At 41.8% G+C, this 115,349-nt stretch overlaps 2 protein-coding genes across 2 annotated transcripts; one reads left to right on the plus strand and one right to left on the minus strand.

Moving 5' to 3' along the window:
• Positions 1-21,135: 21,135 nt before the first annotated feature.
• Positions 21,136-49,791, plus strand: NAA35 (N-alpha-acetyltransferase 35, NatC auxiliary subunit). The gene is made up of 22 exons (XM_086479145.1): positions 21,136-21,271; positions 25,004-25,037; positions 26,495-26,609; positions 27,714-27,788; positions 29,019-29,186; positions 29,979-30,045; positions 30,744-30,787; positions 31,368-31,418; positions 32,246-32,329; positions 34,037-34,151; positions 34,645-34,823; positions 36,936-36,995; positions 38,705-38,811; positions 39,035-39,101; positions 40,341-40,439; positions 41,828-42,006; positions 43,830-43,966; positions 45,335-45,402; positions 45,649-45,789; positions 47,547-47,669; positions 48,770-48,850; positions 49,481-49,791. Exons 1-22 carry the CDS (start codon positions 21,148-21,150, stop codon positions 49,538-49,540), a joined length of 2,178 nt encoding a protein of 725 aa, XP_086335271.1. The 5' UTR covers positions 21,136-21,147; the 3' UTR covers positions 49,541-49,791.
• Positions 49,792-53,880: 4,089 nt separating this feature from the next.
• On the minus strand, positions 53,881-83,699 carry GOLM1 (golgi membrane protein 1). The gene is given in 9 exon segments (XM_086479427.1): positions 53,881-53,945; positions 54,282-54,395; positions 56,397-56,684; positions 57,943-58,072; positions 64,670-64,808; positions 70,909-71,011; positions 72,045-72,099; positions 81,092-81,271; positions 83,571-83,699. Coding segments are annotated over 9 exon segments (1,203 nt in total).
• Between the last annotated feature and the right edge of the window lie 31,650 nt (positions 83,700-115,349).

Here is a 115,349-nt window from a genome sequence, read left to right on the forward strand (position 1 = left end):
TTTTGCTCTAAATTCATCACAAACTATTTCAGTAACCACTAATGTGCAAATGCTCTAGGTTACAGGGAAAAGACAAGCAGATAAGAAAAGCACAAGAACCTCTGCAAAAAAAGTGAGAAGTAGCAGCGGAGGGGGGTGGGAAATATAGAAATGCATTTATCAGCAATCCAGAGACTTCTAGTGGAACATTTATACAAACTAAAGTAATAAAATCTCACTTTAACATTTTACTAGGTGATGCAAAAAAGCCACTTCCAAACTATTTTAAAAACTTTTAATATTACACTTATTTTGAATAAAGGATTGGCAGAAAAGCAAAGGTAGAAGGTGCATGAGTCTCTATTTAAACACACCTTCTTAAACACATTTAATGCCACTTGCATGCCAGTGTTAGCACAGCAAAGGCTAAATAGGCATCAGTTTTTCTGATGCTAGAACAAGTGGAAATGGCCTTAAGCTGCACCAGGGGAGGTTCAGGCTGGCTATTCGGAAGAATTTCTTTACTGAAAGGGTTGTCAGGCATTGGAACAGGCTGCCCAGGGAGGTGGTGGAGTCACCATCCCTGGAGGTGTTTAAGAGTCGGGTAGATGTTGTACTTAGGGACATGGTTTAGTGGTGTTGGTAGAGCTAGGACAAACGTTGGACTCAATGCTCTTGAAGGTCTCTTCCAACCAAAACTGTTCTATGATTCTAAGTTACATATAATTTTTACCTTTTCCTTCCTCCCCAGAAAAACAAAGACACACCTTACGTGACATGTACTTGCCTCCTTCCTAGGCATATTCTTTGTCACTGAGCCGCTCACTCACCTTCTTCACTGACCCATCTTTTCAGCCATATGAAACTTTGCCACTCACTGGCAAAGCTTGTGCAAAAGGTCAGAGGATACCCGCCCATTCACCTTTCACGTAAGTTTTGGCATGTGCTGAAATGTAACAGAATAACATGGAACCCAGACTCCTAAATACTCTAACCACAAAGCGAGAAGTATCGCAAAGCAATTTTCTTTTGCTCAAAACAATGGCTAAGAGAAACAAACCAGCACCGTTTCATTCAGACCTCAGATTCAGGCATGTCTATAAGTCATTACTGGGAGTGCCTGTTAGACCACAGAGGACTCATAAGAACATCATCTTCCTGAACACTAAGTTGATTTATACGCACTAGAAGAACACAGAGATGCTCAGTCTCTCTAAGACAGCAATAATTCTGGTCAGACATTGTAACAGGATTCAGAGGAAACTTTACTGACACAAGTTAGGTAGTGACCTGCATGGGGGCTGAAAGGGGAATTAGTAATCCTGGTACTGTGCTATTAATGCTTAATACTAACAGCATTCTGCTAGCACAGCTGACAGGACTGCAGGGCTTCTGCAAGAAAACACAAAGGGATTACCAGGGTCACAGAATCCAGATGTTGCTATCCTCTTTTATGAACAGCCTCAGCCCCAGTTCTTCTCACGTGGATGAAGAAACTTCTAGATTTGACCTTTTATTTGCCAACTGCCAGGTTTGAAGTTTCCTCCCTTACTGCAATCCCTGAAGATTGCACATCAAGTATTCGTGATGTTTCTTGTCCAAACTCTTCACCAGGGACACCAAACAAAGCCCTCTTTTTCCCTTGCTCTCGCCTATCTGTATCTGATGCACAGCCAAAACTGGCTCCAGATTCTTCCAGAAAGCAGTGTCTCATTCCCAGTTTAGACATTCACTTACTTTTGTGATCCTAAATCCGCCGCTTTGGGGGAGGAGAAACCTAAAATGTCATCTGTTTCAAAAATAAGCAAATAAATAAAAATCCCCTTCACTACCTGTCCCACTTCCCTTGTTTATATTCTCTCAGAGGAATTCTTTGTCATTTTCACACAAATATCAGGAACTTCATACTACAGTAGGAAGCCACCTAATCATCAAATTTACTCGCCATCATCTACCTAACAATGGAAAGAAGGAATTAAAAACAGGTAAATGCTACTAACCAAACACTTTGCGTGCACTGTCACATAGTTCTTCTTGCATCTTCTTTAAGATTCTGGTACTTAAACTGATGCATGTATTTCAGGCGAAAGTAAGTATACCTTACTTGTACACAGCCATCTTAAATAAAACTGAAGAAATCAAATTAAACTCAGCACAGTAACGCATGACTCAACTGCACGAGAACCTGCAGTTAAGTGTATTCACTGTAAATTGTCTTCCTTCTTATCTCCCATTAATCATTAATGGATAGTAAAGAAGACAGACACAAAACCAAACTTCTTACTTTAACTTACGATCATAATACGAAAAAACGCATAGACACCATTACAATATGTCAGTGCTGAGTACTTTCATTGTCATTTGGATAATACCACATCTGAAAGAAACTTTCATATGTGAAACACACAGTAACCTTGCAGCCGAGGCTCAAAACTTCTATTTTAACCAACAGTAGCTCTGCTTTCATGGTTGCTTACTTTTTTTCCTTTCTTCTTTTTCACTGAAAGGTTTTTAATGTTAAAATATATAACTATATTTGGGAATTATACCAGACTGTCTTGCCATCAAGCCTATTTTCTTGCAACAGAAAATCTCCCCAAAAAGTATGTTTTCAAACAACAGTCGTGGAAGACAAATCTATCAGTATCCAGCAAGCTAATAGCAAGCAAACGGAGCAGTACTAGTCACGTAGGGCAAAATGACTCTACCACAAAACCTGATGTGCTCAGAAACAACATGTACAGAGCATGCCAGATAAAACCTACCTCTTGAGACCATGGAAGCTGAAAAAAACCCTCAGTTTTCATGATAAAATCATCATTAGTACTCTATCTTAGGGGAAAAAAAAAAGATAATCTGTACTTCCGAAGCCAGAAGGCATTCCGAGTTTACATAAACAGAAATCACATGCTTCAGTTGACCAAACATGGAACATGTCTGTCTTAGAAGGATAAGTATAACTAAAACATTTTAAGTATCTTTGCATTTCCTTTTCTTACCCAGCCCAACCGTATCCCCGTACACACAAAAAAAAACCCCACACAACAAACAAAACCAAAAACCAACAAAATTTAAAAAAAAAACACCAAAAAAACCACCAAAAACCACCAACCAGAAAATAAACTCCTTAAAAAAGCCAGAGAGCTCTGAAATTTGCCCTGATTAATACTACAACTCCCTGCAAGATACTTTGTAACTACATTCTAAAGAAGACAGTTCTTTTCATCAAATCAAACTAGAAAAATCAAAACCAAGTATGGATATGAACACTTTATTGATCCTATTAAATCTGTTCTACTTGCAGTATATTTTATTTTCTGTGGTTTTATTTTCCAAAAACTCATTTTCCTAACTAATATACTTTCAATAGAAAGAAAAGGCCTATTTTTCAAGTCTGTTCACTATATATTGAAAGAAGATATTTTATTATCATAAATAAATAAGTTGTAAAAACCACATATCAAATCATATTCATGAAGAGACAAAACAAAGCTCCAGTTTTATTATGTTATATCACAACAAGTCTGCAAAACCTGTAAGATTGTTCATCTATATATATTTCCATGTATTGTTTTGTTTCCAGTTAGGCACATTCCAAAGCATTTTCAAAGCCAGAGCTCAGACTTCACTTATGCTCATCATGGAGTTACTGATTTGAAATGTTAAAGAAAGTAACCATGAACAAGTGCACAGTAAGTCATTTCTCTGCTGTATACTTGTTTATCAGATAGTGGAAGCAAGTGGCTGAGAAAAATCTTTGTAAATGCCACAGCAAAAAAAAATTAAACAATAAACTAGTATGCAAAAAAGGAAGAAATACAAAAGTTCAGAGGACAGAATTATGACAAAAAGCAATTAAGCAAAAAAAAATAATAGAAAAACCCTAGGCATGAACTGAGAAAACATGTAATGATTCAAAATTTCATAAATGCTCAGCAGAAAAAAAGCTAAATCAAAACCCTCCAATTGGGTCACTGCATTCTGGGATATGCTTCTAAAAGACACTTCTACCTTTCATAGAAGTACATGTGGGTCCCCCAGTCCCAGGGCAGATTAAACCAGAACCAAACTGGCTTTTGATAGTATACCATTTCACATATCCTGAAGTCTCAGAAGCTGTTAATTGGTCAAAATATTTTTTTTCAAGACACTGAAAAAGTCTGTTTAAGCAAAACCATATAAAAAGACTAATGTATTCTTTGTGCTCTAGGCAATCTTAACTCCAAAATACTACTTGCGGTTCACTTTTTTAAACATAGAAGTAAATTGCTTGCAGGAACTGATTATTTCCATAAGTACATTTATATTTGTAGGAATAGGCCTTGTGTTCAAAATTTGGGATGAGCAGAAACATGTGACAGCAACAGTCACCATCTCAGTACCAAAAAGCAAGCCACCTAGAATGCTTGTAGAGAGCAGGTGAGCAATGTGATAACCAGCATCCTAAATACAGCAAAACCCCACAAATATCCCTGCAAAATATGTAAAACTGCAGTATGTTACTGGAGATTACGCTAGAAACATTCACCAGGACAGCAGAGTGCTCTTCCTTTGGCAGCAGTAAAAACTGGCCACTGCTATTAATACAGTGGTGCTGCCTCCACCATCTCATCCTCTTGTACCATAAGGAGGACTGTCCCTTTGCAACGGGCTTAGAAATTACACCTTAACTAACCCCTCTGTCCATTTAATCATCTACCCATTCACACATGATGCACTGTTTCCCAATTCAGTACCTGAAGCAACAACTTCCACAAGTATTTTTTTTGAAAACTTTTTTTGACAGAAAACACTTCTATTTTAAAGCCATACAAACTCACAAAGTTACTAGATGTGAGCAATTTCCCTAATAAAAACACGAGACCTACTATTAGATTAAAACTCTCATAGACTATTCTGAGATGCCACAGCTATTTGTCCAAACTGCTTCACATCCTGAAAGCTCAATCCACAGTACAACACATAAAGGTTTTGGTTATCTATAATTCAACTTAAAATTCTAGTGATTGAAAAACCTGAGGACACCCTTCAAACTTCACAACTAAATTTCAAGTTGACAAATCCTACGTTGTACTAAACCAACATCTAGTAAACAGAACCCATACACATAAGGAGTTATAACTAATGCGGCAGTGAAAATTTGTTTTCTCAAGTTGCCTATTCCTAACCCAGTTCCTAAACCTTCTTCTACAAGCACTGGGGGACAAAGCCATAGACTTTACAGGCCATCCCCAGCCTCACTTTTTGGAAGTCTCATAGAAATTAAAGTCCTAGTCAACAGCCCAGAGAGACACCATTTTCAGCACCAGCTGTTTATTAAATTAAATTGTAAATTACAAAGAATGGCTTTGACTACACACTAAACAGCTATCTCTTCCTATTACTTTAACATGCTTAACATGCAGCAGTACAAAAAGCTCTTAGTGTCATAAAAAATTATAATGAACCTAACGACACATTAAAAGTATTTCTTCACAAGAAAAAGTTTGTTCAAGACACTAGGAAAACTAGAGATAGTCTTCTGGATGTAACTGCAAGACTTCATGTGAAAATTGCAGAAAATAACCCTTTATCTAATGACTAAAGCTAACCAATTCTTCTAAGTAGCAAGAAAAAATAAATCTTAATTTTTTGGTGCAAAAAAGCCTAATTTTTGAATTCAAAATAAAATGAAAAGGCTAACAACCTTTACTAGTCAAAGAAAAAATACTCCCGAAAATCAGCTACTGCCTTTTCCTTGTACCCTTTTGCTATAAATATTTATATAGGAAACAAAAGAATCAGCTGATTAGTTTACCCATTGCTGCATTATGGCAAAGTGCTGACTTTTTGACGTGACTAGATAAACTGCAGTATATAATCAGACATTCAAAATGACATACATAAAGCTTCACAGAAGACTGAAACACCAAAGCCCTGTACAGCAGCTCGCCAACTGTCATGCAGCAATTACCACCAGTCCACTTAACTGTAAAAACAGTCTGATACATGTAGCCAAAAAAAGATGTAAATACCTAACAGTGATTATCTTTTTTTTTAAAAAAAAAAAAAAAAAGAAAAAATAAAAGAAAATAAAAATATGCATTTATCAGGAAAAGAGCAAAATAAAACAGTCCTTTATTTCCTGCCTGGAAAGAAGCTCTTGGAAATTTACCAGCACAGCAAGCATAAGGTTACTCCTCAAACTTGCCATCATCAGGCTCACAGAGTATCACATTCAAAGCTTGTGCAATTTCAGTTGACAGAAATACTGCAAAGTCAGCTACTCCTTGCCCAGCTAGTATAACCCTTTCATCAGGTAGAAGGTAAATGGCACAGGGAGGGAGAGGGGAGCAATAGAAGAAGCCAGGAGGGAAAGGACAATCACAGCAGAAAGCTATGCCCTACACCAAAAACTGAACACGAACTGAAGTCCAGTAACTTTCCCCAGCTCTTAGAAATGCGTCACTGATACAGGGCTAAATGTCAGAGGAGCTTTCCAGCACCTAACCCGGTGACTGCTCCTTTGGGTTACACTGTCATGATGGCTAAGGTCAGTCTGTAAAGAAATCAACCCAAACATCTAAACTTTCTAGTTCACCAGCTGAGTTAAAGCAAACCCTCAAGCCTGGGTTTAATCCAGAAGAAAAAAAGAAAAGCAAAAAATTCTGCAGCTCCATATTGCAGATTTATCGACTCAAGTATACTTCCAGCCCTTCAACCTCATCACTATGCAGAAACATAATCATCTCACAATCCATAAAACTCTCAGCAACCATTCTCACTTTCAAAACCCTTATTTGTACCATATAGCTTACCAATTACCCTTGAAGCAGTTAAAACAGCATTACCTATCTCCAGTATGCAAAACCCTGGACACCTTGCTTCTCGTAAACCATAAGGTTTTCCAAAGATGTAGTGAAAATTTATATGCGCCTTTTAATGCATTAAGCTTTTAGGATGACAGTTTCAGGACTGTCAGCTCTGCAGCTGTTGCAAAAGAAAGGATGTTTGAGTGCTCCCCTCCTCCTTCCCTACTTCCAGTCTTTCTGTGCTCAACTGTTACAAAACTGTATTTCCAAACATAAGCCATGCTGAATCGACCATGTATCCAGGGCATGCACTGAACAGTACATAATCTTCTTGATGCTTAGCACAGGATATTGGACAGTTAAGCTGTGGACAGTGGCAGGGCTTGAAACCATACCCAGAGATACACTGACATTACAAACCCCTCCTGAGCACTCGGACAAGCAGCTGCCTTTTTCAGCACTCTCACACTCACTCCAAGAAACCTGACTTCCCCTCTAAGTTGTTCACGGAGTTTAAACACTTCAATTACTGCAGTCACACTCCAGGGCCCAGGTGATGTGAGCAGCATTCAGTTCTTTCAGACATTAGCAATTCTTATCACAGGAGTAACCTCCTAAGAGCAAGCAGCTCGCAGATACTGGAACTCAAGGAGAAGTTTCAAGTAACGTACCAAGAGCCAGAAAACAGGTGGTTCCCAGAGAAGTCCAGCAGAGTATCAGCATGAATTTTAAAGACTGCAAAGTCTCTACTCGTGAGATATACTGCTGACAAGTTGTTGAGTGACAAGCTGAATGCCTTCCCTAGACTAAAACCTAAACATGAGGTGAAATAGCAGGCTCCTGCTGTAAGCCAAAAGGACTCCAGAGAGCCTTCTCCTGAGTTTTCCCCTCTCTAATGATAGCTTCTCACATACCATTTCAGGGAAGTCGCTCCCAGCAGCAGTAAGCTAACTAATATAAATCAGCCAATCGTGTATTACCATCTACTACCAAGACCATTAAGCATTTTTCAAGATCAAAAGCTTCCTTTTGGAAGACAATCTGTGAAATTCTTGAATATGAAAACTTAAGCACACTTACTGCCATCTCCAAAACCTGAATTGAAAGCTAAGCCTGAGATCATGTATCACTTCACACAAACACAGATCAGGGATCACTTTACACACTAAGACTACTTCTTGGTTTGGGATCCTTTATTCCCTTTTTGAAAAAAATAAAAGGAGAAACTTACTTTTATGAAGCTTTCAAAAAAAAAAAAAAAGTACTTCCCTTAATTTATTCTGGCATAAAAAAAAACCCCACACAGCAGTGAATTGAGACATCAGAAACTAACAAGAATTTCTTTCCTGAAACAGGGGCATGTGAAAAAATTATCTTGATATTAAATAGGAAGGTTAGGAAGGTGTCCAGAAAAGGAGATTATCTGGCCACTCCCCAGCCCACAAAACAAAGAAATACTCCAACACAGACTTGTACTTGCACTCACAATGTACATCATGCGATATAATTCCCAGAAAAACTCTTAGGTCACACGTATGATTTCACTGAAGGATTAACCAGAAGGTGGGGCTATCCCATCAGCAGCATCCTGTCACCCATCATTATATGCAGCAACAAAATACACACTGGAAGCTACCTGCAAAACAGAGAAGCCTTTTAATTAAACAGAATCTATAAAGGTAGCTCACACACACATCGCTCTCTAAAAGAACATCATTCGTGGGAACACACACGTTGGAAAGCTAATCCCCTCATGACGGAAAAATAAATACACAAAAATCAACATTCATACCACGAGGCTATGGAGAAGTTTCAGTGTTTTTACACCACACAGGTACATAAAAGAATTTAATCTCTGCCCTGTAACATACCCTGGAAAGCTTACAGAAGTTCATCCAGGTCAGCAGCCCTAAACATCTGACAAAGCTCAGCGTCCAAAAACAGTCTATGCTGAAGAAAAACACCACCCCACCTCCCGGTACACAGCCCATTTCTCAGATTCTCTGTGCCAAGCGTTTGAGCCGACACCTAGGGAAACACTCGCTATGCTACACCTCCACAGCTGTAAGAGGAAGCAGGAAAAGAAAAAAACCCAAACACTGACGAACTCTACCCAAGGAGCGCGAAGCCCAACAGACGTTCAGCAGGCTACGCCGCACGGCACACGAAGCGAGCCCTGCCCCAGCCGCCGTGTTTTCCACACCATACCCACACGAGGGGGAGCCACAAAGCCACGGCGTTACGAGCCCAGCAGGACGGGAGTCACCCACGGCCTTGCCGTAACACCGCCACGAACCGAACCGCACAGGGCGACCAGAGAAAAGCCCTGCGGGCAACGGCAAGCTCAGCGTCGCCGAGCCACCGGCTCCACCCCCCGCCGCGGGCCAGGGCCAGGCCCCGACACCAGGCCCCGCTCCTACCGTCGGGCCTGCGGCCATCTCCGCAGGTAGGAACAAGCAGGGCGCGGCTCCCGCAAAGCGCTGCCGCGGCGGCGCGTCCCCACGCACACCCGCCGCTCGGCGCGGGGGGCACCGGCAGCTGGACCCCGCCCCGCCTCAGCCCCGGCCCCGGCCCCTCCCCGCGGGCACCTCGCCTCGCCCGGCCCTGCCCCCGCTGCAGCCCGGCCCGCGCTGCCGAGGGCGCTGCCCGCTCACGGGGCTTCACCTTTGCGGCAGCCGCCGTCCCGAGAGCTGAGGCTGCCCCGCAGCCCCTCTGAGGGGCGGGCGAGGCCACAAGACGGGTACCCCGCGGCGCTCAGGTGGGGGCGCCGTACCGCGTCGGGGCGGCAGCTCCGCGCTGCGCCCCCGCGGTCTTCATGCGGGCGGCGGCGGCGGCGGCAGGAACCTGCTTGCACCGCAGCGCGTCACGGCCCCCCCGCCCCGCCGCGCCCCGGTCTCGCGCAGGCGCCGCGCGCCGCCGCCGCCGCCGCCGGGGGGAGCGCGGTGCCCGGCTTGCGCGGCCCCGCCGCCGGAGCCGGAGGCGCGGAGCTGGCGGCCGTCCGCGGCGGCGAGAGGAAGCAGGGAAGGGCTTCACCTGGCCACGGGCTGCCTTCCCCCGGCCCGCCTCAGGCGCAGCCCTGCTGCGGGCCTTCCCCGCGGCCGTGAGGCGCCCCGCTGGCGGCCAGGGCCGGGTGGCGAGGGACGGTGCGGGCTGCGTGGGGCAGCGGCCGCACGACCCGGGAGGCTGCGGGACCGGCGTGACAAGTCGCGTGAATCCGCCTCGCCGCGGCCGTCACCCTTCGCACCGGCCGCCGGCACCGGAGCTGTCCGTGCTGTGGGGGTGCGCTCCCCCCGCCGGGGAGCGCCCGGGTTCCCGCGGCAGGTGAGTACTGGCGAGTGCAGGTGTGCGGAAAATCCTGGCACCAGCGCTCAGTGTTCACAAAGGAGACAGAGGAGTCCTGTAAAAATAAACTTTATTCGAATAAAGGGAGAGTCCAGTGGGCATATCCCGTGGGGTCTCTCAAAGTTGCTGGGGTCGCAGACCCCTATTTATCCTAATTTCCCGGCCGCATGGGACCCTCTCCCGTTCCCCATTGGCTGAGGTACTAGGAAGGCACAGACTTCCCGATCCGCCTACTACATATACTGCATTTTTACCCCTTAACATGTACCCCCCTTTGCATCATGCGTCATATGTTTCATTATCATGTCATTATGCATCTCCTGGGCAGAGAAGTTAATAAGTCTATTAAGCCTGTGCACTGTTTCTGAAAATCGAAAAGTTCAAACTTCCCTTGAAACTTTCGAGGAAGAAAAATAGTTTTAATGGTTTATCTTCTTTTTTAACAGAGCTTTGTATTCTTGTCCTTGGTTCCTGTCTAATTGCTGAGATATATGGCACCTCCTGTTTTACAAGGCCTGCTGAATAGTGTTGTATATCTGTCAAGACCTTCTTATCTTAGTCTTGTTACTAAACACACGGCTCCTCTGGACAAACAGTGCCATGTACTGGCAAAAACATTCTCCTCCTTATCTATCACTGTTTAGGTCTATGGTATCTTGTACCAGCCTGGGTAATGGTACTATATTTTTGTAAAGACACTCATAATCCTATCACAGGGAAGCCACAGAGCCATGCTGGCTTGGGCTCTGCGGAAGCGCTGAAGCAAGTAAGAAAACTCAGGTCAGTAATGTGTAAAAGCCAAAGGCTTCATTTTGCTTTTCCCCTTCCACACACCCCACACGCCCCCCCCCCCCCCAACCTTTGCAAAGCGGAACCGCTTCTTCAAGCACTTAAAACCCATGACATTTTATGGCCAATTATCCTCAACATGGCCAGGTTTGAGCCATTCAGTATCACTGATGACTTTTGTAAGTGGGCATTTAATCTCCCTCCCTGACACTTGTTAGTCTGTAACAACCGAGAAGTAACATGACTGTTTTCATGAAGATCCTCAAATAAAGAAAGGAAACTGCTAAGAATTCCGAGGTCAAACCTTTCTACTGACAGTTTACAAAACTGGCAAAGGAGAAGCAGCCCTTTGATGAAGGCTGGTAAACTTAAATCCAGTTCAAATCTCATTTTTGCCAATAACAGCTAATGATAAAGGCACAACCCCTAACAGAAATATGCAAGGTTCATTTCCCCATAACATTGTGCAACCATGGAACGAACCGCTCTAATTTTTACTCAGTTAAAAGCAGATTTCAAATCCTTTAAATTGGACACGCTTTTATTCATCTTGCCTTTCAAAATGCATACACCTGGCTACAGCACTCGCAATTGTTGTCTTACACACCATAATTTCTTCCACTCACAAAGACAGGAAAAGATACCCAAGGCTTTCCTACTGTCTAGGAAGTAGCGGTGTGTTTTGGGTGACAGTTGGCAACTCCTTCTTAGGGCTGATTCACCTCAATAATTGTTTACAGTTACTGCTTGTTACTCCTTTAACTCGGGTGGTGTTACAGTGCTGGAAAGGTAAGTTCTGCTTGTGATCTGTGCAATGGACAACAGATGTTCTGCACAGCAAACATACACATTTGCATCTTCCAGAGGCAGAACAAAGCTGCTTTACTGGGAAGTCAGCAGAAACTGCACAAGTTAGGAGCTTGTAGTTAGGGGACTACTTCTGTGTAGCTATGGCAGATGGGAGAGACCAGTCCTCCTGTCTGCGTCTGCTTGAATACAGTGTGTCTAGCTAACCAGCATCAGCCAACTTCTACCTATTAAATCAGGAAAATCAACTAGAGTTTTGGTGGAGTTAATTCAAGCGCAAAGTAGTATAACAAATTCTTAGTCCGTTATCATATAATCTATGCATAAAAGCTTGATTACATTTTCTTAGGTCCCCTTCCTACCACAGTAACATGAATGGATAGGAGAGATTAGGGCATATAACCAGCCATCCTTTATTTTATTATTCACTTGGTCCTTCTCCAGCAAATAATTCAACATTAGTTATGCTTCTTAGAACTTGTAAACCTATGGGTCATGATCAGAAAATACATGTGTATGTGGAAGGAGATTCCTCCCTCTCCTGCCTTACAGGTTTCTCCAGTCATCCAGTGTGAATGAGAAGAATGCAGATAACCAGAACGGAGGATTTTCCCAGTGCATTAGCAAGGGGTAGGAACAGTCTCACTTGTTCCACAACAGCAGTCACACTTAACAATGATTAGGAGAGAATACTTAAAACAGCAAACAGTACAGCTGCAAGGTTTTCTGTGAAGTCCTACTCATGGAATTATTTTAAATGCGTAACTTTGCCCAAAGCAAAGCAGAAGTCGTGGAATAAACTCAAGTATGACTCAGGCAAAGACAAAAATAGCATCAGGCAGGCTCTGGCAAGTAAACAGCAAATAAGCAGAGTGTAGATAAAAATCTGTCAAAGTTTTTAAAGCTGAAGTCAAAGTCAGTTTACTTTTAGTTAAGAAAACAACGTTTTTAAACAGCTCTGTATGTGTCCTGGCACATGACAAAAATAAATCAGTTAAAAATATGAGAATTCTTTGCTGAAGAAAGAGGACACAGCAGAAGATCCAATTCATTTAAGAAAAAACGAGTGATAGTAATGTACCTAATGCAAATACTTGAATCGGTTACTGAAACCCACTAACTTTTCTCACTGTTGATGGAATGCAGAAGAGAAAAGTTTTCTTTTTAAAGAGGGGGTGGGTGGGTTGCATTTATCTTAATTATTTCACCCAAATGATTGTTCTGTGCAACTCTTATTTTTACTAGTGAAACAACCGTTTGTAGTAAGTCAAAGGTCAGTGACTGAATTTAGATTTTTTTTTATTTTTTTTTTTTTCAGATAAAGTGATTCCAAGTTTAGGATTTATTTCTACAGAGAACAAGTTTACCTTTAGGAAACTTGACTCTGGTGTACAAAAGTAGTAGCAGGCCACTGCTGATCTTATTTACATAGCAAGTCTCACCGATTCAGATGCAGTTTACTTAGATGAGACTGCAGGAATTTGCCCTAACTTTGTTTTCGAACACATTACTATCTGCAAAAGTAAATACTTTATCCGTTGAATCTTTTGTAAAGATATACTTAAAACTCACGTTAAACGGAATACAATTCTAAACATTTATCTGATGCTATAAATTTAACAGAATGGTTCATTATTCTTTTGATTTGAAGTAAAATCCTTAACAGGCACACAAGACTATTGCAAACAATTAACATTACATTTAGCCAGAGAAAATCATAAATCTGTGGTGTTTTGAAAACAAGGTCATGGCAAATTATATTGCCATTGCATGAAAGCTTGACAGGGAGCCAGGCACTCTTCTCTGAAAACAGCAGCAACTGTAATACTGCCTTGTGGAGCAGAAGAGGTTCCACAAAAAATTAAGTCTCTGATTTTGGTATTTGCAGAGAATTTGGATATAGGAGTATACTTCTTAACAGGACAATCCAAGCACATAGGAAAAAAGTAACAAATATGTGTCAATCAAAATGCGGAAAGGCAAGGATCATCAGAGATGTCCATCATCATAAGCTAAAAAGGCAGCTTGTATATTTACACAAATTGCATTGCATTCATTCAGTATTTCTGATGAGGCAACACAAGCAATGAATCAAGCAACAGAGTGCTGACATTGATGCCGAGAAACAAGTTTTCAAAGACAGGCTCCCCTCTCCCAACTGCATGTTTTCAGGCTGTTAAATCAACATTTACTACTCTGTAAGCAGCACAGTATGACTTCCAGGATCAGACCATACAGCTAAAAGAATCACAAATCATGTAAAAAGTTAATGGTTATACCCACTGGGAGCAGGAAAAAGCAAGGAGAATAAGACAAAGCTCTTCAAAATACTGTGATGGGTAGCAATGTGTAAGCATTATTAGACCCTATCCTCTTCCTTTGTAATTATCACCTGGCTACTCATTGTTGCCTATTAAATCTTAACCTGTGCTACTTAGATCTGCCTTGCTCGCTTCTATATTCCTGTAAGAGTCGGTCTGAAGAACAGCATTGTCTCAACCTTGTCATCAGGGACATGGCCAATAAGGTACCCCAAAAGTTAGGCTAACATCTTGACATGCGTCTGCAGCGGCCTGCCTGAAATGCAGTTGCTGATGCCGGGAATGGAATGCCAGGCTTGTAAGGTCATGATGCCCTGGACAGAGCAAGGACAAGAGCTGAGCAACTTGTTCATCTGGCAGGAAACAGCAAAAGGGTAAGAGATGCTGCTATCTGCTTCTCCCTTCTAGAAACCTTGTGAGGAGAGATAACAGCTGAAAGAGGGAGCCTTGCGGAGGCAAGACAGCTCTGTTTTGGCTAAAGAGTGCTGTGCTGTTCTCCGGTGCCAGGGGTGAGCCTGAGAACCGTCATCAAGAAGAATCGATCAGCATCGATGGAGCCAAGAAGAGACAGAGATACAGAGGCGGAGCAAGGTGTGCTACTTGGCATAGAAAAGGGCTCCTCAGCAACTGAACTTTGGAAGCTTTCCCCACCAAGGATCATGTTAGGACCAGCAGGACACTGCCTGGACCTGGGACCATAGGGATGCCTTGGGCCCGTGGTGGTAGCTACTGCTCTCTTCTCTCTTTTCACTTTACTTTCTCTTTTCCTTTCACCCTCTTTACCTATCGCATGCCGCTTTACGGGCAAACAATAGTTTCACTGATTGAAGCAAACCCCTTTGGTGTGGTGGCCTTAATTTTGCACTTTGAGATCACAGCAAACGAACCATCACGAGTCCACCGAGTGGACCATGACAACTCCCATGTGCTGAACACATCTAATCAGTTCCAGATAATGAACATGGCTACCGGCTCTCCTTAACTCTGAAAATCACTCCCTCATTTGAAAGCCAATACTTGCCTCTACATACATGCTGGAGAATTTCGTCTTGCCTCTTTATCTCTAGGCATGTCATTCCTCCCTAAACATTAGCACACTTGGTACTTTTCCAGCAGAGCCTCTGCTTTTTCTTCTCTGAGAAGATCTTTTGTGTCCTGATATGTGTATTTCAATGCATACAAAAGCATTTCAGTTCAACTTAACATCTGTGGTTTATTCAGCTACTCTTGCTTTTGTAATACTACAGATGAAATAACCCATCAATATTCTTTGCACAGAGCAGCTCAGAACCTATAGATGTGTACCCTGGTGGATATTTTCATCGAAGTGTTCTGGGGATTGCGGGTGGGAAGGAGTAGGTGTTATTTCTCAGGGCAGGGAGGGGATACATTTCTAAAGTGATGCACATTTCAAAGGCTCATACCAAGTCAGCCACTGTTTTCTGTATGCCTACTGACAAGCACACTTAACACCAAGAAACCAAACCCAAGAGTGCAACCCATGTGTTACAGTGGAACAAGAACCTCCATACTCTGAGGTTAAAAAAAGAGAAAATAATTTATGCATGTTATTTAATGTGTGCACTAAGGGCAATATGTTGCTACTTCTTCCTATCCCAACTACTATCATGGGTATTTTTAGTTATCGCAGTGCACCAGCTTTTGACAGCTTACATGAGGGCAAAGCTGTCAGCTAAGTGCTATGAATGCGCAAACTGAGGCAGTTTTTCAGGTTGTTTTGGTCTGGCTTTAAACAGGCCCTTAATCTGGAACAGCCTGTGGTAAATTCCTTCATATACAGGCACATTAAAGAACAGCAAGAATTAAGATAGACTTTGGCCCGGCTGAAGGTCACCTTCTTTCTATATATGTGCATACCGTCACAACTCTCAGTTTTCCTTTTCTCCCTGCACCAATCGCTTCCATTGACAAGGGCATCCAAAGCAACGGTAAGTTCCTGAAAAATCAGCTGTATTTTAAGCAAGGCAAAAGGTAAAGAATAATCCTCAAAACCGACTAGGAGATGCACCTACTTCTTGGGGGGAAGCTAACTGAAAGTAATTTGCAGTGGGTGACCTCTCTTCCCACAATGCACTTAAGACACTTCTCGACGGAGAAGGGGGTTCTCTGTGTTATTCAGAAAATGATAAACAAATTATGTAATTTTGGACAAACAGGTCAATATGTAATTCTACACACTCAAGATTCTTAATCCTTAGAGCAAAAAAAAGGGAGACTTAAATCCACTTCCATTTATTTACCATGTTTTAAGAAAGCATCCAGAGCATCAGGAGACTACATTACAAACAGATGAAACGTACTGGTAAATTAAATTTTTCCATTTGATTTAATTCATTTTTGTGTACTCAGTACTTCAGATTGCAGATGCTTTTTTGCTTATGCTGGTCAAAATTCCTTTTACAGGATTTTTTTTTCTTTAGCTGAACAGTAGAGGACAAGTTTGCCCATTTCTCCTCTTCACGTATTCTTAAAAAAATCATAATGCTTTAGTATGAGTTTCTGCAGTGTAAAAATAGACACTCTGCATTACAAACTCATACAAAATACATCAGAACCTTCAAAATTAACGTAACCCTGTTCTGAAAAGACAAAAATAGCAGCAGTCAACTGACTACACAGTTAGCTACACGGTTAGCTGAAGTTTCCTTAAACAAAGCAGCCTATTTCAGTCAAGTATATGATGACGTGTTGTTACTGTTATACTGCAGGAACAAAGCTATTCCATAATTAACACTACAGCAAGTTCCTCATAATTCTTACATTTAATCTACTCCCACTTCACCAAGAAAGAAGAACACAACATGTTCTGGACACAACCACCAAGTGTCATCTGGAGGTTGCTCTGCTTTTCTGTTTTGCTTAACATTGAGGATTACCTTGTGGATCCCACATGTATGTGCTTGACTAAGGAAAAGAGGGAGACTTCTGTATTAAACACCAAGGTGTTTTAAATACCAGTAACTTTTGTAACCTATCCCCCCAAAAATAACAGGGGGGTGGGGGGTGCGTAACCTAAAAATAAGTAAAAAGCTATTTATTTATCTGGAAGTTCCCATGCAAGTATTACATGTACCGGAGTTAGATCAGTTCTTCACAGCGCTCTGTAAATGCACTTCACTGTATCCCACCAGGCTGAAGCACTTTGACGCTCTCGAAACAAAGCATCTCAGCTCTGTCACTGCAGTGAACATGTGTTAACTTTTTCAGCTGCTACAGTCATTTCACGCACACACAACCAACCTGCTGCTCACTTTTGGTGACTGGTATTTTTGCCAGGAGAAGTGATAATGGCTTACAGTTAGTGATGATGCGTCCATTGCTCTGCTGAGAACTCAACTGAGCTCACCCCAACTGCTTCACAAAAGCCAGCTCATAATTGCTACCGTTCAGCCTGCCCAGAAACACAAATAGGTGTTTGCTAATAGAAGCATCTGTGACAAACTTCAAACACACTGGCTTTTCAGAAACTAGATTTCCTTAAATATCGGTGGGTATTATTAATTTCATAGTTAAATTATTATTAGAGATTATTATGTGGGCTACAGCCCTTCTCTCTTGAAATTAGAAATTAAATTCCCCAGAAAATCACACTCTTTCTGCAGAGCAGGGTGCTGGTCCAGGTATTGCTGTTTTCTGTAGCAAAGAAAGTGCAACCAGCTTTCATTTACAGATGTTTTAGCCATGATCTGCTCTTTGCCACCACAACCTTAAGATCGTTACAAGATGTCTATTACAGAGAGTTGCATATCACCCCAGGAATCAAGCGTAAGCATGGTGCAGCTGTGAACCACCAGACATTTCAACAGCCATTGAACTAAAGACAGCTCTTTCAGATAAAACAGGTGCTGCCATTGGTTTAACAGGAGCTCACACCAAGTTTTTTCCTCTTGCTTTCCTCCAAGTACAAATGCTCTGTACTTTGAGCACACTGAGTAATAGAAAGGGGGATGAGTTCGGTTAGTGTTTTCATCTTAAAGTAAAACTGTAGCCTGAAGGACCAGGCCTGTGGACGTTCCTTGACTGTTTCTCAGGCCTGTAGCAAAGGCCTGATTGCCTTTCTAACCTTTTATCTAGTGTTTAACATTTGTCAGGAAAACACCTAAACCCTGGAACTACATCGTAAATAATGGTAGAGCGAAAACAGCTTGGTAATTAATCACTTCAAGGCCCATAAATACATCAAAACATGGGCTTAGATGTAGAAAGGAGGTGCCTCCAGGAGCATCTCTACCTTCTTCAGGAATTTGGCAAACAGCTAATCAGCAGATTGGTGTCCTGAGATGACTCAATACTTTAAAAGGATAATGTGAGGAAGGGTATTCTGCTGACAATGACCACCAGGGACCACTGAAAACTCCTGAGCATGCACAGAAGGGACTGCTGACCTTATGAAATAGAGCACTCATGATGGGATGAGAATAATTGGTCATAGTAATTAATATGTAATTAGATAGGTGGAACCTGTGTGTTTGTGTGTATGAATGACCGACAAAGGTGTCCAAGGGTGCACTAGCTTTGTGGTGAAATACTCGCAGCACCCGCACCCAAAATTAGCAGTATCTCCTCTCCAAACTCTGGAATTTTCAAGAGTTCAGGTGACACAACCACTTCCTCATAACCCTGGAGGCAAAAGCTACACAGGCTACCCTCTTGTTAGTAAAGCACATGAGCCGCTGTCTTTTACATTTGTGGTCTTTGACAGGAACACTGGAAGCATTCAGTTCGTATATCTATTATAAAGATCAACTCCACTGTAAATGGCTCCAAAAATGCAGTTCCCTTGGACGTGTCGGCTGGTTTCCCCCGAAAACAGACAATCAGCACCTCTGAGTAAACTCTGCACAGGAACGCAGTTCCGTAATCTCTAGTGGGTATGTTTCATTAAAATGGAGAGGGCAAAAGAAAGGGGAGGAAACAGCTCACAAGGAATAATAATAAAAAAATCGCTTCCAGCCCGGTCTCAATGCAGCAATCTAAACTCGGCAAGCTGCCAGAACGACCGGCACGGCTGCACCGTGCTGCCCGCTCAGCCCATGACCCCCCCCCGCAAGGCCCAGCAGCCAGCGCTGCACCGCCACCGAGCCCCGGTTCGCAGCAGGGAGCCACAAGCCGCTGGGCAGCGGAGGGCGCACAGGCCAGAAAGAGAGCGGCACCCCAGACGCCGGCGGCGGCGGGGCCGGGCCACCGCTGGCAGCAGCTCGCCGGCGCCGTTTGGGACAGGCCCACAGACAGCGTCTCTCCGCTCTCGCTAAGCGGCAGGGTCCCGCCCGCCCACGGCGCCACGGCCCCCACCCGCCACCGGGCCTCCGGCCCCTTCTTGGGCTTCCTCCTCCTCCCAGCCCGGGCCAGGCGGACTCCGGCCCTGGGCTGCGCAGAGGGACTCCCGCCGCTCCGCCCGCCTCTCGAGCACACATGGGGGGGGCGGGGGCAGGCCACGGGCACCGAGCTCGGCGGAGCCCACCCCCCACGACGATGCCGACGCACCGGCCGTGGCAGGCGCAGGCGCACCTGCGAAGCGGCGCAGAAGAGCCCTGCGGCGCGCTTGCGCCGCGGCCCCGGGGCCGGGTCGTCGTCGTCGGGTCTGCGCGTGCGCGGCGGTGGCCCGGGCAGGCTCGGCGGGCAAAAAGGAGCGGGCAGGCGGTGCGAGAAGCGGTAGGTGAGGCCCTGTTCCGCGCGGGCGGGTGCGGGGATGTTGTGCTAGCGGCGGCGGAAGCGTGCCCGCCTTCCGCCTTGCCGAGGCGCCGGGGAGAGACAGCGGCGGGCGGGCGAGGTGCCGCGGCCGGGCCGGGGCCCTGCGGCGAGGCGGGCGAGCGCCGCGCTGACCCCTTCCCTGCGGCGGGGCGGAGGAGCGGCCAGGTCTGCCAGCGGGGAGCCGCTCGTCGCGCCCGGTCCCTGGCGGGAGTCAGGCTGCGGGCCGGCCCCGTGCCTTAGCAGGGCCCGGTGAGCTGCGGGGCGGGCGTGGCCGAGGCGGCGCTGGCTTTGGGGGCGGGTGGCCTGCGGGAAGAGAAGAGCCCGGGAGGGTCTGGCTGCGCGGGCGATAACGCCTGCGGTTCCGGCGGGATTTCTATCCACTGTTGTTAGTTTCCCACGCGTCTCCTTGTCCCGGTCCGCTGAGCCGGACAGGCCCTGCGGCCACTTGAGAGCTGGCGACGCCCTTGGGGGGGGGGGGGCGAAGTGCGGCCGGGCGCTGCCTGGGCGCAGGGTGTCTGGAAATAGTTCTCGAAACCCGTTTATGTCTTTTTTAATTGCCGGCGCCTGAGAGGGCTCGTGTCGCGGCGGCCTTTGTTGGAAGTTTCCGTGGCGGCTTTGATGGGGCCGCTTAGAGCTCGCTGGGCTCGTAGGTGTTTCTTGCGAGATCCCCGGCAAGATTAAGAGGAGGCTTAGGGTTGCCAGTATCTCAAAGGCAAACTGCCTGGCAAACCAGAAGTTTCTTCAGGGTTGCCTCGTGTGTCATGAGATCACGAAAGCCGTGTGGAATAACTAGTCGGTGCAGCTTAACAGTTGTATCCCAGTCTGAAGTTGCTTAACATCACTGCGGTAATCTCGATGTTACTTTTTGCTGAAGAAGTCAGAGGAAATACACTCAGTTTCACGAAGTTATTTAGGTACACTTAGTATGAACAACAACCTTGCGTGTGGTTAGTTTTACAGTTCTCACTCTTAGATTACTTTCACGGAGCAGTGGGAGGCCACGTGTGTTTCTAAGAGCATAAAATGACAAAAAATGTGTGATACCTACATCTGTTGTAAGAGAGGGTTTCTTGGCATTTTTTCTCATTTCTAATTTGACAGTACACACTTTATTATGGCTGAAGTACTGCTGAAGTTTTGGTGTCCTTAGTTTTTGAGGTTTCATAGCTGCAAGCTAGTTGCAGAGATGGGGAACAGGAAAACTTTTTTTTTTTTTAGAAGAATTTGTGTTAATAAGTTTTTTGGGCTGGTTCACGTAACAGTGGCTGTTAAAATGAAATCAGGTTAGTTAGTCTGCCTTTCTCACATGATTCTTGAAAAGAAAAAAAAAATACTCCCGTGAAGCACTTTCTCTAGTTTGTGCATAATGTGCAGTGTCTCTGGTATAGATTTAAAGGTGCAGTATCATGGTTATGAAAGCATCGGTAGAAGATGATGATTCAGGATGGGAACTCGGTATGCCCGACAAAATGGAAAAGAGCAATACAAGCTGGATAGACATAACCCAGGATTTTGAAGAAGCTTGTAGAGGTGAGTTGTACTGCTTGTGTTCTGAAAAAACTTAGAATCCTCTGGAGGACTAAGCATAGTTCTTTAAGGTGTTTTAAGCCATAGTTTGAGCCAGGTTCAAGCTCCAGGTGAACAGACTACATTGATTTTGTCTTTCCCTGTGTTTAACATAAATGTGGGGTTGGAAGTATCAGAAGAACCTTGCCTTGCTTCCTCTTGCAGATTACATACATATCTTTTGCACCTGCTTTTTTTCTTTGCAAAAATTTCTTCCTATCTCTTCTGCTAAATGGAATCCTCTTTCATGCATGCAGAATCAACACTCATGTTTTTTCCTGTATGTTTTTGCATCTATAGGGTTCAATGATTTATTCATTTAATTGGTCAGTGCATCGTTTTTCGTCTTTGAAACAAGACTGAGCTACTGAAGAGATGCAATGCATCCCAGTCACAGGGAGCAGTTGCTTCCATTTGAACACTGCCTTTACTGTTATTCGATATTTAGTGCTTGTTTACTGTGAGAGTGATTTATTTTTTCAGCTGATTTTATGTTGACATGAAGGGGAAAAAATATAAAACTGCAGCTTAACACACACAATATTATGTCATGATAAACACAACTAATATACGCGGTCAAAAAATTCCTGCATAGTAGTGATATACTGTTCGCGTACCCACCAAAAACATCTAAGGCTGCCTTGAAAGTAGTGAGGAACAGCAAGCCTTTTCACAGAATCACAGAATGTTAGCGGTTGGAAGGCACCTCAAAAGATCATCTAGTCCAACCCCCCTCCAGAGCAGGACCCCCTAGGGTAGATCACACAGGAACACGTCCAGGTGGGTTTTGAATGTCTCCAGAGAAGGAGACTCCACAACCTCTCTGGGCAGCCTGTTCCAGTGCTCTGTCACTCTCACAGTGACAAAGTTTTTCCTTATGTTAATGTGGAACCTCCTCTGCTCCAGCTTGCACCCATTGCCCCTTGTCCTGTCATTGGCCATCACTGAGAAGAGCCCGGCTCCATCCTCCTGACACTCGCCCTTTATGTATTTATAAACATTGATGAGGTCACCCCTCAGTCTCCTCTTCTCCAAGCTCAAGAGACCCAGCTCCCTCAGCCTTTCATCAGAAGGGAGATGTTCCACCCCTTTCATCATCTTTGTGGCTCTGCCCTGGACTCTTTCAAGCGGTTCACTGTCCTTGAACTGAGGGCCCAGAACTGGACACACTATTCCAGATGCGGTCTCACCAAGGCGGAGCAGAGGGGGAGGAGAACCTCTCTCGACCTACTGACCACACCCCTTCTAATACACCCCAGGAGGCCATTGGCCTTCTGGGCCATGAGGGCATATTGCTGGCTCATGGTCATCCTGCTGCCCACCAGGACCCCCAGGTCCCTTTCCCTAACAGCTCGGTCCCCAACCCCAACAGGTACATGGGGTTGTTCTTTCCCAGATGCAAGACTCTACCCTTGCCCTTGTTGTATTTCATTAAATTTCTCCCCGCCCAGCTCTCCAGCCTGTCCAGGTCTCTCTGAATCCCAGCACAGCCTTCTGGTGTGTCAGCCACTCCTCCCAGTTCTGTGTCATCAGCAAACTTGCTGACAGTGTACTCTGTTCCCTTGTGCACATCAATGATGAATATATTGAATAGTACTGGTCCCAGTACCGACCGCTGAGGGACTCCACTAGATAACAGGCCTCCAACTAGACTCTGTCCCATTGATCATGACTCTCTGACTTTTTTCCTTCAACCAATTCACAATCCACCCCACTACCCGATCATCCAGACCACACTTCCTCAGTTTAGCTGCGAGGATGCTGTGGGAGATGGTGTCAAATGCTTTACTGAAATCAAGATAAACCACATCCACTGCACTCCCATCATCTCTCCACCTGGTTATGTCTCCATAAAAGGCTATCGGGCTGGTCAAACGTGACTTCCCCTTAGAAAAGCCATGTTGACTGCTCCTAATGACCCTCTTATCCTTGATATGCCTAGAGACAGCGCCGAAGGTAAGTTATTCCACCACTTTTCCAGGAATGGAGATGAGGCTGACCTCTCTGTAGTTAGTCGGATCCTCCTTCTTGCCCTTTTTGAAGACTGGAGTGACATTTGCTTTCCTCCAGTCCTCAGGCACCTCACCTGTTCAAAAAGATGATGGGAGAGCAGTCTAGCAATGCCTTCCACCAGCTCCCTCAGCACCCGCGGGTGCATTGCATCAGGGCCCATGGATTTATGTATGTCCAGCTTGCTTAATTGATCCCTAATCCAGTCCTCATCAACCAAGGCAAACTCCTCCTTTATCCTGACTTCCTCTGGGCCTCAGGGGTCTGGGGCTCCTGAGGACAGTCTCCAGCAGTACAGACAGAGGCAAAGAAGGCATTCAGTAACTCCGCCTTCTTTGTGTCCTCTGTCACCAGGGCACCCATCTCATTCAACAGTGGGCCTACATTGCCTCTAGTGTTAGTTCTGTCTGCAGTGTATGTGAAGAAGCCCTTTCTGTTGTCCTTGACCTCCTTTGCAAGGCTTAACTCCAAGGAGGCCTTAGCTTTTGCCTAGTTGCCAAGTTTTGGTAAACTCCCCTGGAAAAAGTTAGACATCTGCATAGATGTCACGAGTTGAGGCTGGACCAGCCACTAATGAATGACAGACACTCTCTATTAACCCCTCTCCGCTCCCAAAAGGGAAAGGGAGAGAGAACAAGGGAGAGAGACTTTACGGTTTGGAAAAGAAAACTAATACAGCTTTAATAAAACAATAACAATAAAAGAAAATATAATAATAAGGAAATAATGAAATATATACAATATATACAAATATATACAAAACCAATACTGAACCCAACTCCCCCCACCCTGATGATGGTACATCACCACCACGCTGCAGGGCTGGCACTGGGGCAGTTCCAAGCTGGACTCGGCAGCAGACAGGGATGGGATGCAGGAGCTGGACTCAGGCACTGGATTCAGGGATGCGCGGATCGGGATCGACGACAGAAGAACAGACAGAGTCCTCCTCAGGTGTCGGCCATCGAAGAAGAGAGAGGGACCCTCGTGATCCCTCATTTTTATACTGAATATGACGTATATGAGATGGAATACTCTGTTGGTCAGGTTTAGGTCACCTGTCCGGTTCGCTTCTCCCTGCAGGTGTGACCTTTTACGGGCCTGTGACCCTTTTCACTCCCGGCACCCCAACACGGAGTACAGATTTAGCAGTGACCTTGGTCGCTATAAGAACAAGTATAACCAAGGGCCTCTCTGCACACTGTTCCTTGGTATGAACTATAAACGCCAGGCCTTATCACTGCTAGAAGCAGTCACTGTCTGGAAAAACAGGCTGCTGTTTCAGAAAGTGCTGGTAGTTAGAGGAGACTTGACTGAAAAGTTAAAGTACTAAAACAGAATTAGTTCTGGTTTAGCCCAAACCAGGACAGTAGAGGAGCACAGAAAACTGCTGTCCTGTGTCCCAGGCTATTCCGATGCTGCTATTTGGTAATTCTAAACCCCTTCACCTGTTGGAATAGCAGAGAGGCATGAGGAAAGACTGAACACCGGGAGTTCTTTTAGCCTTTCAGTTTTGAGATTGCTTTGTAAAGTGAAAGCAAATGAAGGTGGAGTCGAAATTTCTGGTCTGATTCTCGCAGCTTAGTCTCTCTTAGCATGAGACAGTTTGGTGAACGACAAGACTATCTGGAAAAGTTGTGCTCGAAGGATGATTGTAATTATTTATCCTGTTCTGTTCCTTTGTAGAACTGAAGTTAGGAGAACTGCTTCACGACAAGCTGTAAGTATGCCTGTGGGATAGTTCTGGTTTTTAGGTAGGATTAGTGCATATAGGTTAACATTTACTAATAAGCAAGTCATGCAGTATCAATGAAGCTTTTTTGAACCTCTACTTGGAGTGAAGTAGTTGAAGTATTCAGAGTATTAATTGTACTTAGTTTATATATGATGCACCTGTATGAATGCTGGACATTTCTCATGGTGCCAGCATAACACTGCATTTTCAGTTAATCAGTGTAGTTTAGGAGTTTATAGCGCCTCTTGTGATCAGTGGTGTTGACACGACTGAACCTACTGAACTATTTTTTGTGGATATGCTTTTATAAAAAAATGCCAGAAAGACTTTAAGCTTTTAAATTTGGTTGCCTCAAGTGTCACTAACAAGTTTAGGATAAAAAATCCACATATGTTAACATAACCCTTAAATGACATGCTAAAATGGAAGCTGAGGAAAAATAGATTAAAACATAAAAGCAGCATGTGCTAAAATCCTGCTCAATTCATTAAAGAATTCCGTGAGATTGTAGTGTTTTAAAGAGAAAAGTGGATTGTTTAGCCACATAAGTCTGTTCACTTGCATAAGGAAAAAAGTGCCTATTTAAGACTAATAGCTCAGAAAACAGAAGCACAGTATGAAATGCAAACCTGCTCAAAAATGTGTGCAAGGGTGTTGCTAAGTGGTTACTCGGTAGAATCAAAGCACATTTTGAGGTATAGGTTTATACGTAAGAGTGTTTCAGAGCAAATGTGCTTTTTGGAATTAGATTGTGCCACATGCTTTTTTATATAATAAAGGCTTATGCAGCAGTTCTGATAAGTATCATCTGTACCAAAGGTGAGGGACTATGTCCTTTCTGTAGGCCAGTCTGCATTTGGCATGGTTCTCCTACTAGCTTTTGTGCCCTGACTACAAGTGATCTGTTGTCGCATGCTGGGGGGTTTTTGTATTAGTTTTCTTCATTTGCCCATTTTAAACAAAGTTGGTATATTCAGTGTATATTGTTATCAGTCTGTGTCGTGTATATTGTCATTAGTTTGTGGGGGACGTACCTTGCTTGGGTTTTTGGATGTAGCATAATAAAGAGCAGCTTGTTCACTTTATTTTGTTATGTGATCTTTAAAAAGATCCTGTGTCATGAGGTGTACAGAAACAAATGTGCATCGATTTAGAAATGGGATATTTAGCTCAGGAGTGTTCTTCAGCTTTAGAAAAAAAGGCTAAGAGTTTTCTTTTACTTTTAGGCATCTCTTTTCTTACTTACTCAGTGAGAGATCCTCAAATTCCTGAAAATCATGATCTCTGAAGATCAGTAGTAATGTTCGCGTACCTTACATTATTGTCTGTAGGCAGAATACAGTGGACTCAGTTTGTCATCTTATGTTCTTTTACATTGGTTTGTGAAGTCTGTTTTGTGTGAAATAATTACATTCAGAACTTTTTTTTTCTGGTGTTCTTAGTTTTGGTCTTTTTGAAGCCATGTCTGCCATTGAAATGATGGATCCCAAGATGGATGCTGGTATGATTGGAAACCAAGTTAACAGAAAGGTTCTTAACTTTGAGCAGGCTATTAAGGTTCGTGTGACTTCCCTGTTTTCGCCTACACTGTCTGTAAAAGTATGATAAAGTTTTATCAAATTGCAGTTAAGCACAATTCAACATAATGTTTTCAATCTTTACTTGAAACTGATTTTTTCTTTTTGATTTTGGACAGCTAAGTAAGAAGTAGTTTGTGATGTTTACCTTTTTTGTTGCCTACTTAATCACAATGGTGCTAACTCTTCCAGGGAAAAGTACTGTGAAATTGTTGGATATTGATACCTCAAATAAATGAATTTCAGAAATAGGTTTGCAAGTCCCCAAAATGTGTCTTTTTGTATGCTGATTTATTGGTTATTCCCTCTTTAAGCTGAATGGGAACCTGCTTCCTTATAAGAGGAAATTAACACTTTATGAGACTGTCAGCTCATTAGCGTTGAACAGAAGCTGGCTAATTGAACAACATGCACAGTAATGATTAACTTTTGAACCATGGTCAAGATAAATTGCTGAAGGGAGGTTGAAAGACTTTCTGTTATTTTGGAAAAAATATTGCACTTATAGAGGAACAAATATTGTTTACCATGGACCCTGTTTTGAACGGACTAAGGAACTCTTGTGTAAAAAATTGTCCATCTTAAGTCGTGTGGAATATATGCATAATTGCATACATTGGACAAATAAAGTGAAAGAAAACAGATTGCTGCCTTCTTGGTCCTGACATTGAAGGCAGTAAAACTCTACAAGTATCTGCAGTGTAAAAAGCAGTCTCCAGAGAATGGGTCCTGCATATTATTCCTCGTTCAGACTTTATGATGGTTGTACATACTGTTTTGTGATTGAAGTGTTGACAGCTAACTGGTTTTAAACTTTTATTGGCTTCTCATAAATGAGAAATTTTATTTTAGCTTTCTCTTTGAATAGCTTTATGTTTGATCAGTGTTCAGCACAATGATAGGAAAGTGAAGTTTTTCAGAATTTGGGGCACATTACGAAGCTGATCAATAAAGCTAGTGGTATACAAATACTCTGAAGTCTTAACCAATTTGTAATTACCTTTTTGGCTATATAAATAATAAGTTGTATTTTGCTTACAGACTTCCACAGTCTTTATGTTTTCTTCTTTCTTTGTTTTCAAAGGATGGCACCATTAAAATAAAAGATCTCACTTCACCTGAGCTGGTAGGAATAATGGATACATGTTTCTGTTGTTTGGTAAGCATTTCTCTGCTCTTAACAATAAATGGTTTTGCTTTCAAAATATAATCCTTTAATCCAGTTTTAAAAAAAGAAAAAAAGCAGAACTCAAGGAAAAAAGTTTCATGAAGCAGAAAATGCATACATAGTACTTTAATTTCCGTTTAGATATTTGCTTTGGCTATTGTAAGAGGCATCATTTTGATTTTGGGATTTTTTATTTGTAAAAAATCATTATGGCAGAGAACTGGTAACATTTTGAGTAATGCAAGAAGGTTTTATAATTTGAGGGGGGGTTTAATGTATGGTATCTGACTGCCTGCTTTATCTTGGTATTGGACTGTGTTGTAAAGTGAGTGTGCAGTAACCTACTGCACTCTGTTGCTCATTTCTGTGCAGCCAATATTGACTGAGCTTACAGGGGCATTTTGAAGAAAGAAAAGAAAATACTTAAATACATTTAGAAGGAAAAAAATATCAGTTACTTGTTAATTGTGATTTTTTTTTTCTATGTATTTGTCTTAATTCCCTCAGTAAATTATACAAATTTTTTTCAGTTACTCTTTAAAATTAAATCAATAAAATTACTTTGTTTTTTAAACGAACATTTCAAATTAGTTTAGTCCAAAAAGACAGGTAAAGGCCACTGATACTTGATTATGGTGTAACATAATTCATCTTCTCGCCCCCCCCCCCCCCCCCAATACTGACTCTTTTGAAAGGCACAGTAGTCCTATTAAAAATCTGATCCTACTGTATTTTATGCTATTTCCAGATAGAAAGAATTGTTTAAATTACTGAAGCTTTCCTTGTAGCTCCAAGCAGCATGAAAGTAGTAGAGAGAGGGGATCGTGAAAAGAAACTGTAAGTTGTAGAAGAGAACATGCAGAATATTGCTGAGTTGTTTCATAGCCGCTTGGATTTTTCATTCAGTACTAATACAGAGGAGGCTTGTAAATCTGATGTTCTCTTAATGTCATTTCTAAGTCACAGAGAATAGACCTTAACTTTGCAGAAGAGGTTTATCCAACAGCAGAATTTTATAGTGTTGTAAGGTTTAGTAGCTTACTGCCTGCCACAGCCACCAGATGGACAAAGGTTAAGGGTTGAGAGACCTTCTCTTGCCCTTTTTGGCTAGATGGAAGGTTGCCATGATAGGGACTTCCTTAATGACTCACTGAAGCAATGGAGATATAAAAATGAGGACTAGGCTGTCATGAGTAAAATATTTAATTTTCTTTTCCCCAGATAACATGGTTAGAGGGACATTCTTTGGCACAGACGGTATTCACTTGCCTTTATATTCATAATCCAGACTTCATAGAAGATCCTGCTATGAAGGCTTTTGCTCTAGGGATCCTAAAAATCTGTGATATCGCCAGAGAAAAGGTTAACAAAGCAGCTGTTTTTGAGGAGGTATGTGGTTCAGTATCTCCTGTGGTTGAATATGTAACATTACGTGTAGGCTCCATAACTAATAAAACAGTATATTAGAGAAATTTATTGCTGTAGGAGCAACAGTTCATCCTCCTAAAAGTATTAGACTTGATCTCTTTAAAATGCACTCTTCTTCAATAGAGGTGTTTCATGCTCTTTTCTGTATTTTGCTTGAGTATTGGAATCAGAGGTAAATATTTTACTCAAGAAGCAATGCAAGTCCTTTGGCTAACCATTTGAAACCAGTTTTACTTGTGGTTTTCTTCCTCTTCAATTTTTTGTTTTTCTGCTTTAGATAAACATGATTGTCTTTTGTCTGAAATGCCCATCTAGCAATGGAATCAGAGTCTGGTTTTCTGGGCTCAGAGCAATTTTTGTTTCCTCTGAGCCTGTACAAGTCACTTCTTACTGACTATATCTCAAATGGATTAAATGGTACTTTGCATCCATAGTTCTTGGAACATTTTGATAGGGTGGCTCTTGATGAAAATCTGAAGAGCATAATGGTATTAAGGATTTATGCAGAAAATAATTACCCCCAGCTGGATCTGGGCAGGGAAGTCACCGAAATCATGGGTGTGTTCAGTTATGCAGAACAAAACTGGACTTGACTTAGTTAAACAAAAACACCCCAAAACAAAAAAAAACACAAGAAAACAACCCCCAAAGACCAAAACAAACAAAAGCATAACCCCCAGGCTCCAACTTGAAAGTGTAACTACTGCTGTTTATATTTCACTACATATTGATTCTTTGATTTTTGTTTTTTAGGAAGACTTTCAGTCAATGACTTATGGATTTAAAATGGCCAACAGTGTGACAGATCTTAGAGTTACAGGTAAAGTTTGTGCTTTCTGCCTATCTGTCCCTCAGTCTCTTCCTCTTTTGAGCATGTTGGTTACTCCCAGCCAAACCTAATGAATTGGTAGGAATCTCAGATGTTAAGTCTTGTGAAAATTGCTGCCTTGGTAAAAAGAGAGATCAAATTACTTTTCCTTGAAGAAAAGGCTCAGCTGTTTCTTTGTCAAATGCCTGAGAAACAGAAGTGCTTTTAGATGTGCCACCCTAGTGGCGGCGCATGAGCTCGTCCCGGGCTGAGATAGATACAAACCATTGGAAAGTCAGTACTTGAATTCTGCTTCTCTGCTATTGTTGTGATCTAAACAGGCTGCTTTTGACAAAAAAGCAGTCTAATAGTTCTAAAGCGATGCATACGTATGTTACTAGGTACATACCGAAGTACGTATGCTAGCTTTTTGCTGCACTATTTTGGATAGATACTTGAGCTTTACATAGATTTATTTTTAGAAAATTGGTGAACACTTTAGCTTTGGATTAATCAGTCTATGCTCTGACTTACCTGTTGTTGGAAGACATCCCCGTCATCCCTCAAAAGAATATTTTTTTGTATAATCTTTGGCTAATGGGTATGTAAAGCACTTCAAAACTTGATATCCCCTCAAAACTTTTCCCCTGAGTGGTGTAGGTGTACCTAGGAATGCTTCTCAGCTTTTAACTGTACTGTGACTTCTCCAGGTATGCTGAAAGATGTAGAAGATGACATGCAAAGACGAGTGAAGGTATTTTTCTCATGTTTGCCCTGTCAGTTATTCTTCAAGTGTACTTAACGTAGGTTTGGGGGAGGGAGTTGGAATATGAAGAATGCAGTGGGTTTGTGTCATTAAATAGTGGGGGTTTTTTTGAAGAACTGCCATAACAGTTTGTTTAACGTGCTGGTAGTTTGCCTTCTAGCTAAAGACGCTGAAGTCTTCAGACTTCTCTAAACTCTTTAATAGTTGCTTCACTAGTAATAGATGGAATCATGATGTAGAAGATAATAGTGGGCAGGGGCACAGAAAGCATGTATTTAACTTCTGGCTTTTATGCAGATACACTATGTGATGTTAAAGAAGTCACTTAATCTTCCTTTACCACAGTTTACAATATAAAACTGTTCCATTTCCTTGCCTGTTTGCAGGTAGGTCTCATTACTGTAGGAGGGTCTTGGATCACTGAAGTACCTAGTGAAGAGGTTTTGAACTTGAAAACTGAGTTTAGGGTTATTTAACAGATGGATGTTCTGGAGAGGGTAAAGGGATTTTATCAGTGGCTTCCCTTTGTAATTTTTAGTAAATTGTTTGAAATTCCTTTACTTTCTAGAGCACTCGAAGTCGACAAGGAGAAGAGAGAGACCCAGAAGTTGAACTTGAAGTAATGAATTGTTTTGTTTTGTTTTTTTTCTTCGGGATTTCATGGATTAGTACATCATTACTTTAATCAGTTGTTAACAGCTTGTGAGAAATGTGTGTCACCAGTGTTGCTACTACTGTCATATCTGAGCTGCTCTAAACATGGCCCTGAGCAAATCCCAGGCTAGCAGGTAGGCTTTTACGCTTTGAAGGGGTAGAGTTCTGGATCGATCCCAATGGCAGAACAGCGATGCTGCTGCCATTTATCCACCTGCCTTCCAAGAAAAAGCCATTGGAAAAGTAGGTGATCTTATCTATCCTGTACCTCCTTCCCTCAGTTCCTTCCCAGCAGCTTTTACTGCTGCTGGCAGCCTCACTGTCAAGGGAGAAAGTAAGAAGAGAAGGAGAAAGCAGTGTAGGTCCTTCCAGAAAGAGTGGTAATTAATGCAGTTGATGGGGCTGATTTAAAGGGGTGTGAGTTTCCTTTCCCAGTAATGTTATTTTCTTCAGAAATTACTTTTAACATAGATCTTCAGCAAAAAGGAGAGAAAATAGGTTTAATAATTTGTAGTTGTTCACTTAAGATGAGATTTGAGTGGCACTTGCATAGTAGGTAGCTATACAGCCAGTGGTTGTGCTTTACTCAAAGCGTCAGGATTATTTGTGTTAGTGCTTTTTTCACAACAGTACAGACATGCTACAAATGCTGTACCTTTTCTTCAGAATTGTAGTAGTTATCATGGTTTTAAGACTAGAGAGCATACTTCAATAAATCTGTAGATTTTTGTTTGTTAAGTTTCAGGATTTAATGCGTATTGCTTAGTAATTTGCAGTATATTTTTATTACAGCATCAACAGTGTTTAGCTGTGTTCAGCAGAGTCAAGTTTACCCGGCTACTACTTACTGTTCTAATAGCATTTACCAAAAAAGAGGTATGTTCATTTGGTCTTTGTGTCTTTGCATGAAATACTCATTTTTCAATCTCTAATGTCAAGCAATTATTCTGTGGATCTGAATTGCTGCAGGTTGGATAAGCCTTACAGTGACAACCATTCTGTTTTCATTCTTCTTTAAAGAAAAGACAGGGAAGACTAGCAGCTGACATTATTGTGGCCTTGCAGGGAGACAGAATATTCATTCTATAATGCTTAAAGAAAAATATGGGTTTTGGATTGCTCTTTTCACAGATGTGACCAAAACTTTTCTTTCTCGAGTTCAGTCGCCTTCTGCGGAGTTACCTGACGTTGGGCAGTGTTTTGTCCATCTCTAGAGAATTCTTAGCTTTTCCTTCCATGTGATACTGAATTTGCACCTGGACCTCTTTGGTCTGAGAAGAGGAATATAACAGCTTTCCATGCAATCTGCCTGTTTTTTTAAACATAAGACTTCCTAATGGTTGAGGGGGAAAGGAACTGTGTGTTTTAGGGCAAAGGGATAGAATCACATGTCGCATAAAACAAAACTTCTGTTTGAATAGCTTTTTCTTTATACATGGATCAATATCGATCTATTGCTTATTGTTATTTCCATTTTCATAAAGAAATAAACACGTTTCTTGCTTACGTGGCACGGCGTCTTTCCCATATATTTTGCTGTTGGAGGAGCTGCATATTGTGAAGTTTAGAAGACCTTGATTCAGTTGAAAGTCAGGTGCAAGTATCATTAATAGACATCAGTGTTGAGGAAAAAGTGAGTTGGTGAGAATAATTGCATGCTGAGTTTGACCATTAGCTACATCAGAAATCGAACTGTGACATAGAAGTGATCTGTACTGATGTACAACCAAATTCTGTGTTAACTGCTGTGAGTTAATGATCTGTGTAAATCAGATTATGTATCTTAGTGTTGCTAAAGTCTGATTACTTAAAGTATATGAAATTTACATCATGGGCTACTTTGATTTGAATTGGATCTGCTTAGCAGGTTATTCTTTTAGTAGATTGTGGATGCTATAAAACGTGACCATACATTATGCAGAGCTACAGATATTGTTCAGCTTCTGTTAGATCTTCAGGGGGTTTTAAACTTTTTTTTTTTCCTAAAAGAAGACAAGTTTCAATTTGACTTGACATTTCAAATATTTGAAGTTTGATCAGGGACTGTTAGTCCAGTATTTTTAAAGCAAGATTTTAGATTTTGCAAAGAGCTATTTTAAATGGTACCCATTTGGATTTGTAGGATGTCAGAAAATTAAGTGCATCAGCAGATCATGAATCAAGATTTCTAATGGACATCCATCATCCTCAAGAAGTCTGCATTTTCTGATGATAGATTTTTTTCCTTTTTGCACTTTGGAGTTCTGCCTCATTTGGCAGAAGAGTTTTGTGGAGTTTTTTGCACCCCCCGCCCCAGTCCTTCAAAACCAGAGGATTTGCATATGTCATATAGTAGATTTCCAGTTGCAACTATTGATAAGGCTTATCTTATACAGCAAAAAATACAGTATTAAACATATGTATAGAAGTGTAAAATATAAAGAACACTTTATTGCACAAAAATCTGTAGGGTTTTTTTTTTCCCAGAACTGATAGTATCCAAAGATTATAATCCTAATATCATTCTTTATTCTGATACTGGCATTAATTGTATAGTCACAATAAGTTGGTTTGTAATGTGAGTAACTGTGACGTGCCTTTCAGACAAGTGCAGTTGCAGAAGCTCAGAAACTAATGACTCAGGCAGGTGACCTGCTTTCCGCCATCCACAATTCATTGCATCATGGTATACAGGCACAGAATGATACCACTAAAGGAGGTATGTAACAACATTTACCATTTTTTTTCTTTATGCTGTCTTAATAAACATCTATGTGTATTTTTTAAAAAATTACTATTTACTTTGAACTAATAATATTCATTATACAAACACCAGTTGTTACAGATTTGCATGGTTTGATCTTAATTTTATTTCACTATGAAATAGTGAAAGCAATAATGTTGCTTCAAAGCCAGAGATAGCATGAACTGTTGATTAAGTGGGTTGCCCTTCAGGTCACTGTATGTACCATTTTAAAATAGAGAACACCACCTCACTGTCTGTACAGGTATATGCTGAGGTGTTGAGGGTTGGGTTTTTTAAATAGTTAATTGTTGTCTCTGGGTAGTTAGTGCCTCTGGGAGTTAACTGTCATTTAAAAAGTTCATTTTGGCTAATTGAATGATTTGTATTATACTTTGAAGTGAGTTCTGAAAACACAGCTTACATGCAGCTTTTCTCTTGCTTTCTCTTTCCCCTCCTCCTTCATTAGATCATCCCATTATGATGGGCTTCGAGCCCCTGGTTAATCAGAGATTGCTGCCACCAACTTTCCCTCGATACGCAAAAATAATTAAAAGGGAAGAAATGGTCAATTATTTTTCCAAACTAATAGACCGAATCAAAACTGTATGTGAAGTAGTCAACTTAACTAATCTGCACTGTATACTGGTAAGCGTTGATATTTCTTACTTATAGCCAAAAATAAGATCTTCAAATGTAGCTTGGAAAAAATCATTACATATATACATGCTATTGCTCACAGGAGAAAAAATAGAGCTGTATGTATAAATCTTCTGGTGTTTGTACAATTTCAAAATTTGCTGTCTTTCCTGAATCTCAATATTTTTCTGTCTTTGACAAAGACCTTTTCTCCTCTCAAACCTCCCATTTTCCCCGTAGTCTGTTAAATAATTATGCATGTTAGTATTGGAGCCCAAGCAAGTTAATTTCCTTGTAACTCTTTCTTTGGTTGAAGAGCTGCATCTGCAGTAGCAAAACAGAATTCCTTGCTATATTGCCGATTTTTTTTCAGATTCACTAAGCAATATTCTGCATAGATGCCTGTAACACAAAAGAGCACTTAATACATGTTTGTTTAAGCATGTAATTCCCTGAATAGCCATAAGGTTCAGCACCTGCTTATGTTCTTTCCTGAATAAGTGATGATTATCAGTTACTGCCTACATTTATTAGAAGACACTTAAATGCTTGAAACATTTTCTACCATACATGTGTTCACTGACTGAGAAAAGAGCAACAGCGACATCGGTTTGAAGATCAAGGAAAACACTTTTGTCTTCATATTTCCTGATGTAGTGGTTTGAGCCTACCCAGCTGGCTTCAAGAGCTCCCCGCAGCTGCTTGCTCACCCCTACCCCATCCCCTGAGGGATGGGGAGGAGATAAATGCAACCAAAAGGGCTTGAGAGTCGACACAAAGGACAGGGTGGGCTCACTCGCCAGTCACGGTCGCGGGCAAAACACAGACTCATCTTGGGGATAACAACACACATTTAATACAACCAACCACCCCCATCAAGGAGAATGAGAGGCACCACCAGGTCTGAAATACAACACACCTCGCCCCCCCCCCCCCCCTCCGGTCTCCCCGGGCTCAGCTCTGCTCCCTCTTCCCCCCCAGCAGCGCAGGGGGCAGGGAATGGGGGTCACAGTCCGTCCGGCACAAGGTGTCCCCGCTGCTCCTTCCCCCTCAGGGAGAGGGGCCCTCGCAGCCCTCCCCTGCCCCACCGCGGGGTCCCTCTCCCGGCAGACAGCCCTCCAGGAACTGCCCCAACGCGAGTCCTTCCCGCGGGGCCGCAGCTCCCCAGAACCCCCCAGCGCGGGGCCCTCCCGGGGCTGCCGCCCTCCCACCGACGGGCGGCTCCAGCGCGGCCGCAGCCGCGCTCTGCTCCGGGCCCGGTCCCTGCTCCTCCGGCCCGGGGCCCTCCGCGGGCTGCAGGGCGACCTCTGGGCCACCGCTGGGCTCCAGGGGCTGCAGGGGCTCAGCCGCCACCCCACCGCGGGCCGCAGGGGAACCTCTGCTCCGGCACAGCTGCCCCTCTCCTGCCTCACTGACCGGGGCTCTGCGGGGCTGTCTCTCTCACGTCTCCTTTCGCTCACCAACACACACAGAATAAAAGGCCAGAATCAATCACTTCTTTCACTCTTGAACAGTTATTTGCAGAGGCGCCATTGGCCTGGCCTTGGCCAGAGGCGGGTCCGAAATTGGAGCCAGGGGAGCTTCTCGAAGCCTTTTCCAGGAGCTACTTCCATAGCCCCCTCCCCCGATACCGAAACTGTGCCAGACACTAGACCACCACACCTGATTAATTAAAGCAGCGTTTGTATGAAGCTTCTGGTACCAGTTAAACATTGCAGTTTCATTACATACCTGGTCCTGTTATGTTGTGATTTCAACAGTTTCATGGTATCTTTTTTTTCCTATCCTGTCATCCTTCTCATTGTTGCATCTGAAGAAGGAAATTCAGAAACCTGTTGTTCTGTTAAGTAACAAGTAATTGCAGAAAAAAAGTAGATTTTAGTGTTGTAATCGGTTCTGTTTTGTTTGAATTACTCATGCTTTCTTACAAGTTCTATAAGCTGCAAGTTGTATAAGTGTGTTTGCGTATACAAAATATAGGTGTATTTACACAATTGCGTGTATGTGTGTGTATATAAAAATGCATATGTGTGTGTGTGCATAAAACTGTAACTGTGTGTATAGACATAAAAAAATGGGCATATTAACCTGAATTGTCTTTTTTTTCTAAATGGAAATTAGGATTTTTTCTGTGAGTTTAGTGAGCAATCGCCATGTGTTCTTTCAAGATCCCTGTTGCAGGCAAGTGCTAATCTGCGTCTTTGACTAAAATACTTGTGTATTCATTATAAATACAGATTCATCTTCTTGTTTCAAATATTTTAATTATTTGCATGTCACTTAGTAATGTAGAAGTGGTAAAAAATTTTCTGGAGATACTTCAGTATTAGGTATATGGAGGCTTATGTTCTGATCTAATTTCTTAAAACATTTTTAAATATTGTTGTTTACATCATGTTAGTACATGCTAATGAAAACAGTGTAAAAATTTTTTCTCTGCCATAAAGCTGGACCTGTACACGCATTTTTATGCTGTTCTCGGTGTGCTGTTTCAGTTTGGGGCTGGTGTTTGAATTCATCCGCCCTGTTTAGGCCGAATTTCATTTATAGACTGCCTCTATTGCTACAACAGTAAAACTGATGGTTAGGGCAGAGCAGACTACTACTTTCTTCTCACTGCTTCACTTACCTTGAAAGTTACTAGATATTCCTTAGCTCAGAGTAAAATACACTTCCTTATAGGAGGGTTTGATTTGAATAGGGTGTCCCTGGACATCAGAACTTCGTTACGTTTGATCCCAGTTAAACCACAGATAGAGCCGATGGAATATAACTATTGGCAAGTGAAGTGTTTCATAGTGTGTGTGTGTTCTGACTTCCCACTGAATCGGAGAAAGCTCAGTAACAACCCAGTGTTATGAAGCAGGTATTCATTACTGCAGCGCTGGGCAGCACAGGGGATAGCTCCTTCCATACGTGCGCGCCCATGCGTCAGGATTCTTGCCTTATATTTATAGCTTTTGTACATATTGATTACGTTTCTAAGAAAAAGTCGGGTTATTCTAATCGTTTCCAGGAATTCATTAACATAATTTCCTCCCGCCTCAGTCTGCCCAAGTTACATCTCCGTTGGTGGTTGTCGGGGATGAAGGTCCGAGTCTTCCTCATGGTTGAACTTTTGAACTTGTCCTGTGGCGCATGCCCTGTACCATCCTGGGTCTTTTCCAGTTCACAGAACCAGCTCTTGCTAGCTGCCCTCCCTATCTCTCCTGCTCAGTCCTTTGCGTTCCTTCAGCCCCACAGTCTGGTTGGAGGATTCCACCTGGTGTCCTTCATTTGGCTAACTTCTCTTCCTTCGTATCTCTAAAGACTAGTTAGTTAGTCAGCAATGGATACATACATACGCATACTTCATTACAAACCAGCCTTATTCTTTACTAAACCACTACACGTGTTTCTGCGATCCCTGTGGGTGCCTGACAGCAGAGCTCTTTCTCCAGCTCCTTGAAGAACCATGTAAGAAAGGGACACAGCACTCATGGAGGAAAGCGGAATAAGCATCAGATATGACCAATGAAAGCAGTAGTATCTGTAGGGATAGAAAAAAGTCTGCATTAGTTTGAAGATTTACCTTTCTCTGCTTCCAGGGAAACTACGTAACCCATTTTGTGTTAATCTTCAGAAACATCTGCCTGATTAATCCTCTTCAGAGTCCAAGAAGTAAAATCATTTTGCATGCATTGTCTTGTGCAAGTAACAGAGCTGTGTTTTCTGTCATGGGAATACCCCTGAAGTAACAGATCTCAACATGCTTCTATTTTTGAGCCTGTAACCTTGTACCTTGCTGAACCATTTTAATTCTTAAAGCAATCTGAAAAGTTTCTGACATAGGTTTTGTAAGAGCTTTCTCTTAGTAAAACATGTTTCTAAACCCACATTTTTACTTTCAGACCACTTTTCTGGTAGATAACAAGAAGGTGTTTGGCACTCACCTCATGCAAGACATGGTGAAAGATGCTTTAAGGTCTTTTGTCAGTCCTCCAGTACTTTCTCCAAAGTAAGTGGATCTTGAATGTACTTGCGTATGTTTGTGTCTGATGAAAATGTATTTCTGCCAGTGCAGCCGTATGAAGAACATAGACATTTTGTACTTGCTAGCGCTTATGTACGAAGGAGTCAGTTGTGGTTGCTGCACTCATGTTTCTTTTTTAGTTTTGTGCCACATAGACTGGTGACGTTTATAAACATACGTAACTTGGATGTGGATATTTCCCTTTTAGGTGTTGTCTCTATAATAATCACCAGGCGAAGGACTACATTGATTCCTTTGTGACACATTGTGTTAGGGTAAGCGTTCATTCCAATTACAGCATGTTTGTGTGTTTATGAGCACTTCCAAGATTTGCTTACCTTTGAAAATGAGACCAGTTCTTTTAAGACACCTGACATGGAGGCAAAATTGCAGAAGGTGGCTATCTTAAAGTGGTAACCCTTTTAAAAAAGCCAGTATAATTATTGCTGTTTGTTTCCTGTATTATGCTTCTAGATTTTTCACTAACGTTTCACTTTACTTGAAATCTGCACCTAATACCTCTTTGCAGGGTAGTTTCTTGTCACAAAACAAATGCATAGCACTAGTAAAACCAAAATTATTTTTACATTCTCTCCAATTTCAAAATTTTAGAAATTGATTTAAAAGATTCAGTTATTGAATGCGGCACAGTGAAAAGCTAAGAAAATCATAGAATCACTTAGGTTGGAAAAGACCCTTAAGATCATGAAGTCTAGCGTTAATCTAACACTGACAAGCCCACCACTAAACCATGTCCCTAAGCACCACATCTCCACATCTTTTAAATATCTCCAGGGATGGTGACTCAAGCACTGCCCTGTCCAAACTAAACCTCCCCTGGCGCAACTTGAGGCTATTTGCTCTCATCCTATCGCCAGTTACTTGGGAGAAGAGACCAACCCCCACCTCACTACAGCCTCCTTTCAGGCAGTTGTAGAGAGCGATAAGGTCTCCCCTCAGCCTCCTCTTCTGCAGGCCAAACAACCTCAGTGCCCTCAGCTGCTCTTCACAAGACTTGTTCTCCAGACCCTTCACCAGCTTCATTACCCTTCTCTGGACACACTCCAGCACCTCAGTGTCTTTCTTGCAGTGAGGGGCCCAAAACTGCACACGAGGTGCAGCCTCACCAGTGCCCAGTACAGGGGCATGATCACTTCCCTGCTCCTGCTGGCCACACTGTTTGTGATACAGGCCAGGATGCTGTTGGCCTTCTTGGCCACCTGGGCACATGGATTTAGGCGTAAGAAGTATGTCCCTTACCCGAAGGATTCTGTTCTGATCTGATTCCTAAAGGATGCTCACGCTATCTCACGTTGATTTGTGTGCAGAGAAGTGGGCTCTTGCTTTGCTCCGGAGGGTTTGCTTGCCCGCTAGCTTGCGTTCCCTAGGGAGCCTTGAGGAACCCGCCTCCTAATACAGATGTATAAAACAGGTGCCTAAATAGACATCATAGTGCTTCTTTTGTAGTTTCAAGGTTGTGTTGGAAATTTAAAACTACTCTTTTTTTCTTTCAGCCATTCTGTAGTCTGATTCAAATCCATGGACACAATAGAGCTCGTCAGAGAGATAAACTGGGTCACATTCTTGAGGAATTTGCCACCCTCCAGGATGAGGTAATGTCCTAGGCTGCAAACTTCTCTTTTCAGGTGTATTCTTACCGGAGTGGAGTACGTGGTACTGGATTCTAGATTAATGAAGCAGCTGCTCTGTTTGTCCTAAAATCTTCAGGACAAGGATTCCTAAAATGTAGCCCAGGAAGTCTGTAGGATGTGTCCAAAGACTATCTGTTAGGTCTGCTGAACCAATGAGTATTGCATTTTTTCTGCTTAACTTTGTCCAATAAGTAGACTTCGGGGAAACCTGCTGTGATGTCTGTAATTTAATGGTAATTCCACTGCTTGTAGTCTCTATCCTCCTTGTAATTGTCAGTCTGCAGGATGTAATTGGGGATAGACAGATGAACCATGTTTACAAGATGCCTTTGAAAATTCAGTCTTACAGCCATGTAAGATGTAAATGCCAATATTTTATAACTGTTCTAAGAAGTGTATTTAAATTAAAAAATGACTCTTAAAAATGTGTGCTCCGACTGATCTTTCACATTTCGCACATTTTGCAAGAATGGAGAGTGAAAGGTGACAGGGAAAAGTATCTTTTTAGTTGCTGGAAGTGTATTTCTTCAGCAGTGAGAGGCATGAAATAATAAAATATTTTGCAAGTGTGCATGCTGAGAGCAGTTGAGTAACTTGGAGTTGGAGGCAAGATTTTATGTGCTCGAGCTTCTTTCAGGATGGTTTGGTTGAGAGTTTGTTACAGTACTGCAGCTGAGACACACTGTTTTTTCACTGTGTAACAGGTTCTATAGAATCACTTAGATTGGAAAAGACCTCTAAGATCTTCAAGTCTGAGCGTAAAGCATAAACCACTATGGATTGATTTGTTCAGGACTACTGATAATATTCCAGCTGTGGGAGACTTCATGTCTTCCTTGCAATTACTTTTTAAGACTGAATTGGTCTTAACAGTATTTGAGTTTCTCTGCTGGGCCACAGTGTTTCTTGCATGTAAAGCTTATCAATTTAATTTTATATGCAGCTAGATTTAAAAAAAAAAAAAAGGTACAAGTCATTATTGCCAGCAAAATGAATAACAGCTTGCAGTGGGTTCTGAGTTGCAGTGCTCATGTGACTGCTATACTTCTTAAAATTTTACATTCTAAAAAACCTAATGTTGTTATTGTATAGAGTATTTTTTTAGAATTTCTTAGAATTTCTCAGAATTTGCTAGGTGAATAACTTCCCAGTTTTCTGACGGTTCCAGACTACAGAGGTGGCAGTATCTGTAAAACCACATTTCAGTCGTTGAATCTGGAGGAGCAATGCTTTACTGACCCAAGTTGTATTCCGATTTTGTTAAGATTTTATTTCTGGCAGAACTTGGATGCTGTTTCAGTCAAATTATCTTCTTCCCCTGTCTGTTACTTTGCTCTCTTTTTCAATAGGCAGAGAAAGTAGATGCAGCACTTCATAGTATGTTACTGAAGCAGGAACCACAAAGGCAACATTTGGCTTGCTTGGGCACCTGGGTCCTATATCATAACCTTCGTATTATGATACAATATCTTCTGAGTGGCTTTGAGTTGGAGCTTTACAGTATGCATGAATATTACTACATATATTGGTAAGAGGATGCTTTATTGACAGCTGTTGGAGGAGGAATGCTCCCGCAGAGCTACAATTGTCAATATTTAAAGGAGGGATTTCAACTATGATTTTTTTAATCTCAAGCATGCTCAACACAGTGTTTAGTTTACCTAGTCATAAAATTACAAGTGGAGAAAAAAAAATCTGTTGGTCTCTTTTCTAGGCTTACTCAATAGTGTACTTTGTTGTTTTTCTGAAATAGTAATTCACTCTTGATTTAGCTTGTTAGAACAGCATCTTCTAATGGCAGTGAATGAAAAATGTACTCGTTTTGGCAGGCAAGAGAATGCAGGAGGAAAGCAATTTCCTTTATTCTTTTTTGTCTTTGTAGTACCAAGACCCATGGTCTTGTTGATCTCCAGTATTTTTTAAAAGATCTCCCGAGTTTTAAGTTGTGACCATAATCTGGAAGTTGACTGTGTAAAAATAACCTCTTATTCTGTGAGCATATTTGAAGAGACATCTACCATTAGTGAAAATGATTGCACTATAGGGAGTCAAAATACTTTTAATTTTTCCGCTTCCATTCACAATTATTTTTTCCTAGTTGATGGCTTGGTCCGACAAAGAAATTATTTTAGATGGTTTGGTTTTGATTCATCGTTAAAAATTTGATGTTGAACCTTCCTATGTTAAAGTGCTTCTGTACTGTGGTGTGGTGTTTTGTTTTGTTTTGTTTTTCCCTGTACAGCTACCAATAAACTCCCATTAGGTAAACTGTAAGCCTTATTTTTGAGAGATTAGACTAGTTCAAGTGACTTGAGCTTCAGTGCATCTCGTTCTATTTCTATGCCGTTTCATTAGTGCATTAAGCATGAAGTGAGAAAATTCATACTCCAGGTAGTTACCAGAAGGTGGCAATGTTCTTTAATTAATACCTCAATAATAAGAAGAATATAAATTTTTCTCTAAGACAGTATTTCTTACTTGCCTGTGTTTCTCTCCACCATTTTAGTAAAATCACTCTTAATTGGAACTGTCATGTCAGCTGCTTTATCTCCTCGGTGTAAATGAAGAACAGAAACAAGAGGAAGTTTCTGAGGGGAAATGTGCAAGTGAAACTAATAATTATTTTTCAGTAATTTCTCTTCTGAATTATGACTTCTTATGAAGTATTATTTCTTCTTCATGTGCTCCAGATCTGTAATTTCTACTCTTTTTTTTTTTCCTCCCCATTCCTTTTGATTTGGAGTCAGGCAGGAGATTTATTGGACTCGGTTCCACTTACTAAGAAATGGCTCTTAGAGAATTCTTAAAAGATTTCTCTTAAACGGATCTTATGTTCCTGTGGGCCTGGCCCTTTTATTTAATAATTCTTGGCTTTTTAGTGCTTGAAGCAAGTCAGTAATAACCTTGTTTCTCAAAAGAGTAATTCCTAATAAAAGTAGAAAAGGTACTCACATAGTATCTTTTTTTTTTAAATGCTTCATTTGCTGGGGGAAGGAAAAATTCTAGAAAAATAAGATCTTACGTGGGTTTTTAAATAATAAGCTCAGACTTTACTTATTAAATATGTAAGAAACATGCACACCTTGAGCTGTCTATAGTTGAATCTGTACAGTCTTGTTTTAAAAAAAAAAAAAACAAAAAACAAAAAACCCAGAAACAAAAACCACAGAACAGAACATGGACTAATCTGTTGATTTCAGCCATGCAAAGCAAATACTGTTTAATGCCCTTGAAGTTGTCCTTTGCCGCTAGTTCTTTGAGTAAATGACTTGGCATTCAGTGAGGATGTGTGCATTATGAATACAGTTTGCACTGCAGTACGTAACAGCTACATACTGTTTTTTACTGTAGGTATCTATCGGAGTTCCTCTATGCCTGGTTGATGTCAACACTGAGTCGCGCTGACAGCTCTCAAATGGCGGAGGAGAGAATAATGGAGGAGCAACAGAAAGGCCGTAGTAGTAAGAAAACAAAGAAAAAGAAAAAAGGTATCTAGGTGTAGAGTGTGGCTCAGATTTTTTCCCCTTCATGCAGCCATGTAGAATTAAAACTCAAAATTTATAGAGTCAACACTGATGTAGGTAGGAGAAATGGTCTGAAGTTCATGAAGGCTGAATGCAAAACTTCGTAACTAAAACAGTTGCTGTGTAAGAATTTCACATTTATTTATTTATTTATTTACTTTTAAATAAGTCTTTCACAAAAATTTGAACTCATTTGTATTCACAGCTTCACCAATTGTGTTATGGGTTGGATCCTGTGAGATGTAATTAACAGGTCCAGAGCAATTACCTTTGAAAAGTATTACCTTTCTACAGTCTATAGTTCCTGCAGAATTCTGTTTTTTCTGACTGTAGATAGGTTCAAAGACTAAACTTTCAGTGTATTTCTGTAATTTCTTTTTGCCTTTAGAAGGTGTTCAAGCATGTTTCTTATTTTTACAGTGGTGAGTTGCCCCGTTTCAGTTCAGTGGTAGTACTGTTGTGCAAAAGCCCCTTTAGAAACTCGTGCTTTCTCTGGTGTATATGTATGAGAGAAAATGAGAATTTCCCTTCCTGCATGGAAGGGAATGCCTGCTACCAAAAAGGCATCCAAAACCAGTGTCTTAAGTGGCATTTGATACAGATTTGCCATGTTTAAGTGGCTGCTAAGATTGTGGTGTGTTGGAGTTATCATAGCATTGACATTGCGAATAAAGACCATGCAGAAGCTTGCTTGCGTCCTTGCTATTCCTTCTTTTTTGTGTGATTATCCTTGTCTGCTTTTCAAGGGGAACAATTGGGTATGAACAGCTCAAGGTTATATCAACTAAATTCTCTTGGCCTTAGAAATTCAGAAAATTACTACTGTATTTTATACTTTCTAAAAAGGTGCCAAGCTTGGGGCAATTTGGCATTAGTTAAACACTGGAAGCTAAAGGGAAGCTTAAAGGGGTGTTATCGGCATAAAAATCTTTCTTATTAGGATAAAAATGCTTTAACTTTTTAGTCTTAAAAGTTTAAAAGAAAATCTGTGAAGTAAGCAAACAGATCTCTCAACTACAAGCTTTAAATTCTAGACTATTGTTTAGCATTACATAGTGACATGGTAATACTATTGGCTGTCTGGAGCCGTTTGTTTCATTGACGGCAGTGTGGTGTTCATGTGACTGTTAAATATCTTGAGATGTTTTGTGTAATTGGGAGCCAGGTGAGCAGAAACGCATGTCCATGCTTTTTATGCCTCCAGATTTCTTTCATTGTTTTAAAATATAATTGAGAATTATGCCACTTTCTGAGAATTTGAAGAAATTGTTTTGATCTGAAATTAAAATGTACTTATGTTGAATTAAAAAAAAAAATTTGTGAAATTTGCAGTTCGCCCTCTCAGCAGAGAGATCACCATGAGTCAAGCATACCAAAATATGTGTGCTGGGATGTACAAGGTAATTTATTTGTGCTTACTGAACAATGGCTTCCATTTTTTTGTAAAGGGAATCAAGCGTATGTTGCATGCCTTCTTTGTTTTTAGTGGGACTGGAAATTAATTTCAGGTGTATAATATGATATGGTAAATTCTCTACTATTTTGCTGTCCTTCCAGTTATAGCTGAATCATAACTTTCATCTTGCTCACAGCAAAATATGACATAAAGCTAACACTTTTCACTGTGTTTATTCTTTCCTTTTTAGACAATGATTGCATTTGACATGGATGGCAAAGTAAGAAAACCTAAGTTTGAACTGGATAGTGAACAAGTTCGGTATGAGCACAGGTTTGCTCCATTCAACAGTGTTATCACACCACCACCAGTGCACTACTTGCAGTTTAAAGTGAGTACACTCAAAACATGGTGCCACTTATCCTTTTAGAAAAGTTATTCGCTCACCCGCTTCGGACGTTGTTGTCATTGTAAGAAGAGCCTTTAATATCTCACAGTTCATATTGAAGCATCAGTCAAAATGGCAAGGAGTTCTAGGTTTAGTTGTATGCAAGGAAAATATATTGCTTTGAATTCTTACTAAAATTAGACTCTTAGATGTTTAAAAATTGGTCTGATGTTGCTGTTTGAGACGCTTGTGTTGGTTTGCATGAAAATAAAATCTCTTGAGAGTCTATTGACAGACTTTTTGGCTGTGGATTATATAGCAGCCATGTTTTTATTACTGCACCAAGCAAACAGGAAAATGAAACAAAAGTAATTTTGAGTGTTAAGTCACAGAAGTGTTGGTTGAAAGGGACCAGTGGAGGCTTGTCTTATTCAGTCTCCTCCTTGAAGTAGCATTATAGATCACATCAGCTGTGTCTTTGTCTAGCCAAGTCTGAAAAAATCAAAGGATGGAGATTTTCCAACCTCTTTGGTTAACCTGGTCCAGTTACTTTTTCTGGTCCATTTAGTCTTTGGGTAACCTGATTGAGGGCTACACTATTCACCTTTTTTTCCTGATGTCCAGTCTGAATTATCCAAGCCACAGTTTGTGACCTCTACCCCCCTGTTATATTGTCTGCCATTAACAAGGAGCATTTGTCTTCTGACAACTTTGTATCTGCCTTTCAAGTAGTAGCAGGCTGCTATTAGGACTACCTGTTAGCATCTTGTCTATCTGAATAAGCCAGGTTCATTGACCTCTCCTTGTGGGTCATGTGCTGTAGGCCCCCAGCCACCTCTGCATCTCAGCATCTTGAGCTGAGTGGATCCAACACTGGATGCAGTATTTCAGATGTTAGAGCACAAATATTGAATATAGGATGATAACCTTCCTTGATCTGCTGGCCATACTCCTGCTTGTGCAGTCCCATATGAGGCTTGTCTGATTTGTAGTAAGAACACCTTGTTGGCCTGTGTTCAACTTGGTGTTCACAGTAACCCCACGACTCTTCCAGCTGGTTATTAGCCTCTACAGATTTGTGGGGTTGTTCTGCCTCAGGCGCAGGAATTTGGACATTCCTTGTTGAACTTAGATTTCTAGTGGCCAGACTTTAAATTTTAAAGGTCTGTCTGAACTGAAACTGTAATATTTTGTGTGCCAGTCACTGCCCCTAATTTAGTGTTATGAACAGTTGTAGTGGAAATTAAAATTATCATGGCTTCCTCATTGTCACTGACGTTTTTTTTATCCCTAATTAAAAAAAAAAAAAAAACCACAAAAATTGCAACTGTCAAAACTATGTAAGATGAAGTTTTGAACAGTTTCAGTATCTCACTTGCTGTAGACTTGGTTTGAGTAAACTATATCATATACTTTTTTTTTCTCCTATTTTTTTCCTGTAATCTCACACCCTGCTGCATGGCACTATGAAATGTGCAAATGAAATACAAGTTGTTCAGGAGAGGGATTGTTTTATAAAGAATATGAGATGTTCATTGCATTCTGTGGCACTATAAAATAATTGTCAAGTACCATATTGCTGCTTGGTATTTGCCACTTTAAATAAATGTTTTCAACTTCAGTATTTATTCTTAAAATATTATTTAGTCGACATAACTTTTTTCTTGAATATAGTAATTTGTTTTCATTTAAGGTGATAAAAATACACTTTGTTGGCAACTGATTTTAATATGTATTTATATATTTCTGTAACACACTAGGAGATGTCTGATTTAAATAAGTACAGCCCACCTCCTCAGTCATCAGATCTCCACATGGCTGCTAGCAAACACTTCCAGCAAGCTAAAATGATTCTTGAGAATATTCCTAATCCGGACTATGAGGTAAAACTGAATACTGGGAAAAGGAGTATTTGCTTATAATAGATTGTGTTTGTTTCCAGCTGGATCTACTTCAGATCCAAGTGTCCTTTGTGCTGAGCAAAGCTCTGAGTGCTTTGATTGAGGAGTGGCCAGAGGAGGGCAGTGGCATCTTACACAGTGGACTGTTTCAGTCCATTAGATAAAATTATCAGGGTTGTGCTCACTGGTCCAAAACCTCTCCCTGCTGAGTGTCTTAGATGCCAGGTAGCAACGTAGTTCCTTCTTGCACATTTCCTTCCAGTCCTGTTCTAAAAGCTTATCAGTTTTAACAAGACGGTGCGGTGTGACTGCCTCACTTAATGTTGAATCTGGTAGTTCAGACGCACTCCTGAGAGGTGAGGAAAAGAGGTTTGCATGTCATTAGGCTGAAAAGAGGGTTGAATCTGGCACTTGTTTCCTGGGAGCAGTTTTCTCAGCACTGGGCTGTAAACACGGGCAGGAATTTGTCCCTCTTTGTTCATAGCCTAAAAACTAAGTGTCTGTGATGGTATTTTGGAGCAGGGAGGATGCTTATTCTGTTGCATCTGAGCAGGTTAAGAACAGTTATGGGATTAGGTTCTCCTGAGAATGTAGGGATCCCTGCCTGTTCTTTGGATATTGGTGGTACTTGCACACAAACTATCGGATTGAGGCTAAACTGGGGTAGCTAGAGGTAGTTTGAGTATGCCCGGAGCAATTCCATGCAGAAAGCCACCAGTTAATACTTGGATTTCCCCTTCTCACCATGTCACAGTGTTGAGGGTAGATGCATGGATTCTGTCTAAACCTTTGTTTGGATGAGTGCCTCAGAGATTGCCATTGTTTAACAATTTTTGAACATAAGCATGTAGAGCAGTGGTTTCTGTGGTCTGTTGCATAGAAAACAGACAGTTAAAATAAACGCCCCCTTCATTAAATGTCATTGGTTCAGTTTACGCTTCAAAGCAAATCCAAAATGCCCTGATCTCTATTAAACTGATACTGGAAAAGGACTGCTGTATGTAAATGTTTGAGTATTATCTTTGAAATAATTTTGAGGTCATATACTTTCACTTGAAAACTTCTTGCTGTTTTGTGTTTAGGTCAATCGAATTCTAAAAGTTGCTAAACCAAATATTGTGGTCATGAAGCTGCTGGCAGGAGGCCACAAAAAAGACTCCAAGGTAAGAAAATGCCAGTTGAATTCAATGTAAAACAGTATTGCTCACAGTGCTACCACAGATCTCTTATAGCTGAATGAGCAGATTCAGGCCATAGTTACTCTAACTCTTAAAAGAACTGGGGAAGTAATTTAATCCATTTTTCCCATGGAAATAGTCTATTGTAGTTATTTAGATGTGGAAAACTCATTTCTAAGTGTTTTGGAAAAAGAATTTGGAAGTGCATGTGGGATGACATGTACAAACATGGCTACTCTTCAAGAGCCAGAAGAAGTAATCAGTAGCAGCTTGTGTGAACACCCACGGGAGAGTGGTGGCTATGGGGATTAGCGGGTGCCACATGGGTGAGAGGGAGGAGGCGGCCTTCAGACTTCCTGCCGCAGGCTAGGCACAGGAGGATGAAGAGGCACACCAGCACTCTACAGCTTTGTGCCCATCATTACTGGAGAATGACTGGCATATCCAGAACTGTGTTGGAATATTTTTCAGATGTTAATTTAAAAAGCTAGAATTATTTTAATTTTTTTCAGTCTTTTGCTGTTTAAAAGTTTTTCTTCTGTCTGCAGGGTATCCCTCATTCTGAGTATTAAATTCAGTAGTACTCCTGTGTAATGTTTTAAACCTTCTTTCTAGGTTCCTCCAGAATTTGACTTCTCACCCCATAAATACTTCCCAGTTGTGAAGCTTGTTTGAAAGACGAGATTGTTAGGATACCTGAAGCATAATCCGCGTATCAGATACCAGCTGTAGGATGAAATACCTAGTGCTGTACCCAGACTGAGAGGGATCTCCAGGATAAAAGTACTGTTATGTGGAATATCTAGTCTGCTGCCTTTATGTGATCTGAATGACGACTGCTGTTTTAAAGTGGTTTGTGTGAAGTCTTACAGGTGAAGCTGATTTTAACTAACTGTATTGCTGAAGAATGTTGTACCTTAATTGATTACAGACTTAATCATAAATCATTTTTATGAATGAGCTCTGACAGAAAATGGTGGTTTAGGGATTTAATAACATTTGGGACTGAATAAAAATAATGCAGTACAGCCTCATGTCTGCTAGGCATATCTGAGCTACTGAACTTCTGCTTTGAACAAATCCTCTTAGAGAGATTGTGAGTTTCCGTATTTTTTCCTAAATAGTATCAAATTTGCTCACTTTGCAAGCAGAAAGACTGGACTTTCTTGCCAAGTCCTGCAAGCTAAAGCAATCTTTATAGAAATTTAAGAGCAGATGAAAATTAGTCATTTAGCTCCTACTGCACTGAATTCAGTGATTTTTGCTTTACTGAAGTCAATTGTCTAGGAGGTGTTTTGTCTCAAATGTAGAAATCCTTGAAGACAGTGAGAAATGGAGTAAGTTATTTCTGGTTGCAGTTTGTTTGTCTTTATTCTCCATGGTACTGGAGAATATGTGTAGCTAATACTGTAGTAGTCACTAGCAAACAGGAACACAAGAGACTAGGATTGTACTTCAGCTACTCTGCAACTTCATTTCAATCCCGTTGTTACTTTGCCATTGCAAAGGAGGGATTGCTAATTTGTTCCATTGCTCAGTCAGCTCTTGCATGACCTTCATTCTCTTGTTTTAACTGCACTGCTGCTGCTGGGTCCTACTGCCTTCTGTAATGGTTGATATAGGCAGAAATCCCAAACAGGAGGAGCCCCAAACCTACCCTTTTCTTCCTGGAACAGTTCTTCCTTCCTCCTGTGTTTCCAGATGTGAAATAACAGAGGTAAGCTGTTGTATTGAGCAACCTTCTGCTACAAGGGCGGGGGGTGTTGAAAAAGCTGACTTGCTCTTTGGTAAACCATACTGCCAAGTCTTACCTGGGCCATAAAGGCTTGACTGTTTGGACAGGACAGTTCTTTATTTTGGTGCAAAATGGCTTCCTCCATAGTGATAAGCTTGTAACTCCTTGACCGTGCAAGACGTTTGTTTGTGTCTCTCCTAGCACCTAGTTGTACTGTGGAGTAACACCACTTCAACTCCACCACCTAGGCAGTGGCACTGCTGAGCTGGAGCTGGAAAACAATGAAGTGGAATACCCACTTGTCTGGCAGCCATCTGCAGCTTGAAGTAAGCAGGAATACTGCCCTAAAGACGTGCTTTTCCTGATTTCTCTGCTAAGGAGGTTGCCTAACGTTTGCTTATCACAGTGATTAATATATTTGAATGCTTCTGTGTCATTGCCAAAGGATAATCCTGGAAAATGCGGCTGTAAAGTCTTTGGCAAACTCGTTCTAGTGCAGGGCACTGAGAATTCATCTGGCTTTCATTGCTGTCTTGTGAACAGTCACAAAAATCTTCCTGTCTTGAAAATCTTGAACAACACAACAGTAGCTCAAGGACAGCCTTCAGTGTTTTTCCAAAGGAAGCAGCAAGTAAAGAAAGAAATCAAGTTCCACATCATTTATAGAACTAAGAAAACAGGAATTATCATCTTTCCCATTTTCATTAACATTAGAAGTGGATGAACTGTACCGAATAAGGTGAATACACAGTAGAGAAGATAATTTTTATTTTAAAATGCTTATCTAAAATGGATTAGGCTTAGTTTTTAAAAAACCATCAAGGACAAGTGTTAATTTAACCCCAAAATGATGACTTGGCTTCACACAACTAAAAATTTTAGTGATAGACCACACTACGTAAACACAGTTCCAAATGAATCTCTTTTCAACTAAAAGTCTTTCAATTTTAAAATTGTCTATAATAGAGATACAGGCCCCTTGTCTCCTAGAAATCCACCACCCTAGTTACATTCCTGTAGCACTTGAAACCATTTAGAATAGGATTGTTACATATGCTTTTGAACATGGCTCTTATGCAGGTTTTCAGATCCCCTACTGTCAGAGGTGTAACGAGTGCTTTGGACAAACGTGGTCTTGTTTTTGGAAAGAACAACATCTACCTGGCTAGTGAGAAGCCCAGTCAGGTTCAGGTACTGTACATAAATACATCCAAAACAAGTAATTTTAAAAGAATTCTCTGGCAATATGTTAATTACCTCCAGGAAATTCTGTTCGTTCCTTTGGGCTTTTACCAGTATCAAGCCATATGCTCTTTAAACAATCTCCATTAAATTCCTGATTAACATCATCTCAGTTATAGAATTGTTTATAGATTAAGTCCTCAGAAAATGCCCTTTTTAATCAGAATATGGGTAAACATTTTGTTGTTAAAATATGCCATTATTTGAAAAAAAATCCCCCAACTTAATAGCCCAAGTTTCCCAATACTTGTCAGTTAGAAAAGATGCTCCTACCTCCTTTTCTTTCCTGCTTACAAACATTTGTTTTCCCTGTTATATTGACTGTAGTAGCCCAGACCAGTTAAGTCTGACTTTAAATGGTGGGAAAAAACCCAGAGTAACAAAGAACTTAGTAATGGAAGTTAGTGCTTTTCTTAGAAGAATTCAAGTTACAGATGACAAGTCTATCAAGCGAACTGTTTACCTATTTAGGCTTAGTAGGCACCACTTGAGTTATGCCTTCCACCCCATGACAACTAATACTCTTCATACACAAAAGAATCAACCCTCCACTTGCATATTTAGACATCTTAATGTACAGAAGTTTTAAACTAGTACACTGAGGAATGACATACCACAAAAGTAGTTACAAAATTAAGTGCATTAAGAGAAACCCCAAGGCAAATTTGTATTTTCTTAAATGGAATTGCTGGTTGGGAAGCTAGTCATGTCTGTCTGCTCCCATGCTGTCTTGATAGGGGCTGGTTCATACTCACAAAGATTGCTCCAAACACAGGTATCGGTCTTGAGAACAGACACAAATACAACCCTCAAACCAGCTGGCTACACACAATACAGGTTGGCCTACAGTTAAGGGTGCTTTAGCGGTAGCAGAGGGTATTTCTAGGTTATCACAAGCTAACTAGTTTCTAGTTTACATTCAACAAGTTACAGAAAAGACAAAGATTACAGAATGTTAACAATATGATACCTTGTGCATAACACAGGACTTCACAGTAACTACAGCTTCACCTGTGGGAGACAAAGAGATGTCTGGTAAACGCACAGTCTGGTCTACCTTATTCAGCAGTCTGGCAGAGAAGATGAGTCACTTTGAACAGCTGAGATGATCACTGCTCTACGAGGCAAGCATTTAGCTTTCTGCATTTTAGCCGAAGATAGGGGCTGGGGGGAGTCAAGGGTAGTCGTAGCACAGCGTTTCAGATGGCTTCTGTCATGAAAAGTTCAGGAGTTTGATTTTTTTTTTTTACGCTCTGAACTTGTGCCATTAGCGGTAACCGAACCGTACTGTAGTACTGATCTTGTGAACAGGAATCCAACAAAGCTTTCAGGAAAATCTTCCTGGTAAATCTCTTAATGAGAAGACAGTATGGTCAGAATCCTTTTTTTTTTTAACCTAAAGCTAAGAACATAATCAGGACAGCGTTTCAGCCTGGTTACAGATAGCATAAGCTAGCAATTTCATTTAGGAGGTCCAGAAAAATACATGATACTGTGTAATATCCGAGGACGAGAGTTGTACTTTCTGTCTATGGTGCAGTAGAAGGGTGGCCAGAATAGGCACAAGGGTAGCCTGCAGCATGGGCCATTCTTCATCAAGCTAAGTTAGCTCCTCTTAAGCTCCTCTGAAAACTAGGCTGGGGATTTCTCTACTGCATGCTCAGGGGAGAGATCCATTCTTGGCAGAGGACTCTTTCTCATCTACCACCAGTCCGCACGTGCTGTTCCTGTAGTACGGCTGTACAAGTTAGCTGACTTCAAAGTTACTACGCTTATTGCTAGCTGGTTTCCATTTTATAATGTGCAGGAAAAGAGTCATTGCAGAGCTCAAGCTGCTTTAAAACAAGCCTGTAGAGATTTAAGATTATTTTTTTCCACCACTGAAACAGTGCTAAAACTTCACAAGAAAATACTACTTCGTTTGGGCCCTTACTGAAGCCTTGAGAAGATAATCAAAGCATATTCAGATGAGTTTGCTCTCATCATTGCTGCATTTATATGAAGAGGGGGACTAAGTTGCATCATGAACCTCCTTTGTTCACAACTTCCGTCATTCTTCACCGTGCTCAGATAAGTGGGTCTTCGTATCTTCACGGTTTTGAACTAATTAGGGAAAAAAAAAAGGTATAGAAATCTTTTTCAAAGGCAGAAGTGATAGTTCTTCACCTGGAAAACAATCTACAACACAGCAGGAGGAATTTTGAAAGGACTGTTCAGTACTGTGTAGCAAAGCTACAGACTCTGTCCCTCCCCACCACACGTTAAACAGTAGCTTCAGTGATGCTATACCGAAAACAGGTCACACTGTCAACATGAGGGAAAGCTCAAAGAACAAGCAGGAACTAGCTAGTTATATCTGCTACCGGGTACCATTCAAAATACCATCTTAATATTTTTGGCATGTGGTACTTAAGGTAAAACTTCTTTTTTCTTTTTTACCATTTTCAATCCCGGCAAGTGCTGCTTGCTTGTCTGTTTCTGATCCAGCTTCATTCTCATCTAAATTGTAATCGACATCCTTATCCTGGGTCAGTGCTTCATGTTCCTGTTTGTCTGGAAAACCATTAATTAGTTTTACGCCTTACCATAAGGTCATCTGCACAAAGAACAGTTACTGTAACAGTCTTCCACAGAATTTACTTTGCTGCTGAATGAATTGCTGTTTAGAGTAGGTTTTAATATTGTTTTTCCTTTTGAACTGTTAAATTTCAGAGCAGCTTTGGCTGTAAATCTTGTCTGAAGAACTAGATAAAAGAGAATCTGTTGGAATTTGGAAAGTGTAATAAAATTCAGCCAGCACTCAGATGGACAGAAAGGAAAAGCATTAAACAAATTTCAGGATACATTGAAGGATGGCCTAAGGATGAGTAAAACCCAAAGCCAATGCTGAAAACTTGACTGTGGCGCTGCTTTTAAATGTATTACCACCACCACTAAAATGTGTCTCAGCTTCCCCTTTCCTGTTTTAATTTGTCCACCAAGCAGAAAGCTGTGAATGTAGCATAAAGAATATTTTAGGATATGCTAACTTGACACAAAAGTGCTTTTCTGTAAGAGATTTTCTTCACCCAGTCATTAATTTGTCTCAACTTTGATTGACTATCTTAAGATTTCTTTATATAGAGAGCTCAAAAATGCCGAACTACTACCCTTATTCTTTAGTTAACCAGCCACAAAAAAAACTTAACAGCACAGAGGTGTAAGCAAATCGCAGTCACTTAAGCCTCTAATTAGTAACTGGCTTGGAAACAGACTTGAAAATTTTTAGCCTTATGTTGTCTGTGTTCAGACCACCACATCAAGTAGATTTTTTACAGTTAGGGACCTAAAGGTCTCAAACTTTTAAAAGGAGCTGAGAGGGATGCTCAGAGAATGTAGAAGGAATGATTTTCTACCTTGGGTTCCTTTGGCTACAAGAAATCTATGCAGTAAGGTATGGTATTTTTGTTGAACAAGCAAGCCTGAAGAACAGCCTGCTAGTCTTTAGCTTACAGAAACTCTGACCTTTCACAGGCTACACAGCAAAGTTTTTTTCTTGCAGTAATTGTTGGATTATTTTTTTCCTAATCTTTCTGCTACTTATTTCCCTTAAAATGGAAGCAGTTTAGGTGACTTGTATTCACATCTCTTTGGGCGACAGCCTGCTCTGGCCAGCATCTGTTTGGAGCGGTTGGAAAAACACTAGTTCAGCAACGCAGATGAGATTATTTGTCCCTGCCAGGTTATCAACAGTGTTAACATCATTACTTGTGATTCTACGAATGCATTTATGAGAAAAGCACGAACAGCACTTTTTGTGGGATTAAATTCCTGCTCTGACTGCCATAAGGCTCTCCCTCTTGATTACTCTCAGCTACTGGGTTCCCCGCTGAGACAAAGTTCCTCCAGACAGACAGAGGGATGTCTAGGTTCTGCTCAGGTTTAGGCACAACATCAATACGCTGCTGCTGGGCGCTGCGGAGACACGTGGTTCAGGGTCACATGTGGTAGATGCCAGAAACTGGCACCTTTGCAACATCTGATCTGCAGTTTTGCAGACTCACAATAATGAACTTTAGATACGTGAAGTTTTAGGTTGAGCTTTATTCATGGTAGCTTACTTTGAAATAGGGATAGCTACCGCTTCCACACTGTCGCTGTGAAAAGACTATCTACAAAACATCAATACGTACTATCTCTACTCATCAGTGCTTTGGTCAATGGTTAATGTCTCATCCTTTTCCAATGCATTATGTTCTTATAAAGCCTCAACACCAAAAAGTTTTGGGGCTCATTTCCCTAAATGCCTTGTACAGCCAATGGAGAGAGAGACAGGAAGGCTGCTATGGTGATGTGGCATGACCCAGCCTGGTAGCTCCATGTTGCACAAATGGAAGACTCCATCTTTACCCCTGGACTGTAGAAGACTGCTGGGGACTGACGAGCCTTTTACGTCTCACACTAACCTTTACGAAACCTTACACTAAGCCCAGCCAGCTGGCACCGCTGCTGCAGAAATCGTGCCCAACCGTCCACTTCTTTACTGTTCTTAACAATATGTCACATGCTACCAACCAGCCTTTCCAGGGGGTGAGTCATCCTGCTTGGCGTCGTAATTTAGGAGGTGCTCCCTCTCAATTTCCTCAGTAGGAGCCTGCTCTGCTGCCAGCTGTAACGCATCTTGCGCAGTTACATGTTTTTCATCTTCAGACAGATTCGGCTCCTTCTCTGACTCAGGCAGCATCTCCTTATGACCTGCAGCAGCTTTGAGTGAATCCTGTGGGTTTTTCAGTTGACTAGAAAGCTTCTCCTCTTCTGCCTTAGGCTCCTGTTTTCTGATGTCAGCTAAGCTGTTTATTCTTTCTGTAAACAACAAAGATGATTCTGAGTAAAAAAAAAACTAATGCCTTTCAGTGCTGGCATAAATTAAAAACCTTTAATAAATATTGCTTTATCTTTCTCGTTCAATTCTTCTTTTTTCTCTGAAAGAGTATCTTTCAATGACATCAGTTCCGAAGATAAAAAAGACAACCCATGTTTTTCCTACTGGGAACAGCTAAAGGATGAGACATTGTTTACCGTCTACAGAATCATGCTTCTGCCTACTTAGAATTTTGGTATGTGCAGTTAATAAATTGGGCAGGTGAAACAGAGCAGTTTAAATGAAATTTGCAGTGTGCTGTGTAAGCATCAGGTTTCTGTGTGTTGCATTTCATTACCAACAGCAGAACTTAGGCCGTGTTTAACAGTAGCTCAGGACAAAGCAGTCACATGGACAGATTTGCAAGTAAATCGAGGCTGTTCTTACTTTTAAATAGGAAGAGGAAGTACAGGAGGGCTATTACTTTTAGCAGACATTACTGTATCTTTTTCCTGTGTATCTGTATTGACTAAACTAAACTAAACTAAAATTTGCCTGAATTAAGTATATATAGATATTGTCTTCAGTTCCTAGCTCTCTAAAATGAGTTGCATGCTCCCAAGACTGTAATTTGAGATAGCATGTAAGAATAATTAAATAGCAAATTGAATTTCTATCATCACACAGTACTATGCAAGCTAACGCACAAGGATACATCCATTCAAATTAATAGTTTCTGAGAGTTTAGTGCCAAGAGCAACCCTTGAGTTAACTAATCTGATCTCCTGCGTATCATTTCTCTTGCTTGCACTTTGCTCAGTGACAACACATGGGAAGCATGGATGTGTGTTTGTTTAAAGCCTAACTTGCAGCTATTCCACAGGGAGGGTTGCCAGCTAGATGCATCAAACTTATTAAGAAATAAAATTTTAAATGTGCTTGAAAATGATTGCTTCCAAAAGCATGGTATTTTCTCCATATTAAATGAGGAATGTATTATTACTTCAGAATTGTAAATATTTGTATTTTCCTTTACATGCAACATGTCAATTACAGCAAAACTGAACTAGCAGAAATGCTGGTAATAAAAATGCTTGAATAGATATTATACCTCTCCACAGCTGGAAAATTGATTGAAGTTCAGTTTCCTGGTGTCACTTTTTCCATCTTAATCTTATGTACAAACATGTTTTGTAAATGTTCAATTAAATTACAACCATTCATAACCAGTTGCTAGCAAAACAGTGATTTCCATCTCACCTTTAGCCTGCAGCAGGTCTATCTTTTTCACTGTAGGTCCTGCTTTAGGTCCATCTTCATTGCGTTTCTGCTGTTCCAAGTCAGCCTGCTTGAACTTGGTTTGCTTCATGGCTGGCAGTTGAGTACTGACCTATAAAGTGAATGTACACAGATCAGATAAATATTGGTCTACATAACTACTCCCAGACTGGGAAAGGGAAGTGGAAGTTAGATTAAGAATTCAGTAGGGGAAAAAAATATCCTAACACACTTGGAAATATTTGAAGTGAAATTTTTATTGGTGATGGACGTACCATACAATCTTGAATATGCAGTAATGTTTCTATATAACAGCACAGCACATGGGGAGAATTTAACACACCTTCTTTAATCTAATTGCGGCTAATGCTGAGGTTACTGTTCTTAGTTAGTGTTTCACAAGGAACGCTACCTGTTATTCTCTGAGGGTCCCAGAACTGTAACACCACACATTTCTCCACTGTTGCCCTGCTGCCGTGTCAGGATCAGCAGAGCAAAAAACCAGATGGCATTAACTACTGTTAGTAATCTACAGGGACAGGTAAACTGAGTTTGGGTATGATAAGACTTCAATTAAGCACGTCTGTGCAGAACTGGTCTAATACTGTTGAATACAGGAGAAAAAACTTAACCCTAGACAACAGTATCTGTTTAACATGACGGAGATTACTTAAGCGTGTATTAAATACTGGTACTACACTGCTCTTGGCATCTAACCTGCTTAAAGATTAATGGCTAAGATGTATTTCACCTGGAAGATCTTCCAATTTAGCAGTTAAAACTGTATGCGCAATTTTCACAACTTTTTGTAGTTGGCCAAAAGCTATTGCAATTTGGTTCACACAAGCACAGAACATGAAATGTTTCTGGAGCCCATGCTGCGCTATACCAGCCTCAGTGCAAAAAAGCCAGACTCTTATGAAACCATTTGTTCTATGGGGATTTTTTGTTGTGTTTTAGTTTGTTTTGTTTAAAGAAATCAGAAGATGCAGAGAAAGAACAAGCATACAGACATTTAGACACACACATTTTTATACCTGGTACTATACAAATCAATTGGAAACCTTACAGTATAGAAAGTCATACGGTCACAGAAAGTTTTCTGTTACAATTGCTGGTAAGACTGTACATACCCATTGTTCTAAGCAGGTCAATAAAACACTAGGTTGTGAAGTGTTCACGTAGTCATTTGGAAAAATGCCTGCAGAAAGCAGTGGTTAAATAACCAAGAAGCCAAAGTTGTAGAGGATTTGTAGGACATGATTACTTGGCTGTTTTGAAAATGTTTAGGCTCAGTCAAAACAAGCAGAACTAAAGACCTTGTTGGGTCAACACCATGAAGTCCAATATAAACAACAAATAATCTAGCATTAACTTTTAGGAAAGCTTGAGAAGCGAGTACTACCACAGAGAATTTATTTATTGCAGTTAACTCCATCTTCAGTCACTAAAACAAAAATACTGTATTTAAAAATGCTTCTGTTTTATAAATAATTCAGCCTCTTGAGGTTACTCTCCACAGTAGAAATCATCAGAAACTGAACATAAGACCATTTTTCACTTTATGCTGGGCATGAATTCTTCTGTAAAAATACTAAGCTGCACATAATACCAAGAAATTACCTCTTATTTAAACATGCAAAAGCCTTAAACTTCTATTATCTTGAATTTCTAGCTCAGTAATTTTTAATGACTGTGTCAAATAAATTAAAATGGTGTATGCTGAAAATGTTTTATGTTGAAGTGGTTGCGTAAAAAGATAATTGGAACATGCTGTATTCTTCAACTGAGAAGTATACATCATTCCTTAAAATACAGAGCTGTAAGAAAAGCTGTATAGTTTTTAACCAACCATCACTCCATTTTCTTTCTCTGCCTTATTTTAACTCTGACCCTTCTAATACATAAGTATGTACATCTTACAAACAGGAATTATTCCAGATAAAAACACTGGCTAAAAATGTACTCAGATTTCCTGAGGGTCACTCTACACTAATCATAGAATCACAGACTGGTTTGGGTTGGAAAGGACCTTAAAAGATCATCTAGTCCAACCCCCCTGCTATGGGCAGGGACACCTCCCACCACACCAGGTTGCTCCAAGCCCCATCCAGCCTGACCTTGAACACTGCCAGGGAGGGGGCAGGTACAGCTTCTTCGGGCGACCCGTGCCAGTGTCTCACCATCCTCATTGTAAAAAAGTTTCTTCCTTATGTCCAATCTAAATCTGCCCTATTTTCAGTTTAAAACCGTTGCCCCTTGTTCTGTCACTAGAGGCCTCAGTAAAAAGTCTCTCTTATAGGCCCCCTTCAGATACTGGAAGGTGGCTGTAAGGTCTCCCCAGAGCCTTCTCCAGCCTGAACAACCCCAGCTCTCTCAGCCTGTCCTCACAGGGGAGCTGCTCCAGCTCCCTCATAATCTTCATGGCCCTCCTCTGGACCTGCTCAAGCAGCTCCATGTCTGTCTTGTGCTGGGGGCCCCAGAGCTGGATGCAGCACTGCAGGTGGGGTCTCACCAGAGCAGAGCAGAGGGGCAGAATCACCTCCCTCGACCTGCTGCCCACACTGCTTTTGGTGCGGCCCAGGGTGCGGTTGGCTTTCTGGGCTGCGAGCGCACACTGCTGGGTCACGTCCAGCTTTTCATCCACCAGCACCCCCGAGTCCTTCTCAGCAGGGCTTCTCTCAAGCCACTCATTGCCCAGCCTGCATTTGGGGTTGGGATTTCCCCGACCCAGGTGCAGGACCTTGCACTTGGCCTTGTTGAACTTCATGAGGTTTGCACAGGCCCACCTCTCCAGCTTGTCCAGGTCCCTCTGGATGGCCTCCCTTCCCTCCAGCGTGTCGACTGCACCACACAGCTTGGTGTCGTTGGCAAACTTGCTGAGGGTGCACTCAATCCCACTGGCCATGTAATCAATAAAGATGTTAAACAGCACCAGTCCCAGTACCGACCCCTGAGGAACACCACTTGTCACAGGTCTCCACTTGGACATCGAGCCGTTCACCACAACTCTTTGAGTGCCACTGTCCAGCCAACTCCTGATCCACCAAGCAGTCCATCCATCAAATCCATGTCTCTCCAGTTTAGAGACAAGGATGTCATTCAAGACAGTACTGAATGCTTTGCACAAGTCCAGGTAGATGACGTTGGCTGCTTTTCCCTTATCCACCATCGCTGTAACCCTGTCATAGAAGGCCACCAAATTTGTCAAGCACGATTTGCACCTGGTGAAACCATGTTGGCTGTCACCAGTCACCTCCTTATTTTCCACATGCCCTAGCAGAGTTTGCAAGAAGATCCGCTCCGTGATCCTACCAGGCACAGAGGTGAGATTGACTGCAATTTCCCAGGCCTTCCTTTTTTCCTTTTTAAATATGGGGGTTATGATTCCTCTCTTCCACTTGGCAGGAACTTCACCAGACTGCCACAACTTCCCAAATACGATGGACAGTGGCTTACCCACTTCATCCACCAGTTCCCTCAGGACTCAGTGATGCATCTCATGAAGTCCCATGGACTTGTCCACCTTCAGGTTCCTTAGATGGTCTCAAACCTGGTCCTCTCCCACAGTGGGCGGTTCTTCATTCTGCCAGCCCCTGCCTTTGCCTTCTGCGACCTGGGTGGTGTGGCTGGAGCACTTGCCATTTAAAACTGAGGCAAAGAAGTTGTTGAGCACCTCAGCCTTCTCCATATCCCAGTTAACCAGGTCTCCTGTTGCATTCCAGAGAGGGCCCACATTATCCCTAGTCTTCCTTTCGTCACTGACATACCTATAGAAGCTTTTCTTACTGCCCTGACAGATTTAATTCTATCAGGGCCTTGGCTTTCCTAACTAGATGCCTGGCTGCTCAAACACTTTCTCTGTATTCCTCCCAGGCTACCTGTCCTTGCTTCCACCCACTGTAGACTTCTGGTTTTTGTATGAGTTTGACCAGGAGCAGCTTGTTAATTCACATGGGCCTCCTGGCATTTTTGCCTGACTCCCTCTTTGTTGGGATGCATCGCTCCTGAGCTTGGAGGAGGTGATCCATTGAACAGCTTTCTTGGGCCCCTCTTCCCTCCAGGGCTGTATCCCATGGTACTCTGCCAAGGAGGTCCCTGAAGAGACCAAAGTCAGCTCTCTTGAAGCCCAGGCTAACGAGCTTGCTGCGCACCCTCCTCACTGCCCTTAGGATCTTGAACTCTACCATCTCATGGCCACCGCAGCCAAGGCTGCCCTCGAGCTTCACATTCCCCACCAGCCCTCCTTGTTGGAGAGAACAAGGTCCAGCACAGCTCCTCTCCTTGTTGGCTGCTCTACCACTTGCAGAAGGAAGTTATCATCAAAGCATTCCAGGAACCTCCTGGATTGCTTGTGCCCTGCTGTGTTGTCCCTCCAATAGATATCGGGGTGGCTGAAGTCCCCCATGAGGACGAGGGCTTGTGAATGTGAGGCTGCTCCTGTCTGTCTATAGAAAGCCTCATCCACTCAGTCTTCCTGGTCAGGTGGCCTGTAGCAGACCCCCACTATAATGCCACTGGTCTCTGCCCTCCCTCTAACCCTGACTCATAAGCTCCCAGTTGGCTCCTCATCCATCCCCAGGCAGTGCTCCATGCACTCCAGCTGGTCACTGACATAGAGGGTTGACATGACCCCCTCCTTGCCTCCCCTGCCTGTCCTTCCTCAAGAGCCTACACCCTTCCATTCCAACACTCCAGTCATAGAAGCCATCCCACCAGGTCTCCATGAAGTCAACAAGATCATAGCCCTGCAGGTGTGCCCATGTCTCTTAATCCCTCTTGTTTCCACATCCCCCCCCCCCCCCCCCCCCCCCCAGCATTTGCATAGGCATTTAAATTGGGCTCCCAATTAAGCTGACTTACTGCCTGGAATTCCTTTGTGTTGCCTTTCAGGTGCTCTCCTGCTGACCTGAGATGCCTTTTCAGGTTCTGGCCATCTATTGCTTGCACTGGCATCAGACTGGTAGGAGTGGGATGGACTGAGGTTCCCCTTGTGGTAACTCAGCTTTTGTACAAGCAAAAAGTTGCAATCCTTGGGCAAATAAACAACTGAGAAAGTTACAGCTTGATGTAAGAAACACTGTCACAGATACTAGGGAACACAAGCAGACAGAATTTATTTAGATATATTATTAGCTACATTAGTACTTATCTCATCTGGGACTATCCCGTCTATAGATTAAAAGCACTACAGGTAACATGTCCTTCCTAATCTACTGCCTGCTTTGATTAAAGATTGCCTCCAGCTATGGGATTTGTTGCAGGAGATTGAATCTGTCCTGCAGAGGGGCTTCAGCCAAATTCCTCAGATGCCTTCTAGGATTATTGCCCTACCAAACTGGAAATGGTAAACAAAACCACCCCAAATTGCAAACCAAACCAACCAACCAAAAAAAACATCTGGTGCAAGTAGTTGTAATAAAAATCTGCTGCAAAACCACACTAGAAATTAAGTTGACCACCTCTCTAGTACAGTCTTCCCCACACCAACTTTCCCCATAGTTAGTATTTTATATCTTGACATCAAACAAATGTATCATCTCCAAATAATGGGCTTTTTATTTACTTATTACTATGTATTTACTATTACTATTATTACTTTTTACTTACTTATTTGACATTTGATAAAAATTACTGACAAACCTTTCACTGTTTGTTTTTTTTTTTAAAGGGATAACTGGCTATCATTTCCTGAAGCATTTCTAATGCTTCACTCATCTTGCAGCTCTCAAGCAATGCAAGTTCCCAGGATAAAAGGTCACAAACTTTAGCAGTTCTCTCTCCCACCGTTTTACATAAAGGACTGGACACAGACTGGAACCATTACCTGAACACTTAGGGGTCTCTGGGCAGGTTTCAGGCATTTTCTCCCACCTATTTCCAGCTATTTACAAGATCTCATTGCTTAACCCTTTCCAATGCTGAAGTCATCAAATTGTTTCTTCTAGTAGCCCTTCCCTAGCCAAAGAGAAAACCCCCACTGCCTCTGCAATGCAAGCTGGCCACCCAGGTATGGGGGAAAGGCCCCATTGCAATCACATGTAAAAAATGTAACTTCTGTAACTGGTGCTTGTAGTCCTGAACACAGGACTACTTCAGTACACAGAAATAAATTAGTTGCCTTCTCACCCAGGAGCTTCATGGTGTGTTTCCAGGGCTATTTGTATAGAGCTTAAACCAAGCAAGTCCTACCCCTGACCAAATCCTGCTTCACTGAAGAAGCATTAATAATTCACATGCCAGGACAACAGGATGATCCGAAATTTCCTTTTCTCAGGATTTCCTCCTGCCCTCTCTGTACCCCAGGAAGAAAGACTCCGCTGGCACGCAGCCACCCTACGCGGCAAGCTTGCCGTATCCTAGCAAGCCTTCTCATGGCACGTACAGCAATGCCTTTTGTGGTTCTCTGACTCAGAATATCCAAAAGCAAACAGCAAAAACATTTGATCTGCCCCTCACTCCCACAGTAAAAGGCTGATATTAGGTTTTCTACAAAAATTCATAGCCAATGGACCTCAAAGACCCTCGGACTACAATATCAATCACTCCATTTCCACAGATCAGAAACTTTCCACAAATGTGAAGAAAAGCAGTGAAAAACTTGAATGAGATGGGCTAATGTTACTTGGAGATAGCAGAAAGGTGGAAAAAGCCTTAAGAATTTAAAAAAAAAAAAAAAAAGATTTATAAGAAATGACCCAAACCATACCTGGCTATTTTTTTTTGAATCTTCTGAGAAATCATTGTTTTCTTTGATTTGTGGTACATCACTACCCTTTTTTGCAAGCTCATCTATTCTTTCTTCACATTGTTCTTTTAATTCTTTCATCTGGTTGATGCACTGGGACCTGGAGAAAACATGAACAAGTGACCAGTTGTTAACTTCTAAAACGCTCTTTTCTAAAATGATTGATTCCTTTGTTATTATTATTATTTTCTTAGTTCTATTATCTGTGCTTACATTTAAGAACTCATTAGGAAAAAATAGGGTGTTAACCTAAGTCCTAAGGACAAACTTGTGGTGCAGGCAGTCCAAGGTTTACTGGAAGAAATTAATCTAAACTGCTTTTGTTAGACCAGCTCAACAAGCTACATGAATTTTCTTGTCTTCCGCTAACCAGTTAATTTCCATTAAGTCAAAATCAATTTTGATCCTCGAAGCCTTTCTAGTACAATAACAGAAATGCATATTTGGGTTTTAGCTAGGAAGAGGAAACAGCAAGGTACTAGTTAAAACAAAAAAAACCACGTGTAAGCTACTGCTAGCAAACTGAACACCATTTCTCAGTATTTCACCAAAGTGCAGTGCTGCAAGACGTAACAAAACATGTTACAGAAACTGAGTTCATCACTAGCTATTATAAGTTCCAAAAGGTCTGTCTTTTATATACTTTTACTAGTTACACAGTGCCATTAGTGCCTTAACCTTCACGACACCGAGGGTCTCCTGTTTGCAGTTTTGTAGCCTGCCTTTCCCTCACAGCTCTGTAACATCCAGCTAAACCCTAGGCTGTAGCAGCAGTGTTTTTCCTGAAGCTGCCAGGGCAGCGTCTTCCCCTTTTGTGGCTGTGCTGAGGATCCTGCGCAAACCCCAGAAGCGTTGTCAAGCTGGGTTTCTCAGGGAAAGTGACTGCCACCAGAGCAAGACCACCCTTTCTCCCCAGCTCTCTTCATAACCTGTTTTGTACCTTGCAGGTTGTATTAGAGGAGGAACGAGACCTAGTGAATAACAAAGCCAACAGGCATTACCCTGGAACACATGTGAGGAGGCTTAGAAACCAGTCATCATGCGATCCCAAGTATATTTTGATCCCACGGCAAACAGAACAAGCAATAGTGGGTTTGAGTGGATCCCAATGAGAAGCACATCATGCTAGAGGAAAATGTGGTGAAAAATCATAGTCGTTGTCAGCACCCACTGCCCTGGAGAGCATGTCCAAGGAAGAGGCTTGGCTGGGGACCACACTGTCTCTCTTCCCTGCTGGCCCCAGCAGCAAACGAATTTCTTGAGGTGTTTTTAACCCTTTTTTCCTTTCTCTCTCTCTCTTTTGTTTTTTTTTTCCACTCTGAGGTAACCGAGTTCAATGTATATACCATCAGCTACAGACCCTGCAAACACATCTTTCTGCACTGAAACCGCTCTCAGCATCCTTTGCACAACAACACGGTCAACATACTGCAAGTTTTACTTTCCCCTCACTAAGACAGAAGGCAGATGAATTTCTTCTGAGCCAGTGTTAATACACCCAGTGCAACAGCAGCTGGTTTAGATGAGCATTTCCAGTTTCCCAAACTGCAAATAAGCTACTACCTAATCCAGAGGCATTCTCAGGGCACATGCCCTCTGTAACACTAAGTCATTCGTTTTTATTGCATTTTCATCCTTCTCCACCCCCTCTTTTTAAATGCAAAAAAAATCTGTTCTGTAGTTCACATCCAGAAAGGAAGAAAAGCAGCAGACAGATATGCTATGAACTGGCAAATTAATTACCCTTATTACCATTTCTTCTTGACTAGATATTATTCTGAAGTCTAATTTTGCTAATGCTAATACACAGAAGAGTCATCAAAATTAGTGCTCCCTAAGTCAGTGAACATTAGAGACAATAAAGCAACATAGGCTTGAGTTATGCACACATTCACTAATTTCTAGGAAATAAAAGGACCCCAGAATTGCCTGCACCTGTTTGCAAGCTGAAGAAAGATGCAGTATACAGTCAACCTGCAGTTGGAGATAGAGTAAACTTTTGCAAATGCTCTTCCATCCCACACTGCACATGAAAAAAAAGAGTTCATTTATCATCTCTGCCAAATCCTCATCATTTTTAATTTACTATCTGTGAACTAATTCCCTTCTTGTAAAAGGAGTATCTGGAGATTTGAATACTCATGCACACAACAACTTCTGAAGCACAAGAACAGCACTAGTTTCTCCACCTCATCCCATTGACACAACATACTTCAAATATGCAAAACCAGTGCTCCTAAATTCTGTCTCTGTGGTGTTTTCTCTCTCACAACATTAAATGGAATTAGTTTCTGTGATAAAGAGCCCATCTGCGCACACACAAAAGAGCCCAAGTAATATCCTCCCCAGGTGCTCCCAGGCCTATCACAGGAGCCATTAGCCCATCCAAGGCCCACCTCCATGAGCCCAAAGGAGCACAGAGGCACAAGGGCAGTTGGGAGCCTAAATTACAGAGTCAGAAGAAAGGACACCCTGTCCAGATCACCCACAGCCCCAGAGCTGTCTCACATCAGCCTCAGCTCCTATGTCCAGGCCCAAACTCCATCAAGATGAGTCAACAGGACCAAGGTGTTTCCTGCCTCGGGTGGGGAACACATTATTGGACTCAGGTGCAGAACATGTCAAGATTGCACAAGACTTTTTAATGGATCAAACACAGGGAAAGGGATGGATCTCTGGCAGGAACAAGCACGAGAAAACAGAGAGATAAGGGGACAAACAGTCGGTCACATGCAAACATGTTGCTGGTTGGTGTGCTTGTCTGTCCTTGTCCTGCATCTGATCAGCAGTCTGTCCCATCTTTTATTAAATGCCTTTTTAACTCTTTCCTGGGTGAGGGACTCTCTGTTCAGTGTGTTTATGTGTGTGTACTGGGGTGTGACCGCAGCAGCTGGAGTCAGACTGGGGTGGGAGGGCTGCCTGTGGGTGATGCACTCAGTGTGCCAGCCAGTATGTATGTACGCGAGCATGTTTTGCACTAGCAGACCCCCACCCTCAGGGGAGCGGGATGAGGCTACTGGTGGTGTTCGTGCCTGTGTGAGTGCTTCGTGTGCCCACGTTATCCTGCGTACCTGGCCATGTGCAGGCATGCTCTGCGTGCACAGTAACGCATGTGCAGCCTCTCCCCTCCTGGGCTGCTGGATTTGCTGCTGCTGTCCCCACCATGAGAAACAGAGTACCTTTTTCCTCCAGAAGCATGTATCTTCAGCTCCTCTCATCCCTGCCAAAAAAGATTACTCGTGCACTCACCCCCTTATGCTTGTCAAGGCTGCAAATACCAAATTAATTACCAGATTTTTACACGTAGCAAAATTTCCAAAGCAGCAGCTGCATAACAAACAAAGCTCCTAGAAATCAAAATGCATCTGAATATTAAAATGTCTTCAGAAGATCAGTCCATTTCTCTCTGGTTGCTGCAGGAGAGAAGGGTCAGTGCTGCCAGTCTTTGCCAAACAAGCTGTACCAAGAGCAGACAGCACTAGGCACCGTGTGCACCAAGGGTATCTCAGTAAACTGATTGCTGAGGAGCGTGCACTCCTTTTGCACACAATACCAGTAAGCTCACATTAACTCCTGCTGGCTTCTATATGCAAAACACTAAGTTTGCTCAAAAAAAAAAATAATTCTGAAATGGAACTTCATGGGGCATGAGAAAAAACAATTATTTTTGTGCCTTCTAAGTTAACAAATTTTGTTCCTACGCATTCCACATGCACAACCAATTTCCTCACTGTCTTCTGCACTGCAATATCTGATTGTTCAGAAGGAGTGATTTACAATGTGTACAGTTAAAAAAGGCATTTGACTTCTGTCATCTTTTTATAATACTTTCGATTATACAGTAATACACTCTCTTCTTTTTTCCACTGGGCAAAGTGTACTTGATACATAAGGTGCAAAACCTTCATCCATACAACTCCAAGTCAAACGAAGAAACATGGGCATAGCACAAAAGCAGATCTAATGCCCCCTCCTGCCAAGGCTTGCTAAAGATGAACACAGAGCCAAAATGGTTGCCATGGTTAGTTTACTCCTGATACTGAGGGGAGGAAGGAAGACAGATTAAAAGTGACATTTTTAATTTTTCTAGGCCCATAATCCCATTGGGAAAAGGTTGTAAGCATTTGGTAACAGCAAAAAGGACTACAGGTAACCAAGTACAATCAGATGTCTGTTTCTACAACCACCAGAACACAATGCAAACTTAGCAATGTAACTTACTACAACAGTGAAAAATTCAAACATCCCCCCTAAAGGTATACAACAAACAACATTTAAAAAATACATTTATATATGTTCCTGTTAGAATTGTGTGAAAGTTACACAGTGCCCAAGCTATACACTATTCCATGAAAATTTGAGTGCAAAGTTTGTTTTCCTCACTTTCATAGCCACAAAAAAAAAATCCAGAAACAGAAAATGAACACTTGAGTGTTATTCAGCAAAGCTAGTGAAGAATACATAGCTCCTTGACTAAGATAACAGCTTTTATGGACTCCCACAGAGACACTGCGGGAAATAGCGCATCTGCCTCAGGACCAACTGGAGGTGGACCAGCTAGCTTAGTTGCTGTTCAGCTAACACATGGCTGAACTATCACGCCTGTCTCTACATCCACCCTGATGCAAGCAAACCCATCTCCACTAACTTGTTTAGCTTTTCACCTTGAGCCAGTCTTGTCCCTGGAGCTGTACCCTCTGAATCCAACCTTCTTCTGTTAAACGAAGAAGAATTCTTTACAGTACACTCCCATGAGCACGGATGCTCTGTCAGTGATTTCCTCAACGGAGCTGTACTTGAAAACATTTCACCAGACACAGGCAATAAACCTGAGTTTTCAGAAACCAGACTCATTACATTTGCATGGTACCACTTCCCTGCACCTGTTCATCAACCCAGTGCTTCAAGGACGTGCCTCTCATGTGGAGCTTGACCGTACAGCACAGATACACCAACAGATCTATATATTCTTGCTGATCTCAGCCTTACAACGAAGATGCTGGCAAACAGATTCGCTGACTAGCAAAGAACTATCAACAGAGGTCCAGAAGCCCCAGCTCTCTCATTAACTAAACAGCGAAAAGGTGGTGCTTAATGACCGTGGCACACAACAAACTTGGAAAGAAGTACCTTAATAGACATGTAAGTGCAACGTGGCTTAATAAAAGGCTGGTACAAACTTAAGTCTCCAACTTCCTTCTACTTCTCTGTTAGAAGTCCTAAATTATTAGAACACCACTAAAACAATACATCTGGGTCATCATTATTAGATGAGCCTAAATTAATGCCTAGAAAAAGGGTATGCAACCAACTGGTAATCAGTAAGTATCCCAAAACCAATAATACTAATCCTTAGTTCTTAAGCAGTGGAAAAAAATGAAAAAAGGCATTTCAAATTTGTCCTGCAGAATTCAAGTTCTGTGATTGCCATTAGTTGTAATTCCTACAAAATCTGGCTAATCAATGATGCTGGAAAAATACCTATCACTAGAGCAATTGTATTCTTGATGGACAGTCATTATGAGAACATGCAAACAGCAAATTCTGATGGTTTTCTATATCTATGCACCAGATGGAAGACACATTAGGACGTGAAGACAGGTAGGGAGAACAAGAACATCATTGAACAGAAAGAACCCAGGAGAAATTCCAAGAAATACCAGAAATGTGTATTTAGCATAAGGATACAGGTAAGCACTTGTGTTCAGCTATCCATGCCTTATAATTCTGTGGGAAATCTCAACAAAAAACATGACTAGGTATGAACTGTAATACTGAACACATAGCTCTGACCATAATGGTACCAAAAATCTTCTGAGATCTCTGGCAGCTCAATGAAGTACAGCTTCTCAATGAGTATTCCCGTATCTTAGTTCTTAAACTTCTTCAGAGTTTAGCCTCTTCATGTGTCAATTTTTGCCCCAAGTCTTAAAGAAGACTATTGCTACCTTTCTCCTCCTGCAGTGGAAGGAACACCAAGAAGTGTGTGAGAAGTCTGTGGATACTGAGATCCAAGCATTGCAAGGTCTACGCTCTTCTCCAAGATCAACTGCGAGCAATTTTAGAACGTGTGTCAGATGTTACTTTCTCCTTAAAAATGTACATTTACTAACAGTGCTATAGCTATCACAAAAATACTCTGGGTTATAACCAAGTCACCTACAACTCTGGAAGCCATCTTTTAGAAAGAACATACTTACAGGTCATATGAAAACTTCCTCTGAAGATTAGTCTGGTTCTTCTGAAACCAGTAAACATCCAGCTGTAGCTTTCCATATTCTATCTGTAACTCTTTCAAGTTTTCTGACCAAATCAGGATTAAAATAGACATTAAAATACACACATACATATATACCTACATACATTACAACAGAAGTATCAAACAACAGATCAACAGTAAACACGCTAATTCCATCCGTCATGCTTACTACATTTTGTATACAAATGTATCTATAATTATTGAATTTATTCATCACAGATACACAGGACTGGAGAAGAATAGCCTTTCAGCCCAACATATTAACAAAAAGAGTGTAACACAGATTTTTGACCTCTTTTTCTTCATACAGAATACTTGTTTGCAAATGCTTGCTCTGCTATGTATCAGCCCAGGAAATCTTTAGGTCTATGAAATACTAATCAGAACGTAGTATGAAACAGCATTCATGCTTATTAGCCATCTAAAGACAAGCTTACAATGCTTCCCTGAATAATACGCAACTTACAGTTACGTCCCCAAAAACAGGGCATCTACGATTTAGAGTTTTCTTCCTGACAGAAAGCTCTGTGTGAGGGCGCCAGAAGAGCCCACCACAACATATTTACATGTTTATAGAACTTAGGATCTGTTCCCCATGCTTCCTGAGGAATAAATTGCTAGCAACAACTTTGAAGCACAAACATGTATAGAAATTAATTAGACCAAGTTTTCTTATTTAATATAGGGGTTTGTGAATTCCTCTGGTGCTAAAATGCATGACGCAAACACCTCAGGGAGGAATGCAAGAATACACTGCAAATGGTAATAATAAATATTATGTTAATAAATATATTGAGAATACAGACAGAAGCTAGTTTTATTTTGTATTATTTTATAAGGGTAAGGAGTCCTACATTGAGCACTACATGGACAAATCCTCCCATTGAAGGCAGATTAGTCTGACATTGCACTGAACTGTAACTAGCAGACGCAGGATCTAAGTCACCACCGCTCCAGCACTGTCCCCATGACTTGAAGAAAGGCAGCATTCTCAGAAGACACTAGAAAAATGCAAGTCTTAAAAACAGGGGCCCAAAAACCAATACAAGAGAGATGCAGAGGGGTATTACAACATACCTCGTAGACTCTGGATCAATCGTTCATTTACTGTAATGTTACTCATCAGCACTGCCTGGAAGGAGCAAACAGAAAACAATGTTTTAATTGCAAAGGACCTGTGTTACCCTGAATATGACAAACACAAATTAAAACTCTTGTAACAAGATCTTTTCTTCGTGAAGTGCTGGGTTACAACCAAACACAAAAACTTTTAGTTGCTCTTAGAGATTTACTATTACAAACAACGAACATTTGTTCTAACCCAGATTTCCCAGTAAATGGGGCTGGGGGGGTGGGGGGAAGGGAAGATATCACTGCACTTAAATAAAAAGAGGAGGAATTTAAAGAGTCCATTACTAAAATTGCTTGCTGCTTTATTCTGGTGTAATCTCACGATTGCAAGTCACAGCCAGATTTACTGTATTTACCCCTTGAAGGAAGAATACAGCCTAGCACAGCTCGCTACCAAGTACCCTGTCACCAGGGAATCAATACACCTGCATTCAGGCATGCAAGCATGAGCTATGAAAGCATTAGTCATAGAGCATTAAGGGACTCTACGAAAACAAAATGAAGCCTTTGCATTGCACCACTTTTCTAACTATCCTTTCCTTCAGTTTCTTATCAAAGTGCTGGAGTGACCATCTTCCATTCCCCCACATTGCACTCTCTCTCATTCTGAGGAGGCAGTCAACATAGGAACATGTTTTGTCCATTCTTCCATCAATCCCCCTCTACCAACCCATATATATACATGCCCCAAAACACCTGGGTATTGACAGAACTAAGGCAAGCCTAAATTAATTTTTTTCTGTTAGCCAAATGTCAGGAAAACTCAGATTCATATTTAACATTTAGAAAGTCTGGTGCAGAAAAGACCTCTTAAGACTACAAAAGATGAGATCCACTAACCCTTCAGAAACAATCCAGTTCAGTCTTAGGACCATATTTCTTACACTTCACTGCCAATTTCCTTGTTATCCTTCTCCCAGGAAACCCCAGCATTCTACAAGGGTCCCAGATCAGTATACATCAAGTCCCCAGCTTCCCAAAGTTTCTGCTCAGGTACTATTGTGTACGTATGTCCACACCACTTTAATGCAAAGAAATAACTGCATCCATTCTGTCCACCCAAGTCACCCTGAAACACTGACAACGCTGTCAGTGCCCTTTTTCACGAAGACTACTGACAGTTGGTTAGGAAAAGCAAAGCATTCAGTCAATGAGTGGGATAGCACATAGCAGAGCAGTAGATTTGCCTTCTGTTGACCCTTTAAAGAGTCCCAGTTCAAAGAGGCAGTCATTCACATGTTGATAAAGAGGCAGCCGTTTTCAGCCCAATAAAAGAAATATTCCTACACTATTCTATGCATACAGCTGGCCCATGAACACCTCAAGAACAAAGGCCTTGATCCTTTGTTAAAAAGGAAAAAATAACAACAACATGAATACCAACATATACTCAGGATTGTTTAATACTTCTCCCTCTCCTTTCTCATGTGACAGGTTTAAAAAAAGGCTCCAGATTTGTTGTCAGTGGTTTATCAGGGAAAGGAAGTTAATGTTTTGATAAAAATGCCAAGTTCTGCTAATGCATGAGCAATGTAATAAGGTTGTTTCATTATTATCACCTCCAGGGTTTCTAGCACTGGGCATTACCAGGAACTGTCAATGGACTAGAAAAATCAATATGACAGTCATGACAATTTTATGTTCCTACAGTTTGTTCTGTTATGGCGGGGGGTGTTTCTTAAAATGAAACTCCTAAATTTATTTGACAGTAAAACAGACAAGTATTAAGTGCTTTGTACGTTAGGACAATAACCATGATTAGCTTAAGTGAATAAAATTATTTGCCATGGGAAAGGGCTCCTTAAATCACTACAGGGAAAGAAAAAAAGCATGCCGTGGTCTTTCTGGATGCATATAAAACTTCCTTTTGGCAATGCCACACCTACCTCCCTGAATTTGTAGGTAAGAGTCCAGGAAAAAAAAAAAAGCATGAAAATCTAGTTAGCTGTTTAACTTGCACAGGAAATCCTGTTTAATAATTTACAGGGCAGTGCTCCAACCACCAGCTTTCAATCTGACTGTATCAATACATCAAGCTTTCCGTTCTTCCTCCTCCTGTCATCCAAGTGTTAACTACTCTTCACCTCATGGCTGTGAATTAGGCAGATGTTATTTCCTTTTGCAGTTTTATGCAGGTTAAGAATCCAAACTGCTGGGTAGCACTCAGCAAACACATGCCAAAAGTCAGTTCTAGGAAAAAACTAACATTTTAAATCTCATTCAGCCCACAAAACAAAACTTGTGATCCCTAGGAGTAAGAATCCAGCTTTTAGAAACTCACTATAAGACCATATCAAAATCTCATCTTCTATGACAGAGTAACTCCTTTAACATAGAACCAGCTCGTTATATTTGCAAACATGTCTTGCACTGAACTACTTGTGACTATCACAGAGGAAAGGTCAATCTTGTAATCAGAGTCAGTGCTGTGGACAGCAAGTCTTCAGAAACCAAAGATCAAAAGCCACAGTACCACCAGCAGTGATGGAAAGATCTTGCTCCAGCTGGACAGCAATTTTTTAATGACACTTGCCAGAGATTTATTTTTGTTTATTCACCACAGAATATGTCTATATAAGTCACACTCCACTTAAGAAACACAAAAATTAAAGTTATTGTTTAAACCAAAAAAACAAAACATAACACAGAAATACCTGTGAGGAAGCTTTGACAGGAATGATTTCAAAGAATATGTTTTGATCACATACTCTGAACTATGTACGTGCATTTGAACTGATTAATGCTTTGCACAGGAGTCTCCATAAACATATTCCTTGGAGGCATTACTAAAATAACAGCTTCAGCATTTGCTACCATTATTAATCAAGCTAACCCAAGCACACTGAACTGACGTATGTGCTTTCTAACACTGACGTAAAAGCACAATGAGATATTGCAAAAGGAAAAAGGAATAAGATGGCAAAGAACATCATGAGAGGGAACACTGGTTTCACAACTAAAACCTAAGAAAAAAGGGGCTTTGCATTCACAAATATAGCTCTGACAAGGAGAAAAAGATGCACCACAGCATCAGTACATCAGCTGCTAAGAAAAAAAACCAACCGGGAACAAAGCAACCTGTGAGGGTAAGATTTATACATCCAGAAAACAGCAGAAACAAACATTTATAATTAATCACTGAGAAGGAGGGCCACCTATTTCAAGATTAACTCAAATTGATCTAAGACCTTACCACAAAAAAAAAGGTGCAGTTCTGCCTTGCATGCTCCTACTGCTCCCCACCACCACCATGCTGGCAGCAGAGAACAAGCCATATTTGGATTATCTGTTCACTTCTTAACTACATCTGGAAATTCCCACCCCCCTTTTCTATTTTTGCAAACACACCTTCCCGCACACACACTTTGCTAGTAACGCGCATCATCAATTCTTTCCTCTCTTTGTACTCTTCTTCATCACTTCAAAATAACCTTCAGGAATAAAGAAACCATTTATACTAGCCACAAAAAGGCTTTTTCATTCTAGGACATGAGATTAATGACTAACTACATATTAGTAAGTAGGGAGAAAATTCATAAATAAGATCCCTAAAAAAATAATTTCTCTTTTAGGTTGGTCTGTGTGCTGCACACTTAGGTATACTAGCGTGGAGAAGCACCAGTTGAAGCAAGTCTAAAACAAACTTCAAGCCCAAAATGGAGAATACATTGGTCATTTAAATCTATTTCTCACTGAACTGAATTCCATTCAGAAATTACAGACTTTTCCGCATCCTTAATAAACAGAAAAAACCCCAATCGACCAAACAAAAAACACCTCCAAAACAAAACCAAAAAACTCAGCTCTATTCCCAAAGAGTGATCCTGGTAAAGATCAGGGACTCAATCTTGTTTCATAGATAACTCTTAAGGTACATATACTCTAAATCTCCACTCTTAGGGTGCCTACAGTTCAGCTAGTCCCAGACCATCCTTTTTTTTTTTCTCCACCATGTGAAAATCTATTTTAAACAGAGGTAGTCTTCTAGACCTCTGCTGCAGCAGTTATGAGTAAGCAGATTGATTTCGCTTGCTAATTTAGTAACATCATGCTATGGCAAGTAGAGTAGGGCATGAGGCAGTGCTTGCTTTTCCTTAAACCCTTTTCAAAACTAGAAGATGCCACACTGTTTGGTTTAAAAAAGAAAAACAAAACACACCTAGTCATCTTTTCCTTTTCACAGTAGGCTTTCTTCTCTCTCTCCACTTCTAAGCGGAGCTGACTTTCCGCATACCGATAAGTACTTTGTCTCAGAATGCTGTGCTGGGAATTGAAATTTTCCCAGAAGGAGGGGATCCGAGAGCAGCTGTGGCCAGTGTTAAAAGACACTGAGCAACAGGACAGTGTCGTGCTTCACATATAATGTACAAAGCTTGGCCCCTCTCCTCAGTAAAACAAGATGTGGGCTGGGGAAGAATTACATAAATCCAAAGAAAATTACACACTGCAAAAGCATGTTCTAGCTGTTAAAAGTAAGAGATTACATGTATTGTTCTCCTGTTGCACTCTTCAAAAAGACTATCGTGGCTGTGTACATCCCAGCAGCCACGAGTCCTGAATAACAACCATACAGAATATTGTTCTTTAGAAAATGTCTAACAGATTAGAAACAGCCCTTTTGCACTCCTGATTCCTGTTGTTACTAAAAGCTCCTGTAAGCTCCATCTCTTCGGCCTATTTCTGTACAGATTTCCAGAAGCCATTTGCTAAATCTACATTAATCCTTAAAAATTCAAGCAGATTTTTTAAAAGCAGACTGGTGACAGAAGTCTTTTATACATACTCAGACCTAAGAAAATAATTACAGCAGCAATTTCCCAGGATTACATTGCCTCAGTGAATGGTGAGCTCACAGTGTATATTTCAGGCTCTGACTACCTCCTACCTTCTATGCCTTTGCCCTTTAAATAGCACAGAGACAGTTCTACCAGAAAAGAAGACAGATTTAACTCAAAGCGGTTACTACACTGCCACTGACGATGACTTTAACGGGGCAAGTATCTCATTGGTGTATTAGTCTGGTATAAAACTAAATCAGTGGCATAATTATTGTGTATTTTATCAGCAGAGTAGTAAGACACAGTGAGAAAAGATGAACTGCAATTAAGACCGGTCTCAGATGTTATTTAAGAGTTGGTTTTGGTAAGGAGTTTAGATCATGAAAGTTTGTTCCCATGTAGATTTCTTCTACAACCAGAAGAACCGTAATTCCTCCCTGAAAAAGAGGGGTTTTCGAGACAGACCATTCACTCCTACACATCAGCTGAAAGCATTTTCATTTCTCTTTAAGAACAAGAAAACTAAACAAAATCCCATTTATCACTCAAAGCTCTGTCTAGTTAGTTAGACAGTTTGTGTTACTTGTAAAGTGAGTTGAGAGACTTTGGATTTGGATTTACATTCATCCTTGCTGGACTACGTAAATACTTGCTGCTAAGCTCCATGGGGTAAATAAAGTTCAGTTCAAAGATGAAGTTTCCCATAACCAGAAGGGGTGAATTCATTACTTGCCTTCCAGGAATCCCAGATTCCACTGGAATCCATGGAGCTGAAAAACAAGGCTCCATGTGCCTCTGTATGTGTGCAAATACGTATGCATGTATGAATATACAACACCCGCTTATACATGGATATAGGTACACATACAAAAAAAGAGCACTCAGAAACAGCCTTTTCTTATATTCCACATTCCTCTGTGGAATAACCCCTGGTCCTGGACAGCTTCTTCAGCTCAAGGTCCTTAGTGACGAAAACTAAGCTCTCCCTCTCTTCCCTGCCAACATATCAAGGGCACTCCTAAATTAGAATGGATGAATCCATGTCAAGTTGTCTGATGGTATCTTTCGACAAATACACAGGTTCCCAGTAAAAGAACCTTCCCTACTCTTAAACTATAGAGTTGGAACACAAACAACAGCTGTGCAGGATATTTGCTTATGTGTCGCAACAAGAGTAAATTTTGAATTTACCAAAGAGGTGCACAGGCACATACACACTCATCCTACCACTTCAGGCTCCTGAGATATGCTCTTCTCTAGTCACAAAAATCAAAAGACATGAAATGAGTCCATTGCACCACTTATCTAATGCTTCCTACAGAATCAGCTCCTGGGTTTTCAACAGCAAGCTTCATTCCATTACCGAACAACTGTGTTTTAGGATGATGAAGGTAAAAGCACTTAAGAGCTTCCTCAGCTATATTAGATTGGCCCCAAAATCCACCTTCCCCGGCATCCTGTCTGTAACACTGGATGCCAAATGAACACCAAGGCAGCCATAAAGCACGGCATTTTCCAAGCAGCAGCTACTGCTGGCTGAGGAACACTTGGAGCCAGAATGCACACCTTTGTATTGGGTGGTGGGGTAGGTGTTTGTTTGAGGTTATCCAGTTGCTTTTTAACCCACACAGACCCCCTGCAACTGGGCATTATGGATGTCACACACTTGCACCTTCACCATCTATTGCACAAAGAGCACTTCTGCCCAGTCTGAACCACAACTGCATTTGAAGACCATCAACCATGCCTTGTCTCTCACAGCCACGAGCACTTTCTGCACCATTTGGGATCCTGGAGGTGCCTGCGATGGCTCTCCTCAGCTGGCTCTTGTCCAGCCTGTAATCTACGCTGTGGATTCCTGTAAAGAAACTACTCACAGCTTTAGTTGTCCTTGCTGTTCTCCTCTGCATGCCTTTCCCAGCACTCCAAAACCCCACCAGTGACCTCCCCACAGTACAACTAACCTGATTTATTTCTAAGCTGCTTTGTAACTTTCATCTTATCGTTCATCCCTGTGACAACACTGTCTAACCACATAGCTGCACAATTTTTCTACAAGTCATGCTGTGTGTAGCCTTTTGTAACGCCAGGTGTGAACGTGTTCTTTAGCCTCCCTCATCCTTGTCACTGATTCTTTCAGAAGGAAACTGCAAGAGACTTCAGAAGCAAGATTTCCTTTTCCAGAAGCAGCTTTGTCAAAGACCTCCCCAGACCACCACATTCACACCCATGTCCAAGTGTTCAACAGTATCAGGACATGTCCAATACTTCCCATCACTTTTCCTGGCACAGATGCCAGATTTAACGGACAACAGCTCCTACATGTCCTCTAGACTCAAAACACCATCACAAGAAGAAAGGTGGATTGTGTGGTGGCAGCCAAATTTGTCTGGTACCACAGTAATTTGAAGCAGAAAGGCTGCACACCATGCTTGGCAGAAGCAACATTTCATCCATTGACCTCCCTTAAAACTCCTGGGTGAGCTCCCGTCACCAAGTCTCAACATACACCCATATGCCAGCCTGTGCTGTAAACTCTGTGCCCAGCACTTCCAGTTCCAGTGACTTTTAATAATTCCAGCTAAAGGAAAATCCACTTATGAAAAGGAAGCATAAAATGTATTTCCCTTGTAAAAAAGAGTGTACAGAACATTAAGGAAATACTCAGTTCTCTTTGCTGTTTTCTTAATTTTTTTTTTTTAAACTCATGCATGTGGTTTCATTCATTGCAGGACTGAACTGGGATGCAAAAAGATGCCAAAATAGAATGATAGGTTTCACCAACATGTAAACTGGGGTACCTTGCCAAAGGATAGTAAATTTAAACAATTCCTACAGCACTCAGTAGCAACGACCACTGCTTGGAGGCAGGAAATCTTGCTTCTGAAGTCTCTTGCAGTTTCCTTCTGAAAGAATCAGTGACAAGGATGAGGGAGGCTAAAGAATACGTTCACACCTGGTGTTACAAACAAGATTGATTACCCACTTGAATGTTGTCTAACTATCCTGGGGTATCTTTTGAGTAAATACATACATTAAAAAAAATAAATAAAGAGACAAACTATACCTCACCTTTTTTAAAGTATACATAAAGACTGAACCCAAAGAGAAAATGTCAAAGAAACATGTTTGTCTCATAAAGGTGAAAACAATTGGTTACTATTTCTTGGAAGGTCTTGGATAAAAATGACTTCAAAAAAAATTAAAAATATATGCAACTCAAATGTGTATTAATGAAACAATTCCACTTTCCATTTTTATTCAGTTTTTCTTCCTTTAAGTCCTTCAGAGATTATTCTGGTGATATTTCATTCATGCACCGCAAGTTTTGAGCAGTGAACCATCACCTAATGGTGAACCCTTTACCTGAAGAGTACCTATATACATCAGTTGTGTATGTGCAGTCTGCTTAAAATCATAGTCCTGGAAAGCTGCTATAAACTTCAGTCAAGAGACTCTACAGTAGAAGCAATAAAACCTGAATGAACTCTCTCAGCTAAATACTTCTGGCAACAGCAAAAAAAGTGGTATTAATGACTAACAGCCGCATCCAAGGTGGTATCAGCAACATGAGGAAAACACACAACAAAACAGTTTGCAAGACAACACACAGCAGTAATCGTACACTCTGCTATTTCAGTAGGCCTGTTCACGTTGTTCATAAAGCACTTCCACCCCTCTGGAAATGCTGCGCTGTCAGGACCACTGCCATGAAAGGCCAATCTAACCTGATGTCTGCCAGTGCCATTGGGTTTTGGAGGCATAACGCCAAGGTGCCACAAAGTTTGTAATGCATTTAGAAACAAATGTCAATCCTTTAATCCTACAAATGTATACAAATGTATTTGACAATACAAATATATCTGTTGGTGCAGCTTTTTCTTTTCCTTAAGTTTTAAAACGTTAGCATACAGGAAAGAAAGCCAGAGGCCAACCCAAGGTTGGTAACAATCATCTACAGAGGGGGTAGAGGTTTTATTCAGAAGTGCTGTTACTTCCAGCTTCTAATATTTCATGTGTTATACAATGAATGCTATAATGCATACTCAATGTCCGTTTTCTAATTATTATACAATGACACATAAATTAAATGTTTTGCCACACCAACACTGACTGTACGCCCACCAGCTGGAACACTTGGGGTAACCTTATGCTGTTGAAAGTGTCTTGGTAAACCACAGCCTCACAGAAAACTGTGGCTAGAAAAGGCCCCACCTTCTCTTCCTGATGTACTCTGTTGGTATTTTCCATCTGAAAGCTGTGCAAGGACTGGATTTTGTTGATCTGCTGTCGCTGCTTCTCTAGCTCCCCTTGGAATTCATTCTTTTTGAGCTCCACAGCGCCCCTCTCTGCAGCCGCCCTGCGGACTTTGCCTTCCAGATCTATGATCCGACCCTGAGGAAGAGCAAATTGACCAAAGTGAACAGAAATGCTTCCCCCTTGCCGGACTCTTCTCCAACACATTCAAGGAATACCAAATTTCACAGAACTAACCACGCTAATTTCATCAAAGTATTGTGTCGTTCAGGGATACCTGCCACGCACACACACACCAGTTTTACATAAATTAACAGTACCGCATATTCCGTAAAGACCATCAAAATTTCAGTTAAAGAGAAATGCAAAGCTGCCTCAGTACTTGAGCTTAAAAAAAAGCCAAAACATCCCCACCAAAAGAAAAAAACCCAAAGAGATTGCAGGCTGCAATCTTTCTGAACTACAGGGCCAAATAATTCTTTAAATTTAACCCAGACAATTCTGACATCACTGCACGTCCCAGTGTTGATCCTAAACTAACTCAGAGGGAAAGTCCATCTCTCAAATCAATACGTTTTCCTGGAAGACCCGGGAATGAGCAGAGGGAGACAACACTGCCCAACTTTTACACAAATAGCTGACATATGACTTGCACAAAGACATGTATGAGAAAAACTCATTTATAAGCAGAACATCATCATTATTCTTGATTGTTCAAAGAGCAATGACAATCAGGAAAATTCAATGCCATCACATACTGCACATACAAACACAGAGACATAAGGTAAGGAATCAAGGTTGTTGCTATCACGGGGTTTTTTTACATTATTTCTAAATATTTTGTGTTAAAATCACTCTCGAGCAGCAAGGAAGAGTACAAAGACACACGAGGATGTGTGTGAGAATATCAATAGAATTAACCCAGGTAGAAAGACCTGTGGATTCCAGGTGGATTAAAAAAACAGATATAATAAAAACTATGCATCATCCAAGACTCCAAGAAAACAGAGCAAATTTCCTTACACCACAGTATGCTGCATATTACTGCCTGCCTACTCTGTTCCTCTGCCACGGAAAGTAAGAGAATGGAGAGGAGGCGGCAGGGGGTGGGGGGCAGCCAGGAAAAAGACTTGACGTTTAGCTGGAAAAGCAAAGAAAAGCACTTACTCTATTTCAGTCATAATAGCTGCAAAGTCTTGCCAACAAACAAATGGGTTGAGAGAGTGCTTTAGAAGCTACATCCGTGCCTTCAGCTGTGCTTTTATTTCATTCAGAGTGCACGACTACGCAGAAGTGAAACAATTTTCAAGCTAACTTTGGGAGAAATGTACAAGATGATATGGAACGGTAAGGAGGACCTTATGTCTCTGGGTTATTTATTGAGATCAAGAATAAGCTAGCACGGTAGCTTATTTTCCTCACTATCAGCTGCCTCCAGGCCATGCCGCAAAGCTTCAGCCGTACTGACACAGTTACTATCTGCTGGTAGCCACAATCCTGAGGCCACTGACTGAAGGGAAAACAAGGGATGACCAGAGTCCCAGAAGACAGGCCATCATACCCTCCACCAAGAGAAAGCTAAGACGTACCCTTAACCACATGGCTAGAGACACGTGTCTTGTTCAAATAGTGCCCGCTCTGAGGTGAAACAGGAGTTCAGTTCCTACAGCTGTCAATTCATTACTAAAATCTGGCTCAATCACAAAGAGGATACAAATTCAGTGGAAAAACTTCGGAGGAGCTCTCATGAGCCATGTTTAATCACCAGGTTGTTACTTTTTAGGTTTGCTTGTTAAAACTGAAAGAAAAAACATTGTCACAAAACAGAAACTTTATTCACATGCTCCTCAACTTCAGAACACATGCTCCAGAAAGGATTAAAATGCCAGCCCAACAGTCACAGACAACACGGCATAAGAAAAATAGCAGACAAGATAACTATTCCATGTGAGTTGTGGGCCCTCTTCAGGAAAGGTTTCTAAGAAACACAAATTCAGACTTTTAGACACTGTTTCTGAACAAGCTAGGTTTCCTTGAACTTGGTGGGAAAGCGTGTATATGTTCTCATGGGTTATGTAAGAAAAAAAATCTAGGGAGATCATCAAATCGCAGGAGTGCCAGTCTCAATGTACAGTTAGGAAGAAAAACAGAGGATGACACATCTGTAAACTGAAACAGCACAACACAGCTGAATGCTTTGTGTTAGCAGAAGTAACAAGTACCATACATGCAGGTCTTCAAGTTTTGGGTCCCCCTCACCTAGAAATAGGCATTCCCCCCATCGCCCACTACTAATAACCAACAACTGAAGGAATTCTCACAAATATTACAAGGCAAAGCTCATGGCCCACCATGTGCAGGGGAAGCATCCTTCTTGTGGACTATGTTTATTAACCAGACAAGTACATGATGATGTGCAGAGCAATAGGAAAGTTACCTGCAGATCCACGCTGCGAGAACTTGCAATCCAGTAATTGAAACCCAAAACAATGATGCACGCCACGAGCGCCGCCACAAGGAGAGGTGGAGACTTCATCCCTCGGCAGCTGTTTCCCAGCCCTACCATTTCAAGAACAAAACAAACCCAAAGAACCACAACAGTATGGAAACCTGCAAATTAAAACACACACGTTATGCTGCATCCTCAGCTACAGCTATTTTATACACACAACAAAACTTTTACTGCAATAACACAACAGCTGTCAGCTGAAGGGACTATACCCAGCAAGGGAGGCACGCTGTCTAGATATTCCCACTAGAAGGACAATGAAAAGCCATCTTGTACTATTAGCTTGTACATAAAGCTTCACAGGGACTTGAGGGGGAAGTTTTGAATATTCCTAATAATATAATGAAAATCCGCAATAAACTGAACAAACCAGTCATCCCTTTACCATATATTCCATCCAAAAAGTTAATTAGGGAACACTGCTCTACAGGTTGAGGATAGATTCCTTGTAATCTCTTTTAGTCAGAAAATAAACTTAGTCTTACTGTTTCAGGAGTAATTTGCACTTTGCTTCCCACACTTGGGTGGTTACAACTTACTCCCTCTGATAATACTATTTTAACTCTTTGGTTCCAAGCTTGTAAATAAATAAATAAGTCAGATTGAACCAAATTACTTACTCTGTTGATTTCAATGATAAATTGTCTTATGTGGTGTTTGTTTTGATCCTCAGCTGCTTCCTCTGCTCGTAACAGAAAATAAATAACCTTGCTTTAACGAATGAGCAGTACCAAGGGTACTACTGGTTGCTAGTGAGACTTGGGTTGTTTCTGTGGAACAGCCCATCTTAACAGAAAAGTGGGGGCAAAGGGCAGTTGCAATTCTGTTTGAAATAGGTCATATTCATCCTGTAACATGATAAAATCTGGTCTTACTAAGTGTAATAGCACCTAGTTCAATGAATCCTCAAACTCCATTGGGAATCTAGGGCACAGTTTGTAATAGACTGCTCTCTTATAAACTGAGATCAACTTCTTTTGTGCCATTATGAGTCATTTACAGAACAACCAGGTGATCAGGCCCAGTCAGCACGGGTTTATGAAAGGCAGGTCCTGCTTAACGAACCTGATCTCCTTCTATGACAAATGACCCCCCTGATGGACGAGGGAAAGGCTATATTGTTTACCTCGACCTCCATAAAGCCTTCGACACTGTTTCCCACAGAATTCTAGTGAAGAAAAGGACTGCTCATGGCTTGGATGAGCATACGCTTTGCTGGGTAAAACACTGGCTGGACGGCCGGGCCTAGAGAGTGGTGATCAGTGGGGTTAAATCCAGCTGGCGGCCGGTCACAAGTGGTGTTCTGCAGGGGTCAGCACTAGGGATGCTCCTGTTTATTTATCAATCATCTTGACGAAGGGATAGAATGCACCCTCAGTAAGTTTGCAGATGACACCAAGTGAGGTGGGAGTGTTGATCTGCTTGAGGGTAGGAAGGCTCTGCAGAGGGATCTGGACAGGCTGGATCAACAGGCTGAGGTCAACTGCATGAGCTTCAGGAGGCCAAGTGCTGGGTCCTGCACATGCAGCGCTACAGGCTTGGGGATGAGTGGCTGGAAAGCTGCCTGGCGGAAAAGACTGTGGGGTACTGATTGACAAGCAGCTGAATATGAGCCAGCAGTGTGCCCAGGTGGCCAAAAAAGCAGATGGCTCCCTGGCCTGTATTAGAAAGAGTGTGGCCAGCAGGAGTAGGGAGGTGATCGTGCCCCTGTACTTGGCACTGGTGAGGCTGCACCTCGAGTGCTGTGTGCGGTTTTGAGCACCTCAACACAAGAAAGACATTGAGGTGCTGGAGAGAGTGCAGAGAAGGGCAACAAAGCTGGTGAAGGGCCTGGAGAATAGGTCTTATGAGGAGAGGCTGAGGGAACTGGAGTTGTTGTCTGGAGGAGGCTGAGGGGAGACCTTATCGCTCTCTACAACTACCTGAGAGGACACAGTAGAGAGGCAGGTGCTGGTTTCTTCTCACGGGTAATTAATGATGAAACAAGAGGGAACGGACTCAAGCTGCACCAGGGTAGGTTTAGGCTAGACATTAGGAAAAATACTTTCACTGAAAGGGTTGTCAGGCACTGGAATAGGCTGCCCAGGGAGGTGGTTGAGTCACCATCCCTTAATGTGTTTAAAGTCCGTTTAGATGTGGTGCTTGGAGATACGGTTTAGGGGTGTACTTGGTGGAGTGGGGTTGATGGTTGGACTTGATGATCTGAACAGTCTTTTCCAACCTGAATGATTCTATGAAAGAGATGAAACACACAGGAGGATCTTCCACCCCAATAGTACAGACCCCAATCACCACCTCAGTTGCAATATTGATATTCTCTCACTGATCAGTTTAAAAATAAAAACTCTTTAACTTTCTATCATGGGTACACACACACACACACACGTGTTTTGTAGGAGAGATAAGCAAATCACCTCAGTAAGTACATTTGCATGGAAATGTATTTGTACATGCTGTTTTCTAGGAAACATCTGATTTGCTCAGTTACTTGAGTTGAAAATAAGTTTCTGATTTTATGTGTGAGAAAGTGATTTTACCAAACATGAAGGAATCCATCTTTCACGAATGTTTACTACAGATGTGAGAATCAGATGGTGTATCACGTGCATCTATATTTAGTAAAGCATAACATTCCTGACTTCTGAGCAGCACAGTTCATCCTTCTGCTTTGCCAACTTAGCAGTGCTTCATCAAGAGGGAGATGTTTTAGACTCTGAGGCACTCAAGCAAATTAACATATAGCATACTTTTATTTCCCATATTAATATACTAATCACTCTGAGCAATTCCTTCTTTTACTGTCCTGTACTGAAGTAAGATAGCTGATATCCAGCAATCTTCCACGACAAATAATTAACAACCGCACCAACTAAGTCTCAAGACTAAGATATTACAGGCAAAACAATTTGCACACTTCAGACAGCCTGAAAAAAAGCCAGTCTCTCTGCTCAGAAGGTCCAGCTCTATGCATTCGCAACAGACCTGCTGAGCAGGAACAAGCAGAACAAATGAAGAATTGAATAAATGCAATGCACAGCCAGGGGAGGAGCAAAAGGGATCCCTTACACCCCTACCTGCCTACCCACCACCTGCTGCACCACCCAGCCATCACACGGTACAAAGCCAGCGTCAGCTGAAGCAGCTCGTGAAGAACAATGTACAGCTGGAGCAGCCACTAAAAAGTGAAGGCGCATCTTTCTTGGAGGTCTGCACCTCTGCATAAGGACAGAGCCTTAGGAAAAGGCTCTTTGGAAAGGCAGGGCCATAACCAGAGAAAAAAAGGAGGAAAAAAGCCATCAAGGACCCAAGGGCTACCAGACAGTGCTGAGAGGACACACAACCCCATCCCGCCCAGATCAGCCAACAGGAGACTGCTCTGTCCAGGCTGGGGAAACCTCCTCCCATTGAGGGACCCCTGCAGACAATGGTGCTATCCACACCTTTTGCAGATTCCTCGCCAATTTCTCAGTGAGATTCTGGGAGAATTTACCTGTTTTTTCAGATATTGCCATGAAACTCCTATGTCTGACTGCTTGAATAAAAATATAACAGCTTAAACAAGCAAGCTAATCAAAACCTCTTCCACTGACATGCTAGTTAGTTATACTCAGACATGACTAAATCAGACTAAAAGGTAGTAGAAACTGCATTTTATTTGAAAAAAAAAAAACACCAAAACTTTTTAAAAAGTAATTCTTAAGTTAATCAGAGAGCAAACATTTCTGTGCCCAGTCTTCCAAAAAAAGGTGATGGTCTGGGGTCAGGTAGAAATGGAGAGGTGACAAAAATCAGTGAAAACCTATAATTTTTAGTTTTACATATGGTTAACATACAGTAGTGGTCACCCTTGAAAGAAAGATCCAATTGTTAGTCCTCACTTCACAGCTGGATGTCACCCACAAGTACCATCATTCACAGCCGCAGGGCAAGAACCAGTTACAGCCAGCAGCAACCTTTATGCTTTGAAGGGCGCACCAACTGCCTATAGGGGTCAAAAACTGGGCCTAATACAGTGTCATGAAACACATATTTCTTACCAACCTCTGCAACAACACTGTTTGGGGGTGGGTTTTTTCAAGTTTGCAAGTCAAAAGACATCAAAAAAATTTTTTTCCAATGAAGATTTAAAACTCGAACAATGAACTCGAGCCTGCAGACCTCAAACTTTCTAAATACCTTTCACACAAACCCACAAACTGTAGGCTGAAGAAAAAAAAAAGCACAAGCAAAACAACAAAAATCTCCTGAAACATTCAGCAACAGCCACGTTTCAAACTTCTGTACTTTGGACAACTGGCTCACTTCAAAGTGGCAACCACTCAAAAAAAAAAAAAAAAGAATTCAAACACAGATGCTGCAGGATGTCATTGAGTCACTATGTGCCTAAGTTACCAAGTTACACTTTTAAGAGGCATGGGAAGGGGCAAAACCTTTACAGCACAAAACATTCAGCAACTCCACTCTTACCCTTCTCAGGAATATACATGATATGATACTCAGCTCTTAGGTCTTCCTTTTCTAATGCATTTTAAACTACAAGTAGCATATCAGAAGAGTATGGAAATACTGAAAAAGTGTTATCTGTTCAGGGGGAGGGTGACTGTTACCTCTCGTCCACTAATTATTTTTCAACTTGGGAAGTAACTCTTCTTTCAAATGACTACTTTACAAGAAGCTAATAACCAATCCCCCACAACGTCCTGCCCTTTATCTGATGAAACAGAAATCCCAACAGGTATGTAGCTAAACAAATGCTAGAGGTTTCAGGTAGGTATCTGTTCTGGTGAAAGAAGTTAGATAATCAAAGATAACTTGACAAAATCTTCTAAAATACCCTCACAAAGTTTCCAGGCATGCTGTCTAGGTGTACTTGTAGACAACGTTACTACCACCTGAAAATTCTGTGTATGAAAACAAAATTAAACAAGCAACCTTACACACCAGAATGATCTCAACAGACTGTTCATTTATTTTTCAGAAAATATTCTGTTGTCGGTATTTTTTCCATACGACTGGAACTACCTTTTTAGGATCACAATAATAGGACAGCCACTTGATCTTAAAAAAAAAAAAGCCACATTGGGAAACAGAGTACAGTAAGTTTAGGTATGTGGTGAGAAAATTATAAAATGGCCACCATCCCCCCATCCCTGTAACACTACACGTATGGTTTCGCTGTAAAACATGCAAACCTATCCCTAGGGGAAAAAAAATAAAAACCAACATTGCAAATAGTTCTTCATGAGCAAAGAGCTGTTAAGATGTAAGATGAAGGGCCCTTTAAAAAGACTCAACCCAGGAGCAAGGTTAATCAAAAACCTGATCAACTACTCCCATCTTCAAGCCAACAAAGGAATCCAGTAAAGCGAAACAAGGTAAACCGCTTCGGTGCAGGAAACAAACCCAGTATTACTGCATACCCAACAGCTGAACCAAAAACTTCTGAGGAGGTGGGGGAAACAGTTTTCCAAGCATAAGCGGGAAGGCCTCTGGAGGCATGAACTTGTGAAAAGCCATCAGCCATCCCAGTGGGGGTAAGAAGAGAGAGACCTCCTCATCGCAGTCTGCCCACAAGGAGGGAAAGCAGCGAGCAGGCTGAAGCGGGACTGGCTCAGAAAGAAAGAAGAGGGTGAACAGTTTAAGGTTGGAAGGGACCTTGTTGGAAGCCCTGGTTGGAAAGGACCTTGAAAGACCACCTGGTCCAACCCGGGAAGAGGAGCCTGTAGGAGGTCACCTCACACCCTGCCTTGTTATGATTCTTTCTACCTGAGCTGTGAATATCCACAGCTGTTTTGGGCTCAGTACGCTTCTCTCTGTGCCAAAGACCCAGGGAGGGAAGACTGACTGAAGAAAAACTAAAAAGTAATATCATAAAACGCTGTTAGTGTCAGGCACACACGCAAGCTAAGCCAGACGAACCGCCCCGGTAACTCCGCTAGCATCTACCCGCGGCAAGTGGGAAGTTCCGGGAGGTCGCAGCCCGCCCGGGGTGGGGGGCTGCAGCCCGCCCGGGACCGGACCTTGCCACCGGCTCCGCCGGCCTCGCCGCCCGCCTCCCGCCGAGACCGGTGGCTGCCGCCCCTCCTCACACACCCCGCACCGGAGACGCCGCTCGCCTCCCCCCGCCGGCCACGGGCTGCGGAGCCAGCCGAGACGAGTCCGGCGGGGCAGAGCCAGCCAGGCGGCGGCAGGCCGCGGCCCGGGGTCCCTCACGCCGCGCCACCCACCCCCGCCTGGCCCGCCTCCGCCGGCCGTCTACCTCGGCCGCCGCAGAGGCCGCCGTGCGGAGGGACGGGACTGCCGGCAGGCCCGGCCACACCAGCCCCCAGCCCCGCGGGCAGCGGCGGGGGCCGCGGCCGCTCAGCTCACCTCACCGTGCCGTGCCACTGGCGGCGGCGGGAGGCACCGCGGGCAGGGCAGGAAGGCGGTGGCCGGTGGCGACTGGCGCCGCCCCTCCCGCAGCCCCCGGCCGCAGGAGGCACCACGGGCAGGGCAGGAAGTGCGGGCGCGGAGGAAGTCTGGCGGGCGCAGGGGCAGCGAGCGCGCTGGGAAGCCCCCGCCCTGGCCCGCAGCGGCCCGCCGGCGTCCCCCGCTTGAGGCATCCCGGGACCGGGGTCGCCCCGCGGGTCGGGAGGGGACCTCCCGGTGGCGGCTGCTGCCGCCCGCGCGCCGTTCCACCGCCGCCTCCGCCCGAGGAGCGCCCGGGCTCCGCAGTGGGGTCCGGGCTGCAGCAGAGCCGCGCGTACACGGCTGCCTGCGGCAAACCGCCGGGCATCAGCAGCCCCGTCCTCCACTCCAGCCGGCTTTTTCCGCCCCAGTAGTTCCGGCGGAGCCCTTCGCCAGCGCTTCAGCCGAGGTCCAGATTTTCAGTCCTGACCGCAGGCGCTTGGTTTTCCGGAAAGCCACGCACGGGAAAACTTGAGTGTCCGAAATCAGAGACGGGTGAAATAAAACTCAGGAAGGCTGTTTTAGTATTTATTTTTGACAGCCAAATGGATGAAGCGGGTGTTCGCTCCGTTCAACAATTTCCAAGCAAAAAAAAAAAAAAAAAAATAGTCGACGTGTTTCTTCCGTGGTTATTAAGTCATCCGGACATCCTCCAGCAACTAGAACCGCACGTTGTTTCTGCGTGTTAGTTTTTGCAAGTGGAAGATCAACAATCAGAGTGAAAGTGGAGTACAAAAACTGCCGCAACAGCAGTTGTAGACAGTAGAATTGATTAATCTCTGGTAGAAGTTAAAATTTCAAGATCAACTTCTTTAATGACACGGTAGATTTAACAACAACAAAAAAATTCTAACTCAACAAAGAGCAAAAAATATCTTCCACATGTCAGAAAACAATGCCGAATATGAGCCTTCCAGACCATGAAGACCATTTAAAAATTGATCAGTGGAAGACCTGCATTTTAGCTTCTTCATGGGAGAGAACAGATTTGGGTTTTTTTAATAGTGCCTACAATAGCTTTGTCTAGCTCAGAAACAAAAATTTTTCTTACAGGTTCAAAGCCATGTTGGATCACATACCTCTCGTTAGGGAGATACCTGATTTCCCAAGTGGGATGTTTTTTCCCCTTCTTTTTCAATTTTTAAGGAAAAGTTCTTCTTTAGCAGCCCAGCTCAGCCAAAGTCTGGAGGTATTATTTGACTAAAACCAGGGTTTCAAATGTTTAGGGAACTGAATGGTTTGTTAAGATTGATAAAAACACTATGAGATTCAAGAAACAGCTCATGCCTCTTTGTCAGTAGGACAAGAAGACACTAAAAAAAATAAAAACAAATAATAATTAGGAATAACTGTGCAAGCAGAAAAAAAATGAGGACAGTCTGCGGCTCGGACCACTGATTGACTAATTTCGCCCTGCTTGCATACAGGCAGCTAAAAATTCTGGAGACATAACGCTGTCATTTTCACTGTCTCATGAAGTTGTCTTGAAGAGAGGCAGTTCTGTCCAGAAGATCAGGGCAGCAGGGGGAGGAATCATTTAGGTATAGAAATGACGGACAAGTCTCAGAACCTTATTGACAATGAAGCCTGTCTTTAACAGGGAGAGTGAAGGTTTTATTAAGTCCAGCACTGTCTGCAGTATGGATCCAATGAGAAGAAATTAACTTAATGGAGTTAGAAAAATACAGCACTATGCAGTTTGCAAAAAGTTGTTCGAAGAACATTTAAACACATTGACAATGACAGAACTGGTTCAAAATGTTTATTAGCAGTCATCACTTACCCAGTGTTCCAGAAAATATTGGTAACTGATACTGGCAGAGAGGACTTTGTGAAAAACCCAAATGCTGCAGAGCAATGGTTCTTGTGTAAAAAAAACCCCTCATCTGCTCTATTTAGTCTTCATAGCCTTCATTTCTTTCCCTATTAATTAATAATTTAAACTATAACCAATCTTGCACAAAAATTAGTAGAACATGAAACATTAATAAAAATGTACCTTTATTTAAAAAGTTAATAGCCATGTATTTTAACAGAGAACTAACAAAAACACAAGTTTTGTCATTAAACAAAAACATGGTAAAGCAAAGAATTCTTGAAAAGCATTAATTTTGGTTTAGAAGAACAAAATGGGTGGCATATAGCAGGCAGACCACTCCGCATGGCTTCCTCTTTGCTATATATTCTCGATCCTACAATGGTATTTCAGAACTATATTTCTAACGCTGCTTTGAAGCCAATGGGAACACACATCTACATACATTAAACTGCAGAAAAGTTGAGGATCTCAGGAAGATCTCTTGGGGCCAGTACTAGAAGCAATACACTTGATAAGGGATTATTTATATGGGCTTCACAAGACCCCAACCCAGAACAGGTGTGTCCTTGAGAAGGAAGCCAGATTTGTACTTGGAAACACTACATACTAGGACTGAGACTTACTGCTGCCGAAATACTGTGTCTGAAGAGCACGGTCTGGAAGTACAGCAATTTGCAGAAGGCTGCTGGAGGTGGATTGCCTGCATAATTTGTATCTGTTCCAGAGGTACTTTTAAAAATCAAAACTACTGTTTAAACTGAAGTAAGAAAATCAGATGTGCTTTGAGAAAGAGGGATTAAAAGCACCCAAATCTGTATAATAATGGATTTTTATTGTGAGATTAACTGGAAACACAGCAGTAGGTGTATGATCATTGATGTATACATATATATAGCTGGCATAGCAATGAAACCAGGATGCATTCACGTGAAAAAATTGAAAGTCAGCAAATTAATCAATGGTAAAAGAATAAATGTTGTTTTATCTATGTCAGAAACATTGAAACTGATGGTGGTGCACATTTTTTAACATTCAGTTACCCCATGAAAGAGAACAGTATTTAGCAGATGCCTTTATCATAAGAGCTCTGTCATGTTGCTAGGACTCTTCTCAGAAACTCCATTATGAGCAGTAGGTTTCGATAGATGTTAAAAGACGCCTAAAAAGAAAACACCTGAGGTACTTTGCAGTTGATGCTATAAATAGTACATCTGCTTTTGCTTGAACTCCTGGACAAATAAATCAGGAGAGTTAATTCATGTGAAGGATTGTTCTGAAGTGTGGGTGTGCTATGTTTCCAGGGGGTGACTGACATGTGATTGCTGGACATGTACAATCTAGTGTAATTTAAAGTGTCTGTTCTTTATGCGGTGTTTCTGATATCTCCCTGAATTAATAAAACTAATGCTAGAACGTCTTTCTCTTGTCTATTTCAGAAAAATGTCTTCTGATTTTGCATTGTGCTTTTTTCATTAACTGAAGTACAAGGTTGCTAATTATTTAGCTTTCTAACATATGGGGGAAAAGCTATAGCATTTTCTAGTGTCAGGTTGTGACTATTAAGAAGGGATAGATAAAGCCCTGCTGAATAAGCCCTGCTTGATTATCTCAGGCCCTTCTGAAAGTTCATTGATTAATTAGGGTGTACTATCTCAGTGGCTTGGATGTAAAGCATGTCTCAAACACTAAAAAATGTTTTCTTTTCCATGGTTCTGTGTGATCTTGTATGTTACCTGAATTCCTGAGTGTCTGTAAAATGGATTGTAACTGTAATTGTAAGATCTGTTGATCACACAAGCAGCCGGTCTGTTCTTTGATCTGCACTGTTTAAACACATGTGTGAGAGATGTGGATGTAGCCTTTACTTCAAATTCCATAGCCTTCTGCCTACTCGTGAGGAAGTGCATTTTTTAAGTCACACTTCCTTGCAGTCAGAAGAGAAAAACATGTCTTACTATTACTTGCAAAACTAGCAGTTTAATACTCTTCATCCTGAGGCATTCACTCACAAATTGATGTTTTTTTTATTCTTGACCTTCTCTATGGGCCTTTGTACCTACGTACAAATGCACAGGTAATGCATAACTGCTGTGATGAAATTTCCCCATGTATGTTACAGCATTCCTATTTGAACACATACACTCCTGCAAATTGTTAGATGTGAGCTTCACCTCTCTTGTCACCTCCCCAATACTGCAGAAACACTGCAGCTTCATCTTTAGAAGATATTAAAAGTTTTGTTCTAGCCACATTGGGCAGGCAAGAAAGCATTGGCCTAGCAGAGAGAGAACAGATTTTAAGAACTTTGAGTTGAATCTCATCCCTGACATTGGTTTCCACTCAGACCCGGGCAAGTCCTCTAAAATCTTAGGTTTGAAAACGAGTGTCTGTCTCATAGCCAGGAAAATGATACAGAGCTGGTGTAGAGTGAGTTTTCGCAATCACTTTTCACTTTTTATAGATATATTACTAGTACCCCTGCATATTTAAAAAATTAAATTAAAAATCAAATGCTTACATACCATGGTAACTATTTCCCTTTCTACCATGTGGTTCATGTGTATCTTAATTAAGGTAATTCAAGGTAATAGATTACCTTGAACCATTTTCTATTTTCTAACAAGCTCTTTCTGCTAAGTGATAAGCTAAAACAATTCAACACTCATTACCCTTTCACTAAAACAAAACATAATCAAATCAGAAAAATCCAAAATGTCATTCTGCTTCCTGAACGCTTTCTGGTAAAACAAAAGTGTCAAACCAGTTATGAGATCACCTTCTAGACACTCATAGCTAAAATAATATCAGAATACAATTATCAGCCAGCAGAGGCACAAAAATTTGAAATACTTGAGAAAGGCATTAGCCATGTGTTGGTGAGAGTAAGGCAAACTTCATTACTATACTATTACTCCTAAAGATCCCAAGGGATAGGAGTCTTAACTCCCCATAGCATCCAATGAAGTTAAAACCTTTAACACATTCCCTGTTTTCCATAAACCATTAACTTAAACTGCCAGACATGTCTCTCTACTCCTCACAAGTCTCATCCATGCAATGTCGTGCATGGTAGAGTTTGAGGATCCTACGTTGGAAGGTGTGATCCTCTTCAACATCTGATCTAACCTGAAGAAATTAAGTTTTGTAGTCTAAGCATCCAAATGGTTTATAAAATTACCAAAAAGACTTAATGTGAAAGCACAATATGGTCTCATTTTTTTAAATTTCATTAGGTCAGGGCTGTACACCAGTAGAGGGCTGGGATGCTGAAGACAGCTGCTGGGAAATAGGTGATCTCCACTGCCTTCTGCTCTCCAGGGAGTGCATCTTAAATCCACATTATGTGCTTCAGAGGTGCTGAGCATACTATAGGACACGAAAGACCACATTTGCAACACATTTCTCAATAGCAGACAAAAAGTAACGTGAACCATGTCTTTCCTTCTGCACAATACATGTGCATATATTTTTTTGTAAGTGCATACTGTCTTAGGTCACATTCAGGATCTGACACTTCATCAAAAAAGCTTGCAGGCTATCCAGTAACCGGATGCCATTCTATGGCCTGCATTTTACAGGATGTACACCTTAATGGTGTCATTTGGCCTTGAAAATACATATCCAATGAATCTTCAGCTAAAATGGGTGTAGAGTGAAACATCAAATAAAACCTAACCCTTTCACAAACCAATGAATCTACATAAGCTTGGAAATTCACTTATGAAGTGAGAATTTTTTAGTATATATACTGCAAAAATTGACATTACTGTTCACTAATTAGGTCAGGCAGCATGCCTAGTGTTACGCATGTTTAATTCTCTTACTTTTCAGAACTGGATTTATGTACAGTGCTTTGTAATGAGCTGGAATTCAGCTGATGACTGGAAATTGGAGGAATTATGTGCTTATATAGGAATTAGTATTAGGTGGTTTTTCCTACTTCCATTTTGAACTAAATCCTTCTGAGAGCTTCCTCTGGATTCCAACTCATCTGTATGTTTGCAGAGATAGAAACCTTCTATTTAGGTAAACACTTTATCATGTTAAATTGAAACAAGGCATTCACAAAAAAAAACCAAGCCATAAATAGGAACGTGGAACTGTCATTTGCCTCTACAATGGTTCTCAGAAGGACTGTCAGCTGAAATACGACTGCAGTCTCACATTACGGAAGCACGGACATGTTGCCACAGATCAATAAGGGGTTTTCTTTGTCTTGATCAGCTTTTGTGTGCAATCCCTGAGTAATGCTGGATGCTGGCCCTGGGCATAGCTTCTGAAAATGGCAGCATTATTCTGGCTTCTTCAGCTCCACAGAGGTGGCCTCAGAATATCAGCTCTCTTGCATAATAGCACAGCCTCAGTTAGAGAAAATGCCCAATATGCTCTCATAGGAGAACATACAGCTTCATGGGAAATACAGGCTAACTGTAAGAAGTACACTTAGGCAGGCTGATCTTGCTAGAACAAAACAAATAACTATTTATCATCTGAAAAGGCAGTAAAATGCTGCCTTAGCAAAGAACTTGTTGGCTTGGAGAGCAGCATGTCTGTCTAGGATCCTTACCAGGTGATCTGTCAGCTAGATGATCTGTCAGCTTCACTGCACGACTTCTTTCTGTTCACCTTACTTCTGTGTCTTTGGTATGTTGTCAGCTCCCTGGTCCTGCTCTGGGGCATAGCTTTTCATTCATAGTATATCTCTGAAGGTTACTTCAGACGGTTCATTGGTTAATATCACTCTTCAGAATTGGTTGTTGCAATTTTCTCATGAAAATCAGTACCTGCAGGCAATGGCTGTATTCACTCTTGATGGTTCACCCTGGATACCTATGTACCCAGAATTAAGTAATTCTTTTCTCTTCCAAAACAATATATAAAAGACAGAATCCCTTATTTTCAACTTTTTTATCTTCCATATGTGTAAGCCAGTAAAAGGAATGCAACACGTTCTTTTTAATGGAAGTTATGCTGATGGACAGATTTCTGTGATACCAATTGCATATGCAATAAGGGATGCCAGATTTGCAAGTATTTGCTGCAACCTTATGCATATGTATACAGTCATATGCACATATCATTTGCAAAACTTAGGCCTATTTGACTGAAATTCAGAAAGCGCAGGTTCTAGCCTGACCTTCGCTGTGCACAGTTGAAGTACAAGTCAGTCTTCTCTATTCCTCAATAAGTCAGAACAATAATGCTTTTTCCACCTAATGAGGGCACTGAGAGGCTTAATTTATTAGGGACAGCACATGGCTAGTCAAATATAAGTACCTTAAACAGGGTAAAGGTTACAAAAGCTCTCCAACCATGTAACAATGGCCTTGATCCATATTTTTTAGAAAACTGTCAGTGACATGAAGCTGCAACTCTGCAGGGAAGGGCAGTAACTAATTACAGGTTTGGCTAACTTGCCTCACTTCTGCTTATAGGAAGTCAGAACTTATAAGGAACACTTTAACACTTCTTCATGCCAGGGTTCACACTAAGTAGAGGGATAGGGTAATACATCATACACTGTCTGTGTAATTACCCATCAGACATAGTATTTAGCTCTGATGGTGCATCTTGGTACAGAGGTCTGGTCTCTATAGAGCGCAGACTATTTACACCTCTTTACATGAATTCTGCACTACCTTGTACATCATACATGTACTGCATATGCAAGTATGGGGCAAAACCGGAAACAATGATAGAGGTCACATGGGAACTGCTAGGAGTACTTTGGAACTGCAGGTGGGAAACTAAGGATTATCCAGCAAGACAGTCTCTAAATTCAGGAATAGTGACAAAAGAAGGGGTATTTTTTGTTGAATTTACAGAGGTTCAAAGCACAAGTTTCATCCAGTGGTTTTTTGTTTACGTGAAGGCAATGCTGTGTTTTCTGGGACTGGTACCTGTGAGGTACAAGCGCCTATGTGTGAACCTGATTTACCGTCTCATGGGTCGCAACAGGGAGCTAGTAGAGAATGACAGCCATACCAGTGATTTAGCACTGAGACAAAGCAAAGCATTTTCACTAGGGCTGCTAGCTAATTGTCCACACTTGGGCTGAGACTGCTGCCAACATTAACTCATTGGCTACATGAGCCAAAGCTCCTTTTGCCATCAGCATTTTGAAAATGGTGTGTACAGGATGCCTCTGAAATTGAGCAAATGATGTTTCTACACTCCTGATATAGCAGCAGGAATAAGGATGCATCATCTTTGGAATGTGTCATGTCAACAGCATTTCCAACTTTTGCACTGTAAAAATATGGATACCTCAGCAAAATCTGAAGGTTCAGGTTAGACACAGCCCCTGTGACAGTCTCTTGCTTCTGCAAACCTGCAAGAAATATTACTGCACAACATGGACGTTTTTTAAAAAATCCATTAATTTTGCATCACTGTTAATTGAAGGGACAGAAATTATTAGCAAATAAAAATGCGGTGCATGGAGATAGCCACCAGATGGTAGCAACCACATAGTATGGATATCAGTTCAATTTTCTCAATTGTACTGGATTTCTTGAAACTGTGAACACTCACGCATGTGTTCACACATGTGAGCTTGGCAGGCTGATCTTTAAAAATACTACATCAGTTGTGAACAACTGCTCAAACTCTCCTACATCAAAAAACACCAATGAGAAACGTCCTCCATGGTCACTTTGCTCCTGTTAGCAGAACTCATCCTTTATGTTCCTTCTGACAAACAGGTGATACAAAATTAGGATGTTCACAAAAGTCAGCAATATGCTTGACAGTAGTCTTCAAGCTGGTTGCTGCATTGTCAGATTTGATTCCCGATCTAAAGCCAAGAAGCCTCTGATGCTTGCTGATAGCTTCTGCATAAAGGTTGTAAAAGTGAACAGTGTTCAGTGGAAGGACCTTTTTCAGGATGTTCATTCACTGCTCTGCGCTAATACCATCTGCTCACCAAAGCAATAGTGAGACCCTGGCCTCCAGACTGTTCTAGGCAAACATAAATATCCACCCTGTCCCATAGAAAAATAAATAGAGAATTCCTAATCAAATACTGTAGTTTGCTGTATTTCTGCTGACCCTGATTTACACAGCTCAAGGACTGCATCAGGCTTCCATAGTCACAATCTTTCCAGACATCGGAACAATGTAACATTTAGGAAACAAGGCTTTCCAAAACTGAGCGTGTGTACAAGGGAGAGTGCATCAGGCCTTCTGGGAGCTTCCTTCCCTTTGTTTCTGGGTGAAGTGCAAAATCTTACATCTGCATGTGTTATCACTGTCAGGTGGCAAAAAAAAACCCAACCCAAAGAGGCTTGCCAGCACTCGAATCCTATGCCACCACCACCCTAAGAATGTTGCTTTGTTTCTAGAGCTTCCTGGCTCAAGAGCTGAGCTATGACAGGAAAGAATATGCTCGATTTTGAAGGGTTCACAACATCTCTTTTGAGCTCTGCACAAAGGATGGCAATGCTACTTTGCTTGCAAAGTGACCTGTGCTTCTGAAAGATTGACATTTTGAATCAGAATCATGAGATAATTTTGAATCCGAATCATGAGATAATTTTGAATCCTTTGCTTTTAAAATATGTAAAAACAACAGGTTTGTTTCTACTTAGGGGTAAATTGCTGTAAATTGTCTGTCTCCAAGTTCTTGGTCCTTATGCTCTTTTGTGTCTCATCTCTACTTCTTCCTTTGATACTGTAGTGGCAGCTGGTAGAGCTGTTGTGAAAATACACATCCTCCATGACAAGATCCCACCAGAACCTCCACAGACCACTTGGTGGATCAGGAATTGGCTAGATTGTGGCACTCAAAGAATTATGGTCAACAGCTCAATGTCCAAGTGGAGACCTGTGTCAAGTGGTGTTCCTCAGAGGTTGGTACTGGGACTGGTGCTGTTTAACATCTTTGTTGGCGACACAGATAGCGGGATAGTGTGCACCCTCAGCAAGTTTGCCAACGACACCAAGCTGTGTGATGCGGTGGACACGCTGGAGGGAAGGGAGGCCATCCAGAGGGACCTGGACAGGCTGGAGAGGTGGGCCTGTGCAAACCTCATGAAGTTCAACAAGGCCAAGTGCAAGGTCCTGCACCTGGGTCGGGGCAATCCCAACCCCAAATACAGGCTGGGCAATGAGTGGCTTGAGAGCAGCCCTGCTGAGAAGGACTTGGGGGTGCTGGTGGATGAAAAGCTGGACATGACCCAGCAGTGTGCGCTCGCAGCCCAGAAAGCCAACCGCACCCTGGGCCGCACCAAAAGCAGTGTGGGCAGCAGGTCGAGGGAGGTGATTCTGCCCCTCTGCTCTGCTCTGGTGAGACCCCACCTGCAGTGCTGCGTCCAGCTCTGGGGCCCCCAGCACAAGAAAGACAAGACCTGTTGGAGCAGGTCCAGAGGAGGGCTACCAAGATGATTGGGGGCTGGAATACCTCCCCTGTGAGGACAGGCTGAGAGAGTTGGGGTTGTTCAGGCTGGAGAAGAGAAGGCTCCGGGGAGACCTTACAGTGGCCTTCCAGTACCTGAAGGGGGCCTACAGGAAAGTTGGGGAGGGACTCTTTATCAGGGAGGGTAGTGATAGGATGAGGGGTAACAGTTTCAAATGGAAAGAGGGGAGATTTAAATTAGATATTAGGAAGAAATTCTTCACTGTGAGGGTGGTGAGACACTGGAACAGGTTGCCCAGAGAAGCTGTGGCTGCCCCCACTCTGGTAAGCTGTCCTTGCCCATGGCAGGGGGATTGGAACTAGATGGTGTTTAAGGTCCCTTCCAACCCAACCCATTCTATGATTCTGTGATTAAATAATGCTCTGTCTGGATTGCTTTGTTGTTTTCTGCCCAATGATCGCAGTAGTGGAAGTTGGAAAGCTTTGGACTTCATTATAGATAATCCATCACTCCTGCTTCTACCACCTTCTTTGTCATGACAGAAATCAAGGCATATCTGCACCTGTCGTCTTCTCTTTTTGCCAGTGGCTACAGTTCCCACTGAAGAGAGCTATTCCTTAGTATTATGTTCCATCTTTCCTGTAGAAGATTAGACGATTTCATGGGGAGTACTGATAAAGACAGAAGCAGTGGTGGAAAGTATAATGCTAGCAGTGATAATCCTGTAAATGAATTTGTATAGGAAACTGCTGGCAAAAGACTATTTGAAGCAGCAGTGATGCATATATGATGCATGGCACAGAGATGTGATCCTGCTGCTGTATCTTGGAAGAGGCAGCCGCACAACAGTTGAAACACAACTATGTGTAGGGTCTTTGCTACCTTTTGCCTGCTTATGGCATGCTAAGACTAACTCCTGAAGTCAATTCATACTCCTGTACACAGCCATGGACTGCCTTAGGTCCAACAACAGACTGCGCATAAGCACCTTTCATGAGCTAGCTGCCCTGCTGCACAGAAAAGCACAGCTGTCCCAAAATAGTCCAGGAGCTCATTAGATCTGCATGTCATCCACTGCAGTACCCTGAATAGCCTTTTGTGGCCACCACTTTTAGAAGTGCAGTCAGAGCTGGCCCTGATCCAACATCCATGGGGCTTTATAGACTTGAAGGCTCTAGAAAGAAGGCATTTGAAATAATATACTCAAAGGAAGAGTGGGAAAGCCCACTGGAGCATAGCTCAGCACAGACTGTCTCTCTTGGTGCCTAAGGAACAGTAAGTGGGGACTAATTGCACTGATCATTTCTTTTCCCTGACTGTATGAACATGATTTTCGAGAGCCTGGGATCAGCTGCAAATACAAGCAATTACACACCTGAGAACCATTTCTCAAGCTATCACTGCCAACAGACTTGTGCCTGCACCAGAATACTCCAGGGAGAGTGCAAACACATTCTTGCCTTTTTTTTTTTTTTTTTTTTTTTTTTTTTTACTGCTGAGGGGCTGCTCAGCAGTACTCCAAGTTTGCAGACCTACTGCCTACTGTTGGGCACGATTCATGTGCCACTCACCCTGCTGACGTTACTCTCCCATCTCACAAAGAAGGAACTTTTTTAAATCTTCTTTTATAACAAAACAACCTTAGCAGGAAAAAAAATACCGAACCCTCCAAACATTAAAGAAAACAGGGATTTCCTGGCTAGACCCATAATACTTTCCTATGTCTGCTTTCTAAGTGATTGCCATTTCAGGCAGGAAAGAGGATTCAGGCTGTCTTGAGGTGTCTCCATTGAAATTTAATCTTCCCCCTTCTCTGTACAGAAGGCAGCCCCATGAAGTAATTGGAAGAGCAGAGCAGCTGTCCCTTTGTGAAACTCAGTGTGTCTGCTGTGATTTGTGTAACATCTCCAACTCTTGCCATGCTTCAGGCTCTAGCATTTTTTTTTTTTTTCAAAAACCTGCAGACTCTTACTCTGTTCTCTGCAGTCCCTCAAGAAACCACAGACAAGGCCTTGCACCTGCATTACGTAGAATTTAAAACTGTTAGCTGAGACAATCATTTACATGTAGCCCTGTTCATGCTACTCTGGCAATGCACAGGGACTTCTGCAATCAAGAGAAGCATTATTTATATCTGCTTTGGGGCAGTGCATGATTTACAAGGCATAATAAAAGAGACTAAAGACAATAGATCTTGAATATTATTTCCATCTGTGATACTTTGTGTGACCTTGGGAGAGCAGGCTCTATATTTAAGTTTCCCTGCATGTGTTTGTTCCTTATACTGGCTCTAATGCTTTTTTGCTGGTGAGATCAGTAGTTGTTCAGTGTGTGTATGCTCACCATGCGTACAACACAACAGAAATGTTAAGCTACAGCATCATACAAAAACCCGAGCACATTAACAAGCTAAAACTAACAAGACAGGAATATTTACTTGTACACTGGGAAAACAACAACAAAAAAGGATATTATGTTGCAAAGGTTTCTGAAACTTTCTCTTACACTGTCCTGTTCATGTTCACAGCTTGAGTCACCAAGTGCCCATTTCTGAGAGCTTGGGGACAGCCACTGAAATCCCCACTGAGATTTCTAAGAGGGTGCATGAATACACTATCACTGTCAAGCATTACTTAAAAAAGAATCAATCACACAAACTAACAAAAAGTGGAAACTTGTTGTAACAAGTTAGAACAAATCATTGCATATTGTAACTCGTTAGGTATCACAGCAAATCTGTACAAGGCAAATAGTTACTCCACTGCATAATGGAAGGAAACTTCTGCTGCAACATGCCACCACTGCACGTTACTCTTAAAACATAATGGTAAAGCAAGATTTTAGTGAAGACTATAAAGTTCTGGTGGGGATGAACCATGGAGCAGAGAAAGTTCCACATTAACATAAGGAAAAACTTTTTCACTGTGAGGGTGACAGAGCACTGGAACAGGCTGCCCAGAGAGGTTGTGGAGTCTCCGTCTCTGGAGACGTCCAAAACCCGCCTGGACATGTTCCCGAGTGACCTACTCTAGGTGGTCCCACTCTGGCAGGGGGGTTGGATTAGATGGTCTTTCGAGGTGCCTTCCAGCCCCTAATATTCTGTGTCTGTGTTTGTGTGTCTCTGTTCTTCGTGTTTTACACAAAAGAGCCTGGTCTTCTTTTCCCTTTATGGTATAATTTTATGGTGAAGCTGTACTTCAGATGTGAGAAAAAAACAATCCACTGATACACAGCCATTCCTAAATATGCAAGCTGTTACAGTATTGATCACAGAGCAAAGAAAACGGGCGTTGCTGCAGTGTTAGAGCTGAGTGAGAAGTAGCCTTAAAAGGAAAAAAAAACCTTTTTGTTTTATGTATTTCATTTGTTGCATGAGAACCCACATCATGTTTGTAAGCCTGAAATGTCAGAGAGCTAAAGAAAACTTGACTAGAGTGACTTAGGGGGAAATAGGAAAGAGAGGGGAGAGATTTAAGATCAGCTTTAAAGATGTAACTTCTAATCATGATGGTGCATAATAGAATGCAAAGACCTACATCAGACAGCGAGACTTGCCCTGCAGAGCACAGGCAGAGTGAAATGAGCCAGCTCCATCACCCTGTGTGGAACAAAGCACTTCAGAATTAAACATCCAATATCACAACCATCACTGAAAGTTAGACTCTCACATCTTTTAATAAAGGTAACTACAGATGAGGGGTAATAGCTCCAATTACTCCTCAAAAGGCATAGCAGATACTGAAAGCTTGGAAAAATAGGTTATATTTCTCCTACACAGCTCTTGGTTACTCAGTTTCAGCAATGATGTTAGAATAATTCATATTAAATTCTTAACTTAAAAACTACTACATTAATAACAACACTGATAGATAACACAGGTTAGAGTACCTTGTTCATTCTTATTTTCTTTTGCTCCACAGATTTCTCCAAAGACTCTTAAGCAGTTTTACTTGTTTTAACTTGTCCCTGAATTTTAAGCATCATAAATAAAGACAGCCTAAGCTGACCTCCTGGACATTATGCAGTCTTTCTTTTATTCTACAAAATCTGTCTTTCCACAAATTATAGACAGTGAATGATTATGGTAGTGCTACAACTGAAACACAAGCACTAGTTTCCTTTTGGTTTATAGACACTTGTTCTAAGGTCTACACAAGCTTTAATTGATGTTACATATTCTACTCCAGCAGTATGAATTAATCTAAATAGAGGTAACAGTCACATTTTGAGTGTGTTTCTACGTGCACAAGGAACCAGAGGTACAGAGTCTGCTTTATCATTCTGTAGATCAGTTTGCGAGGGAAGGACACTCTCCAGTGTCATACCACCATCAGGCTGTGATGCAAGAGTCTCCAGGAGCTATGGCATAGTCTTGCCTTTGGGCAGCATTAAAACACCTCATTTTTTTAAAAGAAATAATTTCTACAGCAAAATTATATTATCCTCCTTCAGCTAGAACCCTTTTGTACTCTGTTTTTCAGAGGCCATTCTTTCTCCCAAAAGTACATGTCTGGGGAATAAAGCTACATGTCCTTTCAAAATAAATTCTAAAGCAAGGACAGCTATTATCAGAAAATAGCCAGGATACTCACTGAATAGTTATCTTTCTTACGTCAGAAGAAATCCATTTCATGCTTTGTGGTCTTAATCCAAAGTTCACTGAAGCCTGGGGCTTTTCATTAACTTTGAAGGGTTTCAGATCAGATAATTGAAAAAAACCCCAAACCAAACCACAAACTAGTACTTCACCATCTAGCTGCCAGCCCCTGGGTGGGGATAAAATTAAAGCCAAGCAAAGCAGAACCCAGCTGAGTTTTTCACTCAGCTCTTTCACACACCCCTTATGCATCTGAGAATACTTTACAGCTGTAGAGTAAATCTGAAATTCTTACATAGCTCTTACATAGTGGGATTTCCGAGAGAATGACTAGTAGTGGGTAGCTAAGTCAACTTCGGCACTCTTTTCTCGGGTATCTTCATGAACAGCATCTGGTACAGCAGGACTGCACCTATGCTTGGTATTCCATCCTTGAAGAAATGACTGTTTTCATCTGGTGCATTTAACAGTCACATGTGCCTCCACGGAATAGCTTATTTGCATGGTGAAGATGGAAAAAATAGCACAGTTACCAGGCAGCTACCAGCAGTGGAGACCTCTGAGTAGTTTGAAAAGAGTGGTTGTGGCTGTTCTGGGCACCTGGAAAGAAGGGAGTCAACAGCACTGGGCTAACTGATTAGCAGTGACAACCAGGCAAGCCAATAATGTTGCTAGCGCTTGGAGACAGGGTTGTAGGTCTGGCAGAGAGATCTCCTTTGTAATCAGGACTGAGGGAAACTGAGTCTGATGGGTCAAAGGAGAATGGAAGAGGAGGGAGGAGTACAACTGGGAAATTTATCCCTCAAACAAAGCAAACTGAAAGAGGGGCTGTTCCCTGGGCATTTGAAAGCAAAGACTGCTTCATGACTGACAAGAGCAGGCTCTGAGAAAAAAGGTGATTAAAAAAACCCAAAGCATTTTTTTGGAAAGAGGGTAGAGGACACTGTATAGAGGAAATACATATAGAGAGAAGGATATGCAAAAACAAGGAGAGAGAGAAATAAAAGGATGTGAGAGGAGGAAGAATAAACTTGAGTTCTTTAGACCAGGCAGGGCACAACCTGGTTAGGTAAGTGGGCTGATTAACCTAGGACATGCCTGCTCTGAGGACGACATCTGACCCAGGGATATCTCAGACAGCAGTTAACTGAGCCAAGCTCTCTAGGCTGGGAATTACATTGAACAGAAAAAGACATACTACTTGTTATATAAACAGTGACTTACTGTGCTCCTGCAGAGACAAAGAAATACATGTACTTTCTTTGACTGAAGGCTTATGTTTCCCTCCAGCTGCTCCACATCTGAGCAACAGCAAAACATTTGGGAGAAAGAGTCATTTTGTTCTGCTGTGTTTGTACAGCAGGAGAAGGTCATGCTCCAGGCTCAATTTCAAGCTACTACTACAGTCTGAAGAATAATTAAAAATAAGGATTTTTTTTTTTATTGCCTACAGCACTTAACAGTTTTATTTGCTTTCTTTGCTAAACTGAAGTCATTCCCACTTAAATTTGTGATGCAGAACTGGATATGCGGCATAAACAGAGAAAATTATCAAATCCTTAAAAATCAAAGGGAGGACACTGCGTCTTCTGAGTTGTTCCCTCTAGTATCTTGAAAGGCCTGTAATTTGCTTCTCTCAAAAAATTTTGGAATGACTCTTTCCCCTTCACAGTGTCTTTATATAATTTCCATTGCAGGCCCCTCAAATTGTGGAAGATCACACACAGTATTTCTGACCCTGGCAAAAATTATGTATTATGCTAACGCATATATACAATATATGTGTTATATATAATAATAATTATTATATATTATAACAATATATGTAATAATATATTATTATGTATAATTATTATATTACATATAATACAACTGTTTCTCTAAAATAAGTGAGTGTACACTGTAACAAGGCAGAACACTGTCTTCTGCATGTTACAGTTTAAAGTGATGTTCAGGACCTAACTCTTGCAGTGAGGTATCCACACTGATAAATGCCTACATTGTTTGTTGTTGTTTTTTAGGAAAAAACCAAAACAGGCCCAGTCCTACTTCCACTGAGAGAAGTAGAGAGACTTTTACTGATTACAAAGGGAAGAGGAAAAATAATTACATGTCATTATCATGGTTTGGCACTCATATTGCCAGTCTTGGTCACTATGCCAAAAATGACTAGATGGCAAGACTTAACAACTGCATCCTCTCATAGATGTAGGTTGCTGGCAGGTCAGGGAAGACAGGTTTGTACTGATGCTGTCTGTGTTGCACCTGGTATTTGAAATAAAAAACAGACCTTACTTCAGCTCGTTTCATTTTGTCTCCATGTTAAAGCCTCATTGGTCATCTAGGCATGAATTTTGTCACTGTTGGCCTCTGAGGAACATCTTGGCAGAGACAGTGTGAGAACCAACTGAAACTAGCTGCCTGAATAGTTGTCAGCTTCTTGAGGGATGTAAGGAAGCGGATGCTATGGCAGTCTTCAGGTGCAGACTCATCTACCCAAAAGTATTGTAATGGTGGAAAACATACAGCCTCCATCAAATTGTTCCTTGGAGATTTGAGGTTATATCTGAGAACCCAGAAGATAAAAAGATTGGTTTATTTTTTCCCAGGTTACACAGGAAGGCCACTCAGAGCCACTAACTGGTGAGGTTTTTTAGACGTGCATGTGCACACTCACACAAATATGCACAGAGAGTAACATATGAAAAATTGATGGGAAGCCCTAAAGTATTTTGAAGCCATGAAGATGAGGAGGAGGGGAGAAATATGAAAAGCGTTGCTTTGGCACAGGTTCTCCACTCTGCTGTTCAAGTGGGATCAAAGGTGCTCTGGTGTGGTAGGCTCTCCACACAGAACGGCCACAGCGCATGCGAGCCATTAGCTGTAGCAGGTCCATAAAAAAGCCTGTTAAAACACCTCAGAACAGATGTAGTTAAAATAACACAGTGTCATTCGTTTGAGAATATGGGACTCATTTGGACTGATTTGTAACGTTATGCAAACCTTTTATAAAGTTCATAACGGACTGCAGATGTCAACTTCTCCGTGAAAAAATCTCTAATTTTCCACGTCATGCCTTGATCAATAAATTTTTCCAAAATTAGTTTAAAAATGTAATTTGTCTGGAACGATGTGTAAAGATACATGTATAAAACGGATCACTAGGAGGGAGAAAGTGAATCTAAGGAAGCGGTAACATAGTGTATACCCCTGTTTAGCTTGTATCCAGCACTCAGTGCCAGCTGGCTAATCTCTTGCAATGAAGTTGTGAAGATGCATCAAACAATGAGAAGGATGTGCTATTTGTCTGCTCTCCTATACTATTAAGTACTGGATCTAATTATGCAACAAAAATTACTTTACTGAGAACTCATGAGAAACGGACCATTTCTGTATAGATGTAAGCAGCATTGCTTAGACTAGAAACTAGTCCAGGCAGAATGCCTGTTGTTGGGATTGCAGTGGCTCTTTGGTTCACTCAAAGAGAACTCAAAGTTTATGAAAGAGAGCAAGTGAGCTGTTCTAATCAACATAAATGGCTATTTAAGGCCACACAATCCAAGGGACAAAGCATAATCAGATGCCCGACTCTTACTGATCTTCTGACCAAGTGTGCTACTGATACATACAGCGTGACTGAGAAACAAAATAATATTTTGATTTATGCTATGAAGATAGACAAATACTTTTTTTTTTTTTTTTTTTTTTTCCCCCGGAATAGGGGCAAATAATAGTAACTGAAATTCTATGCTCATAAATACAGAACCTGAAAAGTTAAACTGCTATAAATTCCGGTAGCAATTCTTTCTTCACTACAAAAATTCACTACAAATGTATTAGTGACTCTTAGCCTAGAATATCTTCGTACTCTGACAGTTCCACTATATACACCAAAGAGGATTTTTAAGAAATAAAAATTTGGTGCTGTAGAACTATGTAGCCTATCATTCCCATAAAAAACAAGCATAAAAGAAAGCGGATGACACAGGAACTTTTACACTGTTCTAATACTCACTTTGAAACCAAGAGAAAATGACTATTCCTTCTGGTTTGTATCTTCTGGCAGTATATCTTTCCCATTTTGATCCATTGTGCATTCAGTGCGCTGAAAAAAAAAAAGAAAAGCAAATTAATTAGTAATCAAAAGACATGAAAATTGTAGAGAAACAGGATCAAAAGGAGAAAAGATAACAGGAAAAATACAAAAGCCCAAGGAGTCAATCCCTTATTCCCCAGTGTCCAGTGAGCTAACCATGGTGCATCTGTATTATGTGTCACAGTACTTTGCCCATCAGAGTTTAAAACCTTCTCAAAGATGACAGGATTTCTCCCTTTCCTTGTGAGATGACTCCCAGGCCAAGAGATTGCAGGAGCAAGTTCATCCTAAAATACCACATTGTCCTCAATTAGTGCCATTCTTTTTTCCTCTGGTTGCCCTTTTCCAGCCACAGACAAAGCCCCTGCTGACTTGCTGCCTGCGCATCCTGGTGGACGAGCCTTTTTCTCTCCTTTGCTTACATTTTGCCAAAGCACCCTGGTGCCTTCTAAACTCACTTTGTGGGTTTCCCTAGCAGCCTTCCTGCTGTTGCTACACTCTCCCCCAAATTAATCTTCTGTGCCCCAGGAAGGCAGAGGGGAGCAGAGGAGACCCCCAGGGGTTCCTGCTCAGGGGGACGCCCATGAGTTGTCATCCTGGTGACAACCTGGGCCCACCCCGCTCGCCATGGGCCCTGCCCCTGGCAGGCCCCACCACACACGGCGCACCTGGTGAGATGAAGTTCGTGAAGGAAGGAGGAAAACGAGGGCTGCACAGAACACCCGCTGGCCCCTCGAGGGCCCCGGGGCCTGCCAGGGAGCGGCTGCGAGGAATGCCAATGGCCACCGCCCGGCCTCGGCAGCCTCGCTGAAGGGGCGGGACAGTGACCAGGTAGAACATGATTGGTGTGCTTGGAGGGTGGGGCGGGGCCAGAGCTTGCATTAGCCAACAGCGGCTCAGGACGCCGCGTTCAGGGAGTGCCAGGGGGCGCTGGGGAGGCACAGGGCAGCTGGGGTTGGAGAAGATGGCTGCTGCTGGCAGGGCCTTGGCTGAGCTGAACCTTGTTTTCCCAGTGTGGCTCCCCAGCAGGAGGGAAGGGGGAGGCTTGGTCTTTTGCTCGAGCCCAAAAGGGAGGGGAAACCCCGTATTGTGAGGCTGCAGTCCTTAGCTCTGCTCTAGTGGGTACAGCTGGAGGGGAAGGCTGGTGTCAGTCACAGGGTGACCCCTGGGGCCTCTGGGCCGTGGAAACAAGCATCGGAAAATGGCAGCTCAGGTTGGCACGAGGACAGGTGCAATCCTTGGTGATTTTTAAATTATTTGGCTAAATATTTTACCAAATATTTTACCCAGGGTGAAAAATTCCTGGTTTTCCGCTTGTTTTCATTCTCCTCACACCTCCTGCCTGAAAGGCCGCTTTCTTGAACTAAAAGTACCATGGGCTGTGGCAGACCTGCTTTAAACAGCGAGTGACTACGAGGGAAGCTTCTCGAGCTGGCAGGGCCAGAGGTATCAAGCAGAGCAGAAGAAAAGCCACTTTGCATCCCCTGTGCAAAACTGAGTGCTGGTGGTTTCCCACCAGAGTTCTGTTTTCCAGGAAATATTTTTCCAATTCATAATAGACCAAGGCTTCCATTTTTAGAAGTGCGCACATGCAAAAGCCTCTTTACTGCAACATATGGGCCTAATTATAATGCAGGGCTCTTTTAACCAGTGTAAGTACAGCCCTGGCACCACAAATTCTAGTAAGACACAGGATGGCAAATACGTAGATCTAACGTGAATAGTTTTCTTGGAAAGCAACCAAACCTGGAGTTCAAAACCATTTTTCTGAATCTTTCTAAATTGCTTCACAGTTCCTCAGTGGGCCATGTCCATCAAATGGGAATGGCAAACATCCATATTACATGTTTAACAAGTTTTGGGTTTAAGGGTTGCAAGAGTATCTCAATTTTCTGAATAGTTTGTGGGAACCAGAGGTTCTTCATGAAAAGAATGTTGTGGGAAGCAACATAAAACATCCTTGCAGCAGGTATTTCAGGCTCCCTAAGACATGGGCAGATGATCTCTAGTTGTTCTTGATAGGGTAGTTTAAGTAAACTACACTCACTGTGTAACTATTTACCGCTTCGCTGGGGTTTTCCCACATTTCAGCAAGAGTAAACAGGTTCCTTTCTTGGAGCAACTAAATGCACGGCACGACACATGAATGTAAGCTCCCCTTCAATGGTTGTTGAGGCTCAGGCACTTGTTTCACTGTAGGAGTGGCAGCCTCAAACAGAGAGGACAAGTACACAGGATCTTCCTAAAACCACTTCAGCAAGATTTGCCAATGTTTGTTTATTGAATCTCGGTTCATAGCTTGAAGAGTAAAGGCAGAAATTCTGAAGGCATGTCTCAAGGAGAAGAAACATGATTTCTTTTCCTAACAAAGTTTCCAAACAGTAATTTTACATTATCTCTTTTTACCCAAGTATTGGATTTTCTGTTTATTTATTTTGGAGGACTATTAACTAGATATTCATTCGAAATGAATGTTGACTATACACTTCAGCTAGCTCTCATTTGCAAATGGGAGGACTGCACTCTGCAAATCTCTTGTGAAAATGAAGGTTGACAGGAGGGACTGGTTCCTGTTCCCTACCACCTATGTGCTTCATAAGATCCCACAACGTTACATTCATTAGCACCTTGTGTTTTCTCCTTATTTGAATACTCACTTGCATTTAAGCTTCTTACATGAAACAAGCACAAGGAAGGAAATAATATAATTTACAGGAAAGCAATCTAATTTAAACACAGTTTTGCCAAACTCCATACAACTATTTGGTATTTAATCAGAAGGTCTACTGTGATTAGAAATGAAAAGTCTATGTGAATCTCTCACCATGAACAAATTAAAGATTAAAACGTGGTTGAAAAAGGAAGTAGCTGGCTGCAAATCCTCTGTATGAACTGAATTCTGCTATTCAGGTTATTTCAACTTTCTGGAGGCTGTCTCGTTTCATTAGCTGGTAAGGGGAACTTACTCCTGCTGTCTGGACTTAGCTTCAGTAAGCTACAGAAGGCATTTTTCATTAAAATCATATGAGATAAAATCATTATGCAAACCCAGATAAGTAAGGGTAGGGGATGAGAGTATTTCTGCGGTGAGTGGAGACTGTACTGTTTTGTGAAATTCTTTGTCCCACTGGACTGTACCAACCCAGCAGGGAACTTCTGTTACCCTAGAGGTTGAAGCTAACTGTCAGAAACAAATCTGCACTAACTTGAAGCTGGACACGATGTTAATGAGGTACATTAGCACACTACTAGCAAGGGGAGGAACGGTGAAAAAAGCAACTCTTCAGTATCCACAGCAGGTCAGAAAGCTGTTCTCCGCTCCAGGTAAAAAGCACAGACCAGAATACAAGAAGGACAAACAGCAGAGCCGAACAATAGCTTTCACCAGTGTAAGCAGAAGTACTCCCGTATTCAGGAGATGCGATAGGAAACCGAACGCGGGTGTCGGGAAATGGGTGACTGGCCTTTTGAAACGCGTGGGCCGGAGGCTTGCTGCCACCCAGTGGCAGTAGGCGTCTGTTCCCACGAACGACCCCTTCGAGTGAAGAGGAGCAGGGGTTAGGACCCTGTCCCTAGGCAGGCATGGTCTGGGACCCCTGGGCTCCACCGCGTGAGGAGCTCGGGGAGCATTGCTCGAACGAGGAGTCTTTTTGAGACGAGCACAGGGGTGCAGGCTCTGCCACGCCACACAACTCCAGAATTCTTCTGTCAGAAGAGACTGCAAAATGTTTGCATCATAAAAAAATTGATCTAATAAACAGCCAGGCAGCTGCCATAAGCACAACAGTGGTACAGCTGGAGAATTTTTCCGCTACTGAAGGCGCTGATTTAAATAAATGGGGAGAATAATAACTACAACAGAAAACCAAACGATACCTATGGCAGATAGGATTTAACTAAAAAAAGATGTGTGTTTCCTCAACATTAGATTTCACAGTCCCATTACCCACATCTTACTATTTTGGAGTTCAGCCCTATCAACTATTGTCAGGATGAGTTGCATATTGAACAGTTCAATGTTTTCCTAAGGAAGTTGTTCTTCTTGAGCCAAAGCTATCAAAAAGGGCTGGATCAGGAATACTGACTCACTGGCACAAGCAAATGTTTTTTGGTTGTTGTTTTTTTTTTTTTTTCCCCCACAAATTCTGTAAGAAATCCGACAGAAAGGTAACTGTTGCATTTCCAGGCTCCTGACTGCAAGAAAGATTTGATTATCTCTCTCCAGTATCCTGAATACGCAACTGTATTAACAATCTCTAGCATTTTTCCAAAAGTTATGACTTCACACCCTGTGGTTTGGAATCTTCACATAAGAGGAAAAGGCAACTTAGCTTTAGAGGTGGAAAGTCTGCATCTAAGAGAAAACCCAAAATGTGTCATGAACATAGTACACTATGGCATTTAGTGCCATTATACAGCACTGAAGTGGAATGGCCAGGAATGCCATTTGACTCTCACTCTCCAATTGCCTAGCCAATTAAAAACCTTTTATGTCAACAGTTAACTTGATCAAAATCATTATCCTGCATTAAAACATACCATAATGACTTTTTGGCATGTAGAAGCCTTCAAAATAAGCATCTTGCCTAAGAATTTTTACCCTGAACACAGTGTGTCACAAAGCTTAATAGAAGTCCATGCATTACCAGCCCACCCTTCCGGTATGTGTACATACCTTTCCGTACATAGCTAATTAATTTTTTTTGCCATGTGTTTCTATGCCATTCCAATGCTGTTAATATTTGTAAATGTTTAATATTTCTGGGAAATATTAACTCAGGTAACAGTAATATTGTATCTACTTTGTAATCCCAGCATATAAACCTATTCTCTCCCGCCCATGCTTGTTTATTACTGTAAACAGAATAATTCAAGATTGGAGTATTTAATGCTTACCAACAGGCAATATTTATTATTATGACTGAGAACTCTATATACAGTGTTGCACAAAATAGTAACAGACCTATCAACAAAACCATGTACCTATGCAACTGTAAATAGCACTTTAACAGAAGTTTAACACGTTGTGCGTTAAGTGTCTTACTGAAGTGACAATTTAGAAGATTATTTCATGGGAGTATGGAAATGCAAACTTTCATTCAAGGCATATACACAAAACACATGAAAAGGATAGCTACATGTGCCACAGGTCTGAAAAAAAAACCCAAACCAATCCCCTCCGCCCCAAAACAAGTTAAATCAACAAGTACTAGCACTCTGAGCAACCACCAGAGCTACCACATTCAAAGTTTTATCCTCTAGCAAGAAGCAGAGAAACAATCTGAAAAAACACCCTCAGCTTGCAGTTTTAGACATAGTAATGCAGCTGTATCACATTACCTGCATTTTTTTGTTTGGCAAGACTGAAATATTTATGACACTATAAACACTACACAGCCAGTGTATTACCAGTAATTCATGAATAACTATGCAAAGTAAAGTAACTGTGTACACAGTTGATTGTTGAAGGAATTAGTGATTTTACATCAAAAGGTAGTATAGCATACAACCACAATTCAAGTAACTACTATTAAAATTACAGGTGTGAAAATGCTGACCACCTACACCTGTGCATTATGTAAGACAGAACAAGAATTATTTTTTCATTTTCATTCTTCCCTCTACACTTTGGAAAAGTGTAGCTGCAAACCTCTCTTCAGCACATTACTATTCCAAAGTTGTTGACAAGCATGTGGGTACAACTGTCTGGATCAACGTGACCGCTGGATTTTCAACATGCAGCCCTAATGCTCTCTGTCCACTCCCATCTAAACACCTTCTGTCCTTGACTGTAAGATCCCACACCCTGTTGTACCCTATTTTTCATTTGCACTTTTTTTTTTTTTCTTTTTTTTTTTAAATTTAGTTGCCCAGGTAGCAAGTGATCAGCTTAGCTGCACAATGTTATCTTTGGACAATCAGGGCAACATGGACATAAAAAATATTTCTCTCATACCAGCTTTTGGGAAGGCCTGGAGAGAAATTAACACTTCTGCCCGAGCACCAGTGAACAAGTGCTGAAGACTTCACAAGCTTGAAAAGCAATGGCTTATGAAAACAAAATACTGATTAGGAGATAGCAAGCTTAAATTCCAAAGAAAAAAACGGTCTCTCCTACATAGTATTTTCATTACTGTCTAGACTAATTTAAAACAGTTATGAAACAGTAGGGGATTTTAAATTATAAATGATTTTTCTCCTTTTATCAAGTCAACTTCAAGACAGGAGTTAAACAGAAGTTACCGTAAGCTTTGATGAAAAACCCTAGCACCTACAGAGTTCAAGCTGTAATAAAATTAGTAGCAAACATGACTAAAAATAAAATAATTGTAAGATTTCTCTCTCAAAAGTGTTCACAGCTTTTGGTACACAGACAGCACATTCTGTGAAC

The sequence above is a fragment of the Leptosomus discolor genome, chromosome Z (genome assembly GCF_034619465.1).
Source record: "Leptosomus discolor isolate bLepDis1 chromosome Z, bLepDis1.hap2, whole genome shotgun sequence".
NCBI classification, from domain to species: domain Eukaryota; kingdom Metazoa; phylum Chordata; class Aves; order Leptosomiformes; family Leptosomidae; genus Leptosomus; species Leptosomus discolor.

Bases quoted from the DNA above. Each gene is read 5' to 3' on its own strand.
- NAA35 (XM_086479145.1), top strand. From the start codon at position 21,148: ATGGTTATGAAAGCATCGGTAGAAGATGATGATTCAGGATGGGAACTC. The intron at 40,440-41,827 runs GTAATGTCCTAG...CTTTTTCAATAG, and splicing joins TTGCCACCCTCCAGGATGAG to GCAGAGAAAGTAGATGCAGC. The intron at 45,403-45,648 runs GTAATTTATTTG...TTTCCTTTTTAG, and splicing joins TGTGTGCTGGGATGTACAAG to ACAATGATTGCATTTGACAT.